The 114,098-nt window shown below is 44.7% G+C and overlaps 2 protein-coding genes across 5 annotated transcripts; both read left to right on the top strand.

Annotated features, from left to right (window-relative positions):
- The first annotated feature begins 5,996 nt into the window (after positions 1 to 5,996).
- On the top strand, positions 5,997 to 50,065 carry ZCCHC4 (zinc finger CCHC-type containing 4). 4 transcript variants are annotated; one of them, XM_037155520.2, is made up of 13 exons: positions 5,997 to 6,136; positions 6,842 to 6,960; positions 7,671 to 7,753; positions 17,099 to 17,374; positions 18,002 to 18,079; positions 30,914 to 30,986; positions 35,429 to 35,546; positions 37,030 to 37,130; positions 42,781 to 42,902; positions 43,104 to 43,179; positions 44,916 to 44,967; positions 45,536 to 45,680; positions 49,382 to 50,065. In XM_037155520.2, the coding sequence occupies exons 1-13, from the start codon at positions 6,001 to 6,003 to the stop codon at positions 49,515 to 49,517; spliced, it is 1,515 nt and encodes a 504-aa protein (XP_037011415.2). In that variant the 5' UTR covers positions 5,997 to 6,000; the 3' UTR covers positions 49,518 to 50,065. The 4 variants fall into 4 exon arrangements, with proteins under 4 accessions (XP_037011415.2, XP_037011418.2, XP_037011417.2 ...); XM_037155523.2 differs by having other exon boundaries at positions 35,396 to 35,546; XM_037155522.2 differs by lacking the exon at positions 49,382 to 50,065 and adding an exon at positions 44,638 to 44,675 and having other exon boundaries at positions 35,396 to 35,546; positions 45,536 to 45,624.
- A 9,719-nt stretch (positions 50,066 to 59,784) lies between these two features.
- On the top strand, positions 59,785 to 92,927 carry ANAPC4 (anaphase promoting complex subunit 4). Its single transcript, XM_053672425.1, has 29 exons — positions 59,785 to 60,019; positions 60,122 to 60,260; positions 62,734 to 62,839; positions 64,901 to 65,033; positions 66,825 to 66,899; positions 67,038 to 67,064; positions 67,160 to 67,204; positions 67,865 to 67,949; positions 68,655 to 68,759; positions 70,449 to 70,532; positions 71,631 to 71,717; positions 72,094 to 72,158; positions 72,855 to 72,897; positions 73,012 to 73,088; positions 74,509 to 74,609; positions 74,691 to 74,742; positions 78,831 to 78,886; positions 81,672 to 81,718; positions 82,790 to 82,846; positions 83,159 to 83,215; positions 85,108 to 85,201; positions 88,126 to 88,223; positions 89,035 to 89,096; positions 89,175 to 89,213; positions 89,319 to 89,420; positions 90,215 to 90,289; positions 91,203 to 91,376; positions 92,055 to 92,178; positions 92,577 to 92,927. The coding sequence occupies exons 2-29, from the start codon at positions 60,132 to 60,134 to the stop codon at positions 92,802 to 92,804; spliced, it is 2,427 nt and encodes an 808-aa protein (XP_053528400.1). The 5' UTR covers positions 59,785 to 60,019; positions 60,122 to 60,131; the 3' UTR covers positions 92,805 to 92,927.
- Positions 92,928 to 114,098: the final 21,171 nt, after the last annotated feature.

Below are 114,098 nucleotides of genomic sequence, written 5' to 3'. Positions count from 1 at the left end.
CTACCCTTGCCTCTTTGATCGTAAATCCCTTGCATACAAGGGAGGAACAATAAGTGCTTTGTAAACTAAATGCTTGACTGCCCTTGACTTGAGCTCTCAACACTTCTCATGTTTATCACAGAAGCATATTTCCAATATCTGGATTTCTCCTGGACTGTGGAGGGTATGACGCATTCACCCTCTTGGCCCATGGATCGGAAAGTTTTAGTACATAACAAAAATGCACTTATTTAAGCAAACTGCATTGTTAATCAGCATCCTTCTGTTCAGTGCATTTTAGCATGCTTCCGAATTCATGGAAAGAGTTCTGTGAGAAAAAGAAATTTTTAAATCTTTAAAGTTTTTATTCTACCACCAAGTAATGCAATAGATTTAATTGTTGTCACTTTCGAATACTCTAAAGTTATGTATGCTCTGATATTGCTATCTTCAATAAATGGAAGGCGTGACACCGTTCTCTTTTGACGAAGAGTTTGAGGTGGGAACAGACCAGTGTTTAAGTCCTGGTTCTGCCCTTATCAGCTCCATGTCCTCGGTCAGATCTTGCGATCTCCCAGGCCACCTGCACAGGTAAAATACATGAGCTAATGGTAAGTTCAGAGATTTGTAACAAGGACAAAATAAGGTATATTTTGTGAAGAGCGCGGCACGAATCCTGTTAGTCATAGACTCTGTTTCCAGACAACGAGCTTTTTGCGTTAATGGTGCATTTGGGTTTTCAGTTTTAGATGACGGACTAAGGCACACACCTGTGATTCTGGGTTCGGGTCATTGCGTGAAGGGGGTCTGCACGCACACCAATTTCTCGATTTCATGCCGTCTTTCCTGGAGCGTGGTGGCAGATTTGGAATCAAAAGGGCTATTTTAAAGTGTTCTGTGTGTGACACAGGTTGATGTGGGGCTGAGTGGAAATGGCGCCCAAGGGTCGCCAGGTAATAATAGTAAGAGACTTATCCAAACCTGACTCCCTGAGAAACTGAGTGACATTTCAAAAGGGTTTTTGTTCAGAATCCTGACGCCCGGGTCCTGACCATGAAATGCTATCCTGGCAGCCGGTGACTGGGCCTCTGCGTGTCGCCTGATGGGTTTTTTTTAGACCTGGAAGGTGAAAGCATGTGATGCCCCCAAAATGAAGCCAAGGTACTCTGTAAACAAAGGGATGTGTTTATTTTTCCTCTGACTCCAGGGACCCGGCTGGCCGCGCCTCAGCTCTGGTTACAATGCTCCCGCCTGACAATCAAGGCTTTGGCAAACCCCTAAGCCCGAGGAAACAGTAGAAAAACCAGGTAGCCACCCCGCTCCCGAGTCAGAAAGTTCCATAAACCCCTCTGGGCGGGCCCTGGTGCCGGAACTGGTTCGGCTGGATTCAGTGGCACTTAGGCCTGACCGCCTGTCCGGGTGAATAAAACTGCCTTTGATGTCAGCGTGGCTTCGGGAACAATCCAGAGAGCTGTTCGACCCTTCCAGTGTTTGTATTGAATGGCAGGACTTAAAGGTAACCAGGAACTACATTTCAACCAAGGTACTGTGTAAATCAAGGTCGTCACTGCCCTGGCAGAGTTTCTAAGCAATGTAACCTCTAGCTACACAAGCTCTCCCTGTGATCAGTGAGTGCTCGGAAACGCATCATTCTCTGCACCTCCAGCTAAAGTGCCGCTTGCTTACTGGACAGCATCCGCCCTAATATGTCTAGAGGGGCAATATCACCCTTAAGTTTCAAAGTCTGTGGCTCAGAGAGGTCGAGTTGTCACTGACATAGAACTTGGTATAATCTATAGAGGCATGCTGTAGAAAAAGCTCTGGACTCTGAATGAAGAGATGGAGGAGGGATAGCAGAACATGCCACTCCCCAAAATGTCACTTGGTCTTCAGGGTTATTTCAAGCTGAAGGTGATTAAGAAGCAGCAGACATAAGAAAAGATTTCTGGCCGGAGGGAAGCAAGGGGATGCATGAAAAAATTTGATGTTTCTTCTTCTCTCCCTTCCCCTCAAGAAAATCTAAAAAAAAAAAGAAGACCTTTGCCCAAAAGCAGGGCATGACTTGTAAAGACGTCTGCCCCCTCCCTTCTCTACCCGTAGGACAGAAGTTAATCAGTGGAGACAATTCTAGACCCTCATCGGACCAGAGAGGGCAATGGAGGCATCCACAGAACAGTTTGCTACAACGCGTCTGTATCTGCCGTTAGTTGCCCCAGGCATCTGCCTCTCCACCGTCTGCCACCCTTAGAGCTCCAAGCCCTTCTCCTTTGTCCACTCATATCTCTAAAAATGTATTTTTTTTTCATTAAGATGCTGTATAAGGCCACATTCTAATCACTCCTTTGAGTTACTCATTTTTAGGTGCTCCCCATGTGCTCGATGCACAGCTAACTAACTTGTTTTTCTCTCTTGTTAATTTCTCTTTCGTTAGTCTAATTTAAAGGGCCTCAGCAGGAGAGGCCACTGATGAGTAAAAGAAAAAGATAAAGGGGAGGATAGCAGGATGATTGGCAAGAATCATAGAAAGGTTAGCTGGTCCTGCTTGGGAAAGAGTTCCATACCCTATTTATAGACATCCATCCATCCAATATTATGGCCGCAACCTCAGAACATTAGTTGAGAACATTAGTTGCTGATCTTAGTTGTGACTCATAGAAATGACCCCATCTGAAACTGACTTAAGGAAATTCATGATTCTCATTATTGAAAGCAGAAGGCATGGCTGGATCTAGGTGCTCACATGATATCATCACACATTCCTGTCTCCAAGTTCTGGGTTCTTCTTATTGACTTCTTGCTAAGGCAGGGGCTCCTTAAGTTTTTGGAAACACTGCCACCAGTCCCTTGGTTATCCCAGGCAAGGTGCTTCTGTGATGGATGGTGTCACTGGCCCCAATTCCCCAGCCCTTTCTGACCCTCTGACCCATCCCTTTGCCATGTAGCTTTGCAGTGCTTGGCCATGTGCAGTGCTTTTCGACTTGCTCAAGCCAAAAGAGTGAGGTAGAAGTGACAGTGGCAGCTCCAAGCCAAGGCCACCAGAAGTTTGTCTCTCCGAGCTCTCCTGTGCTTCTGCCACCTCCATGAGAACGACGTGCCCAGGCTGGACCCTGGTCCCAGGAACGTCTTAGTTCTTTAGGACTGCTGTAACAATCACACAGACTGGGTAGCTCAGACACAACAGGAATTTATTGCTCACAGTTCTAGAAGCTGGAAGTTCGAGGTTAGGATGCCAACAAAGTCGGGCGAGGGCTCTCTCTGGGTCACGGACTTCTCCTTGTATCCTGACATAGCGAAAAAGGGATCGGGGAGCTTTCTGGAGCCTCTTAAAAGGGCACTAATCCTATCCCTGAGGGCTTCACCCTCAAGAGCTAATCACCTCTCAGAGGTTCTGCTTATTTGACTATCACCTTTGGGGTTAGGGATTTCAGCATGTGAATTGGAGGGGGACACAAAAATTCAGTCCATCGCCAGGAGGATGAGAGACACGAGGCGCAGAGTCATCCCAGCCCGGGGGAACCTGGGCCTGCCAACATTACACGGACGACCTAGCGCAGAACAAACTGAAGAGCCGAACCCCTGAGACACGTGACAAGTCAGTATCATGGATGCCACTGAGATGACAGAATCTAATCGTTACAGCTTTTCCCGCCATCCCCAAGTCACCTGCCCAAGCCCAAGCTGGTCCCTAGGGTTCTTTGTATCTCTCCAACAATGTGGGCTAAAATCCCGTGGGCGTCCCACGGGAAAACTGGGTGCTCTGACAGAAGATGAAGTTGGTCAGGCCTCCACTAGAAAATGTTCCTCTGGCTCCAACCACTTTCCCTGTGGGAGATCTGGGCTCGGAGGGCTTTTACCCTGTTAACGAAATCAAGGAGCGAGATGCCCTAATGCCTATGGGAAGCTCACGGGTTTGTCCACATCGTCTGGTGGGGCGGTCCCTGAACTGGAGCTTGTCTTGGGGCATTCAGGATCGTCCTGGGAGAGTGTAACTGGCCTCTCTCAGCACCCAGACCTCAAGGGGCCCATTTTCAGCTCCGCCGCTAGTTTCCTTCAAGGATCCTCTGCGTCCCTTTGCTTTGTCTGCTCAAGCAGACACGAACTAAAAATATTATTACACAACCAAATGAAACATTCATCCCAACTAAAAATATTTTCCTGCACAAACTAAAAATACTATTACACAACCAAATGAAACATTCATCCCTTACTGCTCCTATTCATGACCTCGTGAGTAAACATTCAACATACACTGCATATACATGTCTAAATCTGGGTGACTATTTTTGACCTTGAATTATCCCTCAGAAAAGAGAGAGAATTGCCTTACTTTTGAAACCTTCCAAGTCTCTCCCACTAGGGTGTGCTCTTTCAATTTACCTTGTTTGGACAACTTTTACTGGACTTTGATGGCAAAGGCTGCAAATCCTTATTGGTTTGGGCTGCTTATAGAGCTCACCTCACAGCGTCAGAATTGTGTAAGAGAGAATAAGAAAATACAGATTCAGTAACTATTTATAGTGGTATGATTTTATGAATTCAATTGCAAGCTTTGTAAACAAGCCTTTTCAAGATTACAGGTATCTACCTATTCGTTAAAACTGTTAAATAGAAACATTAATGTTGATGACCCTAGGTAGTTAGGTCTTGAGATAAAATTTTCAAAAGTATCACTAGAAAGTTCCCTGTCCTAAAGATACAGACATATATCGTGCTGGACAACTTGGAAAGGGGGATTGTTATACCAAAGCCCAGGGGCTATAGGTGTAGGTGAATGACATCATTGCAAGAAATATGCTTGCAGAAGAGCAATATTCCTAAGTTAATATACCATAGTAGCAAATGTATGAATTTAAATGTGTACAAGTACCATAGATTCTTTAGATACTAGATTTCATCTACAACTATACAGGCTTGTTTCCTGCAGCGATATAAGTCTTGAACTGAGATAGATTCCTCCCACATTATTATTATTTTTCAACATTGTTGCAGCTGTCCTAGTTCCCTTGCTTTTTCATGTAAACTTCAGAATAATATAATCTGTAGTTACAAGAATCTGACTGGGATTTTTATAGAAATGAACCTAAACCTGTATCTGCCCTAAACTTGGGGGGAACTGACATCTTTACTATGTTGAGTCTTCTAACCCACCAACACAGTATGACTCTACCTTTACTTAGATATTTAGATCATCTTTGATTTTTTTTATCAGCATTTCATAGTTTTCAGCATATGAGTTCTGTGTACACGTTTTGTTAGATTTACATAAAACCCAAGTATTTCATATAATATTTGAGTGGTTGTAAGTAGTGTACTAGTTTTTAATTTGTGCTCCTGTGATCTTTGCTAGTATATAGAAGTTCAATAGATTTTTGTATGTTTATCTGGTATCCTGCAACCCAGTTGAACTCCGTTTAGAGTTATTTTTGTAGATTCCTTGGGATTTTTCTATGTAGACAATCATGCCAGATGCAAATAGGGACAGTTTTATTTCTTTACAATATATAAATGTTGATGATACGGAACTATAGTGTGCAACCATAAATACTGTTCAAAAGGTATAAGATGACACCAACTTTGAAAGGAAGGCGGTTTCATGAAGCGCAGAGGTATCAGCTTCTTCTTTTGTCCGCGGCTGTTGGTGGCGATGCTGTCTTGTAGACTTAAAGGCGACCAAATCTTTGCTCCAAAGAGTCGTCTCATCTCCTGCATGTATTCTTATGAAAGGAGGGTACTCACAGGTGCCAAGGAGTGCGGCAGAAAACAGGTGAGCTTACTGCATAGGTCCAATAAGTTGACTGCAACGCGTACCTTCCTATGTACCAAGCACTGCTCAACTGCAGGCCAGAGTTGGTGGCGACTGCGTTTCAGGGAGCGGCCTCACCTCGGCAGTCCCCGCTCCTCCCAGACGCGTGGGGGCGCTATGAATCTCTGCGGGGTGTGGCGGCGCTCTTTCTCAGCCTCTAAAAAAAATTTTTTTTTTTTTTTTTTTTGGACTGAGGCTTTCGGGACGGCGGCGGGAAGATGGCGACCCACAGGGACAGCCTTGGAACGGCGGAGGCGGAGGGCAGCGACAGCGGCGTGGGGAGCGCGGGGAGCGCGGGGATGGAGGTGGTGCTTCTCTCCGATCCCGCCACCCCCGCCCCGCTGTGCCCTCACGGTGCGTCCGTGTTGGGGCTCAGTCTGGTTGTGGGGCGCCGAGGGGCGAGGGCTACCCTGAGTTTCCACCGGCTTTTAGTGCTTCTGAGTTTTATCAGCCTGTTTCCACCGTGTGTAATGCCTAGAAAACGCGTCTTCCTCGGGAGTTTGTGGTTTTCAACTTAAGAAACATCATAGAGAGTCCCCACTGTGGTGGTTTCGGCCCCAGAGCTAGAGGCTAGGCAAAGGGGATGCGTGTTGAGTAAGTCCCTTTGCTGAGTATCTGAGGATTTCATCTGTTGATTGGCTTTCTTTTCAGTTAAAAAACAAAAAACAGAAAAGTTAGGGAGAACGATAGCATGAATTCTGGCATAGAAACCAGACCCGGTTTTTCTCTTATTTGTGGAGAGAGGGTGTGTCCTGCTGTAAAAGCTCAGGACTATTGAGTGGACCGTAACGAGGTGGCAAAGTGGTCCGTTCTGTGGACGCCCTCCTCGTTTTAGTCTCAGGACCCAGGTCATTCACCGTGTGGACGGCAGTTCTAACAATAGCATTTTGTTTCTGGAGAGACCAGTTTTCAAAAGTTATTTCCTAATTATTAAAGTAGTCGGTTTAATTATGACAAATCGTGCATAAAATTAAAACAAGGTTTATAGAAGGCGGTGAAAACTAGGAACTTGATGTTGATGACTGCTCTTTGACATGATTTTCCCTCTTCTGGAACTAGGACCCACTCTTTTGTTTGTGAAGGTGAGCCACGGCAAAGAAGAAACACGGAGGTTTTATGCCTGCTCCGCCTGTAGAGATAGGAAAGATTGTGACTTTTTTCAATGGGAAGATGAAAAGGTATATTAGCTTTTTGGATGTGTATATATTTTGATGTACATGACATTTTTGAGACTGCATGAGATAAATTTAAGACATGAAGATATGTTTTTTTGTTAGACTGGAGTTCGTACTTACTCTGAACGTACTTTGATCACTGATATCTTAAACTACTGTCTCCAAGACTTAGTTCTCGTTAAGACCTTCTGAGGTGTTAATACTCGGTCTGCCAATAAAGATAGATTTCTCCCTGAAATGCCTAGCTCATGATTGTTCCAGCAAGTGTTTTAGAAAAACACGTTTTTTTAAAAATATTTGCATTGAACATCTTTTATACAGCTACTGGGCACTTAAAGAAATAGTTATGAGCTGGGATCCTCTCGGACTTGGTCTAATTATAGTTTCTGAAAGTTTTGACCAGAATACTTTCAGCGTTGTTGGGTTTATTAGAAAACAGTCTTGTATATTACTCTTCTGTACCCCTGTGAAGCTCACCACATGTGAGTTCATCTCCGTGCTTTAATCTTCATGTGTTGGGCGCTGCTTCAAACAATTCTAGACTTTTTCCAGTTTAATGTTTTGGGTATCTTCCCCCCTCCCCCCTCACATGATGCTCGTCTACAGCTTTGGGCCACTTGAATTTCTGGCTGCTGCTTTGTCAGAATGTGGTACCAGTGTCTTTAGCATGGCGGCAGGTGGGATATGATACTAAGTGGATTTTGTACTCTCAGTTGTCAGGAGCTAGACTTGCTGCCCGGGAAGCTCGCAACCGAAGATGCCAGCCTCCTCTGTCCCGGACACAGTGTGTGGAAAGGTACTGATGTGGTCGTTTTTATTTATTATCCTGTATTTTTTAACCCCCGCCTTTAAGTTTAATTAATTAATTAATTAATTTTGATTGTGGCAAATATATATATAAAACAAAGTTTGCCAATTCAGTAGCATTAATTCCCGGTGCTGTGCAGCCATCACCACTATTTCCCAAATGTTTTCATCACCCAAAAAGAAACTCTGTCACCATCGTTAACTGCCATTCCCCCTCCCCCAGTCCGATAACCTCTGATCTACTTTTGTCTCCATGAATGTGACTATTGTAGGTGCCTCAGGTGAGTGGATCATCAGTATTTGTCCTTTTATGTCTGGCTTATTTCATCCAGCATAACCTGTTCAAGGTTTATCCATGTAGCATGTGTTAGAATTTCATCCTTTTTATAGCTGAATATTGTTCCCCTGTATGTATATACCACATTTTGTTTATTCACCCATCAGCGGACACCTGGCTGTTTCCACGTTTTGGCTTCTGTGAATGGCGCTACAGCATATGTTGGTGTATAAGTATCTGTCGGAGTCCCTGTTTTCAGTTGTTTTTGCATATATAGCTGTGAGTAGAATTACTGGATCATATGGTAATACTATATTGAGTTTTTGGAGGAACTGCCAAACTGTCTTCTACAGTGGCTGTACCATGTTACATTCCCACCGGCAATGTAGGAGGGTTCCGATTTCTCCATGTCCCTATCAACACTTCTTTTCTTTTTTTTTGATTATGCCTTCTCAGAAATGGTGAAGCAGTATGTCATTTTGGTTGTAATTTTTTTATTTTCCTGTATTCATAATGTTGATCTTTTTTCATGTATTTTTTGGCTATTTACTTTCCTTCTTTTTTAAAAGATTGTATTTATTTATTTTTAGAGAAAGGGGAAGGGAGGGAGAGAAACATCAACGTGCAAGAGAGACATTGATTTATTGCCTCTTACATGACCAGACCAGCAACCCAGGCATGTGCCCTGACTGGAAATCAAAACAGTTATTACTCCTCAGTTCACAGGCTTGCGCCCAATCCACAGAGCCACCGCAGCCTGGGCTAGTTGCTTATCTTTGGAGAAATGTCTGCTCAGTTGTTCTGTTAATTTTTTAATGTTTTTTTGTTGTTGTTGCTGAGTCACGGGAGTGCTTATGTGTTCATCCTTATCAGATGATTTGCAAATATTTTCTTCCATTCTGTAGATTGTCTTCACAGTCTTGATGATGTCCTTTGATACACTAGAGTTTTTAACTTTATTGATAAAGTTCAGTTTATCAAATTTTTCTTTCATTGCTTGTGTTTTTGGTATCATAGCTAAGAAATCATTGCTAAATTGAAAACCGTGAAGATTTTCTGTAATGTTTCTATTGAAATACTAAACCAGTTTTTTATAAACACCTGTTTTTAAATGTCTGCACTGTTAAAATGTTTTATTGGGTGAACTGTAATTGAGTCATAGATTTAACTCTTCAGTCAACCTGTGAAAAGAATTCATCCCTCTGCTGTGTCACAGCCTTGTTCTCCATGTGCTGGGAGAAGCTCCCTAAGAATCCCTTGCTCTGGGTCCCTGATGATAAATGGGCTTTCACTGTCCTGGCTACTCCTGGCCCCCTGGGCTGCCGTGTTTGGAAGGATGCTGCACTCCTATCCAGGCCAAGTGGAAAAGATTCCCAGGCTCTATTAAAAATGTCTTCCTAAGCTTCTCAGTAGATTTTAAGGCCCATGAATGGAGGAGCTTTTCTTAAGATAAATGGATTGCCTCTTAAGCAAATACTTAATCAGTGATGTCTACTTGATTTATAGTAATTCAGTTGATAACGAAGATGTTGAAAGTGGAAGTACTGTAAGTTGGTCACCACTGCGAGCTAGGCCCAAGGCTAGGTTATTTTATGTGAGATGTTACTTACTTCTGCAGCTGGTTTGCTTACACAGGAAAATCGAGGCTTGGGGACTTGAAGTATCTTCATCAGGTTCACACCGCTACAGTGACTGAGCAGTGCTTACACGTCAACCTCTCGGATGCCAACATGGCATTTTAATTTATTTATTTATTTAATCCTCACCGGAGGACATTTTTCTTTCATTGCTTTTAGAGAGAGAGGAAGGGACAGAGAGAAACATCTCTCATGTGGGCTGCCTCTCACACCGCATTCAGACCAGGGACCATGCGTGTCTCTGAACTCAGGGAACACACTTGCAACCCAGGCATGTGCCCTGACTGGGAACTGCACGGGCAGACTTTGGGTTACAGGACGGTGTTCCAGCCAACTGAGCCATTCCAGCCAGGGCATCCAGCATGGTATTTTTTTTCCTTTTTTAAAAAATAAAATGGGAACATTACACATAAAATGTTAATAGTATTTATCTCCACCAACTCGGTATTTTTAAACATAAAAGCAGATAGTAATTAATAAATGATGTGTACTAATTTAATTTAAGGAGATAGAAGATAAGGAGATGACACCTGAGGGGTTACATAGAAATACATCATAATGAGGTTATCATGATGAGATAAAATAGATTCTCCGAGGAATGGAAAGCAGAAACACGTCGCCCGCAGCATCCATCATCACCTTGGTCATTTTGTTACATTTCCTTCAGGCCCCTTTTCTCTGCCTGGGTGTGTTTTACAAGGTCGTAGTCAGAGTATGTATGTAGTTTGTGCTTTGCCTTATCGCTTTTATCCGAGAAGCATGTCATTCATGTTGCTACATAAGGACATTGGTGATTCAGTTAAACTCTAAGAAACCTTAGGTGCTCTTGTTTCTTTGCATAATAAAACTTACTTTGGAGCTTAAACATTGTTCTTGTCTTTTATACTGTCAGTATGTTTTTTGATAATAAAGGGATTTTTGAAACTCATGTTTTATGCTTTTAGAATATAAAAACACTGGCCAAAAAATGAAGTATTAAAGAATTTTCAAAAGGTTGGTTGTTTGAGCTGCTTGTAGAGGTTAATTTACCTTACAGATTCAGAATTATTTAAAAGAGAAAACAAATATATAGATTCAGTGAGACTTGGGGGCCATAATTTCATCTGTCATCTAGCGCTGATTCTTGAGAGCATGACTTAAAGTAATTTCAACATCTTAAATCATCCTGACCCCTAACCTTGGATTGTGTTGCCTAACCCACCATCTAACCATCCATCCATCCATCCATCCATCCATCCATCCATCCAATCATTTATTCGTTCTTTGTTGGGGGCTCAAAAAGAACTTAAAATGCCCGTGGTGGAGTGGAGGCGGTGAAAAGTCGTGCAGCGAAAGGAGAGTGTGGGCGAGTTCACAGAAAAGGCCGAGTGCCGGGACAGGTGGGGGCGCTGCCGCGTGTTCGGGCCTGGGCTGGCCAGGGCAGTGTGAGGACATGGCGTCTGAATAGGTGTTGGAGGGTGAGCGGGGGTGTGCACCTTCCGAAATACAATGTCTTTGATTTCATTGCATTACTATGTAATTAATGTTCTTATGACTTTTTTCATGCTTTCTGTGGAGTAAAAGTTCAAAATCAGTCATTCCCCTGAAAATGAAAAATTTGGCTTTTAAAATCATAGGCTTACTAAGTATCTATTTACTAACATCTCTGTTGTTAATGACCTAGTCTGTTAGTGTATCTTCAGCTTAAGACTAGCAGCTCATTCTTGTGCGCAGGTGGATTTATGGGTGGTATACCATGACTTAAGATTGTAATTGCTTTCCAGTTTAACTTTATGCAATTCATTTATGTCATCTTATTAAATAACTACTGTATTTGAAAGTAGTAGAAGGCATTTAAACACTATACCTATCCTATAAAGTAAACTTTTCATCTGTTACTGTGGAGCAACAATTGCTTTTCATTGACGGATTTAGTTTTGAAGTTGGTGTAAAGGAACGTGGCAGCCAGATGAGTCAGCCTTGCTACTTGGTTTTAATTACAGAGCTGGCAGTGCGGCCCCGACTCCCGGGCTTTACAGAGCAGGGCTCGGTCCTTGGTTTTCTAGTCTCACTCTTTGAACCATCCTTTATATTTCATGTGCTCAGCTGACAGATTTACGTTTTGTGCCTGAGATTTGACTTTCCTACGGTTTTTATGCTGCCTGTTATGCTCCGAAATGTGTTATTCTGTTATGTAGTACGTTGGCGCCTTTATTGTGACCTGTGAAGTCTCAAGGAAGATAGATACATGTCAGTGCTAGAATCAGCATTAATTTATGTGCATTCAGATAGTTTTATCTAGTTGATATTTCATTTGGTTATGGTTTTTTTTTCAGAGCTCATTTAAACTCAGCTTTTCAAGGTCTGCTATTAGGGAAATGCCATAAACATCATTTGTCTCCTCCGGGAAAGGCAAATGGAACATCAAATAGAGATCAATAAAAATGACATTTCAAAACGCTGGCCGGCAATTTGTGACTCATACTGAGCCACTCGGCAGAATGAATCCCGCCCCCCTCCTCCCCCGGGTATGTGTAGTAAGTACAAATGAGAAGGGAGCACAGGGCACTCCGTGACTCTTCACGGTCTCTTGTTCTTGCTGCCAAACTTAGAAACCTGTGTCTGACTGGTGGGAGGGGTGTTGGGCCATTGGGTGAAGGGCTTAAGAGATGCAGGTTGTTAGTTATAAAATAGTCATGGGGGTGTAAGTACAGCACAGGGAACAGAGCCAATAACATTGTGATAACTACATGTGGTGCCGCCAGGTGGGCACTGGAAGTACGGGGGGAGCACTTTGGGAAGCGTGTGCTTATCTGACCTGAAACTAATACAAAGTAACAGCCAATGTAAACTGTAATTGAAAAATAAAATAAAATAATATGTTCTAACAAGAACAAAAAATACACCCTTGTGTCTGAATGTTACATTTAAAGCAGTGTAGCTGAATGATTATGCTGTGATTGGGAATAGAGAGAGGTGGGCACAGGATCTCAGTTTATCTTTTGTCTAGAGATGGTGGGTAAGCAAGCAGTAAAGCTTTCTGAAGGACAGTTTTGACAAAGCACAAAGATGTATAAGTGGAGGTTCATGTAACGGTGTCTTTCTTTTAAAAATAATTAAACTTTATGCCTTAAGATAGTCTGTGTAGTGAGTGACTGTCACCCTAGCCCCTCACTGCCTTGGGCTTTGTTTCATGTCTTCTCGGTGATTTTGCAGCTTCCACCTTTAGCCGGCATCACAGAACCTGACGATTTCATCTGCTTGGGGGTCTTCCTTGTCCTTTTCCCTGTAACGCCCTTGGTTGTTGTCATCACTCTTTTCAGCAATCTCAGACGTGTGCTCCGTGGCTCAGTTTTGGGGCCTGACTGCGTGTGAAGTAACTCCGTGTTTCGGGGCTGAGTCATCAGGTGACGGCAGCGACACCCTGCCTGTGGTTCTAGCACGCTTGGTCCCGCAGAGATGGCAGCACAGAGAGCTAGGACCAAGTGTGCACATGGGCGCACACTCCCTGCGACATCATGACCTCTGTCTGGCTGACAGCAGTTATAAAGCATATGTCAATGTCATACACGCTAAAACGTGAAAAGATAGGTTTCTGCGAAGTAATGAAATGGGATGGTTGGGTGTTGCATTGTAATAATTGGACAGGCTTTTTTTTTCCTTTTTTTCAGTCTTCACCTGAGGATATGTTTATTGATTTTTTTTGAGAGAGAAGAGGGGGAAGACAGAGAAACTTTAATGTGACAGAGAAATATTGATCAGTTGTCCTCCTGTAGGCACCCTCACCAGGGATTGAACCCACAACCCAGGAATGTGCCTTTGACCTGGGACCAGCCTCGAAACCTTTCCGGACGTGGGCCGACGCTCCGACCAGCCCAGCCCAGCCCCTGGGCGGGGCCTGACGGGCTTTCTTTTCATGGGCGGATTTCGTCCATTTTCATAGTGGATGTAGTAGGTGTGCTTGGCCTTAGTGTTGCTGTATTATTTTACGTTTTCTGTTTTTACTGCTTGTTTTAGCTCTCACTACATAGGGCCCATGTTTCCCTTCCTTGTTCAATGTGTGCTGTGTTTTTGTTGTCACGGTTCCTTTGTAACTTGCTATGCTATGTTTAACCCTTTTTTAAGATAATCTTCCTCTAAAAGTGAGAAATGATGAATCTAGTGTAATTCTTCTTCCTGTCTGTCAACCACTGCCTGATTTTAGTTGATTATTTCTTTTTAGGGTTAAGCTTTATGCCTTCAAATATTGCTTGTAGCTCTTTAACTTGATTATTCAGTTTTAAACCGTATCTTTCGGCCTCTAGCTCTGAAACGTGCAGCGCTCGGTATACTTACACTCCCTGCCCCTTTCTCGTGCCCTTCCCGCACCACTTTTGTTTGAATTCTGTTGCCGACGTGCTCCGCTGTAAGTGGGATGCCTTGTGTGTTTCTGCTCTCATCCTGTGGGCCAAGGGGCTCAGTGCTTCCTGACAGCCCCGTGGCTGCAGTGTCTTCTGTTACCTCCTATTTAGCCAAAAAGTCATCCTCTGGCAGTTTTTATTTTCTAAATAAAAGCCTGTTTTAACAAAAAAACTTTAAAATCAAAACTTGTATGTGGCTCTTCTATGATCCATTTGCGTGAGGTGTCCGGCATGGGCACATCTGCAGAGAGAGGGGAGTGGCTTGGCCACTGTGGGGAAGGGGCCCACGGAGTGACTTCTGATGGAGACCAGGTTTCTCTCCAACGTGACAGAAATGCTCTGGGATTCTGCTGTGCTGGTGGTCGCACATGTTCGGGAAAGTTCTGACAACCACTGGATTGTGCACTTTAAAGGGGTGATTGTTTGGTATGTGCATTAAATTCCAGTGATGAAGTCTGTCTTTGGGAATAGAATCAAGTAGTTCTGTGAGGTTTTGTAAAGAGCAACGTGCCTGTCTCCATCCGTGCGTCTCTCCTCCCCGGAAGCAGCCACAGTCAGCTCTCTGTCCAAGTGCAGAGTTCTCTGTCCTGTCTGTGCAGCACACGCCGTGCTTGTCTTGTACTTCTTGATTGATCGGTTGTTGGAATTGCTGCTCATTTCATATGGAAGACGAGGATTTATCTTTCCCTTCTCTGTCTGCCCTCTCACCTCCAGCTCCCCTACCCCGGCTATAATCCATACACTTTCATACCTTATTCTTGCATAGTTCTATCATGATTTTGGCTAGATTCAGAATTTAGTGTTTGCATTATTACAACCATAAAAGTGTTGTTCGTAGCTGAACCCTGAAATAAATCACAGTAAGTTCTTTCCTACACAACTTTTTGTTTTCCTTGCAGTTAATAACAGTTTTGGATTTCTTGTTGCAGCTGCTATTCGTTATTTATGTGCTTCTCACCGATTCGACTGCAGGTCTCTGCTCGTTGTCTGAAGCCTTTTAGAACATTCAGATGTAGCGGAGTCTGGTGGTTTTATCTTGATCTGTCCTAGGCTTTCTGAAGATGCTCCTCTGGTCTGTACGTTGCCCTTTCTGCCTGGCGCCCAACTGTCCAGCACATTCTTCAGTAATGAATGACCCAGGTTATGTAACTGTACAACTTGAGTTCTTCCAAGTCCAAAATAAGATGTTTATTCATGATAAAGATTCTCAGAAAACTAGGAACTGATGGGAACTTCCACAACCTGATAAAGAGCATCTAAGAAAGACCTATAGCTAACACCATGCTGGTAAGATTGGATGTTTTCCTCCTAAGACTGGGACATAGCAGGCTTGTCCACCGCTACCATTTCTGTTCAGCGTTGGCTGGGGGTTCTAGCCAGTTCAGTAAACCTATGTTCGGGAATAGATTTGGACAGAAAATATAAAAATTACTGGCAAGAAAGAGAAGCCATATTTATATAACTTTTATTATAGTATATTAGTATAAGTTTTCTATTTTATTATCAGTTATTGTTGTTAATCTCTTATTGTGCCTAACTTGGAGATTAAACTTTATCATAAGTACGTACATGTAGGGAGACACGTAAGGTATATACCGGATTCGATACCTTCCGCAGTTTCAGGCACCTCTGGGGGGGTCTTGGGATGTGTCCCCCATGGATAGTGGGGGACTACTCCCGGCGGGGCAGCTGAAGCACTCGCTCGCTTGTTCTCTCACTGTTCACTGTCGGGCTGCCTGCTGTCCAGTATCTCCAAACTGTGGTCTCCGTGTTTTGTCTGTTGAAAGTTTGCGAGGGTCGGGGTGGCGAGTCTGGTCTCTCAATCTGTCATGGCTGGATGCGAGCGGCTGTGACACTTGACGTCCAGTGATGACAGGGACGTCCCTGTGGCTGCAGCGGCTGGCTCTTCCCACCTGCCTTTCCTGTCCTCAGGGCCCTTTTCTCTACTGACATTCTTCGAGTTACTATAACAGTTTCTCCTGATGTCACCGTCCTTTTTCTTTCCAGTCATAGATGAGCTGCCAAAAGAACAGTTACCATAGAAATAGAAACATTTAAATCACGGGCACGATTAGCTGGTTCTTGCCGCAGTCACCTGGAATATCTGTGTGTCACTGCGTGGGTGCTTGAAGTGAAACTGCTTCAAGTGAAACCCAGTTTGATTCTACATTAAGTTCAGTTTTTCCAGGGCATCCAGAGTTTAGCTCAGTGCTACTTAGATTTGGGCGTTGCTGACCCTCTGTGAGTCTCAATAATCTTACTTTTTCTTTTGTTTTCTTACTCTGATTTCATAGGTGGTATAGCATATACAAAGTCAGCAGTTTTTAAAACATACTAACTCTGCTTATTTTCTCTCTCTACTCATTCCAAATAAAAAGAACAAAGAGGTGGTGAGTTTGAAATCAGATATAAGGATGACTTGAAAGAAATCAAATGGGATTCCAATATATACTATTTCAGGCTTTGAATATCAGCTTGCTGTTTTGGAGATGAGCTTCTCAGAACTGCCTTCATCAGTATTGCTAAGAATAAAGGAGCTTTGTGGGGACATTTTTTTTTAGGGAATCATTTTTCTTTTTTTTTATTTGGAGGTACTTTTTCTTGCTAAGTATGCCATAAGAACTTGAAGAATGATCTTAATTTCTTATTTTAAAATGACTACCATACTGAGCCAGACTGGTGAACACTTCAAAATTAGATTTGTCAATATATTTGTCAATAAATTTAAACATGATAGTAGTCTCCATTACTACTAAGTTGTTTGAGTAATACATTATGTTCACATTTTAAATGGCTATTGATCTTCATTCACTGACGGAATTGGAGCGTCTCGATTCTTATGAAATTGCTGATTCTCTTCCACTTTGTAGGCATGCAGCCAGGCGCAAATTCTAGCCAGCAGATTTTTCTTACCTTTGCTACTTTATGCAGTACTGTTTAAGAACTAATAATACTTTTTGCATACAGAAGATAGCCAAAATAAATGATCTTCAAGACAACAAACGGAAAACATATTCCTTGTGTTTCCTTGTGTCTTGAAGGTACTTGAAGTTCATCAAGCTGCCGTTGTCTCAGAGGAGGTTCTGCCGGAGGTGTCAGCAGTTGCTGTTGCCGGGTGACTGGGAGGAGCACCAGGAGCACCAGGTCGTGGGGGACATCTCTATCACCCAGTTGAAAAGGCCCAGTCGGCTCCTTTCTCCGCTGGAAAATAAGAAGACAAATGCCCAGTACCTGTTTGCTGATAGGAGCTGTCAGTTCTTGGTCGACCTGCTTTCTGCCCTCGGGTTCAGGAGAGTGCTGTGTGTGGGCACACCGCGGTATGTGGCACGGCTTTTTAAAAACTTGCTGGCACCACTGTTTAAACTGCAAGAAAAAATTATCAAGCTTCAGGATATATAGCATAAAGCTTTGAGGATACAAAGAAGTAATAAAGCTCCCCCTTAAGGAGTTTGCAATCTGTACTCCATTTGAGAGAAATCTTGAAAGATTTGATATACAATAGGAGATTCTTTTTTTTTTTTAAGATTATTTATTTACTTATTTTTAGAGTGAGGGAGAAAGACAGGGAGAGAAACATCAGCGTGTGTTTGCCTCTCTCATGCCCCCCACTGGGCACCTGGCCCGTAGCCCAGGCACGTGCCCTGACTGGGAATTGAGCCAGTGACCCTTTGGTTCATAGGCCAACGGTCAATCCACTGGGCCTCACCAACCAGGGCAGGAGATGCTTTCTGATTTGATTCTTAAATTGTTTAAAAGTTTAGATATCTGTGTTTCAGATAAGTTCTACCTTTTAAAAAATATTTGCAAAACTGAAACTTTGGTTATATCTCTTCAGTGTTTCATTGAAATATTAGAAATATCAGGAAAACATTGATTTTTTAATTTGCTTATTATGTATGACATTTGTAATCTCTTATTAAATTTGCTTTCACTAATTGCCTTAGGTTGCACGAGCTGATCAGGTTGAAAGCATCAGGTGACAAGTCTAACATTAAAAGCCTTTTATTGGATATTGATTATCGGTAGGTTTACAAATTATAATATTTATTTCTGTTTATCTCCTGTTTCTTTTTAATGTTTTCCTTTTTTAATTTGTTTATTGCCCGTTACAGTCCTAGCTGACACCGAGAAGCAGTAGTTGCTTATAAGCTGCTTTCTAGTCCTGTAACTCCATGTGTTGTCTTCCATGTTTCAGCCAGAGGCAGCAAATTCCTCTTTCCTAGTGTGCTTCCTGCGTGTTCTCTACGAGTGTGCTTATAATTGAGAGAAAATCCCTGTTGAGTAAAATTTCTTCTCATGTACTTGTTTTCAAAGATAATTCTGAGCTTCCTCCAGGAATGTGCTTCATTACGGTGTTTTAAGTGTATAAGACATTTGCTGTCGTATTTTTACCAGATGATGTGTGTGCCTTTGTCTCACTGGACAGAGCCCCGGGGAAGGGAGAGTCGACTAGGGAATAGACAGGTCCCGAGGTCGAGGATGGTGGGCAGAGAGCTTCAGAATTCCGTGGCTTCTGATCATGGTGGGACAAATGGATTTGAGACAGAAAGAGGACCACGCCTTGAATCTCTGGTGGTAATTTACAAGATACAGACTTTTGGTTTATAACATGAGATGGCAAATATGTTAATCCACAGTCTCTGTAATTCTGTGCATTTGAAGTACTCTTCCTAGTTTCTGTAATTATTTGAATTCCAGGAGTTCATAATGAGTCTGTAGGACACCATGATTTTAGTATCTTTCACTTGTTTTTAAATATATTGAAGGACTCAGGCTTTGTGTTTTTTTTTCTTATTTAATCTGCTAGAGTCTATTTGGCTAATATTCCAGTATTTGTTGGAGAGAATCTATGAAATTACATAATTTTCTCACTAAAAAAGGCAGAGTTTTAAAAGTAAAAAGTCACAAAAAGTATAGCTTTTATAATTTATTTTTATTTAGATTTGCAAGTCATCTGTAGGTCATCTAAAACTAGCAGCTGCATTTCTCAGAAGTAACTGCACTTTCTGAACCATTCATTTCCTGTTAATCAGAATGATTAATGGATAGTATTAATAGATATCCATAAACTAGCATTTATGGGTATCTGCTTGGTGGTGGGTGATCCTTGGCAGAAGGGAATTCCATGAGGGACAATAAAGAGTTCTAGATAAACTGAGTTTTATTTGTTTAGATTGAGATATAATGTACATAATAAGATTTACTATTTTAAAGTTTACATTTCCATAGCTGTATTCACTACGTTCTGTAACTGTCATCATTATTTAACTCCAGAACACCAAAAAGAAGCTCCTTATGCACCTCTCCCGACAGCCACTAATCTGCTTTCTGTCCCCATGGATTCGTCTATTTGGCATGTTTTATATACACAGAATCATACGATGTGTGACCCTTTGCATCTGGCTTCTTTCACTTAGCATGTCTCCAAGCCATGATGTAACAGTACTTCATTTCTTTTGTAGCTGTATAATATTCCCTTGTATAGATATATTAATTTCTTTTTTTAACTACCATGTTTTTTCCTCTGGTAGTATTACTGTTAAATTATTCTAAATGTTTACTTTGGAGGCAGAAGTTTAACTTTTGGATTCTTACTGACAATAAGTTATTAACCAGTTATTTAACAAGAACTGGTATTTATTGAGTGCTTGTCATGTGTCCTCACTCATTTGATCTTCACAGCAGTCCTGTACGATAGATGCTTTCATCATTTTCACTTTCCAGATGGGAAACAGGGGTACAAAGAGGTTAAATAACTTGACCAAAGTCACAGTTTATAAGTCACCCAGTGGGTCTGGCTCCAAAAATTAAGTCATCCTCCGGAAATAACTTTGCCTTCAAAGTTGTATAAAAGCCCTTCTTATGTAATCCATTTCTCTCGTCATCCATCTGTCTTTCCTTTTCGTGTCTGTCCCCTTACCTCGTTCCACAGGGGTTTTTAACGTGTTAATTGCTGGTTTCCACATTATCCACATATGTGGAGTGAGGCATGTATTAGTCAGGAATCTTTCTTTCATTAGAGTCCTGAAAACTCATTACTGGAGCCTAGGCTCCCGCAGACTTTAGTCCAGTCCCGATCCTGGGCCTTACACAGTGTTGTCGGGCCTCTTCCCCCTGCTGCCTCTCATCTGCCTTTCTCTGTGTACTGGCCTTATGCTGCAGACAGCTTCCTCCACGGCGCCAGGGACTTGAGTCTCAGCCTCACTGCCCGGTACACAGTGGCTGTCTTTCCCAAGGGCTCCAGCAGCCAGGTTCCAGGCAGTCCGCTGCTCGGCTCGGCTGGGGTCACGTGCCCGTTCCGGCACCATCACTCCGGCCTGGCAGACAGGGCGCTCTGGCCAGCCCCTGACCCACCACGTGAAGTGGCTTTTCCATAGGAAATAAGGGAGACACAGATGCTGGAGAACAAACGAAAGAAAGCATGTGTCCACAAGTGAATGATTTAAGACAATATATATATCAGCTCTGCAGCACTGACATTCCTATCTTTAGGACTTAAGTGAAAATGGTACAGTTGTTGTCTTTTTTGAAGTTACACTGTAAATTACATAATGATTGTGATTTCATTAAAGACAAGCTTTCTCCATGCTAGTTGTGGTGGACTGGTTTATACACAGAAGAAGTAGAAAAAAATCACAGTGTTTCATCTCAAAGAACTTGTTCAGTTTCGCAGGATTCCTGGTTTACTTTTTTCCTTTTTTGGGAAACATGATCTTTAGTACTGTCTCCCCGAGTATTCTGGATTCTGCTTTTTTCTACTGTTTTTAATGCATTCAAGATTTTCAAAAAGTAGAATCATAACTTCTAGACCTCTTTCCCACTTGCTGTCTTTTAGGCACATTTTTGAGATGTATTTTACATACATTTTTAGTATTATTCACAAGGTTGTACAGCCATCAGCACTGTCCAGTTCTGGAACATTTCCATCACCTTTGAAAGAAACACTCTCCCAAAAAGCAGTCTCTCTGCTTCTACTGCCCCGCCCCCCAGCCTTGGCCAGCAGTGATCTACTTTCAGTGCCTTCGGGGTATGTCATGGAAATGGAACCATGTAACATGTGGCCTCTCTCACTTAGCACAGCACTTTCAGGGTTCATCTGTGTTGTAGCAGACGTCAGTACTTCATTCCTCTTTGTGGCTGAATAACGTTCTGTCGTGTGGATATACTGAATTATGATTATCTGTTCATCAGTTGATGAACATTTGGGTTGCTTTCCTCTTTTTTGACTATTATGAATAATGTTTGCTATAAACAGTTGTATAATTTTTTGTGTGAACATATGTTTTTATACCTCTTGAGTATTGTGTTAGTTTGCCAGGGCTACCATTACAAAATACCATGGACTGAGGGTTGAACAACAGAAACTTATTTTCAAACAGTTTTGGAGGCTAGAATTCCAAGATCAAGGTGTCAGCAGTTTTGGCTTCTCCTGAGGCCTCCCTCCCTGGCACGCAGATGGCCGCCTTCTTTCGAGTCCTCACGTGGCCTTCCCTCTGTGTGTGCACATCTGTCGTCTTTGTGTACGCATGTTGCCTCTGTTCAGTGTGGAAGCCTTGTACTCCTTTGTTCAATTTATTCCTGTTGTGTTCTTTTTGTTGTTACCGTTGTTTTCTTAATATTATTTTGTCTTATTCATTGCTATTGCTCTGATTTACTTCTTTAAAAAATTGTGACAAAATACACAGCATAAAATTTACCTTGTTAATCATTTTAAATGTGTGGTTCATTAGTGTTAAGTGACTGAAGTACATGTACGTCAGTGTACAACCATTCTCCAGAACTCTCTTCATCTTACCTGACTTTTTTTAAGTATAGTTTTTGATTGTGTTATTATAGTTGTTCCATTTTTCCTCCCCTTTATTCCCCTCCACCCTGCACGCCCCTTGCCACTGGCATTCCCTCCCAACTTAGTTCATGTCCATGGGTCGTACATGTAAGTTCTTTGGCTTCTCTATTTCCTCTATTGTTCTTACCCTCCCCCTGTCCATTTTATACCTACCATTTATGCTTTTTAGTCCCTGTACCTTTTTCTCCCCCTCCTTGCTGATAACCCCGCCATGTGATCTCCATTTCTGTGATTTCTCTTCCTGTTCTAGTTGTTTGCTTTCTTTGTTTTTGTTTTTTGTTTTAGGTTCAGTTATTGATAGTTGTGAATTTGTTGTCATTTTACTGTTCATAGTTTTGATCTTCTTTTTCTTACGTAAGTCCCTTGAACATTTCATATAATAAGGGCTTGGTGATGACGATGAACTCCTTGAACTTGACCTTATCTGTGAAGCACTGTATCTGTCCTTCCATTCTGAATGATAGCTTTGCTGGATAGAGTCATCTTGGATGTAGGTCCTTGCCTTTCATGGCTTTGAATACTTCTTTCCAGCCCGTTCTTGCCTGTTAAGGTTTCTTTTGAGAGATCAGCTTACTGTCTTATGGGAAATCCTTTGTAGTAACTGTCTCCTTTTCTTTTCTTTTTTTTTATTCCAACATATATATTTTTTATTTTTTATAAATACATTTATTAATTATGCCATTACAGTTGTTCTATTTCCCCCCTTCATTCCCCTCCATCATCCTGCACACCCCCTCCCCCACCATTCCCCCCCTTTAGTTTATGACCACGTGTCTCAAGTTCTTTAGATTCTGTATTTCCCCTACTATTCTTGCCCTCCCCCTGTCTATTTTCTACCTACCGTCTATGCTACTTATTTTCTGTACCTTCTCTCCCCTTCTGCTCCTCCCACTCCCCTGTTGCTAACCCTCCATGTGATCTGCATTTCTATGGTTCTGCTCCTGATCTAGCTGTCCTCTTAGTTTGCTTTTGTTTTAGGCGTGGTTGTTAATAACGGTGAGTTTGCTGTCCTCTCACTGTTCCATCTTTTTTATCTTCTTTTTCTTAGGTAAGTCCCTTTAACATTTCATATAGTAAGGGCTTGGTGATGATGAACTCCTTGAATTTGGTCTTATCTGAGAAGCACTTTATCTGTTCTTCCATTCTAAATGAAAGTTTTGCTGGATAGAGCAATCTTGGTTGTAGATCTTTGGTTTTCATGACTTGGAATACCTCTTTCCAGCCCCTTCTTGCCTGTACGGTCTCTTTTGAGAAATCAGCTGACAGTCTGATGGGAACTCCTTTGTAGGTGACTGTCCCCTTAGCTCTTGCTGCTTCTAGGATTCTCTCCTTCATTTTAATCTTGGCTAATGTAATGATGATGCGCCTTGGTGTGTTCCTTCTAGGGTCCAACTTCTTTGGGACTCTCTGAGCCTCCTGGATTTCCTGGAAGTCTATTTCCTTTGCCAGATTGGGGAAGTTCTCCTTTATTATTTGTTCAAATAAGTTTTCCACTTGCTGTTCCTCTTCTCCTTCTGGTGCCCCCGTTTAGCTGAAGGATTTGTCGTTGTCAGACTTCTGTGTAGTTTAATTTTCTATGGTTTGGCTACGTTTTTATTGCTAAAACTTTGTTATTTTTAAACTTGGTTGTGCGAGAAGGCGCAGTGCTTCCACCTACACCTCCTTCTGGACAGAAGTTCCTCCTTTTCTGTTGCTGCTTTTAAGATTCTCTCCTTATCTTTAATCTTGGGGAATGTAATTGTGATGTGCCTTGGTGTGTGTTTCCTTGGGTCTAACTTCTTTGGGGCTCTCTGAGCTTCCTGGACATCCTGGGAGTCTATTTTCTTTGCCAGATTAGAGAAGTTCTCCATTATTTTTTCAAATAAGTTTTCAATTTCTTGTTCTTGTTCTTCTTTTGACACCCCTATGGGTGCCAGATATTGGAACATTTAAAGTTGTCCTGGAGATTCCTAAGTCTCTCCTCATTTTTTTTTGAATTCTTGTTTGTTTATTTCTTCCTTCTGCTCCAAATCATTGATTTGAGTCCCAGTTTCCTTCCCTTCACTGTTGGTTCCCTGTATATTTTTCTTTATTTCACTTTACGTAGCCTTTACTTTTTCCTCTATTTTGTGACCATACTCAACTGTTTCTTTGAGCATCCTGATTACCAGTGTTTTGAACTCTGCATCTGATAGGTTAGCTATCTCTTCATTACTTAGCTCTTTTTTTGGAATTTTGATCTGTTCTTTTTTTTTTTCCTTTTTAAATATTTATTTATTTTTAGACAGAGGGGAAGGGAGGGAGAAAAAGAGGGAGAGAAACATCAGTGTGTGATTGCCTCTCATGCACCCCTCATTGGGGATCTGGCCAGCAACCCAGGCATGTGACCTGATTGGGAATCCAACAGGTGACCCTTTGGTTCACAGGCTGGCACTCGATCCACTGAGCTACACCAACCAGGGCTCATCTTTTCTTTCAGTTGGGCCATATTTCTTTGTCTCTGTGAGCCTGTTAACATTGTAAGGGGCAGAGCTTTAGATATTCACCAGGGTGGGGGCAACCGCCCTGATGTGTTGTGGAGCTGTGTGAGAGGGAGGGGTCGGAGAGGGTAGAGTGCCAGTTGCTCTGCTCTCTGTGGCTTTCAGTCAATTCCCCCATTACCCACAAACAGACTGGGCCTTTCTGGTGCTCATTCCTGGGTGGCTGGTTTTGTGTGCATTCTAGGACCCTGTGGGTCTCTCCAACAGCCTCTCCCATGAGGCTGGGAGTTTCTCCCACCAACACAACCCCCACAGGGTTCACAGCCAGTGGCTTTGAGGCTTTCTTTTCCTGTGCCAGAACCCTGAATCGCGTGGTCTGTCTGGCTCCCCAGTTGTTCCTCCCGGTTTATCTGTATGCAAATGTGGGGCCACCCCAGTCCTCCAGGGTCCACCTTGCCACATGTCCTCTGGGCTCCAGCGGGTCTCTGCCCCTCCTTGCAGTCTGGATGAATGTTTCTTCTTTTAACTCCTCGGTTGTCAGACTTTCATACGGTTCAATTTTCTGGCAGTTCTGGTTGGTTTTCATTTTTAAATTTGTTGTTGTCCTTTTGCTTCTTTGAGGAGCAAAGTGTATCTACCTATGCCTCCAACTTGGCTGGAAGTCTTCATCTTACCTGATTTTTATTTGAAAGATTTAAATGACTCCTTAACTCTTTTGCCTTAAATGCCATACCTATGGTTTTACTTTTCTTCAGGCTGGGGTTGAAATCCCTTGGTTAGAGTGGGGCACAAGGGATTTGGACAGTTATTTTACAACTAATGGAATATATCGATACCTTTTTTTCATGTCTGTAAACCTGTGTGTGTACGAGCTGCAAACAAAAGCCAAAGGTGTAGCACTAAGGATGTCCTAGCTTGGTTTCTTGGATCCTGTGCTCTGTTACTGAGTCAGTTCTACAAAAGGTCAACACGAGTGTTAAGAGAGAGCTGGTTCATTGAAACATAGGAGTAGCCAGAATGCATTCATTCCATTGCCTGTATTTACAGTATGATGGACTGTGTGGGTGGTTCGGGTTTCTTGGAATTAAATAGGAGAACATTCCTTCGTGGTGTGGAGTGGCAGTGAATAGTTACTTTGCACTGGGACCTTGGTTTGTCACTGCCCTGCAGAAGGTAATCCAGGGCTGCAGAGGACTGCCTCAACTCCAGTGCCCTGTGTGCATAAATGTCCTTTTCAGGAGGCCTAAGATGTGAAGTTAATATTTCCTAAGACGGATTTCTATATGCTCTAATTTTAGAATGAAGGATGTGGAACTCTATTTGGTAAACTATCATCCAAATAAAGTTATTCCAAAAAATGGATTTCTTGGGTTCATCTCATGAACTGATTTTATTCAGCTCTTGATTACATTTCCTGTGTGTAGAGCATGTTTCACACTTGGTAACTGACTCATTTAAGGAGAATGAATGGCCAGATTAAATGAATGTCCTTTTGAGCAGTTTTCAAGTGCATGCATTTCTGATTGGTTTTGTTTGCCTTATTCAATGGAGAGAATAACTCTGTGGCCAATTTCATTTTAAGAGGGTAATGTTGAGTTATTTTTCATAACTTAAAGTACAAATAATTATGCTCCCTTGTTTGTGTTTGATGAGACTTACAGCTGAGATGTAGGCTTTTTTCTTTCTCTGGCTGCATTCACTGCTGCCCAGAAAGTTTTGAACAACTGTGCTAGGTTTAAGTTTTTTTTTTTAAGATTTTATTTATTTTAGGGAGATGGGGAAAGGGAGGGAGCGAAACATCAACGTATGGTTATCTCTAGCACCCCCCCATACTGGGGATATGGCCTGCCATCCAGGCGTGTGCCCTGACTGGGACTCAAACCAGCGACACTTTGGTTCACAGGCCCATGCTCAGTCCACTGAGCTACCCCAGCCAGGGTTGGGTTTAATTTTTTTGTAAATAAAATTTTCTGTTTTAATTTTTAAAAATGACTTGTGTCATTTTGAAGATATAAAAAGTGGAGAGACAGTGGGAATATATTTAAATAGGGTTTTTTTTCTTTGCTTACACAAAGAAATGCAAAATAAAAAAATCTAATGATCATTGACTCACAGCTGCACTGGTGTTGATAGATATATATATTCAATAAATAACTGAGATATATACAGGGATGGGCAAAAGTAGGGTTACAGTTGTGAGTACATGAAACACAGCGTTTATTCTTGGATTATATATTTTTCTATTACTAACAACTGTTAACCTACTTTTTCCCTCACCTGTATATTATGAATTTGGAATTTTGTTAAGTAAGAATGTATCAAACATTGATAGTTGACATTGCCCCACAGTTGTTGTAATATTAAGTTCCTGTGTGTAGTCTGTTTTTAGTTATCCACACCTTTTGTTTATTTCTTCAGTGCAAATTTGTTTTATGAAATTAGCAGACATACTAACAGTGTCTTAGATAATATTGAGTGGTAATGTATTGAGAATGGTGCACAGCAATTCCCCGTCTCCACAGAACAAGAAGAAACAGTTTAGATTCTAGGAGGGGAGATTTTGTTGGACCTAAAAATAATTCCCTAATATTAGGGACATTAAAACATAAATCCTTATGGCTGGTGTTTATTAAAATAATGACACCTAACATTTTGGTGTGTGCTGTGTCGCTGGCACTGCACTAAGCACTTTACATACATTATCTCATTTATTCTTACCAAGGCTTACTATGTAGAAGCCACTGTGTTTCTCATTTTGTAGATGAAGGAACTGGGGCTCAGAGAGGTTAAATACCTCACTGAGGTTACACAGCTAACAAGGGGGAGCCAGAGTTTGAAACCAGACTGTCTGACTGCAGAGCCCATGCCGTCGACCACAGTGTCCTGCGAGGAAGGCAAGTCAGGGACGCCCATCCCAGTGCTCACCACCAACCACAGTGTATACTATGAGGAAGGCAAGTCAGGGACGCCCGTCCCAGTGCGCACCACCAACCACAGTGTATACTATGAGGAAGGCAAGTCAGGGACGCCCGTCCCAGTGCTCACCACCAACCACAGTGTATACTATGAGGAAGGCAAGTCAGGGACGCCCGTCCCAGTGCGCACCACCAACCACAGTGTATACTATGAGGAAGGCAAGTCAGGGACGCCCGTCCCAGTGCACACCACGGTGGGGAGTCAGCTGTGGACAGGGACAGTTCACGGAGTAGATGTGGGTCAGAGAAGTGCTGCTGTCGTCTGGTTAAAGAAGTCATGTGTGTAAGGGTACATCCCCGCTGTGTTCCAGTCTTTCCACTCGTGTTCCACAGAGGGGTAGTGGGATTGGTTTGTGCATCGTTCATGACAAAGTTGCCGAAGTTCGCAGTGCTGTGGAGATGAAAGTGAGGCTTCCATAATGTGTGGAAAACTCAGAAATCAGCAGGAAAAATAGTAAGACGCATATACATCAGTGGAGAAAACAGAAACAGAGAGTACAAGAAATACTTAAAGAATAAAGAAATCTCAGTCTTATAAGAAATCAAATAAATTACCTAGTGTTAATTTTGCCTGGGACATTAGCAAAAATTTATAAAATGTTAAAACCCAAAGCTGGGACTCTCTTTCACTGCTGATGGCATTTTGAAGTAGTAGGTTACTTCACCTGAAACTAATGTAGTAATGTATGTCAGCTGTAAAACTGTAATTGCAAAAATTTTTTTAATTAAAATAAAGTAAATTGAAAATATTTAAATAAAGTAGTACATTAGAAGAATAAAGTGATTCAGTCAGTAAATAAATATCCCTCTTCATCAGCAAACCATGGCAGATTAACGGGTTGTGTTGCGGTTCTAGCTGTTGGCACAGTTTTATTTTTTGGTCTTTAATGTCAGTGTTACAAGAATACTGCACATTAAAAAAATCACTCAGGGGAGTCCCAAGATGGCAGCAGAGTACACGGAAGCTGCACTCAGCTCATCCTAGGACCGACCTGGAATGACAGCTAAATTGCAGAGCAAGCATCCTGGCTAATGAGCTGAAGACTAGCTGGAGAGAAGCTTTCTAACCAAGGACTTACAGAGGAAGCCACACTGAGACTGGGCTTCTCCAAGATGTCCGCATGGCTGTAACCCTGGCACGGCCTGTGTTCCAGCCCCTAACAAGAGACTTGGATTAAAGTGGAAAAACCCTGTTTTCTTACTATGACCTAGAGGGGGATGCACAGACCCTCGAGAGGGACAGAAGACCTGCCACCTAGGTCCCTGTGAGCCCAAGTGCTGGCACTAGCTGAGGCCCCTCGGGCCTAGAGGTCATGTTTACCTCACTGTGGCAGATCCCTGGGGGAAGGAGAGGCTGGAGGTCAAGGGAACTCAAGGGAATGTCTGGCTCAGAATCTCTCTGAGACCCACAGTAGGGGTGTCCAGATCCCACACTCAGATTTTTGTTTGAGTCCCATGTGTAAACAGGTTCTTTCATACTTTAAGAAGGGGAGTGTAATCTGCAAAATTTAGCAGTAACTATTTGGAAAGCTGTGCTCTTTGACCTAGTAATTTTATTTCTAAGACTTCAGAGTGATATGTGCTTATGTGAAATGAAGAGGCCTTGAGGATAGATAATGATGCAGCAGTGATTGCAGTAGAAAAGACATATGTCGAAAAAGGTTCTGAATGTTTAAACTCTGGTAGAATTGTACAATGAATACTCTGTGCCTTTTAAAAAAAGACCGAGGAAGTGCTGTGTGAGCTGATGTGCAGCTCAGCAAGGATTATTGTCAAGTTAAACAAAGTAAAGAGCAGGACGATGCAGAGAGCGCTCCCTGCACCATCTGAGATTGCGCCTGCGCATACCATCTCTTCAGAAATCCAGAACAGCAGCTGCCTCTGAAAAGGCAACTGGATGGGTAGGAACAGAGGCAGGAAGGGGACTTGCTTTTCGGAGCGTTTATACCTTTTAAATTTTGTATCAGGTGCTTATGTATGTATTTAAATGATTTTTTAAAAGAAAAGGCGGAGCTCCACTAATTATTCTGATGTTCACAAAGAATCAGTACAAATGAGGCACTCCTGAGACTACCCAGGAGAGTGAACATGCCCCTTAAAATAGTTTTAAAAATAAAACAACATAAACATATGAGGTCTGTCTGGAAAAGCCCAGCCATTGTTAACAAGAACGGTCTCCACAACATTGCTGTACTTTGGCAGCCAAGGGGAGTAGACCCAAATGCGCATGTGTGAACAATGACGACTTCACTGTACTAGTCAGTGGGGGCGGTAGATGCCATTGAGTGGGCATGTGTACTGTGCAGCCGTCGCATTCAAAATGAGTGAGTAGAGCAGCAAGTCTGCATCAGATTTTGCATTCAGCTTGGCCATTCCTCCATGGAAACTATTCAGATGACTCAGAAGGCTGCAGCTGTGGGCACCTGGTGACTGGCAGCTTCACCACAACAGTGCCTCTGCTCACGCATCATGTCTTGTGCAGAGGGTTTTTTTGGCAAAACATCAAATCACCCAGGTGACTCCACCTCCCTGTAACCCAGATTTGACACCCTGTGCTTCTCACTTTTCTTAAAACTAAAATCACCTTTGAAAGGGAAGAGATTTCATACTGTTGATGAGATTCGGGAAAATAAGACGGGGCAGCTGATGGTGACTGGGAATACTGTGAGGTCCCAAGGTGCCTAACTTGAACTGAGATGTCATTGTCCTATGTACAGTATTTCTTGTATCTTTTTTTAAAGATTTTATTTATTTATCTTTAGAGGGGAAGGGAAGGAGAAAGGGAGAGAAATATCAGTGTATGGTTGTCTCTCGTGCATCCCCTGCTAAGAACTGGCCTGCAACCCAGGCATGTGCCCTGACTGGGAGTCGAACCGCGGTTGTTTGGTTCACAGGCCCATGCTCAGTCCACTGAGCTACACCAGCCAGGGTTCTTGTGTCTTCCGTCTTCAATAAATGTCTCTATTTTTCATATTAAATGGCTGGATACCTTCTGGACAGACTTCGTATGACTATCCCTCTTCCCTGGCATTAATTAATTCAGTAAACACGAAATGCACATGATTCTTTCTTTAACATATTAAAAAGCATATTTTATAAAGCTAATCTGCAATAGACAAAAACTTTATTAAATACATTTTTGTTAATCACAGAAGAAAATACAGTAATTAATAGCTGTTGAGCAGAAATGTTGATTTAGTATTTTCCTTAAAATTTTTAACTATGAGAGATGTATTTTAATTGCCAACCCATGTCAAGCTTAAACTGCATAATAATCTCCTAGTAACCTGATTGCTTATGTACACTCTTCTGGCCCATAAGAACATGCATATTTTATGTATTAGTATTCCATAATTTTATCACTGGTTCATTGACGTTAGGAACATAATTTAAGTTTATTATTCATTACCCACTGTTAGCAACTAAGATTTTGGGAAGCATTATTTCAGAGGACTTAAAGAATGATGAAATTGATTTTATCAAAGGTGTGATTTCATAGTTTTAAAATTTAACTTGTACTTATTTATGGCATAACTATGACTAGACAAGTAACTCCAGTAATAAATTATTTTGCAGGTATTCACAGTTTTATATGGAAGATAGCTTTTGCCATTATAACATGTTCAACCATCACTTCTTTGATGGAGAGGTAAGATTTTTAACCATTTTCTCTTTCTTCACTTGTGGAAGAACAAATGGAAGAGATCTCCTTTGCTATTTTTTTGAAGTCCCTTAAGATCAAATTGTCGCTATTCCACCATTTATTCATGGACTGAGTATGTATTGAGCATCTAGAAGTGATCAAATTATTCCTTTCATGACTTTTCACTACAGTTTGGGGTGAAGACCCACTTTTTCACCAAGGCCTGTGTGGCTCTGTGTGGCCCGAGGCCTGCCACTCTTCAGCCCCTCCTCACCCTGCTCTTGCTTCCCTGTTTGCGGTCAGGGCACACAACTTTGACCTTGAACTTTCATCTGGAACTGACCTTTGCACCACAGGGCCTTTTGCCCTCCTCTTCCCTTGGCCTTCTACTTTCCCTTTGCCTTGTTACCTTTACCTCATCCTTCAGGGCTCTTTTCCAAGTCAACTTTCTCTAGTCTCCCTGAGCTCCAGACAAGGTCAAGTTCTCCTTCCTAGATTTACGATACTATAATTAAATAACTCCGGGTGGTTAGTTTGTGTCTGCCTCCCTGATACATTTCATGTCCCAGTTAAGGAGATTTGATTTATGGTTTTATTAAATTAATCCTTAAAAAGTAGTGTCAAGGATACACCTTACTGTAAACAATGAACTCTGGGTGATAACCATGTATCAACTTAGGTTCATCGATTGTAACAACGCCCTTCTCGTGGGGAATCTTGTTGATGCGGGAGGCTACGCATGTGTGGGGTGGGGTTGTGTGGGAAATCTGGTTTCTAGAGTAACTGGAATAAGCTGCCAAGACTGAGCTCCACTGTGTTTTTCCAGCTGAGAACAGTCGTCCAGCCCAGCCCTTTTTTAGGAACAGCCTCTAAGTATCACTGCAACTGTAGAGATTGATCTGTAGAAAACTATTGTTTTAATGATGTTACTATCTGCCCTTTCCTGCCGACTTCCTGAGTCAAGGTGTTCAGTAAAGATACCATCTCCTAATCAGTCACGAAGTCTTGCTGTGTGTACTGGTGCTTGTGAAGGTGTATGGGGAGCCTTGAGGACATAGTCTTTGTCACCGCGTGTGAGCACTTCACAGTCCACTGGATTAAAGAGCAGGCATTTCCTGAACAGGATATTTTTCATAGCAAATAATAGAGTATTTGGATAACAAAAAATGTCATATGCCTTAGCAGTAAAGGGGGTTAAAGTATGTAGAGAGGGTGGCATTTAAAATAATGTCAAGCAGACTTCCAGCCAAGATGGAGGCGCAGGTAGATACTCTTTGCTTCCTCACACAACCAAAAGAAGGACAACAACAAATTTAAAAACAAAAATAACCAGAACTGCCAAAAAATTGAACTGTATGAAAGTCCGAAGCCAAGGAATTAAAGAAGAAACCTTCATCCAGACCAGGAGGAGCGGAGACAGGCAGCCAGAGGGCAGCCGGGGCAGAGGGGACGTGCGGCAAGGCGGTGCTGGTGGTCGGTGGACTTGTGGTCCTACATTCGCATGCAGATAAACCAGGAGGAACAATTGGGGATTGAGACAGACCGAGCAACCCAGGGCTCCACTGTGGGGAAATAAAGCCTCAAAACTGATAGAAAACTCCTTCGGGGTTGAGGCAGCAAGAGAAACTCCCAGCCTCATAGGAGAGTTTGTTGCAGAGACCCACAGGGTCCTAGAATGTACACAAGCCAACCCACCAGGAATCAGCATCAGAAGGGCCCAATTTGTTTGTGGGAAGCAGGGGAAGTGACTGAAATCTGGCAGAGAGTGGAGCAAATGTCATTGGTCCCTCTTGGACCCCTTCCCCACATAAAGTGTCACACCAGCGATGTGGGTTGTCCTGCCCTGGTGAACACCTAAGGCTCCACCCTTTACAGTGTAACAGGTGCGCCAATACAAAGAATAATGACCAGAAAAAAGAACAGATCAAAAATCCAGAAAGAGAAGTAAGTGACTAGGAGATAGCCAGCCTATCAGATGCACAGTTCAAAACACTGGTAATCAGGATGCTCGCAGAACTGGTTGCGTATGGACACAAAATAAAGGGTGAAGTGAAGGCTGTGCAAAGTGAAATAAAAATATCCGGGGAACCAACAGTGACAGGAAGAAAACCGGGAATCAAATCAATAATTTAGAACAGAAGGAAGAAATAAACATTCACCCAAAACAGAATGAAGAAACAAGAATTCAAAAAAATGAGGAGAAACTTAGGAACCTCTGGGACAACTTTAAATGTTCTAATATCTGAATCACCGGGATGCCAAAAGGGGAAGAGGAAGACCAAGAAATTGAAAACCTATTTGAAAACATAACGAAGGAAAACTTTCCCCAAATGGTGACTGGGATAGGCATGCAAGTCCAGGAAACGCAGACTGCCCAGAAGAGTTGGATCAAAGGAAGCGCACACCAGGACACATCATAATTACATTACCCAAGAGTAAAGATAAGGAGAGAGTCTTAAAGAGACAGTTACATACAAAGGAGTTCCCATAAAACAATCAGCCGATTTCTCGAAAGAAACCTTAACAAGAAGGGTCTGGAAAGAAGCGTTCAGTCATGAAAGGCAGGGACCCACATCCAAGATGACTCTATCCAGCAAAGCTATCATTTAGAATGGAAGGGCAGATAAAGTGCTTCACAGATAAGGTCAAGTTCAAGGAGTTCATCATCACCAAGCCCTTATTTTATGAAATGTTAAAGGGACTTCTCTAAGAAAAAAGGGAAAATTAAAACTGTGAACAGTAAAGTGAAAACAAACTCACAAGTATCAATAACCGAACCTAAAAAAAACAAAAACAAAGAAAGTGAACAACTACAACAGGAAGGGAATCACAGGAATGGAGATCACATGGAGGGTTGTCAGTGGGGAGGGGGGAAAGGTCAGGGAATAAGAAGCATAGATGGTAGGTACAAAATAGACAGGGAGGGTAAGAATAGTATAGGAAATGGAGACTCCAAAGAGCTTACACTTAGGACACGTGGACATGAACTGAGGGTGGGGTTAATGCTGGAGGGAGGTGAGGTAAAGGGAAGAGGGGGATAAAGAGGAGAGAAAAGTAGGACAACTGTAGTAGCATAACCAAAAAATATGCTTTAAAAATTTTAAATAAAAAAAAGCCAAGCAATTTCTTAGTGCTAGATGGAGAGTTCAGTCAATGTCAACCCTGGGGGCACAGCCAGCATTGGTCCCTGTGGGTGGTCAGCATGGGGCCACCACCCACTTGTGACAGGACATTACCACAGGGATTCTTACCTGAAAAGATACTCTGAATGTTTTTTAATTTGGTTAAGTGTTTGGGCCTAGTTTACTTGTTTGTCTTCTTTTTTCTGCTTTTAGGTCTGAGGAATTTGAAGGTTTTTTAATAACATCATCTGTGCTTTAGGTCCTGGTTCGTGTAGGCAGGGCGAGGAAGTGCCAGGCAGCCCTGGAGAGTGATTCGCCTTCTTGACCCGCTGTCCTTCGCTGTAGGACTTCCAGTAGGAAGTTAGTAAAGAGTCTCCAGGGAAATGGAATTAGGATGTCGTGCCTTTCCTCATCATTTGGATCTTCCAAATTGATTTAGTAGTAGAGTAATATATATTTTATTATGAAGTACATATAGATTTATTAAAGTTTAAAGTATCATTAAAGTTTAAAATCATACTCCATTCAGTATATTGTTAAGTGTTGATTTGTTCTTACAGATGAGTACATACTTGAAAACTATTACAAAGTCAGTTGACTGGAATTATAGGTGTGTTTCCTATTAACTTCTCCCAAAGCATAAAATGATACCTACCCTAGACAGTGGTTATGTTAATTTTGCAATTACTAAAAACACTTCAACCAGTTTGTTGGTAAAATGCGTTAATGGCATGTTTTCATGGCCTGGATAAGCTTTGTTATTTGTGAACCTTCATGTATTTACTTACATGCGTGTTCACATATGTCTGCCATTTACCTGGCACTTGGAAACATTGGTGTGTTTAACTGGTCACTGCAGCTCTTACTCAGCTGAACCTGGGGGTGGACAGGCCACACAGGAAAAAAAGTCTCACTCGTCTTCCTGTCTCCATTGTCGAGCACGGTCCCTGCTTCTGTTTGTTGAATTGTAGCGTTTTAGGTAGTCTTCGTGGGTAATGAGTTGCTCTCTTTTAGGCTCCTAAATTTAGTTTTTTAATTTAAGCATCGGAAATGTGTAGTCCTCTGATAGTGATGGTATTTGAATTTGTAGTTTTAAAAGCCTGCGTATCAAGAAACCCAAAGATAAAATCTTGTGGGGCTGAGTGAGGGAGGCTTGAGGACGTCCGTGCCGCGCTCTGGGGTGGCAGGCGGGTGACATTTCAGTGCGGAGAGTGACACGGAGCCCAGGGCCTTCTCCGAGTGGGTGCAGTCCCTCCCTCTAGTCCTTCAGAAATGAATTTCTGTTTGTCCCAGGCGGCCCTCGAAGTGTGCAGGACGTTTTTACAGGGCGGTGAAGGCGAAGCCGTCATCATGGTGGCAGATCCTCCTTTTGGTGGCTTGGTGGAGCCTCTGGCTGTGACGTTCAAGAAGATAATTGCTATGTGGAAAAAAGGTCAAAGCCAAGGTGTGTCATGTATTACTGAAAAATAAACACATGTCTATGTATCTAATTTTTTGTCAAATGATAGCAGATCTCAGTGAATCAGAGCACTGATAAAATATACATGCCTTGGGTTCTAATCTTTTTTTAAAAGAACAGGCTTATTTGATAATGTGGCATATGTTACCATCATGATACACTTTGTATTGTCCTAATTGTGTTTTTAAAATAGCTCGTAGGTGAAATCTTTTTTTTTTGGTGGGCATAAATAAAGGGACATTTTGTAGAATAGCAGTGAATTGTCATTTTTTTCAATAAATACAGAGGTGGACAAAAGCAAATTTACAGTTCGTGTGGAAAATAATACAATAATTAATAAATAATAAAATACAAGAGTAAACTGTGTTTCACATATTCACAACTGATTTTGCCCACCCCTGTATTTACTAAATGGCCACTATGCAGGAGGTACTGTTCAGGTGTTAGAGCGAACAAGACAGCCGCATATCTCTGTCCTCACGGGCTTTACATTTCCTGTCCCTCCCACCCTTCCCCAGACTCTAAGGGGCACCCAGCCTCTGGCCCAGCGTGCTGAACTGTGCCAAGATTCGGGTGGGAAGGCCAGACATCAAGCAGCCTGCCAGGGGCACACAGATACCCGGTCCTACGGGTGCAGTAAGGGTCAAAACTGCACACTGTCCAGTTTCCAGCGGCCCGGGACTCCAGAGTATTTTATACCATTATCTGATTAGTCTGCACACTAATTTTTTAGTTTCCAGCTTGTTAATTGATAAATTGTAAGAGCATCAGGAGTTTGTGATCAATTTTCTCTATTAGTTGTACTGCATAAATGGTGTGCTTTGGGGACAGAATGCAAATGAAATCTGAAAAATCTAAAATGGGACTTACAGTGCAAAGTATTCCACTTGTTTACGGTTCTGAAGCCCTTCCTGGAGCAGGTAGAGTCTGTGTTGTTGGGGAAGCAGTGAAGAGCAGGCTTGCATTCCAGTTCTGCCACTCACCAGCTGCCTGACTCGAACTCATTCCTTAGGTCGTGCAGCTTCCTTTTCAAACCCTTCTGTAAAATGGGGCTACTAATACCTAACTCCGGAGGTCATTACATGGAGGTAACAGAGTATCTGGCAGTGTGGTCAGCCCACCTTGGCGCTTGGTAAGGAATAGCTGTGTTCCCTGCCTCTCATGAAAATTTTATTTCCCATTTTTGGGGGGAACATCTCTGCCTTTACACCCACTATCGTGATTTGCATGTAAGGATCACTTTGCACACCTTTGTGGCTGGGTTTAGACAGAAAAGGATGTCCCCATTGCCTTTGGAAAGGCCTGGTTGGAAGGGGTGTTCTGGTAAACATTGTTTCCTTTTGAATGCCTTAAATGGATTGAATGATTGCAGTTTCTTCTGATAGCAGAAGTTTTCCAGTTATAGCTGTTTTATTTTTTTTAATATCAATTTCTTATTTTATTTGCCCTTTTTTTGGTGATCCATTAGATAACAGTCACGAAGAACTACCCATCTTCTGGATTTTCCCCTATTTTTTTGAATCCCGAATTTGTCAGTTTTTTCCAAGCTTCCGAATGCTGGATTATCAGGTACAGTAAATATTCTGTCTTTGCATGGTTGGGGAATGTATATTACGCAGTTTAAATAAGTACTCTGATAAGACTATCCATTGGTTTTAGAAAATGAAAATACTGTTAAGTTGTGTTAAACACTAAAATTATACTATACATAGCCTGTGGGCTTATTAAAAATATAAATCCTTAGGTACCAAAATAAACCTATTAACTCAAAATCAGAGGGTGCAGACCATGATTCTGAAGAGCAGCTGGGTTTAGACCAGCTAATCTAATCGTCCTCATCACAGGGAGATTTTACAGCACCATCTTACCTGGTAAATGAAGAAGGCAATACTGTGTCTGCCTTGTAAGATGTTAAGAACATCAGAAGGCTTCGCTGGGCCGAGGCACACAGCACAGTGGAGTGGAGGTCACTGCTGTCAGCGTTGCTGCGGCCGGCACTGTGCTGTCACGTTCAGATGGTCCCGAGGTGGGGGCACAGCTCCCTGCAGGTCCTTTGTGTACAGCCTCAGAAACATTAAAACTGCAAAACGTGAGGTCCATCTGCCGTGGACCGGAGTTTAAAATGGTGGGGAGGCAAATGCAGGTCAAATAAAGCGATGAGAACTATTCCTGTAGAGCAGTAGCCCGTCATCGTCTGTTCAGACAGCCTGTGTTACTAAGAAGGAAATTTTGGAAATGTTGCAGTTTTAGTTTTGAGCAATACTTTCAAGATCCAGGGTTATTGGATATAATTATGTAATTTAATGTATTAGTGAAAAAAGTTCTAATAAGGTCATGTGTATTAGGATGAAAAGCAGTCTTTTCCATAAAGAGAAAGCCAACCTTTGAGAAGAAAAATTAGAATAATATCCCTAAAACAAAACAAATATTCTTTTTCATGACTCCCACCAAAGGTAGGAACCGTGCTGCCCTTGACACACTCATTTGGAGAACCCAATTGCACCATGTCTCTGAGCGCAGCGATTTTCGACCTTTTTCACATAAACTAATTTCTGAAATTCAGCACACTACAAAAATAGATTTTTTGACAATCTGATTAAAATAGGTATAATTTTTACTTATTCACACCAGATGGCTATGGTGCTGGCTGTTGTCATTTATGTATGTGACAAAGGGGAAAGAGAGGCCAGCGTCCCTGAGGACACCAGGTTTTAAAAGTGTTCATGCGCACCAGTTCAAAATTGTCCTGGTGGATTTAACCTGATCTGTTGTGCCTCCCCTTTCATGATTTTTCTACCTTTTTTTTTTTTTTTTTGAAAACTTATCTGGACTTACTATTGTTATCATTATCATCCTTTCTGAGCCTTTTGCTTTCTTTTCTTTTGTTACTTTAACCTCATTTTGTGGTAACTTTTTTCTTCTGTTAGCCGCCTTTATCAGATAAACATTTGAAAGTCTCCTCTCTTCCTTCACTGATCTTTCCCCCCAGACCTTGAATGAGGCCTTCCTTCAGACATTGCCAGAGACAGTTATAAGCCCCCAAATCACGATGCAGTAAAAAAACCAGAAATCAGTACATTTCTTTTTTAAACACTTTTCAGGTAGGAGGAAGACAAGAATGCTGCAGATATTCATAGCCTCTCCTATGATAAAGCACTTGATAAGTGCAAAATAAAATCGTTACCAGAGACCTGGAAGCCAAGTGTTTTATTAAGGGTAGATTAGAAAGGAAGGGTGTGATCATGAAAAGAAACTCTGATTTAAAGTCAGAAGTCTGAGTTCTAGCACTGCCTTTTAGAGGCTGTTTCATCATGGGAGAAGTCATTTTATCTTTCCAGGTCTCTGTTTCCTTACCTATAAAATAAAAATGAAATGATGGGACCAGAAAAGGGGTGGCAGATGAGTTTCACTTAGCACTAAGCCTGGTAAATGAATTGGTAGTGACTTTTGGAGAATTCGTTGAGAGCAGCAGGCTCAGTGACAGAGAGTGGTATGAGTGATTAGTGACGTCTGTCCCAGGGCCAGGGCCAGGCAGTGGTGGCACTCAGGGCATCAGAACTAGACCATCTCACTCACCTTCACCGTGAACGTGTTCTATGATCTCTCGTTTATGCTTCATCTGGGACGTTTGTCTGGATTGGTAAAGTGAAGCTCTGCTTTTTATTTTTTACGCTATCTTTTTAAAAACCATCTCATAGAAAACTTTTTTGAGTCTAGTGTCATGTTTAGAAATGAAGACATTATGACAGGAATTTCTGAGGTATGACTGTAAATTAAAAGATAACAACTGTGATTCTTGAGACTCAGTATATAATAAAACATTCAGTGGGTTTGGAGTGACAAGGGGAAAATACATATGAAAAGTAGGTGTACAGTTGTGAGTATGCGAAACACACTTGATTCTTGTATTATTATTTATTTATTGTGTTATTTTCCAAATGAACAACTGTAAACCTACTTTTGCCCCAGGCTACATATAGTAATTTTAAATGAGGTTACATGGGATATGGAGAAGGTGAGTAAAAAACGTTAAAGTGGGTTGATAGAGTTGAAGAGTTAGTTCACTTGGGATCTTTCAATATACGGAAATTAAATAGAATACAGCCCTTAGAGAGTTATGAAAGTACAAGGACTCTGTTTTATTTAATCTTTGTTTCCCAGCATGATGCCTAGAGCATAGTAGGTTTAAAATAAATATTTGTTGACTTGAACGTCTTGGTTTCTGTATAACTTAGTTTCAGTCTCGTGTTACAGAAGAAATTTGTGTAGAGATAAAATTAAAAGTTAGGAAGTACGGAGATTTGGTGCTTTCCCTCATTTCTATACAGTACTTCATCACATTAATCAGTTCCATGGGAGAGATTTTCTATTTGAAAATGCTTCTCGTCATCATTGTGAGTGAAATGTCAGGGATAATGACTGGAAAATGGTGTATCAGCTCCACCACCAGTGATAGGCAATTTGCAAAATCGTGTTTGCTTTGCAGCACTTCCATAGGAGGTTTATTTGTGTGGGTGAAGCTGTGGAATATGGATGTGTGTTAGAGGTGCATTCATTTACCCGAGCAGCATGCATTTTACATACCATATGTTTATAGTTAATTAGCACAACAAACCCGCATTTAAAAATAATAATAATCTCAATTAGGTTATGCAAAATCAAGCAATCCACCACCTTCCCGACACGTGCATTCTCGGCTCCTTGGGTAGCCATAAAGAAATTGTTCTCTTTTTTTTTTTTTGCCTTCTCTTCCATCTGCTATCTATTGTATTGCATGGGATATTCCATTTGCTAGAAATCTTTCTAAGATACTCTTTTTCCAATATTTGCAAATCTTCCTAAGATTCTCTTGGAAAGAATTTTTTTTCTTATGACGCTCATAAATGTTGAAAATGTCTGTTGAATTTAATAAGGCGCCATATATTTATAGAGTACAAAGAGGAGTGCAGTGGGGAAAATGATGACTTTAAATCATCGTAAAAGAAAACTACTGAAGGTACTATTTTAAGGTGCTTTTGAAGTAAAATCTACTTTTGTATCTTAGCCTCTAATAGCTGACATATATTCACAGAATTTTGAAGTTGGAAAGAAGCCAGAGACGTGGGCCCACCTCCCCATGTAGTAATGCTCTCTGCTCAGTGCACCGTAAGCCGTCACCTAGCTCACTCGAATGTTCTTAGTGCGCATAGTCCTGCAGCTTCCAAGGCAGCGCAGTTTATGTAATAGCTCCAATTGTTAGAACATGTTCTCGTATTGAGATAAATTATGCTCCCTATTAACTTCTAACCACTGGTCCTTCTTCTGTTCTCTGAAGCGGTAAGGGATAAACCTAGTTTCTATGCCATGTGATGCCCCTTCAGTGATAAAGTAGCTATCACATCCTCCCGGTCTTCTCTTTTTTGAATCAACACCTCCAGTATGTTAAACTCTAAACCCTATTTGTTTCCATTACTTTCAGTGGACATAGGCTGGTTTTATTAATGTCTCTCTTCGAATGGAGTGACTGATACAAGGCTTCAACTGTGACCTGCCCTCATCCCAGCTTTTACAGTTGTGCTGGGTGTGGACTCGACCTACTGCCACTGACAGTCCCCCGCCCCACCCCGAGGCTTTCTTATCCTGTCCTTTGTTTAGTGGGGTCTCCTTATCCGGTCCTTACGTTTCCCCACTGCTGAAGCCTGTTGGTCCCCCGCAGATCTAGTCGGCATTGGCAGGGCTGCAGAGCGAGCTCAGGGCTCTCCCTCTAAAGGCCTCTCATTCCATGGTCATCCATTCCTTACATTTTTGTGATTGGCTTATTAAATAGCTAGCTTGTGAGCCAGTTCTATTGCAAATTCTTAAATCTATTCCTGTTTAGAATCTAAGCAGTTGATTACAACTTATTCGAAAGTTGTGATCTACCCATATTGGCCTCATAAAAATCTCATGGGATTCTTGTGGGTGATCTAATGCAGTAGTTCTACTTTAGTGTGCCAGGGGGGCTTGTTAAAAATGCAGATGGCTTCCCTCCCCACCTCCCTGAGTTTCTGTTTTATTAGGTTGTGGTGGGGCAATAATTTGCATCCCTTAGGAGATCCTAGGGGATCCAGGCTGTGGGCAGGGAGAGGCACTGATCTGAAGGAAGATAGACAAAGTGGCTGGGTGGACCCATAGCAGATTTAAAACAACCTGAAAATGTGTATGGGCAATAGAGAGGTGGGTGAGGGGCAGGAGCAGGAAGCTAATAGAAAGCATGCTTGTTAGCTTCAGTTTACTTCCAGGGTAACCTGCTGACACTGAAAGTGCAGGTGGGGATCTTGAGAAGAGAGGTGAATGTTGGAAGGCGCCGTCGTGCAGAGAACTGCAGTTAGGAATGGCTCCTCATCGCCATCCTTCTGTCTGTTTCAGCCACACACCAGGCCCTGAACTCTGTGTTACATACATTACATCCACTAACCTTCACCGCCCCCTAAGGTGGAAATTACACAAACTGGCTTAAGGTCACAGAACAGGTGAGCAGCAGAGCCACTGTCGGGCCTCCAGACCTGTGCTCTGTCGGCTGGTGCGCGGTGGAGGGCCGCACCAAGGCCGTTCTGGGCCTGGGGAGCTGAAGGTGGACGTGTGGCAGATTTCACACACAAAACATGAAAAGCCCCAACCAGGCTGGCACGTGTCTTCAAAGGTGGAATTTTTTAACACCCAAAGCTAAATTCTTGCAAAAATTTTCTTTGTTTTTCAGTTACAGTTTACATTCAACATTACTCTATTAGTATCAGGTAGACAGCATAGTGGGTAGACAGTCATATACTTACATAGTGGTCCTGTCCCCTTTATTTCCACTCCCGTCTGGCATCACACATGGTTATATGTATGATGCACTTGTATCCCCCTATTTTGTGACTACCAATTTGTACATCTTACAAAACCTAAGTTTTTAATTACAGAGTAGGCTTTCTTGTAAAGTCTATTGTATTGCATAAAAGGTTAGAGTTCTCAATGCTAGGCAATGTGAATTTGTCATAACAAATTTTACTATTTTTATAATCAAATATCACTCCCATAGAGGCCCTTCTGAGGCTGCTGATTAGTAAGTAAACTCTTGCTTTTAAGAATTTCTTATTAAATACTTCAGTTTAACTTGTATCTTGGCATCAGCTTGTTCATTTATTGGTTAAAGAATCTTAAAGAGTCTTGGTTCATTTGAGTAAATGTCGTTTTTCCATTTTTTTAAACTTTCTAGGTAGATTATGATAATCATGCACTTTATAAACATGGAAAGACAGGTCGGAAACAGTCTCCTGTGCGTATTTTCACCAATATTCCACCCAGCAAAATAGCCCTTCCTGCCGAAGAAGGGTACAGGTACGGTCACGGTGGGACCCTGAAATACATAGGCCACTGCAAACACAGGTCCGTGTATCTGACATTATCACGTTTTCAACATTGGCTCATGTCGTTCTGTTACTTTTGACGTTGGCCCATAGTTCTATGTTGAATTAAATTTTGGTTACACCCATTTTTGTGTACGCATTTGGTTTCTCCAAGTCTTCCTTTCCTCCTCAGGTTTTGCCCTTTGTGTCAGCGATATGTTTCCCTAGAGAATCAGCACTGTGAGCACTGTGGCTCTTGCACGTCCAAGGTATAGTTTGCTTTAGAATACGTTTTTATTCAAATATATTATTAGTTTTAGTTCAGTTTACTAGTTTCCATTACATTTGTTTAATGTTATATTGTTAAAATTTGTACTAATATCTTATTCATTAATTATACTTTAATACAATATTTTATTTCTAATTGTAAAGTACACCAGGCTTTTAAAAATACTTAGACAGACGAGAGGGTCCTGGAGCAAACTAAGCCTGAAACAGTGCTGGAGGCAGAAATGACAAAGCTGAGGCTGTCCTGCTTTGGGCACAGCCCGAGAGCACAGGGTTCTTTGGAAAGACGAGAATGCTGGGCACATGGAAGGCAGCAGGGAAGGAGGAGACCAGAGGTGTCCGTCAAAGAAGCCGAAGGCAGGGGCCCGCGGGAGCTGAGCAGGGCTGCTGAGCACGGGGCGGTGTGGATGGGCAGCGTGGACGTCGCTCGCCCAGTCACGGGGTAGCGGAGGGAAATCAGCACACCTGCGTGGAGCACGTCATTCATAGTTATTTCAGGTCACTTTTATATGGTACTGTATGACTGCGAAAAGGATTAGTGTTTTAAATAAGGCACTGCATTTTGGTGAGCACAGAATTACTGTGTTTCAAATAAGGCACTGAACCCTTAGATACCGTCGCTGCTGTGGTGGAGTTGCAGCCAATAGCATGCTCTGTGCACTTTTGCTGCACCAGGCCCTTTCCTAAGGGCTGTCCGTGGGCTGATGATGGCGGCTCTCAGTGAACTGCTGGGTAGTGCGGCCGCTCCTTGCTCTGTGCGGCCGAGGGAGGGCTGCACAGGGCAGAACCCCCTCTTCATTTTTCAGGAAGGTGGGATCACCCTTAAGCCGCTCGGTTATTTTAAATGAATCCAGTCAGAAAGGACATGTGAAGTTTAGTTTGGCTGATAAGCACATATTATTCTTCCATATTTTCTGTACTAGTTTTTAATTATGTTAACACATCCAATCACGTATATTTTCAGTTCATCTAGCAATTATCTTATATTCTTCATTTAAGAACATGATGCCCAGAACATGAAAGTTCAGAATGTGGAAAATAAAACTTTATTATTTAGAGGTGTACCCGTAGTGGTAAAAATAAATGATAAGGAAGGGACCATCGCAAAAAAGCAAGCATAGGTGTTAGTAGGGAAGACTGAAGCCAGGTTGGGGAGGAGCTGGTGGGGAGCTGTCTTTGGGGCTGACAGTGTTCTGCTTTCTGACCTGCTGGGGCCCTTTGTATACTCACTAAACTCGATGTGTGTGTGTCTTTGCACTTTTCTAGGTATGATTTACTTCACAGTTTTACAATTACCCAAATAGTAACCTATAATCTCTATGTTTCTAAATTACATACAGTTTTCAAATGCGAATTTTATTAAGGATTATACTGGATAGACACAAAAATTATGAATCATTAATTCTCTTGAAATTTTCACTGAGCCCTTCTTTATGCAGACTGGGATTCTTGATCAGGAGTGGACTTTCAAGATCAGGTAGATACCCCCCCCCCCCACCCCCAGTTTCAGAGTTAAGGAAATCGGAGCCCAGCAACAAGGCACTGAGTTGAGCAGAGAATGCATAAATTAAAATCAAAGTATGTAATTTTGAAGCCCAGGAAAGTGAGAAATAAGGAATTAATAATGTATGCAGATTTTGATAAGACATTTTAATTTTTAATTGCAGGACTTGATTTTTAATGACAAATTAAATATAATTTAAAATTGTTTTTGTAGGACGGTAGGAAATGGAACCATTGCTTTCTCTGCAAAAAGTGTGTAAAGCCTTGTAAGTATTTAGACTTAGTGTTTGAGACCCTGTGAAAACATTTGAGCGTTTTTTCATCTGGATAGGGTTTGTATTTAACTGTATTTATAAAAGAACAATGAATATACAGACCTTCATTGATTTCCTTGCTTCATATTTTTTACAGTTACCAAAATGTACATTTCTCTACATCACAGAGAGACATGACTACTAGCGCTTTTCAGTGTAGCCTTTGGTCTGCCTTGTTTTGGAAGGCAGCTGTGCTCACCACTCAGCACCAGCGCTGCAGGTTTGGCTTATTTTGATGGGGCTTTGTGTCCCTCAGCCAGCACCCCCGTGTCTGCGGCCCTCAGATCCTGACTCAGGAGAGAAGGGCTAGACTTGTGGCCAAGTCTCAGAAAAGAAGTTAGCTGGTTTGCAAGGGATTCCAGCTTCTCTGCTTTGGGCTCGTTAGCCAGATTCTAACCAGCTATGCAAACGCGTCACCGTAATCAAAGTAAACACTGTTCATGCTTCCCTATTACAGAGGTTAATCAAATGAGAAATTATATTAAATGAACCTCTTCTAAAACGTAATTTTTTTTTACAGCTTGGATCCACTGCAGCACTTGCAATTGCTGTGCTCTTCCAGATCATTCTTGCGAGGGCCCTAAAGACGGCTGCTTCGTTTGTGGTGAATTAGATCATAAACGCAGCACTTGTCCTAACATCTCTCTTTCTAAGAAAGTTATCAGGTTAGTTGAATTCTTTTATTTACGAGAAAAACATTTTCCTTGTGTGATACATACAGAGCATTCACAGAGGTGTGAAATAGAGGATTCAAAAGTGCTAAATTAATTGTTTTTTTCACTGATGTGTATTGTTTGAATGGACGGGGGAGGGAGGGCGTGAAGGTGAGTCCAGGAGCTTAGAGTTTTACTGGTAAGACATGAAAACTACCAGAATGTAAGGTGGAAAGTGACTGACTGTATCTCCTGTGGTTAATGTGAAATTACAATTTGGGGGGAGCGAGCTCGGGCTTCATTGAAGGGTGCCATTTTTAATTCAGGACAGGTTAGGTGCACACACATAGCAGTGGGTAAGGCTGCAGAGGGCGTCTCAGTGAGATGTGTAATGCCACAGTGGGCTCCTTGGGAAATGGAGTTATTCCTTTAAATTGTGTCAGACTTCAAGAAAAAGACGTAGACATACATAATACGTAAGTACTTCAAGTTTTTCAGTACCTTTTTTCTATCATGCTTTCCCTCCTCTCACCAATATTTGACACTGGTTGTAACTACGAGCACAGTTACAGCAAAGACGAGAGCGTATTTAGAAAAACCATTGCTATTTCAACTGAGCTAACTTGAAAGACTATATACATGTATTTTTTAAACTAAAAGGGTATTGAGTCCTCTTGTTTTATTGATATGAAAACTATGTTATTACATTTACACAATAGAATACTACTCAGCTGTAAAAAGAAAATTTTACCCTTTGCAAACAGCATGGATAGACCTGGAGAACATTATGCTAAGTGAAATAAGCCTTTCAGAGAAAGACAAGTATATGATTTCACTCATAGGTAGAATTTAATGAACAGACTGAACTAACAAGCAAAACAGACAGACTCATAGATGGAGAGCAGATGACACCTTTGGTCGGGAGAGGTTAGGGGTGGAGGGATTGAACAGAGAGGAGAAGGGGCTCGTGGACACAGATAGCAGTGTGTGATTGCAGGGGGAGGGGCATATTGGGGAGGGTCATGGGAAAAACACAAAAACAAACAAACCAAAACCAGGTAGCCCCATTGAACATTACACAGGAATTGAGATCGGGATCAAATTATAGCTATCACATGACTTGTGATTTAAAAAAAAATCTATCACTAATAGAAATGTCAAAATTTTTGGTAACTATGATTATATTAGAATTCTTTCTCATTTGATTATTTTTTTCAGTGGAAGTTATTTTGTTTCATTAAGTTCCAGCCATTTGAATTGTGCTTACTATTTAAACTGCCTTTTCCATTACTTTTTATCACATTTACTTTAAATATTTCCACTAAGTAATCCAGGATAGACGTGGTATATTTTTAATTAATTAAAGAGGTGTATTGAAGAATCTTACAAAATATTTTCCCTTAGAAACCTTCCAGAATAAACTATTGTTCTGGGATTGTTGCACTATTTACAGGGTCACTCTGGGTGCAGACAGGAGTTAGTAACATGACTCTGCTGGGGTTTGTGAGCCTGGGGAGTGTGGAAGCTGAATTTGCCTTTGGTGCTGCGTTGTTGCTCTTCGCTGGTTCTTCAATAGCCCTGGCTAGTCTGCTCGGTGGTGATACATTGTTTTCATTGAGGGAATCCATCTAATATTTTTCAGTGCTAGATATTTATCAAGCTTAATTCAAAGAGCAAATCCCTTAGGATGTGGTACTTTTCTTGGGGAAAACTGCTAAACTCCTGTTAACAGTTACTCTTTAAGTGATTGCTTTAAAAAAAAATTGTATAATGAAATTGGAAATGAAAAACTTTTTTACAATAGAAAAAATAATTTTAATAGCCTATTTTAGTGTATATAGCATAACAGATCTTTTCGTTGTATGTATTTTATAGCTCTCATTAATTGGCTTTCCCTTAATATTAATTTTCCTCTGATTGTAACTGGAATGATGCTGGCTCCCTCTTGTGGTCGAAGCTCATTTTATCAGTTATATAAATACCAAATTTAGAGGACAAATGCTAGGTCAATTTAATTATAAGGCAAAATAAAACATTTAACTGATTTATACTCAGTCACTTCATCACTGTTGGAAAACTTTATCTCTGGAAAGTTTTGTTTATTCACATTACAAGTGAATATTTTCTTTCTGTTTTTGTTACTGCATCCTCTAGTAAAATCTGGTCCCTGTTTAGTTCCTCCTATAAGTGGATAAGCCAAAAAAAATTTGTTCAGATTTTGTATACAGGCATGCATAGCTTCATTGACTTTGCCATTAAGAGGTTATACTTCATTAAATTTGCATAATTATCACTTCGCTGGACATTATCCTACTTTTTAAAAAATGGCTGGAGGCGAAGGAGGTTTATGTAACAGGCACAAAACAGTAAAAAGATGATTGTTTTCTTTGTTTTGTAGACTGGTAGGATACCCCCACCCATAGTACAAAATCTAAAAATTGAAAAATTTAAAGTTGTCAAGTAAAATTTTGAATAATATTCATATGGAACTACTAATAATAGCTAATATTTATTTAGTAATTATTATATGCTCAGCATTTTACACACCTAAATAATTTATAGTAGAGTATATAGTATCAAGCTAATCAAGAGCATAGGCTCTAGAATCAAACTCACTCTGCCACCTCCTCACTGAGGGATTTCATAGCCCCAATTTCTTCCCCTACAAAAACTTGGGAAGGAGGGAAGGGTGAGGTCTGCCCTGTCTCGGTCTCCCAGCTCCCTGAAGTCGAAGATGCCCATTTGGTATTCCTAGCATCTGACACAGATGCTGAATGAACAGAAAGCGAGGCCTGAGTTTGGTTCACCGGGGAGTTATATACTTTTTATGAAGCTCCCTCCCCATGTCTTGGTCCTGACAATATCAAGAGTAAGCTTTTCCCTGGCACTTGTTGTTTAGGAGAATAAATCTAAAGATTGATTTTGCTGCATAGCCATGGGAAGGTTTCAGGTTCACCAGGCTGGCAACGCCCAGCTCATGCCTTGGTTTGTGATACAGTGAATGGCGTGATTCTGATAGTTTGGAGAAAGGGAATGAACAGACGAGCAGTCTTCTTCTGCAGTAGATGGATGGCCTGTAAGCCAGTTCAGAGCCCACCAGAAACAAAGGATCGGGGTTTTTTCTGGAGTGGTTTAGTGTTTGTAGCGGGAGCGTTCCAACTTGTTCACTTTGAGGCCAGTCTTCAAGAGGACAGAGGCTGCGAGGGGTGGACATCCTGTGCGGCAGTTGTGTGGACTTGCAGATCTAGAGGCAAGAGAAGTTAGCCGTCGGACTTAGCGGATGAGCCAGTGTTTTCCGCCTCTGCTGACTGCCAGGGTGTGCCTGCCCTTTTTCTGAAGAATGCAGTTCAGGGTTTTGGAGACTGAAGTGCCCGAGTTGAGCAGTATAAATGTGGGGGGTGGGAAAAACCACAAAAAAAAAAAAACCCTCCCAACTCATTGGCTTGACTGTTTACCTCTATTATATGTTTGTCTTGAATAGATTATTCTAAATCTGTAGTAACCATCTTTCAAAGAAATTTCTTTTCTCAAATATTGGGCTCGGCCTGGACTCTGTCTCCTTATTGGTTTAGAATTCTGTGGATTTATGCTTATAATACAGTAAATTCTTCCCTTCTGTTTACTTACTTGGCTAGCTAGTTGATTAAACTTCAACCTAATTACATTATTCACTGTGCTCATTCTACAAAATAATTTAGCACCTTGTTTTTCAGCGCTGTGAGAAAGCAGAAGCAAAGAAAAAGTAATAAGATGAAAGTGGAGACCGCCACAGGACAGTCCATGAATCACGCATCTGCTACAAAAAAGAAGAAAAGGAGAGAAAGAGTCCATCAATATCTTTGCTCTTAAATGTCTAGTGACTTGAGAATAAGAGAGATTTATAGCCCAACCTTTGATATCATTTTCTGAAAGTGCCCTGCTGGACTTGAATGCTGTCACTTTCAAAGGTGTGCACCTTTCTAAGCCACATAGCAGGCAGGTGATATTTGCTAGTTTATTGGCCCCTTGGCAGCATCTCTGGGGACCCGGTGAGCTGCCCCATCCTTAGCTGGTTTGCTGGCTGTCTCTCTGTCTCCTTTCTCCCTCTGAGTCCCTTCTCATCATATTATTTTAGCCTCTCTTCTCTGACAAGTGGGTGTATAGCATTCTTTTGCAGAGTCAGAAGAAAATGAAAATGTGAAGTTTTATTTATATAAGAATATGTTAAGTAAGATAAATGTTTTAAATTAAATATTAAAATATTGTACAGTGGCTTAAAGCCCACTTGCAAAGAGAATTACAATGACAGTTATTTTTAGGTAGAATCTAAAAATGGTGCAAAGAATTTTGACAAAGGTTGTCTGAAGATACAAAGATTATAATGATGGTTACATTATTAATAAATATTTATTTTTCAAGTACTGTTTGCCACTGTCCTTTGATGGTAGAGAGTCCCCAGATGCTTGTTGATCGAGTGAGGTGTTGAGAGCCGGACTTGCTCTGCCAGCGGGCCTCCCCCCAGGCAGCGTGTGTCTCCGTGACAAAGTGGCGCGACAAAGTGGCGCGGGAGGCAGCCCGGCTTGGCGAACGAACTTCCCGATTCCTGAGCTGACAAACCCTTCCTGGCGGCATGTCCTTGGCCAGGTTATTCACTCTTTATTTATCTTTAAATTAATTTACTGTTTCCTTCAAGATAGTATTAATACACACTTTTTACAGTTGAGGATATTGATTCTTAGGTATATAAAGTAATATTCTCATACTTTGGAAAGTTGGTAACCGTGGATGACTTTAGACTTCAACAAAAGAATCTACCTCTAGAGATTTCATAGTTTACATTCACAATGATGTAAAAAAATTAGGCGAAAAATGGGACTAGTGCTTAGCAACAAAAAAGAGACACAGTTACTAGATCTTGGAGCCATCTAAAGGGTAGAGGCAGGTGCCCAGCCAGGGCTCCTCGGAGCCGTCTCTCGGGTCCTCTGCAAGGCCGTGCCGGACCCTGTAGATGGACCTCCATCACCTGACTGAGCGGAGAGGGATTTGTGTGGCACGCCCAGTTCAGAGACCACATCACTTTGCACCCCCAGTGCAAACACAATGAGTAGTTTATTCCAGTTCCTGCTTTAGTTTTGCTCTGCTTTGATCATGCACAAAGTTTCTAATAGATCTCAGACACTTGCTTGTCAAGAGGCTGTTCATGTAAGTTGCCCAAGGATCCTAAGTTCCACAGCAGTTGACTTAGAGGCTTGAAGACCCAGACCAAGGGACGGGCAGGTCCATTTTGGGGTGAAGTCTCTCCTCCTGGCTTATAGGTGGCCACCTTCTTGCTATGTCCTCAGACAGGCTTTCCTCCCTGGAGGGAGGGAAGGAAGGAGGGAGGAAGGGAGTTATTCACTCTGTGGAAGCCTGGGTTTCTTTGTTTTCAGAATGGGGATAGCAGGGTTGCACCTCAGGTTTGTGACGACATACGCAGGCCCCTGTGGCCCCGGTCCTGCCGTCACTGGGAAGTGCTAGCAGGTGAAGGTGGTTCTGCAGCCCTGGCAGTGACCATCTGGGGGTCTAGCAGCGCAGCACTGAGAACAGACTCCAAGTTTATCTCCTCATTTCTCTGCTAGATGTCTGACGTTATCTACTCAAGACTGAACAGTTTTGAATGGCTTGCATTTGCATAATGACTTTCCTCATTTCCAAACACCTGTTTAAGAGCAAGTCTGGAGGCACCTTTGTTTGGGCTGAACTAGGGCCCTGTCAGTAAAGATGGAAGAACTGCCCCCCACCTGGTATTTAAATCCCACCGGGTATTTCAGGTAGGACTGCCGGCCAGCTGACGTGGGATCCTCGGGTGGGGCCCTGGCCCGTGTGGTGGTAGTGAGTACCGCAGGCGACATCGAACTGTGAGCTAAGCTCCTGGACTTCAGCATCAGGAAACTCCTCCCTTGCCTCCTTTTCTGCACAGGTTGCTCTGGTGACAGGATTGGTACCATGAGGTATGAACCTCGTATAACCATGAGGGCTACGCTCTCTGACTCAGGCATGGATGTGGACACGGCCCAACTTTTGTGGTGTCCCCAGCATCAGGAGCCCCCTCTGAAACTCACACCCGGGGGTCCGTGACGACTGCAGAACTGAGTCCTGATGCACAGGGCTTCTCATCTATTTCCTTTGTTTGGGATGCCATTGATTATAAAATGCACTGTTCATGTAATGACAGCTTTTAACCCATTAATCATATATACTAAATTCTAGATGTATCTTATTTCAGAAATACTGAAATGTGAAAAAAAGGTACATCTTAGAATTGAGGACACAGGATATCACTGATAACCAGGAATTATATACTTTAAAACTTTGGTACCTTCTTAGAAAGTTAAAAATAGAGAAGCTGTTTATTCTGTCCTTATGTTCAACTAATACTAATTTTAATGACTTAAATGTCTTTTCTAAGAATAAACTAATAGGTTATAAAAATATCTCTGGGAGGTAAAGTGTGATGGGAGATGAGGTCTTTTGTTCTAATTAAACTGCAACTCTGAATATTAAGATACCTACTCACAACAGTAACAAAAGAAAATCCCTGAAATTTGACAGGTAAAGTTTTCTATGCTTTTTAGAAGAACATTTGTCTTAATAATTACAGCTAAATTTCATTCAACTGCTTGCTTATAAAATGTAATGAAATACAGAGTCACTTTGTTGTAGGCCCTGAATGATCAGGTTATGATTTTCCTACCTTTAGTCTGATTTGTCCAGTGGACCCCGGTCTGTTCATCCCATTGTCTTCTGTTCGCCCCATTTCCCTCTGGCGCACGGAGCCGTCAGGTCTCACGGAGCCGTCAGGTCCTGGCCCCCTCCATTCCGCTTCTGGGAAGCCTTGCATGCGTCCCTGATACCAGCCAATTCCTTCTTCTCTGAACCCCTTGGTGTTCTCCACCACATTTGAGGCGCTTTTCATTTATTATTTTTACATGGTTACATTTATAGATTCTATTCCCCAGAAGAGTTTGTTAATGTCAGTAACCATTTTATACACTTTGATGTCTCTCCTGCATTGTTGTGCTCAATAAAGATTTGATTGAAAGCATGGAATTTTCTGGAGGCTCTCAGGTGGTAGGTGTATTACTTTGCTAGGCTGCCATAATAAAATACTGCAGACAGGGTGGCTTCAGCAGCAGTAATTAATTTTCTCAGTTTGGATGCTGGCAGGGCTCTTCTGAGGCCTCTCTCCTTGGCTGGCAGTCGGCCACCTTCTCACTGTGTCCTCACATGGTCTGTGTGTGCATGTCCCTGGTGTCTTTCTGTGTCCAGATTTCCCCTGCTTACAAGGATACCAGTCAGATTGGACTAGGGCTCGCCCTAATGACCTCATTTTTCCTAAGTCTCCTTTTAAAGGCCCTGTCTCTAAATGCAGTCTCATTCTGAGGACTGAGGGCTAGGGCCTCAACAAAGGCATGCTGGGGATGACAGTTCAGTCCGTAACAGTAGGCACGCCTAAAATAGGAGGAGAACTTGCTCTCTTCTCTTGCATCGAAGGACAAGGAAAAGAGATCTGCACAATACTGGGAAGACTTTAGAGTCACCGAATTCTAGGAGGACTACCCTCACTAACAGTGCGACTTTAAACGTCGGGGTAAGCAGGGTGAGCAAGATTGGCAGCCTTCTCCGGAAGTCTTTAAACTTAAAATAATTTGACTTTCAAGGTTATTTCAAGAAAAATTCTTAAGTCGATGTCTGGCCCCTTCAAAATAATCTGTAAAATACTAGAAATCTGACAGAATTTTGACTGATTTTTAAATATAAAATCGCAGCCTTCAAAAAAATCCTGGTCTGATGCCACCCCCTTCACCATGTCCTTCTTGGCGTCTCTAGTGAAATAGCACATCTCCCACCAGTGACAAAAATGTGTGTGTGTCTTTTCATTTATACTTCCTCTAAGGTGTTAGATCCCACCTGTCTTAGAACAGCTCGCGGCACCTGTTTCCCCGTACAGACCAGCCCCTGGATGGCAGCGGCCTGTGGGCGTCACGGCGTGCTCGCGGGCTCCTGGAGCGGTGCTCGCACTCGGGGCCTCGCACTCGGTGCTGTCTGAGACACCAGGCTGCAGCACGAGTGACCTCTGTCCGCCCCACAACCTAGGGAAGTGTGCGGCCAGGCCAACACACTTCTGCACCCCCAAGTAGTATCTGCTCATAGATACATGTTGGGTGAGTAGAAATGCCATTTAATACCCACTGTATGCCTCAGAACCCTAACTGCACCACATGAGTAGGAAGCTAATATGCTTAGAGCTGCGTAGGTGAGGAAAGCTTGCACAAAATGCAAAGGAAAATCCAATTACTCTTATTTGATACGATTTTAATTGGAACATTAGGATATGGGTTAAATTACTTGAGGGTCAGCTAAGAAGGTCATTGCAATCAATAAAATGAAGATAAGATCTCTACTATTTGATTGCAGGTGATTTAGTATAAATGTTAACTCAGCAAGACCGAGGGGGAAAAACAGCAAAAGTGGGCAGGCAGGGTCTCAGAGCTCTGAGAGAGGAGTTTCATCCCATTAGTGGGACAGTCAGGTTCTCACACTGTAGTTGTGAGAACAACTACAGTTCCACAGGCATGCAGAGTACATGGGTGACAACCGGTGGCCTCCGAGAAACAGCCTGAGTGCATGGGCCAGTTCCTTCATCAGCAGACGCGGAGGTGAGGGGTGGGAGGGGACTAGGTCCGCCTACACGGTCCACACGCTTAAAGGACAAAGGAAGCACAGTCCCCCGTCTGTCACCAACACGTGGGCCAAGTAAATGAGAGCAAGTGAAGAGCAGCTCCAGTCCTGCCACCCAGACAGAATCACTGTGACAGCTTCTGCGTGTGTGTTTCTAAGGATAGATTCTTGGATAAATAGCCATGCAGAAGACATTAAAATTTCTTTCACAAAAATGGAATTGCAGCCCTGGCCGGTGTGGTTCAGTGGTTTGAGCACTGGCCTGCGAACCCAAGGGCCATTTCCAGCCAGGGCACGTGCCTGGGTTGCAGGTCAGGTCCCCAGTAGGGGGTGCATGAGAGGCAACCACACATTGATGTTTCCCTCTCTTCCTTACCCTCTCTCTAAAATAAATAAATAAAATCTTTTTAAAAGTGTAATTGCAACTACTATTCTGCAGTCTTCAGTGCCCACGTGGAGCCAGCCCCACGGCGACACACACCCTGCCATCCCGTTGCTAGGAACCTGCTGGATGTAGCCTGCCCTGAAGTGGACCTACTGCTGGACCTGCCATGTCCGCGAGCCAACCCATTCTACTACTTGTGCCCCTTTGACTTGGGTTTGTTTTATTGCCGAATGAATGAAACCAGAGTAGGGCAGAGAGATTCTAACATTAGCCTATATTTCTCTTTCCAGCAAATTCTGTCATCTTGCTTATTTTCCTTCAAAATAGACCTCAGAATAACAGCTTTTCACATGGCCTAGTTTAGTCACATGCCACACACTCCGTCTTCCCTCCCAACACTGTGATTCCCACAACTTGACTCAGGACCTGACCTTGCCCCTTCAGACTTGCCCTTCCAGCTGCCCACTGGCCACTGCAGATTTTCATACCACAGCTCCTCTGGAACGAGGTCTTCACCGAACTCTTGCCCTGGCCTACTTTCCCCTTCCTTCCCCCTCATACTTCCCTCAGACACACACACACACACACACACACACACACACACACCCCAGCACCAACCAGTTCTGTTTCCTGAATCTGCACACCCAGACATCCTGGCTTAGTCTTGCCTATTCCCTGCTTTCATTCTCCCAATATAATCAATAATCAGTTCTTGTTACTCTACTTTAGAAATGTCTCTGGAATCTCCCATCCCCTCACCCCCGCACCCAACTTGTCTTCTTGCTACCTTTACATCTCTGTGATGAATGCATCATGACCCTGTACAGGAATTAGGACCCTGAATAACCAAAGAACAGAGTACGATGCTGTCACCATGAGCATGAGCGAGCCCATGGGGTGTAGTGAGCAAAGAACAGCCGTGCTGCCAAAAAGCTACTTCACAAAAAGCTAGTTCTGAGGACTTCCGCCAAGATTGAGGCATAGGTGGAGACGCTGTGCTTTCTCATACAACCAAGTTTAGAGATGACTAAATATTAGCAACAGAAAACACAGCCAGAACACAGAAAATTGAACTTTTCGGAAGTCTGATAATAACAAATTCTTCGGCCTGACCGGTAAGAGGGGCAAAACCAGCAGCTGGCGGAGCCGGGTTGCACAGGAAAACTCTGTCAGAGGGACTCAGGCGCGCGGAATCCAGGCGCAGGGTTGGACCTGGTGGGCAGCTCAGCGAGTGACCACGGGGAAACAGCGAGGGAGCAGGGCTGCGGGTTGACTGTGGTCGGGCATTCTGGATAGACCAGCCAAGGAGTGGGCGATTGGACAGGAGCCAGCAGGCCCCAGTGGCAAACGGCAGTGGAGGGCGCCACCATTTCCCCGCTCTGACCCCGCCCCCACATCCAGCGTCACAACCCAGCGACCTGGGAGTCCAAGGCTCCGCTCCTCGTACTTAACAGGTACGAACAGACCAAAAATGGCACAAGAAGATCTCAAAGCCCCAGAGCCTATAAATCTAAGCAATGAAGAAATAGCAAAACTCTCAGACTCACAGTTTAAAATGCTGGTGATCAGGATCCTCACAGAACTGGTTGATTATAGCCACAAATTAGAGAAACATATAAAGGTGAAACTAATTGAAATGAATGGAATTGCACAGGAAACCAATAGCGATGAAAAGGAAACTGGGACTCAAATAAATGGAGTGGACCAGAAGAAAGCAAATAATGGCCAAACAGAAAAGAGTCAAGAAGCAAGAATTCAAAAAAACGAGGAGAGTCTTAGGAACCTCCAGGACATCTTTAAACGCTCCAACATCCGAATTATAGGGGTACCAGAAGGGGGAAAGGCACAGCCACCAGTGGAAAACTTATTTGAACAAATAATAAAGGAGAATTTCCCCAATCTGGCAAAGGAAATAGACTTCCAGGAAATCCAGGAAGCTCAGAGAGTCCCAAAGAAGTTGGACCCTAGAAGGAACACACCAAGGCACATCATCATTACATTAGCCAAAATTAAAATGAGGAGAGAGAATCCTAGAAGCAGCAAGAGCTAAGGGGACAGTCACCTACAAAGGAGTTCCCATCAGACTGTCAGCTGATTTCTCAAAAGAGACCTTACAGGCAAGAAGGGGCTGGAAAGAGGTATTCCAAGTCATGAAATCCAAAGACCTACAACCAAGATTGCTCTATCCAGCAAAACTTTCATTTAGAATGGAAGGACAGATAAAGTGCTTCTCAGATAAGATCAAATTCAAGGAGTCCATCATCACCAAGCCCTTATTACATGAAATGTTAAAGGGACTTACCTAAGAAAAAGAAGATAAAAAAGATGAACAGTGAAAGGACAGCAAACTCACTATTATTAAGAACCACACCTAAAACAAAAGCAAACTAAGAGGACAGCTAGAACAGGAGTGGAACCATAGAAATGAAGATCACATGGAGGGTTAGCAATAGGGGAGTGGGAGAGGAGAAGGGGGGGGAGAAGGTACAGAAAATAAGTAGCATAGACAGTAGATAGAAAATAGATGGGGGGCAAGAATAGTAGGGGAGATACAGAATCTAAAGAACTTGAGACACATGGTCATAAACTAAAGGGGGGGTAATGGTGGAGACGGGGGGTAGGGTGGAGAGGAATGAAGGGGGGAATAGAACAACTGTAATGGCATAATCAATAAAAAAAATTAGAAAAAAAAAAGCTAATTCTTGCATTTTTTCCCAAGTGCTACGGAGAGGATACACAGCATGGAAATTCCTCTTACAGTGTGTTTTCTCTTACCTTTCCCTCCTCCCTCCGCACTCTCCATACTTGAGTATCTCCAGCCAGTGCTTCCTTTAAAAAGCACTGACAGCTGATCCCTGGGCTTTCTCTTTCTGCTGGATTTCATCACATTCAAACCTGTAGAGCATTTCTGGTGAGTTTGTTTGAGCCAAAGTGACAACTACCAGGAAGCAAAACCTCAAGGGATTGAGAACTGCTCTGGGGAAGGGCAGTTTAGCACCTGATTGTATACATTATCGTCAAAGGAAGAGGAGGAGGAGGTAGCAGAGTTACATGAAATCCACTGGTGATAGATTAGGGAAGTGGGAGAAAGCAAAACGGAAACCTTGGCATTGGATAAAAAGTAAGGTGACAGACACTTTTACACCAGTGAGGACAGGCCAGTAAAAGTCAACAATTAACAATGAGGGGGTGTGGTCTGCTGCAGTGACTGGTTTGAGGGGTGTGGAAAAAGGAAATTTGACTTTGCAAACGTATGTTATTTTAGATGCAAAACGAGGACAGGCTTTAAGTTAAAGGTTGACAATTATTAGGGAAAAACACTGGCTTAGGACATGACTACCTGCCATGAACTGCTTTTAGTTAGAAAGCTTTCATTTCAGCCACCCTATGTGGTCCTTTAGGTCTCTGAGTTAGTAAGGCTGTCACGCAGGCCTCCCTGAACTTGTCAAGTTCATAATGTGGCCCCTTTTCTCCCACAATTCTGTGCCACACTAGTACAAATGAGACAACAAAGCAATGTTTTCATTAGAGAATGGGGAAGGCAAGGACCCAGGGTGGGTAAAGCCAAAATGGTAAAAACAAAAGGCTGGGAACCCTGTGTTAACACAGCTCTTGTCCTATGGCCACTATGGATCATTCCAGTGACAACCCTGCCCCCCACTCCCACCAACACACATGAGGCACTACTAAGGCCACATAAAACTATTTGCTATTTCCTGGCTACATCTGGAACTCCACGCCCATGCTGTTTCCTGTGCTGTAATTAATACCTTCTGGGAAATTCATCCTCTTCTGTGAAGGCTTTCTAATGTGCGGGCAGTTACTCGTATGTCCCACAACACTGGCTGTGTACCTCTAATGTGTTGTGTGAGGGTTCACATTCAGGATGTTTCAGGAAAATCCAGATACTCCGTTATTGCCACACCAAGATGTCAACACCTGAACATGCATTTCATGAATAAAAAGGCAAATTTATTCGCACCTTAGAAATGAGGAACATCAAGCCCCTCTCTGAAAAGGAGCAAGGTCAGCATCAAGAGTTAAGGACAGTGGCACAAAACAGTGCCTGGAATATGTGCTGCTGAATGAATCTGTCTACCTCTACTTGTATCACCTACTCCCCAGGAGGCTAGATCCAGATAGAGAGCAAGACGATGGGGCTTGCGAAAGTGGGTGTGCTGCTCCTCTCCCCTTTGAATAGTAAAAGAAGTGAAAGGTAGACGGCTTTCTACCATGGATTTTAAGTTCAAGAATCACAGGCTAATACCGTCACATTCTCTTAACCCAATCATAAGCTTCGGGTACTTCTGAACATTTAAATGTGTCCTGTATAAAGAAGCCTCAGATGGGTTCTGGTTTCTGTGTTGGCCAGGCTGACCTGTGAGCCTTGTAGGGCAGAGCCCATGTCCCATGCATTTGTGTGGCCCAGATTTTTTCACATGGTAGATGCTCCAACAGCTATAGGATAAATCCCAGATGAGCCCACAGCCCTCACTTATTTTGGTGGAGCTACTGTTAATAATTTGTGAGGCTTAAATGGGATAAAGGATCAAGATATTTGCCCACATCGGAGGTTTTAGAGGAGGGACCTTCCACCTTGGCTGCAAATTGGAAACACCTAGTTTTAATGAATACTGGGTACCATTCCGTATTCTCTTTTAATGCTCTGGGGTACTGCTTGGGCGGGGGAGGGGTGGGGGGCGTGTAAAACTGTCTCCAGGATGTTACTGAGCGACCCGGACTGAGAACACCAGTTCAGAAACTGCAGGAGCCTTCAGCTGATTCGGACCTAAAGTTTGCGTTCCTTTTCGTTTCCCTTCGTCCTCAAGGCCTCAACCTGTGAGTGTCCATTCACCAACAAGGAATTTCCTTAAAAAAAGACTAGATCTACGGGCGCACACAATGGCTTATACAGCCTTTGCCCATAAACGGGCAACGCGCCCCACCCCAGGCGCCCCGCATCCAGGTCCAGCCCCCACCGCGCGTCCCCGGGCTCCCAACGCCCGTGCACCCCCACCCGCCCCTCGCCGCTCTCCGCTCTCCAGGTCCGAGCTCGCAGAGCATCTGGCGCGCCCCACGCGCCCCGTCCCGCGCCCACGCCGCCCTCTTCCTCTCGCGAGGACGGCCGGGCGCCGGAAGTGCCCCGAGCGCGCGGCGGCGGGGCCGAGCGGAGTGAGGCCCGGGCGTGCAAAGGAGAGGCCCGGGCGTGCAGCGGCGGGGAGAGGCAGAGGCCGCCCGGGCCGCCTCGGCAGCCGAGGAGAGCCAGGTACCGCCGCGGGCCGGCCTTTCCGGCGTGGGCCCGAGGAGGGGGCGGCGCGGGCGCGGGGTCGGGGTCTCCTGCGGGCCTCCGACTGAGCTGTCGTTGCAGAGTCGCCCCCATGTTGCGTTTTCCGACCTGTTTCCCGTCCTTCCGGGTGGTGGGAGAGAAGCAGCTGCCGCAGGAGATCATCTTCTTCGTCTGGTCGCCCAAGCGGGATCTCATCGCTTTGGCCAACACCGCGGGCGAGGTGAGTGAGCGAGTTGCAGACTGCCCCGGCCTCAGTTTCCCCTTCTGCGGACTGGGCGGGCCACTGTCTACCCCGCCCCTCCCTCCCTGGTCCGTTCTGAACTTCACGTGAAAGTATAAAGGACCACGTACGGGAAAGATAATTTATATGCCCTTTTTACGTATTTTCTGGTAAAAACAAGTTTTCACACAACCACGCAATCCTGCATCCCCGTCTGTTTTAGTCATTTATTTGTTAAGTGAGCTTTTTAGAAGTTCATCATGTGTCAGTCCTGAGCTAGATGTCGTAGTAGGTCCACAGACTCTGCCTGAAGTTTGCTTGCAGTTTAGTAGCAGAAAAAGTTGAGTTATTGTCCAACTTCAGCTGCAAATATTCATGCGTGTACCTGCCATAGAGGATGTGTTCAAGCATCTATATCATGTTGTCCAAGTTTCGTATTTTGTGTTGGATGCCACCACCCATGATAAATGCCTTTAAAACTAGGGATTGATGTTTCGCTGGATTCCTGATGGGATGTGCGTGAGCGCTGACAGTGAGCATTTTTAGATTGAAATATATTAGGAGCTTCATCCTGGTTGTAGCTAACTTGTTGCGGGGAGCAAACTGTTGCCTGGCAGCCATTTTGTAAGGAAACCTTCGTCTGGGCATGTTTCCTCCTTTGGCCCTTTTGCAGGCTTCCTGAGAGCTACCTGGCCAGCTTGGAGACTGGTGGTAAGGAAAACTTAGCAACCTCAGGCTGTTTTGCTGTGTTGCCCGGGCTGCCCTCATTGCCAGGCTACTGATGTCTCTTTCTCAAGGATTTCCATGAAAGCTAGTCTCCCTCCTCTGCCAGGATGCTTTGGAACTTTGTCGTTGCTGTAGAGAAGTGCAGATAGTACAACCTCAGAAGTAGAGGGGAAGGGAGATTTTAGGGGTGCAAGTGCTATCAGATGGATAGATGTAATAGTGGGCACTTGTTTCGCCCATTGTCTCGATGAGAAGGAAGGGCACTGTCAGGAGTGAGGGTGGAGAAGAAAACATTGAATGTCTGAGGGGCTTGGAAAAGCTGACAAGGCAAGTCGACCAGGGGAACCTAATGGGATCGCTGGTCATTATTGAAAGCTGCACCAATTAATGGTCTTGTGGTTTGAGGGAAAGCAGTGAGCACGATTGCATGTCTCTGCTGTTCTTTTTGACTACATGGGTGCAGACATGGTTGGATTTAACCGGGGTTGTTTTGCAAGTCTGACAAAGGAAGAGAAATGCAAGGGAGTTGAAGTATATGCAATGTGATTGTAATGATGAACCTTGGGTTCTAATGAGTAAGTGGGGAAGGGAGGGCACGTGTGGGGTGAGGGGCAACGAATAGGTGATAGAATCAATGGATTGTATGTCTTGGTGAGGCTGAAGAATCCAAGTGTGTTGAAGTAGAGATAAGCTGGAAAGATAGAGGCTGTGATGGAAAGTATCAGGTTTGACACTGAGATTGTGGCAACATTTGTAGTTGTCGGAAATGACAAGGTCAAGGGGGTGGCCCTGGGAGTGACTGAGGTGAGGGAGAAGATGTGATCATGGGACCACAGGCAGTGGAGAACTGAGAAGCTCTTGAAGTTACTAAGAATGACGATGAGTAGTGTTAGAAAGCAACCGTGAGCCAGGCAGGAGTGTATACCTTCTGGGAAAGAGGGGAGTGGCCTTAGGGTCTTTAGAGGACTGCAGTTAAAGAGGGTTAGTGTGCAACATGGTCTGATTGCATAAGTTTCAAAGTTGGAGGATTTAGAAAAATCATCAAGAAATGGCATTGAACATCGAGGACAAACCCTACCTCATCCCCTAGCCCAGTAATAGTCCAGGGGATGTGAGGTGCCAAATGGCCACCGCCTGAGAATCCTGCAGGGAAGCAGTTCCGCCTTTTCTTCCTTATTTCCAATGGTGGTTTGTTTGCATAGAGGATGGGACAGGGACAGTCTTTACTTTCGAAGTATAAGAAACCCTGGGACATCATCTTGACCCTCCAAGGTAGGAATTTACTCGTGTGGAAATAGAAAGTTAGAATGGCTCAATGACTTGCCCAAGATCCAAGGCCAGTGGCTGAAGTTAGATCCACATCCACATGGTCTGATTCCAAGTCTGCTGTTACTTAATCTGTCACCTGTACCTTTCCAGTGCTGTTCGTGCTCTTCCTTTGTTTTTTGGTCAGTGTGTTTGGACAGCCTTACTTCTTTTCGAAATGTAAGTTCTCTGTTGACATAAAAGATAGGAAAACGTATAGGGTACAGGGTTAAAGTAGACCTGTTTCACTTATTTTGAAAATACTGAAGTTCACCCTTTGAAAATACCTTAAGTTCATTCAGACACTATTGTCTTCTAATTTCTTCTGATAGCTAAATATTATACTTGAGATGGTTTAAAATTTTTCATAGCGGGGATCTAGGTTTACTTTATTTTTGGAAATGGATTTTTGTTTTCTGCCATTATATCTGTTTTGTCCTAGGTTTTACTTCATCGACTTGCAAGTTTTCATCGAGTCTGGAGTTTTCCACCAAATGAAAATACAGGAAAGGAAGTAACCTGTCTGGCTTGGAGACCAGATGGCAAACGTAATGATTTTTATTATTCACAAAGAGTACTCTTTAAAGAAAGCTTATTTCTGGAATTTATTGTTCTCATTATATACTAGAATTTTAAATACCAGTTCGGGAATTTTATTTTTTAGAATGCTTTAAAGCATTTTCATAGAATTCAGATTAACTCTGCCATCTCATTTCTGGGCAAAGGTATCTCCAAAATAAAACTTGACCTCTGCGTGAAGATAACTGTAAAATGAAATCTGGTGGGATTCACAAAATACTTTGGTTTTGCTCCTTTCGCTGTCTTGTCCTACACAACTTGGCCCAAACGTCACCTGCCACTCCCTAGTTAGTTCAGTGCCAGTGTGACTCTTTTATCCCAAAAATGTATCTTGGCATTACATGTATGATTTAGGGCCCCAGCTGGTGTGGCTCAGTCATCCTGCAAACCGAAAGGTCACAGGTTTCATTCCTGGTCAGGGCATATTTCCGGGTTGTGGGTTCGGCCCCCAGTCGGTGTCTGCAGAAGGCAGGCAGCTGATATTTCTCTCTCACATCCATGTCTCTCTCCTTCTCCATCTCCCTCCCTTCCCCTCTCTCCCTTTAAAAAAAAATGTATGGCTGATAAGTAAGTTCTCTGCGCGTATGCTTGCCTCACCTGAAGGACTATCAGCTCTGACCTCATTTCTTCCATTCTGTATGATTTTTCTGCTGGCGCCCTTTATTTTGTAGCTTGTTATGTTGTAGAAGGTTATGGCCCTGATGACTGAACTCTCCTCTTCCATGTGTTGCTTTTACATTGACAGTGTTATTTGAACTATTGTACCCATACAACCAGTACAGTAAAATGCTGTAAACTGGAGCTTAAAGTTCATCTATATCACTGATGCTTTAAGAAACTAAGCCATTCTTGTAAAATGTTATGTACTCTTCATTGCTTAATTTTTTCCTAGGTAAATATAAGTACATAAAAATGCCCTGAAAACCTATCACTTACGGATAACTATTTTTATCTGTACTCATTCAGCTCATCTCTTGTGTCATCTTTTATATTTTTCTAACATGTACATGTAAAATTAGAGAACCTTTTGCCCTGGCTGGTGTAGCTCAGTGGATTGAGCACCGTCTGCGAACCAAAGGGTTGCTAGTTCACACCAGGTCCCCAGTGGGGGCCATGTGAGAGGCAACCATACACTGATGGTTCTCTAACTCCCTCCCTTTCCTTGTCTAAAAAAAAATTAAAATAAAATAAAATTAGAGAGCTTTTGTAAGTAACATCTTGATATCTTGCAGTATTCATCCCAAAATATCAGTATCTCAAAAATAAATCATGAAAGTCAGTATGCTAAAATGTACTTAAGTAGATATTTTTATCATTAAAAAATGTCTTGTGTTTTAGACACTAAAAAGGATTTTGTTAGATATTGGGGTTTTTTCAAGACTGCTTTAAATTGTGTTGAAGAGGAGGAAGTCTGGATTACCTCACACCTCGAGGAGCTGTGTCTATTTATAATCAGTACACAGCGAAATGCGTAGCCCACCAGTTAGAATATCTTAAATCTGATCTGCTAGGAAGATGTTAATGACTGAAGCAGAGAAACTGTACCCGGTACTTATTCACAGTGGTGGCCTTCTTTTTCATTCAGGGTCAGAAAGAAAAGAAAGGTATAAAAAACTTCCTGAGAACCAAGCAGATGGAATTGCTTCTTGCCTTTTAAGCATGTTTATGGGGCCAGTATGTCTTGGTGATTCAGTTATTGTTAGTCTGCGGAGACCTGGTTCCGTTTTCTGCCTGGCAGCTGGGTTCCAGTCTGGAGGCTTTGATGTGTGAGATGCTCAGTATAGTGCGCTGGAGGGTAGCAGATTACTCAGGAAAGTTTGGGCATTTTAAAGGAAGCTTAGATAACAGCACGGGTCTGTGCAGAGATACCTTTTAGGTTTTAAAATGCTATTTAACGGAAGGATTTTTAGGTTTAATGATTTCTGTGATCGCAATGTATTTAAACTAGTGAAACTGAACAAGAAGTGAAATGCCCATTTATTTTTCTCGAATGTACACTAATTTATTCTGATGGTATGTTCTTGTTTTAGTTTTGGCCTTTGCTCTTGCCGACACCAAGAAGATTGTTTTGTGCGATGTGGAGAAGCCCGAAAGCTTGCACTCCTTCTGCGTGGAGGCCCCGGTGTCCTGCATGCACTGGATGGAGGTGACCGCGGAGAGCAGGTAGCGCACCGCACAGGCGCCGCTCACAAAGGGCCGCGCTCCCGAAACCCGCACTGTGTGAGACGGGCACTTCGGTGTCTGTACGCTGAGTGTGTGTGCGTTGCTTTTAACTCTTGTTCTTAAGTTTATCAAGGTAAAGGGATTTGGAGGAACAAGTATGAAGGACACGGGGACAATAACTAAGGGGGTGAAAATGGGAGGGAGGTGGGGAGCATGGGGTGGGGTGGGCTGGGATGGGAGAAATAGACGGAAAGCGGTACTTGAAAAATAATTAAATGAAAAAATAAATTTTAAAACAAATAAATAAGTAAATAAAAATTCACTGAATTGTAAAAAAAGAAAGATAAAGATTTTTTAAATCCTCGGTTAGATTATTTTTTCTTCTGAAAAAAAAATCTGTCTTTTTAATGGAACAGTGATATCTGAGTGGCCAGGGTTTTTCTTTGTAGTTACTTTTGTAGTTTATGTCATTGGTTTATGCTTTCAAGGAATTAATCAAAGTTACTGGTTTGCAAATTGAGGTTCTGTTTTTCTTTTCACCGTGTATTTTGTCTAAAGCTTTGATTTTTTTTTTTGTGCCTTAGTAAATATGCTTAGTGTACGAAAAGTGCTAAATGGAGCATTCTGTTTTGATGCTGCAAAGGTTACTTTTTGTGTCTGTGGTCCCGGTAGTTTCCTATTTTATTAAAATAACTTTGCCTCAGTCTTTGTAGTCAAGTAATCTACCAGGTTTGCAGTAAAGATGCCCTGAAGGATCCGTGGGTTAGGTAATACTGAAAATAAAAGTGTCTTTTTTGAGTAAATGTGATCATTTCCTTTCCACCAGCTTTTCCTTTCTAATTAAGTTTTAAATGAATGTCAAATGAATTTGTCAAATCTGAATATTAATTGACAGCTCTCCTGGGGGCGGTGCTGAATGGGATTGGATAACAAGGATCTAGCCTGGGGTTCGAAATTCACTGCACGTGAAGCAGTGATTAATCAGTCCATCATCAAGTAATCAAGAGTTGCAAATGGTCATGTGGGTTTGTAGAAGGTTAAAGGAGCAGAGTATAGTGTGTAATTTCTGTCCCTGTCAGTTTGCTGCTAAGTATATTTCTAACACACTTTTTACATACAGTTTAGAAACGTTTTGTGGAGATTTCAGGGTCTATTGGGACACCTAGTTTGTGTTAAAGTAGGGAAAAACCACTTCCCAAGTCATCACTTTTTTACCTCCTCTCTCATTTATTTCCAGCCTTATTTGGAGGTAGAATTGAGAGGAAAAGGGGGGGGGGTAAATAAGACTATTTCAAAATGCATCGTCTCATATATCTGCTGGGTTGGCAAATCTTCCAATGTGTGTCGGCCACAGAACTCATAAAAAGAAAATAAACTCAGTGATAAAATAATTGTTCTTTTAAATTACTCTTGTGCTCAGGTTTAGTGACAGTTCTTAGATGAGAGTTAAGAAATCAAATTCTCAGTATCTAATGCTGAATACGTGCAAGTGTATTTCATATGCTGAGATCATTGTTTTCTGCTATTGGTTCCACTAAATGTAAAGTGGGTAGGCTGGGTTTTTTACAGAAATAAACCCTTTTTATAAATGAAAAAGCTACAAATTTTCTACTCTTCTCTTTCTTGTTTTTGGGTGTTACGACTATTACATGGTAAAGTATGTGTGGCATCTGTTTACTTGGCAAGATCCAACGTGTAAAACCGGGCATTTAAACAGTAGCCTTGTATTTAAATGGAAAGAGAGGTAAAACCTTTAGCGTTTTTATAATGCTCATATTTTTTTCTCTTTAGTGTTCTGACATCCTTTTATAATGCTGAAGATGAATCAAATCTTCTCTTACCTAAACTACCTACATTACCAAAAAAGTAAGTGTCAGAGTTTAATTCCATTGGAATTAATCTTGCAGATTTCTCTTTACTTTTAACACTGGCAATTTTCTCATTTGTTTTAAAAAAATATGTTTCTGTTGAGTACATTTTACCCCAGTATCTGTTTTTCTCTAGTTACAGCAACACCTCAAAAATATTTAGGTAAGATATGCCTTTTTTTGTCTTCCAGTAAAATAATCTTTCATTAATCTGAAGTGTGTAGTTGAAAAGTAACCCAATTTGCTTTTATATTTTAGTGAAGAAAATTCTGATGAAATTATCAAGCTTCTGGGAGATGTCAGGTAAATTTTCCAGCATCTTAAATAACAAGTCTAATTTGTTAAAGTTAATATTTGGTATTTGAGGCAGTTTTCAGAGTTTCAAGGGCAGTTCCTTTATTTGTCATATTATTTTATTGCTAACAAATACCTCTGAACAATACACAGACATTAATGTCTAGTATTTACTTATTTTTGTTATATGGTCTTTGATTGTATCAAGCTTAGTATTATAATGTACCTTTGTTTATTTTGATAAGAAGTAAAGGAGGATGGAAGTCCTAAAAGTTTCTAAAATTTAAATTGAACTATTCAAGGTCTCTAAGCCCATTTAATACACTTAGCATCAGAGTTGTGATAAAACTTACGGTGCTTTGTATTAGTTGGGAAAAGGATTGTTTGTTACTGAGAGTATATAAATACAATCATTAAAATACTATATACTCACTTTACTGTAAGCTGATGTTTCTTAGGCCGGAGAAAATCGATGTTGTTCTTTTGAGAAGATAGTTAGAATAAGGCTGATGTGATTGAGTGCGGAGGGTTTGTGGGTTGTTCGGTGCTCCTCTCGCCGCTGGGGGAGCTTCAGCAGGCAGATTGTGGGAGAGCAGGGACGGTCTGTAGCTCGGTGAAGGAGCTCCGTCTCCACTGGTGCCCTCAGCTTGTTGCATTATTTTTAATTAGGCTTAATATTCTCGTCCTTGGAGGCAGCTCTGGTTTTATTGAACTTTATGCTTATGGAATGTTCAAAATTGCTCGAGTCACAGGGGTAAGTTTTCCTTTAATACTTTCTACATCGTTTATCTTAGAATATAGCAACTGACTTGTGAAAGAAGACTAAAACACTTTTTCCCTCTCAGTTTCAGTTATTGGAATTACTTGTTCTTAAATGTTAAGAAGATAATTTTCTTGCTCTTATTAAAGAGTGTTAGGATGTGTGCGAAGATCTGGAACTATTCATAGATTTAGTCGAGTTTTTCTTTTTAACAAAAAGGCTGATAGGATACACTTGATTATGGTTTAATGTTCTCGCCTTGCGGTGGGTAAGGGCTGCAGTTCGTGGTAGGAGTGTGAGGAAGGCCATTGGAGCCATCCTCTGCCCAGTACTGAGTCTCCCAGGGTTGCCATGGTTGCCAAGTCTCTGTCTTCTCCATGGCTTTTTTCCCCCTTCATAGCTCAATCATCTTATTTTCTCTAGATGGTAGAAAATACTGTAGACACTGTGGAATATGTTTGTTCTCTCACATGTGACTCAGGGCCCTGGATATGGGTCTATGTGTGTCCGTGTGTCCATGCCCTTCCTTGTCCTTGCATCTAGGCGGAGGCACCTTCATTGGCTGGCTGCACGTGCGTGGCAGGACCCAGGCGACCAGTGTCTGCTTTTTGGCCCTCTGTGGGCCTTTGCGTCCTGCATCGTAAGCAGATGCAGTGTAGCAGTAGTACTAAACACACTGGGGGTTTGACTGTCTTACAGATTGTTGGTACTTGTCTCGCATTGTGTTTATCAAGTGATTTGAAATCGTTATCCGTGGTCACAGAAGTGTCTGCCTCTGGTGCTGCCGAAGTTTCATACTTTCAGGTGAGTATCGAAACCTGATAGTAAAGAGTAAGCATATTTTTTAAAGGTTTTTTAAGTCTATATCATCCTAGTGGTTATTACAGCAAAAAGCAAAACACTGGCTTGGGGCTTTTAAATCTTAACCTGCGGAATCTTATTGTAATGAATGCTTTATTCTTATTCCTGGGGCCCAGTATAGTTTTCACAAAAATAGTGTTTTGATGGTCAGTTAAGGGCCTTACTAATTGGTTGCTATACCAATTCATCTTTGTACCATGTTTTCTTAGGGCTCTACCCTTAATAACATAGTAAAAGCTACTATTTGCCGGGTACTGAGGGGTTCAGTGTAGTTCACTTGAATCTTCATGGCAACCTAATAGTAGGTATCATCCCCGTTTTATAGGTGAGTTAGTGGGCACACAGAGAGACCGGGCAGCCTGCATGGTGTTGCAGAATTGGAAGGGGTGCTGGGCAGTCTGGCTCTGGAGTCGCTGCTCGCTAACCGACATGTTGCCTCTCGTGGTATACATTGTGGAGGCCAACTAGGGCTGGAGGAGGATTTTGATTATAACCTTGCTTTCAAGAAAATCTCCCCCAGGTTTTCATCTCAGATAGCCCGCCACTTAGCTTACGTACACATTACCTCTCAAACAGAAGTAGGACAAGAGAGAGGCTGTGTGTGATGGCTGTGAGCCTCCCAGCATGCCTTGTATTCAGAGCGTCAGAAAACTTCTGGAAACAGCTGTTAAAATTTGCTCTTCCTCTTAAGGTTCTGTGAAAATAGGGTTTGCATTTGGTGCTATACCAAAATGATTCACTATTTCTTTGAAGTTTGTAATAGAAATTTTTTTAATAACAGCTTTATTGAGATATAACTTACATAATCAGTTTGTATCGGTTTATCAATAGCCTTTCATTTCCTTAAAATTTTGTATGTATCTTTATGATGATTTTTTTAATTCTTCATAGTAGTGTTACAAAACAGATTATTACAGTTATTCCGGCTACGTAGAAGGGATTGCTAATTTAAGGTGGGTGCGCTGTTAATCACAGCGGATTAGAAAATCCCGAATTTCCGTTCTGTTAGTCTCCACGCTGTTATGCTCAGAAGGAGAGATGGGGTGTTTCCCATGACGTGGAGTTAGACCTCGGCTCTTTTTGAACTGGGGACGGCTCAAAAAGAGCCGCTTGAATGTAGGGACGGCTCTATTCATTTTCAAAAAGCTTTAGTCGAGGTGTAATTGGCATGTAACTTTAGTTCCAGGAGCACATCGTAATGATACGACGTCCGTGCACACAGCGGAATGATCACCCTGTCACCGGCTGTGCTCACCGTGCTGTGCACAAGCCACGTGATTTTTTCATTTTATAACTGCACATTTGCACCAGGGAGGGACTGATTTAGCCTTTAAAAGAACTAAGTGTAAAAAAGGTAGAGGGACTAGGAAGTGCAAATTGGCCATTAAAAAATGGTTACCAGGCTGTACAGTGCAGTGTAGTGAGTGTAGGCAGTGACAGTGCAGTGAGTGTGTGTCTGTCAGCGGCACTCGGCTTATTGGGGCGGTCACTTCACTTCCACGTTACACAAGTAACGTCTAATTATGCTGTACACCTGGAAGTGATGTAATACTGAATGTCAGCTGTAATTAAAAATGTTTTAAAATTGAAGCGTGTCTGATTGTGACTCACTTTATTATTTTGATTTTACAGCTTGAAACCAATCTGTTGTACTCTTTCTTACCCGAAGTAACTCGGATGGCCAGAAAGTTTACTCACATTTCAGCTCTTTTACAGGTATTTATTTATAGCTTGTTTTATGTGAGTACTAGGTTTCTAATGTTCTAGAAATAAAAAACTTGACCGTTTTATTTCGTAAAGCTAACTCTTTGTGGCAAAGGTGTGTAATCTGGTAGATGATTATATAATGCCCATTAAAGCAAGAAAAAGAAATTTAGTTGATAACCTTCTCTCACCCATCTCTATTTCTCTGCCCAAAAAAAGAAAAATTAACTTAAATCTTTTAAAATATTCCCACAAATTATATCTTGGAATTTTAGAAAGTATTATGGAAAACAGCCATCTTATCAGTTAGCTCTTGTGCTTAATAAACCCATCCCAAATTAGCTCCTGATTCCGTAGGTTGGTGTCTGGGTGGACAGTTTGGGCCGGGCTCAGAGGGAAGATTCTGTCGATCAGAACCAGGTTCAGCTCATCTCGGCAGGCTCGGTCGTGCATGAGGAGTCAGCTGGCTGCTCTGATGTCCCTTCGCTGTGATGCTCTGTCCAGTCCCCACATCCTCGTCTCCCCGTGGGCTAACCCAGGCTTGTTCACGAAGGGGAGGCGCAGGTGTCCTGGACACTCACAGTGTGAGTGGCCTTACACTCACAGTGTCCCGTCTGCTTTGTGCTGGTCCCACAAGGGACAAGTTCAGCCCAGATTAAGGACTAGGCAAACCCTCTTTGTGTCTGGACAGAGGAGCTACCTGGAATGGTGGTCTTCCCCGCCCCGCCGCCCCCTGTCTGCTGCAGTTACTAATTTACTTGATGGCAAAGCCTTCTGGAGACCAGAATCTCTTTAATGGTCCTGTTTGAAAATTGAGTGACTGACTAAACCAGCATTTTGACAGTTTGTGAACATAAAACATACCTGTAAAAAGCTGGAGGATAAAGTGTTTACTGGATAAAAACTTAATTTAAGGATGTTTGATAGTTAAGTGATTATCAAGTGTTAGCTATGGTCTTTTTTTACTCACATGTAACTAAGTTAGAAGTGGTTGAAAGTAAATTCTCTTTTCTTTGAGACAATTGACAGGAGGAAGCACATATTTTTTTTTGGTTTAGCATATTACTTTAAAGACTTTTTACCATATCAATACTTTCTTCTTGTTAATAGTACATAAATTTGTCACTAACATGTATGTGTGAAGCCTGGGAAGAAATACTGATGCAGATGGATTCTCGGCTCACCAAGTTTGTGCAGGTAATACACCTGAAGACCTTACTACACGTTAAAGAACTTATTTTATGAGGTACACGAGAAAAATCAGTCTGATTTGTGAAAGGCTAAGATCAGGATTTCTTTTAAATGCTTGGGTTTGACCTCAGGCTGTTTTCTCTGAGAAAGAGGACTCTGTTCCCATTGGTCCAAATGCCTGGGCGGGGCCAGGGCTGGGAGGTGGGGCGGTGGGTTCAGGCGAATAGGGCGGGTGTTGGAAGAGCAACCGGCTGTTTCCTGGTGACTGATTTAAATGTGGATCTGAGGGAAGCTTAAGGGAAAGAAAGGGGGTCGTGCTTCTGCAATTTTGAATAAGTATGCTTACAATTTAAATCATACACATTTTCTCCATTGTGTTTAGGAGAAGAACACGACCACATCAGTGCAAGACGAGTTCATGCACTTGCTGCTGTGGGGGAAGGCCAGGTAACCCACCCGCGCCAGGAGCTTTAATTTGTATTTCAAGAGTTACTCATTGTAAAAAAATTGTAAATCCTGGTACACAAGGACCAAAAAAACCCATATATTTCTTTCTAGGCTTTTCTGCGCACATGTTTGTTTATGTAATCATGATCATTTTTGTGTATATAATATATAGTACATGTTTTAAATGTATAAAAATTTAAAAGTTTTCATATAGCCAGATTAATCTTTTTCTTTTATAGTGCCTGCCTTAGCATTATCCTTAGTGTTATTCTTTAAAAGACCTTTCCCATCCTAAGATAGTCAAAGATCGATCTGTATTTTCTTCTTAGGTGTGTGTTGTTTTATTTTTATTCCGTTTACACGTCCCAGACGTGACTTATGTGTGGTTATACGCTGTGGAAGACTTAGCTCTCCCCCTAAAAGTTCAGGCCACTGCCCAGTACACTTCCCAAGCATCACGCCCGCCCCTCACTGCTGCCAAAGGCCGTTCCCGCCTGCAGTGCGTCCCAGTGCGAGCTCCACTCTGTCTGGGCTTCGTTCCCCGTGTGGCTCCACAGACTCTTAATTTCCGTCAGGCTACTGCTTTTTGTTTATTTTGTTTAAAAATCTTGTTTGTAATTGGACACTTAAAAGTTTTAAGTGATTTGTTCAGATTTTGACTAGAGAAGACTAAAAATACTCTCTTTGTCATTGTAGTGCTGAGCTGCAGACCCTCTTAATGAACCAGTTAACAGTAAAGGTGTGTGTGGCTAACTAGTCTGTGTTTCAATAGCATGAACACAGTCTTAACGTTTTTAGAATAGCATAGAATATTCTAACTTGCATATTAAGTATGTTTTCTTCCCTCGATTAGGGCTTAAAGAAGCTGGGCCAGTCTATAGAGTCGTCATATTCCAGCATACAGAAACTGGTCATAAGTCACTTACAGAGGTACGAAGGTGACGGACGTGCAGTTTTTGGTATTGCATCTACACGTGCTGGGCGCTGGTCTTCTCTCTGCAGCCTTCTCTTCACCATCTGCCATTCTCTTTCTGAGCCTTTTCTCACTAAAATTACTGCACTGGCATTTGAGGAGAATCTTGGAGGACCCACGATAAAAGGAATAGACCTATAATTCCACTTTACGAACTTGTTTTCTCACCCACCCATGAAGTATATTTTGAATGGGGCACGTTTTTTGAACAGTGAATTTTAGTATGTTTGTATACCATTTTTAAGTTTACAAAGCGTGTTATATACTTTTTTTGCATTTAATACCTTGGAAAGGTGTTGGTTATGATGACCCTCATTTTACGTAAGAAGGACCTGAGGCTCAGAACGGTCACATGACCGGCCCAGTTAGAAAGTCAGAGCCAAGACCTTCTCCCCCACCTTCAAGTCTCCTGCTGTTTCCCTCCCAGCTGCCCCAGTGAAGCCATTGGCCCGTGAACACGCTCAGTGTTTGACTTACATTTTTGACAAAGCTCTTTATGCTGAGTCCCTGAGCCCTTTATCACCTTTTCCTTGGATTTGTGCAGCACCCTTTGGACCCAGTCCACCCTGTACCCCTCAAATGCATTCTCCACAGTGGATCTGATCATGTTACTCTTGCTTAAAAACTTCCAGTGCCTTCTCATTCCCAAGACCTTCCCATGGCCTTTAGCATACCTGCCTCTCTGCTCAGTCACACTGGTGGCCTTCTCAGACTTGATGTTTTTTTCTACCTAATAAATGCCTCTGTGCATCCCACCCACCTTCTGGAGCCCTCCAGCCCTGTTTGTCACTTGCACTCCTCAGCTCTCAGCTCAGATATCACTTGTTCAGAGAGGCCTTCCCTAATCCCCAGAGTAGGTTAGGTTCTTCTGTTAAACCTGCATGCCGTGCCTTCCCTTGAAGGCACTTGTGGCTGGAATGATGCAGTGTCTCTGTGTTACAACGCTCTTCCCTGTTCAACTGTCAGTGCCGCGAGGACCCTTCTACCTTGTTCACCGCTGTGCGCCCAGCATCCAGCACCTCAGTGCCTGACCCAGCGTCAAAGCTCACAGATGTTTGTTGAACGTTACATATGTAGCTCTCCGGAGAACAAGATGAGCACGCAGCGGTCTTAGAAGTGCCAGGACCAGCTCTGGAAGTCATTCGATTCTTACAAAATTTAACCGCGTGGTCATGTACTCCTCTCAGTAGTTGATGACCAAGTGATTCTGCTACAGTTTTTAGATACAATCTTGAAATAATTATTTCTCATAGGAAAAAATTAAAGTCACTTTCAGTTTTTATTTCTGAAAATTTAGGGACGTTCAGGCAAGGTAGTAGCCGCCTGCCAACTTGCTGATGGTAATGGTGCTAATTCATTTCTGCTCCGTTTCGACAGTGGCTCGGAGTCTTTGTTATACCACTTGAGTGAACTGAAAGGGATGGCCTCATGGAAGCAAAAATACGAACCTCTGGGGTTAGATGCTGCAGGGATTGAAGGTAATAATCTCCTTTTTTCAGTCAAGTACATTCAACACACTTTTCTCACTTGACAGTTGACATTCATTGATTTATTTTTAGATGCAATCACTGCTGTGGGCTCGTTCATCCTCAAGGCAAACGAACTTCTTCAGTGAGTATCTGGGACACATGGAGTTACCGACCTGAGAACATGTCCCTTTTTTCACTTACAAATAAGGACCTGGCAATGTCTGTCACGATTTTCCTAAAACAAATTTTAAAGTTGGCATCAAAGTCATACCTTTACATGATTAAAGCCAGCTAATAGCACAGTGGTTTCATAACAAAAAGCCTTTTCCTGTCTCTATCCTTACCCCAAGTACTGCCTCTTAACATTTTAACTCTGTAACTGTTTCTATTTTTAGTTTTTCTGTAATATTCTTGAATTGTATGACTTATACACTTCTTTTACTCATTAGTTTTTGGAAATTATTCTTCTCTATGTTTTCATTGTTCCTAGACTCTGTTTGCTTTTTTTTTTTTTTTTGCACTGTCTTTACCACATTCCTAAGTTTTTTCCCCTGTCTTAAGGGTAGGGTCTTCTCCCTGGGACCCCTGATGCCTCCTCCTTCAGCCGCCCGGCCCTGGCCCCGGCCCCGGCCCCAGCCCCAGCTGGACACTGCGTTCTAGCCCTCCTGCCAGCCACCCCACGGGCCTTTTATTCATTGCTTTCATGGGTTACATCTGGGCTTCCAGGGTTTGCGATGTTTCTTGGTTCATTTAATCCTCCATGCTGGACAGCATCCTCCATTACTCACTCAGAAGCACCTACATGAGGGTAGACCTTCCGTGTCCCTGTGTGTGTGTTCTCCTGCCTTCACATGTGACTGACGGGCTCCAGGGGGAACAGGGTTTCGAAGGGGAGTCATTTTCTCCTAAAACCTGGGAAGCATCGCTCCACCGTGTTCCAGGCTTTTTGCTGCTAACGAAGGTCTGGTGCTTCTGACGGTCATTCCTTTGTAGGGCATTTTTCTCCTCATCTCTAAATCCTTGGAATTTCACAGTAGCACTTTTAGATGTGGGTCTTCCCATTCATTGTGCTGATAGAAAGAAAATGGCCATTTTAACCTGGATTCTATTTTAATATTATGTTGATAATCTCTCTTTTTTACTAGATTTTTGTCCTAGAAATCTACTTAGATAATAGGCTTCTTGGATTCATCTTCTATGGAAAAACAAAGAAGTGAACATTTTTTCGCTCATATTTTTTAGGTTTTTGTCTTTTCTGTTTTTTGAGAAATTTTCTTGACAATTACAAAACACTATCATTTATCAATAAACATTTGCTGAGCACTTGTGTTACAGATACTGTGCTAGATGCTGAGGATGTAGCAGTGAGCAAACTGGTGAAAATTCTCGCCTTCATGAATCTTAAGTTCTGACATGATGAGACAGACAGTAAAGAAATGAATAATTAAAATACCTGGTGTGTGGGTAGCGTCGGGTAGTGGTAAGAAAAACCGAGCAGGGAAGAAGGGCTCCCTAGAAAGGTGATGTTGGGAGAAGGTGGGCGGTGGAGGGGTTGAGCCTGGCTGACATTTGGGGGCTAACGAGACAGCGAGTGTAAAGGCCCTGAGTTCGGAGGTGCCTGCAGTGTTCGAGGGCCCTCAGGAGGCGCCACAGCTGACGTGGGCTGGGCGAGGCCTCGGAGGACGGGCCAGGCCGTGCAGGGTCCGTGGGCAGCTCTGAGGGCTCCGCTTCCCCTCTGGGCACAGTGAGAGGCCCTGAGGGAGTTGCCAGCAGTGGAGTGACAGGATGAGTTACATCTTGAAAAGGTTCCTCTTGTTATTTATTTAGTGTTGTGAATAGATTCTAGGAGGGAGAAATGGGGGCTCAGAACTCGAAGTGGCCAGAACTGGGTATATTTGAAGAGCAGAAGGAATGATTCCAGGTATGATAAAGGAGGCGTGGCAGTTGTGCGTGGAGTTGTGGGAAACTAGGGGTTTAGGCCCCGAGCACCGGGCGGCTGAGTGGAGTCGGCACCTGCTGAAGTGGGGAGGGCTTGGGGAGGGTGTGTAAACACGCATGTGTATTTTGTGTTCCTCGGTTTGGGTTATCTGACCCTTTTTTCGTGATTATGTTCAGGTTATACATCCCAGGCCAGAGTGCTACGTAGTTGGTGGGGTGTCCCCCTCAAGTGACAGATCCAGAGGCAGATGGTCCCTGTCTGCCACTCCTTAGTCATGTCAGCTTTGATCGCCCGGTCAGTGTGTTCAGCACGTTAAACTGGAAGTGTCTGTTAGCTGCACTGGTAGAGCCCTCCGGTGTGCGGTGATGGTGGGAGACTGGCATTCGAGGGAGGGGTCTGGGCTGGAAACGTAAGTTTGGGAGCCGGCAGCACGTGGGTGGTATTTCAGCCGTGAGCCTGGATGAGGTAGGGCGTGTGTCAGAGGAAAGGAGAGAGCTGACGCTGAGTGGTGGGCGTCCCGGCCTGTGGAAGGGGTTGGACGGGGAGCTGGCAGTGGAAACGGGGCAGAAGGACCAGGCCAGTGATGTCCTCCTCAGATCTTTGAGGACATTAACGGAAAGTTTTTGCTGCTCCCCGAGTTATCTTCATTCACTTCCTGGGTCACTTAGTTTGTGTTGGTCTCTTATCGCAAGCTTCCTTCCAGTGCCTGATGCCCAGTGGTTTCCTTGTATTTATTCAGGAGGCAATTGGAAGTTGCTTGGAAGCTCTGGGCTCTGGGCGGCCCGAAGCCAGCACGAGAGCCCGAGTGTGCAGGGCTCTGCTGAGAGCAGGCAGCACCCACACGGGTCTGCCTCGGCTCCTCCCGGTTCTGTTATTCGGAGAACCCTGTGTTTGTTCTCTGTCTGCAAGGTAAAAACCCCTAGGCTTTTGGGGAAAGAGCGCACCAACCACTCTGTGTTAGTTTGTCCTGCTGCGTCCACCCCCACACGTCATTCTGATGACTTCCGTTGAACCTGACATTTCTGAGGACCCGAGCGGTGGGGGCTTCTGCGGGGCGCGTGGCTCCTTGCTGCCCTCTCTGTGTGGCCTGGCACGTGGCTGCCTCTGTTGGGCTTCAGCTGTTACCAGTCCCTCATCAGCTTTAGACATTTCTGAAATGTAATTATTTCCTACCGCCCTCTTTTTCCATGAGTTCGTAACACATGCATGCCTTTCCTCACCAGCTCACCATCATTTGAATGGGATCTGAGGAGGTGGAGGTTGTGGATGTGAGTGCTCAGACACATGAAAGGAAAAGCGACACAGCATTAAGCTTTCAGTATGAATGAAAGGTGTTTTAACTTCTTTCCTCTTTGCCACAATTAGATACATCATTATTTTGCGTTATAGATGGAGAAACTGAGGCGGTGAGAATTTCGATGTTAGCCAGAGGTCACCCGGGATTAGGGTGAAAGTGTTGAAAGGAACTTTTCTTTTTCCTTTTTGCTGCAAGAGAGTCTTGATCATACTGCTTAGTGACATAAGAGATGTGACGGTCTTAAGTCAAGGGTTTTACTGGGTACAGAAGGGTTGATGACAGGGACCCTGCCTCTCCAGTAGTGTAATGAGACCTAATGTTTGGAAGGAGCTTCAGCGTTTAGTAATGGAAAGTGCAGGTGTTATTTAGGCTGAAAGATTTTTTTTTAATAATAACCCATCTCTGTATTCAGAAACAGTTTCATCAACATGAAGAAGACTTCCAGTTTTAACAGTTAATTTGGGGGTTACATTTGTGCTAAGCACGGGAAATTTAATTCTTGTGATCCATTATTGTAAAGGCAAAAAATTAACTCCCAAAAATAATGTTCAGTGATACCAGAGGTGTTGCCATAATACAAATTCACAATAATGATTTTCTGTTGGGGTTGATGTTTTCTTACTGACCAGTGAGTATTTTTTTAAGCAAGGACTAATGATGAAAACTTTTTTCTGGTTTCTTTTATTTGCAAAGTTAGAAAAGGATTTTGTACTTTTACCGAATGTCAGGGAAGACTGTTATAGTTTGTGGCAAGGCTGTTACAACCAGTTATAATTTGAGTTACTTGCGTTATTTTTTTAAAGAACCAGTTTAAAATAAACTTTTGAAAGTTTATTTTTAGGTGTGTGTTTGATTTGTAACATTTGTTCTAAAGGCTTTGATGTCATCCATGTAGGATATAGCAGAACAGTGAAAATACCGTATTCCAAAACTGAAAAATGTTACATGAACCCTATGTAATAATTTAATTTTTAATTTATTTTTATCTTTTTAGAGTTATAGACAGTAGTATGAAAAACTTCAAAGCATTCTTTCGGTGGCTATATGTGGGTAAGTTAAGTAAAGCATTCTTGTTACTGTAAAACTTTAAAAATTGTAGCAATATCAATTTAGAATATTTCACTTACTCTAGTAAATTTCAAATACTCATAGATGCAGCAAGAATAGTATAAATGAACCTCCTTCTACCCTTCACCGTCACCTGTTTTCAGAACATGGCCGTATTTCTCCTGTACACTCGTCCCCCCGCCTCCGCAGATGTAACCTGCAGCAGTGGCTAGACGTCTCTGGCACCCACCAATGATGGACCTCCTTATTACCTTGTACCGTCTCCTTAGGCTGCAGACAGCTTGGAATCCCTGCTCTCTATTAGGCATCGTTAGGGTTAGAATTAATAGAGAAGAAAACAACAAGACACAGCCCTGTCCCCGAGCCACTTAGCTCCTGTTTTTACACTTGAGTCTTCTGTCCCTAGATTTGTGCAGGCTATTATGACAGCCATTGGCCTCAAGTGGCTGCTTAAATTCGTTGAAATGGTACACAATTAGATACCCAGTTCCTTCATCACGCTGGCCCTGATCGAAGTGCTCGGTTGGGCGCACGTGGTCGCCTTGGACGGCACAGAACTAGAGCAGTTCCACCTCCACTTCCATTGGGCAGCAACGCCACAGTGAAGTCGAATGCAGACTCCGTGTGCCTTTTCTGTATGGCCATAGGATCTTTGCATTTGTAGGTAATTAACAGGTGTTTGTTAACTTGATATTGAATATTTAAAAATATTTTACTTATATTTAGAGAAAGGGAAAGGGAGGGAGAAAGAGAGGGAGGGAAGCATCAGTGTGAGAGCGAGACATTGATCAGCTGCTTTTTGTACACACCCCGACCAGGGACCAAACCTGCAAATGCAAGGATGTGCCCTGGCCAGGAGTTGGACTGACAGCCTTTTGCTTTGCGGGATGATGCCCAGCCAAGTGAGCCACACCAGTCAGGGCTTGGTGTGAAATATTTTAACACTCACTTTACAGTATTTGCATATTTTATTTAGGCCCATTTGTACTGTTATTTTTGTGACCTCTCTTAAAATTTTTGAAATAGTTCAGCATACATTTTCCTCCAACATATGTATAATTTAATTGTAAATGGAATTTATCCCGTATTTGTTAAAATTCTAAAGAGTAAAATAGAAACTAAATTACCTGTAATGTGCTAGCATCCTTTAAATGTCCAGATTTTCTATTCTGGAATTCTAAAAACAGACTTCATACTTGTCAGCCTAATATAATCACTTTTGGTAAAATAATGAATCCCGTTTGTAGATGTTGACTTTATAATTCTTAGATTTTTCTCAAAGCCATACCAACACCAGCCAGAGTGGGGAGCCAGAGAGTTTCTGAGGCCAGCCTGTTTAATTGATCAGAGATGCTAATTAGAATGAATTACAGAAACGCTAGAAATAATTTTCTTTTACAGAAGTACTGGTTTGTTTTTACTTATAATTAGTGGAGTAATGTAGGCAGTCTACATTCTTACTGTGCATCCTAATAGGAAGCGGGTTAGCAGAGCAGCGAATTACTGCCCAGGCCTCACCACCAGAGCGGACATGGCAGGAAGCACGTCAGCTGGGCACTGGAGACCCGGTTGCACTCTGGCTCTGCCACTCTCAGCTCTCCACCCTCGGTTTGCTCTGTCGTAAAATGTCATCCTGATGAAGGCAGGGACTTCTGTACTGCTGCATCCCTCACATGCCTGCTATGCTCAGTAATTTTTAGATGAATAAATGAATGAATGAAAATAGATTATGGCTGGTTTTACCAGTAATTTAGAAGTTAAAGCTAATCTGAATTTGCAGAAGCACATCCAACATGCTTTTTCCTGACCAAACACAGGGAGCACATTCCAACACTGTGCAAAAGCACACGCAGCGCCCTTCATGACTCACAGGGATGTAACACAGAAACATGGTATTGGTGAAGACAGCCCTGTGGGAGGACCAAGAGTCAGCCACAGATGCTGGATCAGGGGTCCCCAACCCCCAGGCCGCTGGCCTCGGGCCACAGACTGGTACCGGGCCATGCCTGATAGGAACCGGGCCACATAGCAGGAGGGAAGCTTGAACGTAATGCGCTGGAATCATCCAGAAACCATCCCCACCACCCTGTTCGTGGAAGGATTGTCTTCCACGAAACCAGTCCCTGGTGCCAAAAAGGTTGGGGACTGCTGTGCTAGATTAAAGACTATGTAAATACATGTAAGTGCATATATACCCATATAAATTTTAGTGTAAATATCTTTATGTAGCAAAAAAGCCTAGGGGAAGGAAACACAGCTGCTTGGTATTCTAAGGCTTTTTCAGGGAAGAACTACTTGCAGGTTTTAAGAGAAGAAACATCACCAGGTTGGAGAGTAGAATCCCAGCAAATGTTGTCTTAGCACAAGGCAGCAGTTAGATCTGTTTGTCTGGGGTGGCGTTGGGATGCGTTGGAAAAAATGAAAAATAATTTAAGTCTGTGACCCTTCAGGTTTTAAAAAATTTTTATTAAACTTACTGCAGTGACATTGACTAATGGGACCATGTGAGCTTCAAACGTACAGTTCTGTAACACATAATCTGTACATTGTGTGTTTACCGCCCAAAGCCAAGTCTCCTTCCGTCACCATATCTCACCCTTCAGTCTCCCTTCAGTTTTAGAAGAAAATAAGTTTTCTTGATGAAAAGAAGCTGTTGAAAATTGAAAATTTGGTCCAATGAAGCACATTTAGTCTCGAGAAAACATCTATAATTAACATTACGTTTGCAGTTTCCCTTTAAAAACAGTTCTCAAATTTATATTTTCAGCAATGTTGAGAATGACAGAAGACCACGTGCTTCCTGAGCTGAACAAGGTAGCATGTAACTGCGTTTTCCTAACCTGCCGACTGTGGCCTGGCGGGGCTCAGCTTTGCCGGGCGTCTTGCTGCTCTTGTTATGCAGTTGTTACCAGTTAGTAGGTTGTCGGGCTGTACACAGGAGACAGGTCTTAGTAAGCCTTCTGTTTTCTACGTCCCAGAGCACCTTTATTATGGCTCCTAATTTTATAAATCTTGAGTGCATTTTTATTTTCCTCAGAGACCTGGTGCTTGGATATTCCCACCCGTGTTGATGTCTGTGAGCCCCGTTGCTCGCTGACTGTGAGGATTGTGGCCAGCGGCCACGCAGCCTCTTTGCAGCAGAGCTCACAGAACAGGGCAGAGTTCCCGCTGGGTTCTGGCGGTGCACTCGGGTCCGCCCCTGCCCACCCTGACTCAGGCAGTTTAGGTAATTGTGAGCCTGCAAAAATGGGGCAGCAAAATTGGCTTCGGTGGAGTAAATGAGTGAGGGCTGCCTCTCAGCACAAAGTAGGTTTGTGTGCTGTGGGTGACAGGACTTGGAAACCAGGAAGGTGCACCTTCGTGGTTCTGTGACATCACCTCTACCATCATTTGGGGAGATAAAAGATGCTCATCATTGGGAGGGACCTAATGTGTACTTTGTTAAGGGCTGAAGAACTAAGGTGAGGGGAAGGGAGTGTCATTGCCAGAAGCAGAGGCTGGTGCTGAAGCAAGCAAAGCTGCAAAGAGCAGCCCTTCACTCAGGCTGAGGTTACTTCTCTGGGCTGACAGTCCCCACCCCCCGGAGGAGGGACTCTGCATGCGGCTTAGCACAGGTGTAACATGATAAACACCTGTGCCGTGAGGAGCGCTGTGGCCGTTGGACTCTCAGTGGAAAGTGGGCTGAGATGTTGAGTCACATGCCTCTCAGAACCATGCCATCTGGATTTCTGTTGATAGGCCTTTGAAGGAATTTTGCTTAATTGGCCTGTGGCTTTTGGCAGGTAGTATAAAAGTCACATTTATTATTACATGATATTGCTCTTATTGGGAAGCTTCCTTTTACCTTGATTTGTTTTCTTTTTGTTCCTCTTTTGTTTTTAATAGATGACTCAAAAAGATATCACATTTGTTGCTGAATTTCTTACTGAACATTTCAATGAGGTAGGAAATTGGTATTTCTGTAATGCTGTTTTTTCTTAATAATTGCAATATACCTGTGTAATGATAGTAGCCAGATTTAATGCTTTGTAATTGGAGTCCTTAGCAGTTACGCTTTCTGAACTGGTGAACTAACTAACGGCCATGCTTATTAGGACACAAAGCCCTTACGTTGAACTTTTGTTTGTGTATCTTACAGTCCATAACAGGAAAGAGTAATGGCCACTAACAAAATAAATTTTGGGGTTTAAATATAAGATTTGTGTGTGCATGTATGAGCTGACTTATGAATTGAACTGTATTTATCCTTTCTAGGCTCCAGACCTTTATAATCGGAAAGGAAAATACTTCAATGTTGAAAGAGTTGGTCAGGTATGGGCTTTGGATTTAACTCAGTTATGTTTTTAAATTAAAAAATAATAATTGTAAAACACTAGCAGTGTTAGTCTTTATTACCTACAGTTCATGGAAAGTAATATAAGGCCAGTTACACTTGTCTAGTAGTCCCGCCCTTTTAGTGAATTAGCTAAAAGTAGCAGTTTTTAATCTTTTTGGTCTTAGAATCCTTTTATATTCTTAAAATTATTGAGGACCCTAAAGAGCTCTAATGTGGCTTGTATCTACAGTGGTAAATATTATGTATTAGAAATTAAACACATTAAAATATTTATTAAGTCATTTAAGAGCTATTTTAAGTGGCTATTGTTTTAAAAAATAACAGTTCTAGTACATGCTGGTATGAATAATTTCAATGAGAAGTAATTATATTTCAGAAAATAAAACTTAGTGAAGAGTGGTGTTGTTTTATAATTTTGAAAGTCTTATACCTGGCTTAACAGAAGACAGCTAGATTCTCATATCTTCTGCACTTAATCTGTCATGATACATTGTTCTGGTTAAGGTATATAAAGAAAGTCTGGCCTCGTACAGGCATGTGGTTGGCGAGGGAGAAGTGTTTTAACACGTTGTAGATACCCGGGCATCCTCAACACTGCACCAAGTCCTGACAGGTGAGGGCATCTTAAAGGCTCGTTTCAGTGCGGACTCCAAATTGCATCAGTGGGCTTTTCATACTCCGACACCTTGAAATCCACTCACCGACCTGGCACCTGGATGGGCCCGTTACCCGGGTTTGGCCTGGTAATGCCACGGGCCGGCTACTGGAAAATGCAGCTCACTGAGTGCTGCAGACCTTGAGTGTGCTGCCGACACCTTCCTCCCCAAAGGGTTCGAAAGTTCGAGTCCGCTCCTGCCGTTGCCAGTCCCGTCGGCCCTTTGGTACCGTGAAGCTGTCAAGCACTCGTGGCAGATACAGGTTTTCCAGAATTTTAATTTTTGTATACATGTTTAAATTTTATCATTGGCAACCAATGCTGGTGGTTGTTTTGCTTACAGTGCCACTTACCTTTTTTGTTTTCAAGAAAATATCTGCCAAATGCCCAAGAACAAATAATCAGTTTTTCTGCCAGTCACTCTTTCATGTAAAAATGGGATTCCGTGACCCGCAACACTGCCTGGCTTGAGTCACAACTACATTTTCATAGACGCCTCCCCTCGTGACAACCTTGCGCTTTGGGATGCCGAGTGCTTTATGTGTACTGCCCGGTCTCATCTCACAGAGTGTTAAGAATACTTGTACCCAACGGGTAAGCTCTAGTAAAACGGGTAATTTCAGTGGCATCACCAGAGAGCAGTGAAACTGGGAGTGTGTGGCAGGAGGAGGACAGCGGCGGCTGGTGAGTTTTGGTGCCACTACTGTGACCCTGGTGATGGTGCCAGAGACTCCTACCTGTGCCTTTGACCGTCACTGCAGGTGTCGTCACGGTGCAAAGGGCAGGTGCTGTGGAAGTGGTATTGGCCTCAGGAACCCTGAAACCGTCTGGGGGACTCCCCGGGGGCCCATGGACTACACGTTGAGAATTGCTGCCGTAGAGCGGATGGACAGTTGATTCTGTTCAAATTAACTTATGGATGTGCATGCACAAGCTTAAAACACGCTTCCTGAAAATGATACTGAAAACTCAAATTCAGCTTATGGTCTCTGTATTTACAGCGTTCTAATCCTTTAGTGGTTAGCAGTTTCTTTAGTTGCTTGGCACTTAGCAAATTTTGGTCACCTCACTCAGAGTAACAGCAATGCACTTTCCCAGAGGGGATTGGCTATAAAACCAACTTATTAAATAGAATAATGATAAATATAAACAGTTTTTGAAGCCTGACATCTTTTGTTTCCTGCGTTTGCATTTTCGATCCTGTGTTTCTAGTACTTGAAAGATGAAGATGACGATCTCGTGTCGCCCCCCAACACGGAAGGAAACCAGTGGTATGACTTCCTTCAGAACAGCAGCCACCTTAAAGGTACTTCCCGGGCCACGTAGCTGTCGGCCAGCACTTTTATCTGTCTGAGACCCATGCAGCATCTCACGGTTTTGCTGACCACTCGCTGAATACTTTTCCAAGTGCTTTAGATTTATCTTCTGTATCCATTTCATTTGATTAAAGAAACAGCAAAATAGCAAGTAGTATATAACATCACCATGATCGAAAAACACTGTGATGTTAACTGCAGTGTGGTAAGATTGCTTACTCTTAAGTATTACATTGTTTGTTTTGCACCTTATAAAAAACAGGATGTTGTGAAGAAAACTGAAGGGCCTACCACTCTGAAAAGCCTGTTTGCCAGTTCTAATTTGTTAACTCCTAAAAGCGTAGTGATGGTTTTAGGAGTTAACCAGCTCTGTATAACCGTAGTGATGCATCGGCGTATTCTCCTAAGGTGGTAGCTCTTTCGTTTGCCCATCATGCCTTTCATTTTCTAGGATCGTGAAATGTTGAAGTGGTACAACTTTACCTGTCCAGCATTATTAGAGATGCAACACAAAATCGCAACCATTGAGTATGTCAGAACTTCACCACTTTGGATGAGAGTGTTTGCTTTCTTAAAGAGTAAATCTGGCCACAGTTTAGCTGTTGCTTAGGATCCTTAGGGTAAGAGCCACGCGTGTGTATTGTCCCCTTCAGTCCTCACAAGCAGCTGTGGGAAGGGACTTCCCATCCTCGTTTTAGTAATGAGGACACCGAAGGTTGGAGAGGACGCGGGCTCACACAGTCCACAGTGACAGATGCAGCCAGGATTCGGCCGGGCACAGAGGCTGAGCCTCCGCTGGACTCTGGTAGTGTCTGCCACCGTGACCTGGCGGCGGTTATCCAAATGCCTGAAGGTGGGACTGAAGGGAAGGGATTCTCCAAGGCCCAGGACTTTGCTTGTTGCTCTTTCATTTTAACCCTACAAGTCCAAATTGTTTTTTAGGGCGGCACATACAGGGTGGGACAAAAGTAGTTCACAGTTGTTCACAGGGAAAATAATGCCGTAACTAATAAATAATATAAGAATAAAGTCTGTTTTGCATGCTCACAACTGTAAACCTACTTTTTCCTCACCCTGTATTTTGTGTTGCTTGAGAGTCTTGAGATCAGCAGAGAGGTGTGTTAATGTGAGTTAGCTATTGGATGGAGGGAGAGTAAAAGCTGACTCAGCTCATGTACTCTTCCTATTCAGGACACTCAGGGAGTAAGGGAGGTGCCTGAGGAGGGCCGATGGCTGTCTGCCAGGAGTGGCGGCTTGGGACCATGTCACTACAGTGGGCCAGTAGCGGTCCTGGGGACTTTGCTGGGCTAAAAAGAGAAAGAGGTCCTGCACCCCTGCTCCCCCACATCTTCTGTGGCTGAATAGAAAAGCCTAATCTTAGCCACAGGCTTCAAGTCAATCAAAGATGCACTTCAGATCTCTTAAATGCTTAAGGTTTTGCTAGCATGTGAGTTCAGACAAGCTCACTAATCTTCCAGCTTCTTAAGTCTAGGATGAAGCAATACCAGCTGTCATAATGGAACTAGTAAGAAAACTTTAGCCCTGGCTGGTGTGGCTCAGTGGGCTGAACACCATGCTGCAAACCAGATGGTCACTGGTTCCATTCCCAGTTGGGGCACATGCCTGGGTTGTAGGCCAGGTCCCCAGTGGGGGGCGTGTGAGAGGCAATCACACATTGATATTTCTCTCCCTCTCTTCCTCCCTTCCTCCCTTCCCTTCTCTCTAAAAATAAATAAATAAATCTTTTTTTAAAAGAACTTTAAACTTTTAACACTTTATAAAAATCAGGGGCTAAACACTCAGGCGTGTGCTTTGTCAGGGTACGTAGGAGAGTCCGTGTTGTGAGGGGCCTATGTCGGTGCTCTGGAAGCTCACACTGCTGCTTTGCAGAGTCTGGCTGAGGGCCTCGCCCCTCCGTGCCCCGGTTTTCTCATCTGAAAATGAGGATGGTAGTAGCGCCCCCCTCGAACAGCTGTCATGAAGACTGAGTAATCTGGACAAAGTACTTAGAGTAGTGCCTGGCACATGGCACGTAAGCAGTCATTGTACTACCAGCTGAGCTGTTTTCACTCAGAACACATCTGACACCGCAGTTAGAGGGTTTTGTCCCTCACGACGCCAGTTCTGATGCCAAGTGGCTGTCCTACAGTTTAATTCTCACACTAACTACTTGAGTTAGCACCAACTCCACAGGCCTAACGGGTCAGTCCCACAAGACTGCCCCCTCTTCAGACTGTGCTTACAAGTGTACTTGCCCAGGTTACCCCCATTTCTGCCTCACAACTCCCCGCCTTCAGCTTTCATAATTTGCTCGAATGGCTGGTGAGATTCAAACATACCCTTAGGTTTACTGGTTTACTATAAAGGACACCACTAAGGAACAGCCCAGTGGAGATGATGCACAGGGCCCAACATGGGGAGGATGTGGGCCCCTCCCCACTGCACCCCCTCCCAGAGCCTCTGCACCCTGCTGTTTGGGGGATGCTGTGGGGTTTTCATTATGCAGATGTGATCGAGTAAGCCATTGACTATTGGTGGTTGAACTTGACTCCAGCTCCTCACCTCCCCCGATGCTGGGGGGGATGGGGCTGAAAGTTCCAAGCTTCTATTGTGGGCTTGGACTTCATGGCGCCCAGCCCCGTACTGACACTAGCTGGAGTGTGGCAGGTGGGCCCCCTCGGAACAACAGAGGCTCCTGTCACGGGGTTTCGGGAGCTCTGTGTGGATGAAGAAAGGAGGAGGCCCCAGTCATTGCGGTTGTCGGTGAGGCCGTGTGGAGGTACCGCGAGTGGCCAGGGAGAATTCCACCGCCAGTCAGATAAGCTGGCTGGGCGGGAGGCCTCTTGTAGGAGAACGTATTCTTCTGATCATCTGGTTGACGGTAACTTGTTTGTTCTGTTTTTGTTTGAACCAGAAAGTCCTTTGCTGTTTCCTTATTATCCCCGAAAGTCACTGCATTTTGTGAAAAGGCGGATGGAGAGCATCATTGACCAGTGTTTACAGAAGCCCGCGGTGAGTTCGAATGCATCCCTCCGTGTGGGAGCAGCAGCGCCTGCAGTGGGCGGCTCCTTTGCGTGCGTGGTCCCGTCGTGTAGATGAACCAGGTGAACGTGCTGGTGTCCAACCGTTTTTGACTAGCACAGCTGGCAGTTTTACACGGTCCACCCTCATATGTCCTCTTACTACATAAATTAAAAAATCAAAAGATTATTGAAGGTGTTGGCACCTTTAGTATTTGTTCCGAGAACAAACTTACTGTAACGTTCTCAGTCACAGAGCTGGCGTAGCTCCTGTTCGCTACTAAGGAAGGATGGCGGGTGCTCTGAGACCGGAGGAGGTGGTTCTTACCCTGCCGTGTGCTTACCTTCTCAGCTTAGAGCTGTCTCTCTCTTTTCCTTACTGTTACAACTGTCGTTCAAGTTTCTTGTGCGAGCCCTGGCCGGTGTGGCTCATTTGGGTGGAGCATTGTCCTGTAACCGAAAGGCTGTGGGTTCGATTCCTGGTTAGGCACATATCCAGGTTGCAGGTTCCGTCCTGGTCCGGGTGCCTGTGATCCCCAATATGAGTGTGTACGGGAGGCAGTCAGTCAGTGCTTCTCTGTCACGGCAGGGTTTCTCTTTCTCTCTTCCTTTCTCTCCAAAAGCCACGGAAAAATGTCCTCAGGTGAGGGTTAAAACCAAAAACAAGCTTCTTGTGTGATAGGTTTGATGATGTAGATGATTTTTTACTAGACTTAACCAGGAACGGTGACTTACTTTCTGTAGAGTATTCATCTGTGTATATGTAAGTGCTCTAGTAATATCTTTAATCTTACTTTGTTTAGGATGTAATTGGAAAATCAATGAATCAAGCGATCTGTATTCCATTATATAAAGATACGAGAAGGTAATTGTGTTTGCCTTTTGGGTGGTATAATTCAGCCGTCAGTTCGAAGTTTTCTTAAACTTTTTCCTTTTCTTTCAGTGAGGACTCCGCACGTAGACTGTATAAATTCCCTTTCCTGTAAGTGTGTTCTTCCCCGAAGTGTGTAACCGCACAGCTTTGTTCTCTTTGTCCTGGGCATCAACAGCTACACGTCATGCTTGACTTTAATTTTCTTTTCCTCAGGTGGAATAACAAGACTTCAAATCTGCATTATCTTCTTTTTACTATTTTAGAAGATTCACTTTATAAAATGTGCATCTTAAGGAGACATACTGATATTTCCCAGTAAGTATTAGTCCAAAGTGTGGGTCAGAAGGGATAAGATTTACTCTCAGCAATGCAACATACAGCGTCTCCTCCCTATGTCTCAGCTTCTGGTTAAACTGAGAGTCTCTTGTCACTGAACTGTTCTTGTCTTGGTTTTCACGTCATTAAGATGATGGTGCCCAGTTAGGAGGCTACATGATATCTTCTGATTTCAAGACTATCTAATGTTGTACTGGTATGTAGCAGTCACACGTAGGGTTTTTTTAGGCTTAGGAAAAATCAAGAGTGGGAGCTCAGGATTGTATGTCATGAGTTTGTGGAAGTTCAAAACTGCAGTTTGGGTTCCTTGTAGAAAGAACTTTCACCGCAGTTTAGGTGAGTCTTTCATTAACAAGGGGCCTCACCTGTGTAAACTTGTTTTTGGGATCCAAAGTAAAAGTTCTGAAAGGAAAGTCATACTCAGAATGCCATCAGTATCTTAAATGGTTTTAAATCTGAATTTCAAGGACATTTTCTGAGGCCAAGGTACAGTCAAAGCAAAATAATTTGGTTGTTCCAGGCGTCCTTAATTTATAAGGTGTCTAGTTACTTCAGTCACTGTAAGACTGTAAACCAAGTTGTAATTTTGGATTAGGTTTGTCTGTCTAGGTGTTTAAATCAGTTACCAGTGTTCTTGGGTGAGCGTCGTGGTGTTTGGGGCTGGGATTTGGTGGTGCGGTGAACGTCCTAGCGCTGGCGGTCGTGTTGTCAAGCATTCAGATTACTGGCTATCCAGGCTGCTCCACAGAGTCTCTTTTTTCTCTTTCTTCAAGATCTGTAAGTAGTGGACTAATTGCTGTTAAATTTGGGAGCTTCACATATGCCACGACTGAGAAAGTGAGAAGAAGGTAATCCTTGAGTTTTGTTTGGAGTGTATGTATATGTGTGTATATGTGTGTATGTGTACGTATATGTGTATGCATGACGATACAGATTACAGGAACACGGCTGGACTCAGTTAGTGATAGGAACTTACAAGGCCTTCCACTTGCAACACAGAGGGCAGGAGTGCTCACACACCATGCACTTACAGAATGAGTTGAACAGGACCTTACCACCCAGCAGCAGGAGTTTATGTACGAGGTTTCCCGGAATGGCCTCTGAGTTCCCGGTGTGTTAATAAGAAAGTGAGTGGTCCCAGGGGCTGAGGGCTGAGGTTCTTGTGAGCAACAGCCCTGGGAGGCGGTGGCGCTCCTGGAGCCGTGGGGTTTTCAGGGTGTGAAAGGGCAGCGGCACCTGCATTGTCCCTGAGCCTTTGCGGAGGACAGGAGTGACACCACCGTGGGCTGCTCTTTTTCTCCTTTACAAAAAAGTATTTTGTAGTAATGTCTTCAAAGTTGTTATATCTTTGTATGTAAATTTTACTGTTACTTTCAGTCTTGTTAACTCAAAAATTACATACATAAGGTATAATTCGTGGAATGTCCATGGGCTCAAGGCGTGACTGTTGACACTTTGAGCAGCCTTACAGATGTTTTCTTTTTTCATGTTTGCCTATTTTTAGGGCCTAGTTATATTTGGGAATAATTAGTTCATCGGGTCACTGATTTTAATAACTATAGAAATGATCCCTGAAAATATGTAGTTTTTCAGGTACCCAATTTAGTGCAGACTAATGATATTTTTTAAATGTTATTGCATAGAATGTCACTTGATTTTTTTTTTATCATTTTTTCCGCTTGGTACAAGTATGTTACACGTACAGTCTTGTCTCCGGAGTTACACCCGTCCTTCACGTAACAAAGCCTGTTTCGATTGCAGCACCTACAGTTGCCTGGACGCACAGTTCTATGATGACGAAACGGTAACGGTGGTCCTTCGGGACACCGTGGGGCGTGAAGGGAGGGACCGGCTCCTGGTGCAGTTGCCGCTGTCCTCCGTGTACGACCGTGAAGACTGTGCAGAGTACCAGTTCGCGGGGACTTACTCCACAAGGTAACTAGCTTGCCAGTGCATGTTTCTGGTGTAGTAGCTAAAATGTTTTTTAACATATGCTGTACATTCTAGTTCTTCAGGTATGCTAGCTAATAGTTAGGGATAATTGTAAAGTCATTTGAGCAGAAATACTATTTTTTATTAAAAAAACTACTGGCTTCAACAGCTCTTTTGGTCCTTTGCTTTACAAGTAAATGAGTATTTGCTAGAACAAGGTTGGGAATTATTTGGAGTGGAGCATGGGACTTCGTTAGTTCTTTTTCCATGAGTAGAGTTAAGCCCAGTTTGTAGCAGAATTAATTGTTTTAGGTCACCGTTAGTGTTGCCCCCCATAATTAGGGCCTCATTAGCCGAGTGGAGGGCATGTGGCCGTTGCTAAGAGAGGGGAGAGGGCTTCAGTTGACCGAGATTTAGTGAGCAGCTCCCTTCTCTGATTTAAAAATGTGACTGCTGTCTTTGAAAGGGAAGTGAAAAGACCCACTAAGATGATATTCTGCCTATTTGTGATTGTAGTATTTTCATAGAATATAGTACAACACCTTTTTTATATAGTGGCCGATAGGATTATAGTGGAAGTGGGAATATTGTTAAAAATCGAACTCATGGTTCACTGGTGCCACCCCTAGTAAACCAGGGAGAAGAAGCCCCTTTTCACTCCTGGACTGGTTTCCCCTCCAGGCTGGATGAGCAGTGTGCTGCCATCCCCTCGCGGACCATGCATTTCGAGAAGCACTGGAGACTGCTGGAGAGCATGAAAGCCCAGTATGTGGCCGGGAATGGCTTTCGCAAAGTGTCCTGTGTGGTAAGCCTCTCCTCGCTGTTGGCTGAGAGTTGCAGGAGGAAGTGACTCTGGCTCTGTGAGGTCCTTGCTGTGCAAACATTTTGTGATGAATTGCTTTTATTGATTGCGAGCTTGTCCGTCACCTTAGCTATTTAGTTCTCTTGTTCTGAGAAAGCTTCCTAAGTAGTTAATAACAGTTTTAGATTTTGATTATGAAATTTAGATTTTGATGTTGTATGTGGAGATCCTTTCTTCAAAGTGAAGGCTTCAGTTTAGTGATTTTGTTGTAAATTCATGGGAAATAATTTTCCCACAAAACCATTCTTTGTTTGAACTTCAGACTTCTGATTCCTTATATGTAATGTATTAGCTAAACCATTAAATTTAAACATTCTGTATTTGCCCTTTCTTTCCTTTAGTTAAGCTCAAACCTCCGTCACGTGAGAGTGTTTGAAATGGACATAGACGACGAGTGGGAGCTGGACGAGTCCTCCGACGAGGACGAGGAGGCCACCGCCAAGCCCGTGAAGATAAAGGAGGAGGTGCTGTCCGAGTCGGAGGCCGAGGCCCCGCGCGCCGGCGCCGCCGACCTGGCCCCGGAGACGGTCATCAAAGTGGAGAAGCTGGACCCTGAGCTGGACCCCTAGTCTGGGTGTCACTGCGTTGTGTGTCCTCATTTTGTCAGAGAGGACACAGGTGGTGGCTGAAGTGTCCGGAACCGTTTTTAGTTCCCTCTTTGTAACAGAAATAAAGAGTAAATTTTGTTCTCATTCTGTTTCATCTTCCTTTACTGGAATAGTCACCGTGATAAACTTTCTTTTTGCCGAAATTCCTTTGTACATATCACTGTGTGTAGTACTCGTGTTTAAAGAAAGCTTAAATTGTGAAGAAAAAGATAGGTATGAGGAATCATTTCTGTGTCAGGAAAAAATTATGTTTAAATAGTCATTCAGTGGACGTTCTGATGAACCTGCTGTTTTTGAAATGTAGACAACATTTGGTCCTGTTTTCTACCTTCCTCTTTTAGTTTATTTCGGGTCTCAGAACGCTTTCAAGATTTTTGTTTCCGAAATACACTGATTTACTGTGATGCCAAATAAACCAAAGGTGGATACTGCCTCTCCGATCTGAACAGCAGCAACTCTGCTTGGCAGCTGCAGGAGCGTCACGGTGCACGGTATCAGGGCTCCGAATTCTTGGAATCAGGTGTCTGCATGTCGTTCTTCTCTGTTCAGAATCGGTCAAGGGCGCCAGGGAAGGTGGGCGGCGTGGGTCATGGAAACGCAGCTCAGCATTCAGTGTGGAGGAGCTGCTCTTCATCTCCTAGTGCTTGTTCAGAAGCGGAGTGTTCTCGCATGACTTCCAAAGAGTGTCTGTTTTCCATGTGAATCCTAGCACCAGTTAGCTCACTGGTGAAGGTGGGACTGCCGTTGAGAGCTCGGAGTGTCTCTGGGCAGGAAGGTGGGCGGTGACCGGGCCCTCGGGGAGCTGCAGGGCTTGTCGTCTGTCCGTTCAGTAGGCAGCTGCTGCTCGGGGACTGTAGGCAGCCACTGTGCGTGCTCCAGGCGCCTCGGCTGGTCTGATCTTCGTAGGTTTTGAAGGGAAAGATGGTGAGAAGCCACTGCTGTGTGTGTGAACTTGGAGTTTAGACCAGTGACCTGCAGGACACTGACCATGCTGAACTGCAGCCTTGCCCATAACAGGCCTTACACACGACTAGCATGATTTTATGAACTGTTATCAGTCAGTGTTTGTGACATAGTGCAGAATGTCTTAAATTAGCTTTTGTGAGTGAGGAGGGTGAACTGTCAGATGACATCACAGAGAAATTGCGGATTGTAGGTACACGGAGGATTGTAGAGTGCGTTGTGAAAGTTTACTGCACAACATGTAAGTAACTTCGATGGATTTGGGGGACAGGTAACTATAACTTGTTCTTAGAATGAGTTTCAGTTTCACAATAATGAACTAGTTCTTTATTAGACAGCAATCTGCCCGTGTGACTTCAGCATTAAATGCACAGAAGTTTCCTCATATGTGCACGTTTGCAGTTCGTAGTTCCAGCTTGGGGGTAGATAAGAAACGAGACCCCCAGGTTCTGCCGTTGTCCCAGACTGGGGTCGGGAACGGGGTGCCGCTGATGCACCCAGCTGATGCCCAGCTTCCTTTCAACATTGAGCGTGAAATTAATAATGTGAGGGGGCCGTTGCTAATTATAGGAGGATAGTTTTCTCACTAATGGTTTTAATGTATGATACGTGAACTACTCAGGAACTGGATTTGTATTACAGCAAAGTGCTAAAGTGTAAATTGATACCAGAATCTAAGTTTTAATACATACAGAGGACATAATTTTATCATTGTATTCTTAGGTATACGAGATCATTTCTCCGCCACTAGAAACGTTGCTTTTAGTGTTTGGAGTCAGTTTGATCGTCAGAGAACTTGTTTAGTGTATTTAGCAGCAGGTGCCAGATTTGCATTTTGAGTTTAACAAACAAAAAGTGAGGAGCAAGGATGTGGAGGCCCCTGGGCAGGGGCACCGCCCCCGTTACCGACCGTGGGTGAGACTCGGCCTTGACCCGCGTGCAGTGGCAGTGAGTCCACGGCTGTCTCAGGGTGGAGGGCCCCGGGGGAGTGTGCACAGAGCATGTGGTTGGCGCGTGCGACACACCTGACAAAGGTTAGCCCGTGGCACGGTGTTCTGTGTGTCCCTTTTCCAGGATAAATTGTGTTGGTTTTTCAGAAGTGTACGTAACATTTTATTTTTGTGCCAGACTTAATAAGATTGTGATGACAGTAATAGTCTTTCTAATTCTCTGGCTTCCTCAGGGTTTTTTGTTTTGTTTTGTTCTTGGTTTTCTTCCAAAATAAAAATTTTACACTCAGCAAAATGCTAAAAATTCTGTCTTGTTTAGTCAGACCACTTGAATATAAATGGGAAGGAACTATTATGGGATAGCCTCTAGTCTATGTTGCCCTTCTGGCTGTCTGCACGTTTCAGTGCATCAAAGTTCATTTAAATACATCCCGTCTGAGGCAGCTCACCAAGCAGACTTGCTGCATACGTACTTCTGGAGGATGCTGTAACTGAAATCTTGGTGCTGCACATGTACTTCTGGAAGATGCTGTAACTGAAATCTTGGTGCTGCACACGTACTTCTGGAGGATGCTGTAACAAATCTTGGTGCTGCACACGTACTTCTGGAGGATGCTGTAACTGAAATCTTGGTGCTGCACATGTACTTCTGGAGGATGCTGTAACTGAAATCTTGGTGCTGCACACGTACTTCTGGAGGATGCTGTAACTGAAATCTTGGATGGTGTGCTGTCACCAGGGGCAAGTCCCTTTCTTTGGTACAGGTACCTGCCGACTGCATGTATCAGAGCTGCATTTGATCATTTGGTGTGTCAGTTTTAGCTCTCACTGAGCACAGGGTGATGATACGTAGGATTCTACCAAGTCCAGGGCCCAGAAGTGTGAGATTGGGCAGTGTGCATGAGACTGTGGGTGCTACCCCAGCCCCTGAATTGGAGTGTGAAGGCAGGGCCCAGGCCTGCGTTTTTAATCACTGCACCAACCTCATCCCTTGTTTTTTATGGATACGATTTTTTAGTAATTAGGTATGTATCATTTGTAGTTGTGAGTTAAAAGCTGCTCCTTCAGATGCGTTGAAAATTGATGTATTTTTTCTTTAAAAAGGACCTTGGGCTAACTTCACATGCAAGGGTCTTGCACGTCTGTAACTCTGTCAGCGCTGTGGGCAGATTGGGCCCCAGTTCCCAGCTCTGTGGCATGTAGAAATGAGTCCCTCAGGGCCACACGGCAGCGGTAAGGAGGTCGAGTTCGGCCGAGTGGTAGGTGCTGAGTTGGGTCCGAAAGGGCCCTGTGGGCCGGGAACAGGCCATTGCAGCTCATAAAAGCACCTTTCCTCGGGTGCATGCAGTGGGGCTGACCTCACGGCTCCCCCAGCTGTGGAATGGGCCGTGTCCCACAGCGCGACTCAGTGACACTGGAGCTGGCTTGACACATGTTTTAAGTGTCAACACAGGCTTGTAGTTGGAGCCGCCCACTGTCCAACTTCCAGTGTCCTCGTGCGTCCTAACAGACTAGAGACTGTAGGGGCTGTATTACTCATCTCCGTGTTCCCGATTACTGATGCAGAGTGAAGGTCACTGTCATGTTTTTCCACTGTTGGTAGTCAAACTGGGTATAGGGGCCCAGGTGGATGGCTGCTGTAAACTACACTCGTGAGTGCCTATGTTTAAGTGATGCTTGTAAAGCTTCCTGACACGGATAACGTGTCCCCTCCTTTCTCCTGTCCACCCCTTCTTTAGTCCTGCCCAGCTGTTGCAGGAGAAGGGAGGAAGGGTTGTGTATATGGATGATACTACATACATGTATTTGCTTCTCTGGAGAAGCAAAGTCAAGATCTCCCAGAGTGTGGATGTTAGAGGGGCTGAGGCCCTTGTGGGGCCCTTCAAGGTGTGTAGGGCCCTCTTCTCCCTGCAGGGGGAGGGGCCAGCCGAGGAGACGTGGAAAGAGTGGCCTGGGTGGCCAGAGGAGACCCAGGTGCGTGCTTCAGCGGGAACCCAGTCCGGGGCGCGCTCAGCCATGGCAGGTGCTCTCCTCTCAGGACGAAGGGAGTGATGGGGCACTGGGGGTTCGCTCGAGACCCCCACAGGTGGCGGCGATTGCCTCGGCATGTTCTCCAAGGTGCTGCAGTCTGCCCGGCTCTTCCCCAGTGTCATCTCAGGGATCTTCCCCCCTCACTCACAGTGGCTTTTTATTTCTTAAGGGGACTGGTTTGTTTCATGGCAGAGCTCTGAGACATTGGCTTTGCCAGCAAATGACCTTTCTTTACCCTTCACGAGGTTAATGCTCACTGTTCATTTCTCAGCCAAAGGCTTCTTCCTCAGAAAAGCCTACTGTCATTGTGGGGGTCTCTTACTGGGAGAGGATAGGACCTTTCCCTTCGAATCAATTGTCAGAGTTTTTAGAAATGTGTTAATTTAGTGCTTATTACCTTAATTAGATTACAAGCACTGTAACATCAGAGATCACATTCATTTTGGTTACCTTCCTATACACAGGTGCCTGGCACATAGTAGGTGCTCAACAAATGTTTGATGATTGGATTGCCAAATCTACAGCAAAGTGGACACTGGCTTGAAACACAAGTGATTAATTATTCTGACATTTTAATATCAGAAAAATGTATTGCATTTGTTCATCAACAGGTTGTATTCCAAATTTTTTAAAGTGGTTGGTTATTTGATGCTCAGGTGACATGTCTCTGCAGAAACACTGTCATTCCTGGTCCAGACCTGTGCCCGCCGGACATAACAATTGCAGGCCACCTGTAAGCCCAGCTCCGGCCAAATAGTGGCAGCCTTACACCTTGATTTTAAAGTCAGGATTCCTACTTTTTCAGCCTACATAATTTTTTTCCTACCGTGCAACCTGCTTCAGTGCACGGAGCGAAGCCACAGCTTGCCCTGGTACCGAGCACCATGAGAGAGAGGTGGGGGAGCGGGCCTGCGGGGAATCCAGGCCCCTGCACAGCCTCCATGTAACTTGTAAAATCCCTTTTGTGAACTTCAGATAGAAATGCTGCATTTAAGGGAAGTCCATGGTGACACCGGCAGCATCTTCCCAAGGAGCCTTGCAGCAGGAGCCCTGTTGGACGGAGTGTGTGTGCAGTAGATGTGAGAGGAAGTGGGGACCCCAAACGCAGGCAACGCTCCATGAGTTTTGCTGCAAGAGTGGTGGTGGGGGTGAGGGGAAGGACGTGGGCGTCCGAAGGCTTTTTAAAAGGATTGTGATATGAGTACGGGGCGCATGTCTCCACCCACGGGAGTCGTCCACTGTGCAGTAGGGGGGTGGCCGTTCTAGAGAGAAGGGGGGACAGACACGGGAGTGAAATCCTCAAGAAGGCAAAAACGGCTTAGACCTCCTGACCAAAGGAAGGGTCAGCCCAGGTAGGAGCAGGATGGTTCTTCCGTCTTAACAGGAGAGCGTTGGGGACAAGGCAGCTGGGTGAAACTGGCCACGGCGCTGCCATTTCCCCCTGGGGGTAGGTGCCCAGGTCTGGGGAGGGGCGCGCAGTGGGAAGAGCACTTGCGGAGGGGGTGTGGCCGACACGTCTGCTGGAGACCTGTGGTGTGAACTCAGAGTGGACATGGTTCACGGCACCCTTTTCTCTGGTGTTCAGGCATGGGGGTGGGTCAGGGGCAGCACTGGCTTTAATCAGGGCTGGGGTCTTGTCAAACCCTTAGGACAAGGCAGAGAAGCCAAGGTGGTTGGAGAGGGCAGTAAAACACTGGCAGGGTCCAGGGACCCGCAGGCGGGGAACTGAGGAGTTTTAGAGTCCTGGGTGGCCGGACGGGATTCTAAAAAGGGAAAGGCGAAGGTCTGGCCCCAGGTCACAGTAGCCGTCGGTACCCAGTAGGAGCCGGGCGCCACTGCCAGCACGGCCCACACGAACTCATTTCAGTAAGCCTCACCACAGTCCTGCAAGGTAGGTGCTGTTGATACCCTCACCCCCATCTCACAGATGAAGAAACTGAGGCACAGGGAAAGTTCCTAACTCGTATTATATGGGCAGTAAGGGTGGGATGGAGATGAGAACCAGGCAGTCTCAACCCTTGCTTGGTGCCAACCCTTGCTTTTAACCACGACCTGTGCTGCCTTTGGGTGGGGAGGTATCACCCCCTACCCTGCCGTCCCTCCTTGCCTGTGGCCCTGCTCCCTGAGCAGTCCTCCTGCACGACCTGACCGCCACGTGTCTGTGTGGCACTGGCAGTGATGACAAGCTCCTTCATTCCCAGTGTCCCTCAGCTCCGAGGGAGCCTGTGAGGGGCTACGATACCTTTTTTCTGAAGCTGTGGGTGTGGCTTGCAGTGAGGCTGGGACAAGAACCCTGAAATCTGACCCCCGAGATTTTCATGGTTGCACCCAAGACCGCTGTCTGCAGGCGGTGGCACACGCCACGGCCTCCTGGGGAGGTTCTCATGTGTGGTCAGGTGTTGTAGAGACAGAAACTGCTCTCTCCCCCGAAAGGTCCCAGAGGGAAGCTGCCCCTGCATTTGCGCTGTGGACGTTCTCGATCCCCATCCATCGGGAGTTGCTTACTGGTCTGAAGACTTCCAGTGGATAGAAAAGCTCCCCCTGAAAATGGAGAGCAGGTGAGCTTGGGCAGAGGCCGAGAAAACGCACTTCAGGATGAGCACACGGGCCAAGCAAGGGCAGGTGTGCAGGTGGCGGTAGGGAAACTAATTCAAAACGCAGCGTGTTCAGCTGTGAGCCCTGCGAGAAAGATGCTGTGGCTCCCTGGAACCCGGACTGGGACAGCACACGCGGCCCATAAACTGGGTGAGGGGCTGTGAGAACACCATGTGGAGACAAGAAGCACATGTTGTGTTTTCACACAAAAGAGCTCAGGGCATCACATGCCAATGACCCTGTTTACTTCCCCAACGTCCCCCGAAGGATGGCAGTCTTGGGGTGGAACAGGAAGGGTAACGACGCAGTTTCCATCTGAGATGGAAGTTGAAGGAACAGATCTGCAAATGAGCTCGGCAATTCCGTTCAAACACGAGCCTGAGGTTTCTCAGATCCCTGAACCAGTACTTTCCCCCCTCCTGAATTCCAAAGTTAGTTAGTGCAATGGCCCGTTTATGTTTCATTAAATGTTGTGCTAATTTACAGCTCGTCTCGCTCTGGGCAGTAAGCATGCGGCACACACCACCTGGTTTGGCCCATTTCCGGAAGCTGCAGGGGCGGATGGCGGTTTGCTGCCAGAAGTCGGCGGAGACGATGACAGACACTACACAGCATCCCTGGAAGAGGGAGCAGAGTCGGCACGTCTTACAGGCTGCAACCAGCAGAAGCGGTGCCGCTCTGGGGGAGGAAGTCTAAGAAATGTGCCTGTGTAATTCCGATGACTAAAGGGTTTCGTCCATTGCCTTTCCTGCGTCTGAGTCTTTCCTCTCCAAGCCTTTTCAAAGCTCCCTGCCACTCCTCCCAGCCCCAGCCCGCGGGGGCCCAGGCTGGCTGTCATCTCTGCCCTCAGCAGAGCCCTCACCGTTTAACCACTCTGCTTACTGAGCACTGTGGGCATAACTTGTTCAAACAAGTCACCCACGAGACTCCCCACGACCCACGAGAAAGGAGGCATTATTAATCCCTTCATACCAAGAAGAATGGAGAGGCCCAGACAGGGTAGGTAAGCTGCCTAAGGTCACACAGCCAGTGAGGGGTGGGGCCCAGTGCACGGTCATACACTGCGCATCTCTGACATGAACCTCCTGCTCCCTCTATGTTGGGCTGTGTTTGTGAACTTGGAGGGCAGGCAGCCCCAGGTGCCTGGTTGTAAAGCCTCACTCAAGATCCGTGGCCTGGAAACAGAAGGAGTCTAGGTGCCTGGTTGGAAGCCATTGTGCCCCCTGGAGGCCAAGACGTCTAACTAGCCTCAAGCTGGCCATTGCAGAAGGCTCCCAGGCCTGGAGGCCAGGTGAGCAGAGAGAAGCCCCTCAAGGTAGGAAGGAGCTGCCCGTGGCCGGGGCCCTGTGGCTCTCGGAGGGTGCCCTGTGGGAACGGCTCAATCCAGGAAGCCCCCGTACATCATGGGCTTTCTGGCTGACGCTGAGTCACCAGGCAGTACTTCCGCAGGCCCAATGACCCAGGAAGGACACCCCAGGGAGGGAGACCTGGGAGAGGGTCCCCACCCGGAGACGGGGTTCCTGAGGCCAACCTGGCTTGCCAGCTGAAGGCCGGTTGGAACCCCCTGCAGGGGGCAGCAGTTCGCTTGTTTGCGCCCCTGCAACAGGAACGAAGGTGTGGGCAGGGCTGAGGGGAGGAGGGCTCTTGTAAGGCCTTTGGGTTTCATCCTAAACGAGATGGGACACACCTGGAGGATTTGTAACAGAGGAAGGACACTAGGGTACTTAAACAAAATTTTTAAAAAGCTGTTTTTCTGCCTTTCCTTTCTTTAACTTCTCTGCCTCTGGCCACATTTTCAAACCCAACCCCATCTAGCAAGGGCAGAATACGAGCCCAAATGAACACCTTCATTTGGGTGGCTTATTGAATAAAGCTGGGCTTCTGTGGCGCCTTCTCTAACTAACCCTGCCGCGGACTTGAAGGTTGGCATCGCCTTTCTCCTCCTGCATGTTGCCAGCGGCTCTCTCGCTGCTGTGACTCCGCTGCCAACGAGGAAGTTTGTGCCCCGAGCTCTTGGGCCCTTTGGCTGCAAACCTTGAGGTCTGGGCCAGGCCGAGAAGTGAATGGGGGTGGCCTCCTTTCCAGCTGGCTCCTCCGCCGCCTGTCTTCACAGAGCTGTCATTTTCAGAAGTTGTAACACTGGCCCGGTGCTGTTAGTGGAAATCCCAAAGGCTCTGCAAGCTGAAAGTTGTTTGTTGCTTATTTCAGTAACTCACTTAGCATCAAAGTGTGACCTGAATTGGTGGCAAAACCTCATCTGAATTGAGGCTATTAATAGCTCTTTAATTTGCCTGTTGAGCGTGAAGATTAGTCTGTTTTGCTGCAGGAATATGAATGTATTTCATTGTGTCGTGCTGTGGTCGTACGCTGCACGGCTGTGTGCTGTCCCAGGCCCTTGGGGGGTGTCCCAGACCACGCCGTACTGCACTGCACGAACACCTTAAATCGGAGACTTCTGGATCTTGACCAACAGCTGGCTTAGGGTTCGGATTAAGGAAATGGTTCTGTGTGTGTCCTGCAACAGGAGATGGTGGGAAGTAACGCCCCCAGAGTCAGATGGCCTGGCTTTGGCTAACAGCTACTGGCCATGGGGTCTTGGCCAGCCTGTCACCCTCGGGACCCTCCGTCTCTTCATCTGTGAAATAGCAGTTGTGACGTGCTCCCACAGGGCTGTGACTCAGCCTGGTCCCGGCATCTCATCACCTGCCTCCCCCTCTTCTTGGATCCTTTTCCCCAAGATATCTCCATACCTGGCTCCCGCTCCGTGTTCAGGGGTCCGCTCTGCTCAGAATCCCCTCCCCAGAGAGGCCCACCGATCCTCTGGAAGAGGCATTGGTCTCCCCGGCTCCTGGCCCTCGCACCTTCCCCGTTCCTCCACTTTGTGTTTCTACCTCGAATGTGCCTCCACCAGCGATTACGTGATGTGACCGTTTGTTTCCCAGTAAACTGCCTGGCTCCCCGGCTGGAAGGTAAGTGCCGGGAGGCGGGTTTCTTTGCCGGTGGACAGCCTCCTGGCCAGTTCGCAGAGCAGCTGCTTGGTGCTCGGTGCAGTGCCAGGCAGCAGGTAGCGGCCTATGCGGAGGCACCGTCGTGGTGCTCAGTGGTGTACGGTGGCAAGACCAGGACGGACTCAGCCACCTTCCAGAACTCCCAGGGTTCTGTCTTTTCCTTCCTGAATGCCACGCGGAGTTCTCATTCTATTTCTAGATGGGGAGGGAGGAGGCGGAGAAAAGCTGCATGCATGTCGGGGTGAGGAGTTCTGACAGGGAAATGGAGGAGGATTTTGGTTTTTCTCGTCGGGCCCCACAGCCAACCTGAGTAGATATTTCCTTTCATGCCTTTGTCCTGTGGAGGTTACTTGGAGTGGCCGTACTCTCTCTGCCCCCTGCTGGGACATTCGGGGGGGGGGGGAACCCTGCAGCGGGTGTTTGCTTTTGGTAAAGGCAGCAACAGCCCTCATAAGCCCCCCTCCCGCCCCTGCTGTCCCCCCAGGGTGTAGTGAGCTGAGGTCAGGCTTCTGGGTGTGGCAATGCCGAGAAAAGCCTTTGCTTCTGGCCTCTGACCTCAGACTTCCTGCTGCCCGGGGCGGAGAGGAGTTCCGGGAGAGGAAGACAAGTGTTTTCCTTGGGGCTTGAAGCCTCTCCAACGATTAAGCAGAAATGAGTGGAGCGCTCTCGCCCGAGTAGCAGGTGATTCCGAAGGCAAACTGGAGCCCACGCCAGGCTTCACAGGAGGGCCCCTCCCAGATGGAGGGCAGTGGGGTGTGGAACAAGAGGGCGTCTTCCGGAGTCTGAAAGGCAGCGTTGGTCGGAGGTGTTCAGGGACACCTCAGGGAGGTTAGTTCATTACGGGGTGATTTGAAATACTGGGCCTGAGAGTCCTAGAATGAAATTCATGATTAGAGACCTGAAGATTGATGCGCAACTCTAGCAAGCAGAGTGGCATCGCACGGAACCCAGCAATTCTCTCTCCCCTCCTTCTCTCCTTCCTTCCTTCCCTCTCTCCCTGTCTTCCCTCACTCTCCCCCCACCGCAAGTCTTCCTCATTCCTCCTCCTCCTCCTTCCCCAGTTCTCTTCCTCTTCCTCTTCCTCTAAGCATCCACAGAGCCACACAGGCCCAGGAGAGAGGTTGCACAGCGCTGCCCCAGGAGCCCAGAGCATCCGGCCCCACACGGCTTGTGCCTAACAGGGTTAGTTACAGCTCATCTGAAGGGACAGTCGTCTTCTGGGCTTGCCTGAGGGGTCAGGTCCAGGGAGGCCTCTGTCTACGGGGAGAGGACTCCCTGTAGCGTGGCTGACCAGACTGCTGGCTCACCTCCGGCGGGAGGATGGCAGAGGGGCGGTCCAGGCAGCCAGCCCAGGCCCTCAGCTGTAGAGGCCGTGCCCCTGACCCTCTGCTGTGTGGTCTCTTGGCCTCTTTGCTCCCCTAGAAGGAAAGAGCCACTTGACCCTGAATGCCAGCCCCCCCAGCCCAGCCTCTGCCATGGAGGGGAGGAGGAAGGGACGAGAGAGGTCGGGAGAGCGTCTCCTCTCCAATCCCCACAGTCTCTGCAGAGTGGGGGTCAGGCCGAGGTCCCCAGACAGGACAGGGAGGACCCACAGGCCTAATCCGTCAGGACCTTCTTGGATGGGTAGGTGGTGTGGCTCAGTGTGCATCTGGGCAAGGCGGGTCCCTGCACCTGTAAACTTTGATTTCAACCTGTCCGATCAAGTCGGTGACTTGATGTCTTGGTGAGCAATGTTTTAGAAAGATCAAAGCCATGTGGGTTTGCTAAGAAGAAAGGTATTTTCCAAAGAAGCTTCGTCAGATGGAGAGGGAGAGAGGGCGGAGGAGGGGCAAAGGGGGACACAAGGCAAGTGGCTCCCTCTAGTGGGCAGCAGCAATAGCAGGGTCAAACAGCAGCCATTCCTGGGGAGGGGATCAGAGGTGCCGAAATGGGCAGGAAGAGCTGCAGAGGGCGGCCTGTTCTCCTCCTGGAAGACTCTTCCACACCCAGCAGGCCCTCTCCCTAGCTCCTGCGCTCCACAGTGTATTTAACAAACAGGCCTCGGCATCAAACCCTAAATACTTCATCAGCAGTAATCCATTTAGTTTTCATAACAACCCTGTGGGCTAGGAGCTCTTCCTCACCGTGTGTTTACAGAAAAAGAAACAAAGGCACAGAAAGTTAAATAACTTTCCCCGAGGACCCGCAGCCAGTAAGTAGAGACCGTGATGGGAGACCAGGTGCTCCAGCTGGGGAGTCTGGGCCCCGCCCGGGGCTGTGCTGGGCGGCCACTCGGCCTTTGGTTCCCCGGGCCTCCCGCTGTGTCTGGCACTAGTGGTAACAACACGTCCACCAAAACCCTCTGCCACGTCACAGTCTCGTCTCACCCGGCGCTCTGCAGAGCAGGCAGTGCAGGCACCATTACCGCCTTCTTTCTGCAGGTGGGGAACAGGCTCAGAGAGGGACAGTGGCCACCAGCGTGCACAGCCGGGGGGCCAGAAACGAAGGCAGATCCTCCTTCGGGCCCCCTCCTTGCAGGGCAGCGGCCCCCCACACTGCAGATTCTGTGCTCACCTGACTTTATGAGTGCTCTCTCCAAAGCAGTTTCCCCTGCCCTCTCTTCCTTATCTCCACATCACTCTTGCTCCTCGGTCCGTGTCCACCGTCCAAAATAGTCTCCATTTCAGCCATCACCCTCGCCCTCTGGCTCCCTCCCTGACCCAGGTATGCGTGCCCCCTGCCAGTGGTCATCTTCATGACATTCTGCACAGGCCGTGTTGACATTTCCCTTCTCTGCCTGGTCAACAGGTGTGTTCTCAGGGCCACAGTGCATCATGGGGAGGGAGATGGGCACCTTCAGAAAATCTATCTGAGCTCATCCTTTCTTAAACTTCTCTGTATATGAGATGTCTGTGAAAAACTTAGATTCCTGGGCCCCTGAAATTGAGTCCATTGGTTTAGGGGCATTTGACAGAATGGCCTGAAGTATTCCTGATTCACAGGGCACCACCCTTTGAACGAAAATGCTCCCCCATGTGTGGTTCTGGTTGGAATTTGGGCACATGGGGGGGCTCTGAGGGGACAAGGGGGAGCCAGCCCCTCAAGTCAGAGCCCAGACAGATGCAGCAGAACCCAGAGCCGCGGTGGGAGATGGGAGGGGTGGCCAGAGGAGGGGCTGGAGGTTCCTGGAACTACAATATCGGGAACCTTCTATGTGCCACACACTAGAAATGCTACTATGTCAGTGAAATCTGGTCCCCGGCCCCAGTGCCCTTGGGCCAGCAGGGATATGCCCAAGCCAAGCAAGCAGATATTTATGGTCCTGTGTCCGGGTGCCAGGGTGGGGGCCAGGAAGACTTCCTAGAGAAGGGACAGCCCCTTGAACTTAGTTCTCAACAAATACCAGGCTTCCTTTGGCCCTGCACAGCCCGTGCGGCTTTGTAGCTGTCACTTTGGGTTGTCGTCATTATGAACACATTTGTCCTGCACAGATGGGGGTGAGAAGGGTCAGTCCCTTAGGGCGAGGTCCGTGCCCTGGTCTTCACTTCCCAGGACCTCACTGAGTTGATGGTGCTCAGTGAATCCCTCAACAAAGGTTCGCTGGATGAATAACAAAACACCAGTTACCTATTAATAGGTGACTCGATAAACTAACAGTTCCTTCCCTCAAAGACCCTACAATCTATTGGGAAAAATGAATGTGTTGGACTGACTTTTAAGAACCCCATGGAAGGAAGGTTTTACATCCCACATGAGAACAAGGTACCGTCCTCTTCAGAGGTCCCGGATGTTGTTACTTCCCCGCCCCAGACCCGAAAAGGAGAGGGAGAAACTGCAGCAACTTCCCTGTCACTGGGGCTCCTGCCGGCCCTCGGGGTGGGGGGGCCCGCGCAGGCGGCGCCCAGCCTTTCCTCTCCTTCCCGTGCCCTGAGGTCTGTCCCCGCTGACACCTGTGAGTCAGGGATGCGCGGAGGAGGAGGAACGGCCCAGACCTTTTCATTCAGCGATAGCCACGGTCTGTACTTGGCCTCAGTCTTTCACTTTTTGAAAAAAACAGGACATCTTGGTTGCGTTTTGTGTGGAGGGATTTTGGTTGCGGGCATTATAAAAGCAAAGACAGGACGGACGCTGTAGGAAGAGAAGGAAATGAGAAAATGGGGTGAGAAGAACGCTCACTCTCACCGGATGAATAGAGCACAGGTGGCAACTCTGGGCGAGTGCCCTCGGCGTCTTCTCCACTATCTCCCTCTGTCCTCTTCGCTATTTCCCTCTCCCCTTTAGTTTCTGATATAAAACTGTAAGCCCCTCCCCCACCCCATTTTGAACCAAATTTGGAAACACAAATAAGCAAAGCAATGAATACAAGTAAAAAGAAAGAAAAGTGATCCACAGCCACTGGGTCTGCCTCTGAGCCCACAGATGGAAGTCTGTCCCCTCCCCCTCCCCTTCCCCTCTCCCTCCCCCTGTGGTTCCTCCCTCTCCTCACTTTTCTTAAACAGAAGCAGGCACCACTGGACGCATCGGTGGGACAAGCAGACATCCCCTCATGGTCTTCACACAGTCTCCCATTTACCGGCTGGGTCACAGGGTCTGAGACAGAGAATGGGGCCAAACTGTGCCTGTCGCTCATGGTGCAAATGAGAATAGATTTTGAAAGGACCCCTCCCTCCCCCTTTAAAAAAATTCTGAGAAGGGGGAATTAATTCAGCAATGAAAACAAGCTAAGTTGTCCTGCAGAACTTTGTGATTTCCTTAGGAGTGAAAAGGAGAAGGGGGACTTCTCGTCATGGTTGTAAACAAGAACACAGGCAGCAGACACCAGGAATTCTTTTAACAGCCATCTCACATCTGTCCAGGGAGGAAAGGGAAGGGGTCACGAGGGGGCCCGGGGACAAATGCATGGAGAGGCTCTCGGGGAGGCTGTTGGTGCTGGGTGGCTGGTGGTCTGGGTCAACACACCCTGGACCTGGGACCCACCTGCCCCACCTCATCTCACCCACCCAGTGTTAATTAGGACCCAGCCTGCAGTCTGGAGATGCTGTGCTGGTCCCTGGGAGACCCGGCAAAGTGACATGTGGTCTCTGTCCCCCAAAACTGAAGACGTGCTTATTCCTGTCTCCACTCCCCTCTGCCTCCCGCCCCCTTGGTTTGGGGCCAGCTATTCCTTCTCAAAGTTTTCAACTATTTTAATCAAAATTTTTAATGTTTTTTTAAATTTTGCAGTAGTATGAAGTAGGGCCGCCTCTGTCCCTCACATTATTAACAGGGGGGATTTAATCAAGGGAAGGGGGATGTGAGTGGTGGAGCAGCTAAGAAGCCAGACAGGATGGTGCGGTGACTCAGGGATTAGCCGCCACAGGCAGCCGCCCCCCACATCCCGTGGGAACAGACAGACCAAGCTGGTGCAGCTGGAGCCCAGGGGCTGGGCAGTGCCAGCGTGGGAGATTCAGGTGGAGGTGTGGCCACCGTGGATGCTGTCCAGCAGGAGACAGAGACAGAGGGGAGACAGGGCTCCCGTCTCCAACCGCTTCTCTCCCCAGTCTCCTCCCAGTGTCTTCCGTTGACTACATCAGAGTTTCTCAGCCTTTTAAAAAATGATTGTCCCACCCCAGGAGACCTGTCAGACATGTGTTTTGCTCACAGGCTCTCCCCCATACAATTTTCAGATCATGGATGCCCTGCATATCCGTTCAGGGGCTGTTTGTAGCGTGCTTTATATAGACAAACATAAGATTCTTCTTCACTCCCTCTTTTTCCCCCCGAGGAAACAAGTGTCTGGACCACATACAGGAGTGGAGGGTCGATGTCGCCTGGAGAGCTTTGCAGAGCCTGAGATCTGGGGTCTGGAAAGGAGGTATGACCGGGGCCACAGGCTCAGGCTGGGTCACCTGCTACAAACTCAGAGGATCTTGGCAAAGGCTTCGGGGGTGAACAGAGCTCTGCTTCCTGTTTGCAGATGAGGATGGTGCTGGAGTCCACAGGACTCTTCCAAGGCCACAGCGCTGGTTTGGAAGCCGCGGTGAGTCATGAACTCTCAGCCTCTGGTCCCTCCTGCAGCCAGATTCACCTACTTTTATCATTAATCTCATTCGTAACCAAGGAGACAATGACAGTGATACCACACCGGCCTCTGTTTACTCGGTTCCTGCCACACACTTAGCATGGTGGCAAATGTATTTTATATGCACAGCCTTTATGAGCATTTTAGCGAACAGTCTCAGGGCAGATCACTGGGCCTCTTTTCTATACATTATGGGCCAGTTTTTCAGATATGGCACTATTTGAATCTGTAATGGAGACGTTGGGTCAAAAATACCCATTCATCATACACTTGTCAAGCTTCAACTACGTTTCAAGGCCCTGCGGTGTGACCCTGTGTGTACATAGAGAAAAAGCCAGTACCTTCCCTCCAGAAGGTCACAGTGTAGTGAAAATGAATGGGCAGGAGGCAGGTGATCACCGTGCAGCAGGTCAGGTGCAGGACAGAGCCACTCACTGGGTGGGGGTGTATGGGAGCGTAGCAGAGAGACACCTGCCCTGGAAGAGGTGGCCACAAGGAGATGTCCCTGAACTTAGCCTCTTGGAAAGAGATTCACAGGATGAGGGGGTCGAGGATGGGCAGGTGGCGAAGGGGTGATGAAGGTGGCAGCCATCGGGACAGTCTGAGAAAAGGAGCTAGTGTGTGAGAAGCCCAGTGACCTGCTGCCATTTTTGTTCCTAGTCCAGCGACACCCTGTATACTGACCTTTGCGGTAAATGCCTGTTGGGTGGATGAATGATCAAATACAAACTTGATTTGCTTTGAAGATTGACCCCCAGCCGAGGTCTTCTGTGCTCATTGAGATGCCCTGCACTTGATGTTGCTGGAGGCAGGGAGACCCTGGGGTTGCCTAGCCCAGCTAAAGCTGGGGCAGGCAGGGCTTGGCCAAACACTAATGTGAATTGACATCTGAATGTTGAAGGAAAAGTTCATGCAACGCCAGTCCCCATTGTTTCATGAAGCCTGGGGTGGGGTGGGGTGGCTGGGGTATCACAGACTTTTTGCTGTGGACCTGGGTCAGGCCCACAAGGGGACGTGAGTGAAGGTCACAAGTACCTTCTGCCAGGTTGGCCTCCACCTTGACTGGGGACTGGCTTACCTATTTCCTCTCTGCTTCCCTGCCTGTTCTCATCTCATGTAGTCCTTACACCACCCCTGCAGGAAGTACAACCGGCAAGGAGCCTTGCACTTGGTCTTGGAGAGGTGCTGAGACCACGCTGGGCCACTCAGGTGATGAAGGACCTGCAGGCCTTGGCCTCTTTCTTTCCAGAGTCTGTTCTCTTGGCAGCTCCCGCACATCTCTCAGATGTTCCCCCCATGTCTCTCAGCTGCTCCCCATGTCTCAAACACTGGCTGACCCCTCGGTTATGCGCTGGGCTAGCATTTCTCATAGTCAGTAATTATTCATTTATTTGCTTGCTAATTGTCCTTTATGCCTCCAGAGCACCTTGTCTCTGAGAGCTGAGGCTTCTCGGTTTTGTCCATTGTCATGTCCTGAGGGTAGAAAGTGCCCGGATGCAGAACCAGGGTTTGCTGTCAGGTGCTGGGATTCGAGGCTCCTTATTAGCTTTGTGACCTTGGGTGCTTGACTCTACCTCTCTGAGCCTCAGCCTTTTCATCTAAAGAAATAAGGGCGGCAATACCTCTTGGTTTGTGGGACAGATTAAATATTAACACGAACGTCCAGCCCCTAACACACTACAGCACTCGGAATCCACTCAGTAAAGTGGTCGCTGGTGTTCGGAGGTCGGGAGTCTTGGGGGCTGTGCTGGCCGAGGGTGTCTTCATAACTGGGCTGTAGAACCTGGCGGCAGCAAGACAACTCTCTGTGGGGCAGAACCAGGGAGCTGGTGGGCACCCAGATGGTCATTGAGCTCACCCTCAGCATCACTCAGTCACAAATTCATTCATTCATCCTATGTATATTTACATGGGGTGCCTTTCCTTTTAAATACTGACCTAACACATGACAATTGATTAATTAATTATTCAACAACCCATTACATTTTATGTCTTGCCCTGACCTGTGTGGCTCAGTTGGTTGGGTGTCATTTCATAAAGTGAAAGGTCACCAGTTCAATTCCCAGTCAGGGCACATGCCTGGGTTGCAGGTTGGGTCCCATCAGGGTGAATGGGAGAGGCAGCTGATTAGTGGTCGTTTCGTCCTTGCATTGATGTTCTTCTCCCTCTCCTTCTGTTTCCCTCTCTCAAAAAATAAAATCTTTTAAAAATTTCAAGGACATTATTTAGACATTAAAAAATGTACATCTTGGTTTCCATAATAGGCCGTGTTGCAGCATAGATAGCTTCAGGTTCGTTAGTGTTCACACATGGGGCATTTTGACATCACATAATCAAAAAGTCTGCGAGTGAAAGCCCATGCGTCCTGGGCAGCCCCACTCGGTGTAGGATACCGGTTCTCTGCCAGGCACCTGGGCACTTGGACCCCTGCCCTCAAGGAGCTTGTGTTCTAGGGAAGACAGGTGGCAGATCAACCAATAACTCTGCACACGGGGATGAGCCCTGTGAAGAAAAGCTGCATAGTGAGGAGGGGAGGAGGAAAAAGCACAGGGTGACAGGGTGCGCTGCTAGGGAGGTCACCCTTCCTGAGGGGGCGACGTTTGAGCAGTGACGTGAATCCGGGGGGAGGGAGCCTTGTGGATGCCCAGCCCCTCGGGGTCCGTAAGCGGAGTGAGTCAGGTGATGTGCATAACAGTAGGCATTCGGCACGTTCTGGTGCCCTGGAGCTCAGCGGCGTTAGTGGACCTGATAGCCTGTGAGGATGCGGGTACCTCCAGGAACCCCAAATATGAGGTCCTTGTACCCAACCAGGGGGGAGAACAATGGGGTGAGATGGTGGGGCCTTGTGGACATCAGGGAGAAGCTCCTTCCGGGGCAGAGAAGGCAGCCAGTGCAAACACCATGAGATGGGAGTGTACTTGACATGGTTGAGGAGTACCAAGGAAGGCCGTGTACCCTGACGGCTGGGAGGAAGGGCAAGCGACGATTAGGCCATGAAAGGGATTTGGGATTTGTTCCAAGCAGGATGGAAGCCACCCGAGGGTTTTAGGTTGCCAGGGCTCATTCCAACCACAGTGTGGAGAGGAGGTGGGGTGCAGGGAGGGCTGGTGGGTGAGTGTGGAAGCAGGGAAGCTGGCTAGGCAGTGCTGCTGTGGTCCCCCTGCGGCTCATGATGGCGGCGACCAGGTGGCAGTGGAGCAGGTGAGAGGTGGGAGGGCAGTTCGGGCAAACACCCCAGGTGGGCACAGAGATCAGCAGTTCTGGGTAGGGCTGGGTGGGAATGGTGTCACTTTGTTGGTGATCGCGGTGGATGGTGCTGGCTGTCACGGGTCACTGGGGTAGTGTAAACAGAAACCCCGGGCTCAGATGCTCTGCCCCTGTTGTCTGAGCCACTTGCTCTTCTGTGACTCTGTGACCCTGTTTGGAGGGGACCTGCTTTTTCACTGTCCTCCAAAGAGATGGCTGTATCTGTTTGCTGTAACAAAGCGCTGGGGACTGGGGATCTTCAACAACAGAAGTGGGGTGTCTGGCAGCCCTGGCCGCTGGAAGTCCGAGGCCAAGGTGTCGGCCGCATTAGCTCCTTCTGAGGGCCATGGCTATGAGTGGCCCCTGTTTTCATCGTCAGCCCCTCTTCCTCATTCTTTAGCCAGGCACCCTGGCCACGGCAGTGGTGGCACTTTTACTGGCAGGTAGGGCCCCGTGGCTTTGTCCCCAGGCAGTTTCACGAGACGGCAAGCAGATCCTGGGGCCAGGCCTGGCTCGTGAGCGCGTGAGAAGCCTGGTCTGCTCTGTGGTGTTTTAGTGTTTGATCATCTCGGGGCTGAAATCATCCCAGGTTCTTTTGTTGTTGATTTTGGCTTTGGACGAACAAATACCCTGTTGTGATAGACAGAGCGTAAAATACTTCACACGGTGTCCCATACACAGTGCCGTTGTTGTGACGATCTGTCTTCACCGTGTTTTCTTTATGAAGGCCCTGCAGAGGTTCCCATGCTCAGCGGCTACGGATCCCGTAACACCATTGAGTCCCAACACACTCACGCTTGTTGGATAACTACTGCATTATACTTATCATCTGCTCTTCCCCCATATGTAACTTTATGAGATGCACATTTTCATTCCCATTTGACATGAGGAAAATCTGAGGCTCCAAAAGGTGAATTGACTTGCTCAAGGCCACACAGTTAGGAAGGGGAAGAGGAGAGATTTGAACCCAGGCACTTCAGCTGGAACGCAAAATGTTTTCACTCCATTCTTCCCTCTCTTTGTCTGGTCCAGTGACCTTGTGTCTGGGCTCCAGAAGGGTAACACCAGCCCAGATCATGGGGCTGCAAGGGAAAAAGGCCTCCTTGGTGACTGAAAAGGAAAGACGATTAAGAAGACTCCCAGATGACCATTGGCTCTATAAGCCAGGACCTTTTCCTTTCTCCTGGAAATTACACAAAAGCAATAAGGCCAATAAACTTCCCTACATTTTTCAGGAAAACTAAGAGGTAAGAATAATCCACAACTCTAAACCACCTGTTGGGGCTGCCCAAAAATGTATATGGTAAGAAGCCCAGCACAGTGAAGTGGCCAAGGGTGGCACCTCGCAGGAAGTGCGGGCACAAGTGCACTTCCTGAAGGTCAGGCACTCACCCGGAAGTGAAAAAGCTACAACCCATGTCTGCAACCACTCACCAGAAAACTGGGATATGTAGGCTGGAGCAGGAGCTCCCTGAGACCCAGTTACATGCACAGAAGCAGGTGAGGCAGTTGTTGCAGAAGCACACCGTGCAGCCATTTCTGCAGGAAGCTGTCTGTCTCTGTGACGGCAGAGGCCTCCTGAGGCAGGGAGAGCTACTCTGACCCCTCCTGCCCCTCCCCAGTGGATGGCCCAGGAAAACGCCCACTAAATAATTAGTATCAGAGAGAAAAAGGAACAGGCATAGCATTTATACAAAGATCATATTTTAAAAATCTCAAAAAGAGGAGCAAAACTTACTAATAGGCAGAGAGCACCAACCAGAAAACCATAGACTGGGGTAAATTCCTAAGAGACCAAAGATTTCATTGAACAAAATAAAACCACACAAATATAGGAGAAAACATGGAATTGTTTATTTCTAATGAAATAAACAATTTACAGTTATTAATATTGTTAAAAAGATAAATAATGAACTGGGTGAGATTTTTGATACATGAAGGGCTCATCTCCTAATGGATATATATCCCCTAGAAATTTGTAAGAGAAAGAACAAAGTTTATTAGAAAAAAGGGAAAAAAATTAACAAAATAAATAAAAGAACAGGTGGCTTAGAACAAAGGAAATGCAGGCTCTCAAGTGGATGGAGAAATGCTCAACCTTACTTACAATAAGAAAAATTAGTGACAGTGACATCAAGCTGTCATTTGCACCTCTGAGTGGCAGGTCCTTACAAATTTGGTGCTACCGAGGCTGTAGAGAGACACTCTTCTGCATCCCTGTTGGGAAGGTGAACCGGTCCAGGCCTGAGGGATACACATGGAAATACAATGCTGACCCCATCTGACTCACTGCTCTGCCTCCGGGAGTGTACGCTGCAGATACCTGTGGATGGATACCCGCACAGGGCCCTTCACTGTTGGCAGTGCTTAAACTTCCAGACACTGGAAACACAACATTGTCAGAGCCCAGCTCAATAAATAA

The sequence above is a fragment of the Artibeus jamaicensis genome, unplaced genomic scaffold (assembly GCF_021234435.1).
Source record: "Artibeus jamaicensis isolate MK-2021 breed Jamaican fruit bat unplaced genomic scaffold, CSHL_Jam_final contig_76, whole genome shotgun sequence".
NCBI lineage: Eukaryota > Metazoa > Chordata > Mammalia > Chiroptera > Phyllostomidae > Artibeus > Artibeus jamaicensis.
Note: the sequence above shows the minus strand (reverse complement) of the source record. Positions and strands in the feature narration are given on the sequence as shown.

Excerpts from the sequence above, each read along its gene's own strand:
- ANAPC4 (XM_053672425.1), top strand. The coding sequence starts at position 60,132 with ATGTTGCGTTTTCCGACCTGTTTCCCGTCCTTCCGGGTGGTGGGAGAG. Across the intron at positions 65,034-66,824 it reads GAGGTGACCGCGGAGAGCAG|TGTTCTGACATCCTTTTATA; the intron begins GTAGCGCACCGC and ends TTTTCTCTTTAG. Across the intron at positions 89,214-89,318 it reads CTGTATAAATTCCCTTTCCT|GTGGAATAACAAGACTTCAA; the intron begins GTAAGTGTGTTC and ends TCTTTTCCTCAG.
- ZCCHC4 (XM_037155523.2), top strand. The coding sequence starts at position 6,001 with ATGGCGACCCACAGGGACAGCCTTGGAACGGCGGAGGCGGAGGGCAGC. Across the intron at positions 17,375-18,001 it reads CTGTGTGTGGGCACACCGCG|GTTGCACGAGCTGATCAGGT; the intron begins GTATGTGGCACG and ends TAATTGCCTTAG. Across the intron at positions 45,681-49,381 it reads CTTTCTAAGAAAGTTATCAG|CGCTGTGAGAAAGCAGAAGC; the intron begins GTTAGTTGAATT and ends CTTGTTTTTCAG.